This window comes from Cibotium barometz, chromosome 4 (assembly GCF_041138505.1).
Source record: "Cibotium barometz isolate CiBa-2024 chromosome 4, ASM4113850v1, whole genome shotgun sequence".
Lineage (NCBI taxonomy): Eukaryota > Viridiplantae > Streptophyta > Polypodiopsida > Cyatheales > Cibotiaceae > Cibotium > Cibotium barometz.
Window position 1 is genome coordinate 27,243,687 of NC_141049.1, and position 144,179 is coordinate 27,387,865.

General features: G+C 44.8%; 1 protein-coding gene across 6 annotated transcripts; it reads right to left on the bottom strand.

The window, feature by feature from the left end:
- Positions 1–16,649: 16,649 nt before the first annotated feature.
- Positions 16,650–112,415, bottom strand: LOC147639114 (putative LRR receptor-like serine/threonine-protein kinase At1g06840). 6 transcript variants are annotated; one of them, XM_086787543.1, is made up of 20 exons: positions 112,072–112,415; positions 111,091–111,226; positions 87,470–87,541; positions 87,145–87,216; positions 65,430–65,573; positions 65,222–65,293; positions 64,781–64,852; positions 64,566–64,637; positions 22,439–22,507; positions 22,238–22,306; positions 21,833–21,904; positions 21,661–21,750; positions 21,480–21,545; positions 20,869–21,389; positions 19,729–19,857; positions 18,664–18,956; positions 18,524–18,575; positions 17,824–18,074; positions 17,539–17,673; positions 16,650–17,389 (listed from the first exon to the last, which is right to left on the bottom strand). In XM_086787543.1, coding segments are annotated over exons 1-20 (2,724 nt in total). In that variant the 5' UTR covers positions 112,073–112,415; the 3' UTR covers positions 16,650–17,053. The 6 variants fall into 6 exon arrangements, with proteins under 6 accessions (XP_086643669.1, XP_086643685.1, XP_086643693.1 ...); XM_086787559.1 differs by having other exon boundaries at positions 65,441–65,573; positions 112,072–112,266; XM_086787567.1 differs by having other exon boundaries at positions 65,441–65,573; positions 111,133–111,226; positions 112,072–112,256.
- Positions 112,416–144,179: the final 31,764 nt, after the last annotated feature.

The following is a 144,179-nucleotide window of genomic DNA, read 5'->3' on the forward strand; positions in this document are numbered from 1 at the left end:
CTGGGCACTAATTACTAACCCAAACATGCTCTGATAAGAACCAAAATTTTCAAGCATGTGGGGGTGGGTCCCCCCCTTATGCTTGCAAAGTTTGGGTATGATGGTATGGGGAAGATCCGGATTTTCCATGGCCTCTTAAGCACCAAGAGACTTGTGAAATTTGCATTGATTGGGCACAGCCACAAGCTGCTCTGTTGTGGTGGAGCCTACAAGCGTTATGTACGCATTCGCCTGGTGAAACTCAAAGGTAGCACCATCTCAACAGTAGAGGCGATTTTCCATCTCTCTCCCCCTCTCTCGCTCTGGCGTGCATAGTAACCCGTGAGAAGAAGAAAATGGCACCATAGCTCGATGGGGTGGGAGGAGCTTGAAGGGAGGAGGCACATCCTCACACCAGTCGCACGCACATTTTCGCCATTGTCGTAGCAGCCATTGGGCCATTCGACATTGTGCCACCGTTGTGTGTGCTCCATCCTCGACATTGACAATAACGGTGCCTAGCATGCCTGTCATCCCTTCAAGTAGCCTTGCTGCAGTGCAGAGAAGATTGCTGCGATCAGCACACTGACACATCGAGATCAACGAGACCACATCTCCAGTGGCCAACACACTCTACGGGACTCAGGCACCTTTCTCTCGGATCGGAGCATCCCGGAGTAGCGATGCTTGTAGAGGCTTGCAGTGCAACACAAATCAGCAGTCGACGAGACAGTCGCAGAGGCGACCGTAAGGGGGGTGACTATTCTCTCTCCACTGCTCATTTTATTAGCGTTTTTGTAATTTTCGAGTTCTCGCAATTTTATTTGTGCAAGAATTAAAATATGTCTGCTAGGCGTTGTGTGTCCCCACCGCCTTCTACTTCTCTAGGGTTTTCAGGTCTCTTGTCCTCGATCGCGGGTTTCACCCCGATCGAATTGTCAGGCCGTATACGCCGGACCATCCGGTCCAGAGTGCGTTCGTCGATCACGCATGATCCGCCAGCGCCCTCCTTGTCTGTTGACCCCGCCTTAGGACCCAGCGAGCCTGCAGCAGCGGCCGCAGTAGCAGATGACCCCTTTCTTCTGGCCGATAAGGCCAGATGACATGAACACCAACGTCGCCGAGGGGACCGAGGAGAACCTCTTGGAATATGACGACGAGATGATTATGACCTATTGGACCCTGTCTCGACGTCCTGACAGAGACGGAGCTCTCTAGTGGACTTTTTAAATATCTTAATGCAAAACTGAACAATCTAAGTAAAGTCCAGGCTAACTTAGTCACGATGCTACAGCGCACACGGTTAGACGCACTGACAGCATTCGCCTCGGCTAGTACTCTGACTCCTCGTGATAGACAAGCTCCTGCGGCACGGGTGAGCATAGCCTCGCCAGTGGTTGTAGGAGTACAGGCCGATGCACCTGCGGGGCCGTCTGTAGAGACAGCTTCGTCGTTATTGAAAGACTTGAAGCCGCCTAGTTTTGGTGACGAGGAGAAGGAGAGAAACAAGGACTCCGTCAACATGTTTCTAGCGAGGTGGTCAGACTTGCATGTGCTGCGACAGCAGCCTAGCCGGGTGCAACCCGTAGAGGCTGGCCTCTCATTAATCGGCAAAGCGTACAAGTGGTGGATGGGTTTGACAACTCGTCCTTCAACTTGGACGGAGTTTGAAACGATGTTTCGAAAAGAGTTTTTGCCTTTAATGAGGCAGAGAGAAGTTGGGGGTTATGGGACAAGTGCTTGATGGAGAACAAATCCCTTTACTCAGTACATCTCAGACTATAGGGAGATAGTACTCAAGCTAAAGGGGATCGATGTATTCCAGACATTGCGAGGCTTTAAAAGAGGCCTCAAAGATGATTACCTTGAGTACGTAGAGTCCTTACAGCCTAAAGACTTAGCAGAGGCAATTCAGTATGCGCGATATTTGGTGACATCAAGCGCCGTAGTGTGCGTGGTGGTTTGAGCAGGGCCGAGGGTAGTGAGAAGAGGAGGTCAGGCCTTAAAAGAAAAGGGTTCCGCAGTGATAAGCAGGGGGATAGGATGGACCAGGGAAGACAGGGTGATCATTGGTCTAAAAAACCGCGACCATCCAGGAAGAAAAGAGACATCGAAGCCCAAAAGAAAGAGCAGTATATTAAAGCGCGAAAGGAAAATCGTTGCTTTAATTACAACGATGTAGGGCACACGAAGCTGAGTGTCCAAAGCTTAAAGCCAGCACGAGCGGCAACAAGCGCAAAAGAGATGGTAAATCCTCTAGGCAGTTGCATACAGTGCAGAGACTCCCTCTCAGTTGTGCAGAGTTCAGAGAGGTGACAGTGTGTCATTGTGATGAGCATCACGCTTGTTCGGTGACACCAGCGATGTGGCAGCCTACTGTAGGTCCGTATGACATGGTGCGCATGTATGGCACCATAGGTGGCCGTAGAGTCATAGTTTTTATCGATGATGGAGCTAGCCACAACTTCTTGCACTACTCGTTAGTCAAGAAGTTGGGGTTGACTGAGACCCAGAGCGATCATGAGTATACTGTTGGCCTAGCCAACGGGTATGACAAAACGGTATGGCATACCATAGTATTGGGGGTCCCATTATCTATGCAGGACTACGAGGCTCCGCTTGATTTTTAAGTCATGCACTTAGCCAGAGCAGACGTATATCTAGGCAGGGAGTGGCTATATGGCTTGGGCCCTAGTCTACTAGCTCGGAGTTACCTACATAATACGCTACGTTTTGAGCATGGAGGTAGAGTCATTACCCTGTAGGGTGACCGTACTATCCCTGCCACACCACTTATTTCCTCCATGGAGCTATGCACAGCGGTCCGCAGAGGCCAGATAGCAAAGGTATATGCTTGTTACCCTCTTTTAAATTCTGTTTCCGTAGATGAAACTGTAGATGATGTTTGCGTAGACAAACAAGGAAAACAAAATAGTCTTGGACGAGACCCACTGTTTGAAAACCCTGTTTGGCATGCAAGCGATTCAAACAAGAAAAAATCCAAGGCGAAAGAGACATTAAAGAAAAAGTACATACATACTTTAATGAATTTATTAGAGGAATTTCAGGATGTTTTTTTTTATGATTTGCCAGATGGCTTACCCCACCATTTAGAGAAGTAGACCATGGCATCGAAGTTATGCCAGGTTCAAAACCTATAAGCAAACCTGCTTATAGATTAAGCCACTCCGAGGCACAGGAGGTGGAAAAACAATTGACGGAATATTTGAACAAAGGCTTTATTCGGCCTAGTTCAAGTCCGTGGGCATCGCCTATTCTTCTGGTGAAGAAGCAAGACGGATCTATGCGGATGTGCATATACTATAGGGCTCTTAATCAGATAACAATTAAGAACAAGTATCCGATGCCACGCATGGATGAGTTGTTTGATCAACTCTATGGATCAAGATACTTTACAAAAGTAGACCTAAGATCAAGGTATCATCAGGTTACAACTAAAGCAGAAGATGTTGCGAGCGAAGATAGTATTTAGGACCCGTTTCGGGCATTTTGAGTTTTTGGTTATGCCATTTGGGCTAACCAATGCTCCAACGATATTTATGACGTTGATGGACGTCCATATCTAGGAAAATTCATAGTAGTTTTCCTAGATGATATTCTTGTGTACAGTAAGACACAGAAAGAACACATAGAGCATTTGTGTCTAGTGTTCGAGTTGTTGTTGCGAGAGCACAAACTATTTGCAAAGAAGAGCAAATGTGAATTTTTTGAAACAGAAATTCACTACCTTGGCCATATTATATCTACTCTGCCGATGGTACGTGGATGGAGCCAAAAAAAGTACAGGCTATTCTTAAATGGCCAGCGCTGAAGAATCTCGAGGAACTGTAGATTTTTCTTGGCATGTCGGGGTTCTACCGACAGTATGTGAAGGACTACGCGAAGATCAGAATCCCGTTGTCTGACCAGTTACGGTCAAAAACTAAAAACATTAGTTGGGGGGAAGCCCAACAGAAGAGCTTTGATAAGCTCAAGGTGGCCATAGCAGCTGCACCTGTTTTGACTATTGTCGATCTAAATGAGCCGTTTGTCTTGGAAACAGACGCTAGTGATGAGGCCATTGGGGCCGTATTTATGCAAAGGGGACACCCAATTGCATTTGAGAGTAAAAAGTTAGATCGTGCACAGCGTAACTACTCGGCTTACGAGCGAGAGTTACTAGCGATAGTTCATGCACTGAAAAAGTGGAGACAGTATTTATATGGTGCTCCTTTTGAGGTCCGGACGGACCATGAAAGTTTGAATTGGCTTTCAAGTCAAAGTGAACTGAAGGGTAGAAAAGCTCGGTGGTGGGTAGAGATTCTATAGGAGTTTGACCTTCAGATACGTTACCAGAAAGGCAAGTATAATGTGGTGGCAGATGCACTTAGTCGCATGCCACAGATTAATGAACTTAGTTTCACAGTCTTCAAGAATGATTTCTTGAAGTCACTACGTGGTTTATGTGAGCACGATCCATCTTTTACAGAGGTCTGGCGCACTGTATGCGTACGCACTTCTTCACAGACGCAACCACCTCCCTCGTTGGCACGGATTGCTAGTCCAGAGAGACTAGCCGAAGGTGCAATGGGAAGGAAAGCGAGAGTTAGTCCGGAGAGACTAGCCGTGTCTTCTGGGTATAGTTTGGAGCCTGAGAGCTCTGACGTAGGCCCTTCATCACCTTTGACTGCCATGGCTTCAAAGGGGAGTGATAAACTTCGTCGGGGGGAGAAATATGCTAATTACTCCATTGACGACGGGTACTTACTCTACAAGGGTAGAGTATGTGTACCAACTATTGGTGACTTTTGGGCCCAAATTCTTAAAGAAAGTCATGATAGTTCAAGTCCAGGTCATCCCGGGATTCAGAAGACCTATGCAATAGTAAAAAGACAGTTTTATTGGCCTAGTTTGTTTAAGGGTCTAAACTTATGTGCTGAAATGCAATAAGTGCCAGGTCAATAAACACGAATGTCTTAAGGTTAGAGGACTACTCCATCCGCTGGAAATTCCTCAGGGGAAATGGGAAAGCATTTCCATGGATTTCATTACCAGTTTACCCAAGACGAGTCGAGGGAATGACTCGGTGTGGGTGGTAGTGGATAGGTTAACTAAAATGGCAAAGTTTATCGCCACGAAGAAAACTGTTAAAACACCAGAGTTGGCAAAACTCTTTATTGAACATCTCTACAAGCTATATGGCCTGCCCGCAGATATAGTGTCGGATAGAGATAGAAAGTTCAACAGTCACTTTTGGAGGGAAGTCTTCAAAAAGTTGGATACTACTCTGAGTATGAGTACGGCAGATCATCTAGAGTCTGATGGTCAAACTAAAAGAGTTAACCAAATTCTAGAGAATATGTTGCGTTCTTATGTTAGTAAGAAGCAATGTAATTGGGAAGAGTACTTGCCCTTATTGGAGTTTGCCTATAATAGCTCCAAACACTCAGCAGCGGGGCGGCGAGACTGGATTTACACCATTCATGTTAATGTATGGATTCCAGCCGAGATCTCTGATGTGGCTGTAGGCCTAGAAAAGGAGAAGATTCAATCTGTCTCAAGGATTTTCTTGAAGATATGAATGATATGCTCAGAGCCGCACGTGAGATAGTGTAACCTCCTAATCAACACCGAGCAATATTGGGCATTCCAATAGCTTGGAATGGACGGATGAACGTAGCTTAGTCCGTCCCATTGTCTCCGAGCTTCAAGCCACCTGGGGCTCTGATACCATGTCAAAATGCACAACGAAAATGAAGACAACTGCTGTAGACTTTGTATTCCTCAAGGTTCCTGCGAGGTCAGAAACCATGAAAACGGGAAAGTGTGATAAACTTTCTCCGAGATATTGTGGTCCTTTTAAAATCCTTAAGAAGATTGGGGACGTAGCATATAAACTTGATTTACCGGAGAGTTCTCGAGTCCATCCTGTCTTCCATGTCAGTAAACTGAAGAAATCAGTTCACGGGTTAGAGAACGCAGTTTCTCCAGAGATTTTGGTGGACTTGATAGAGCCACCAAAGATACCACATGAACCTGAAAAGATTCTAGGGTATCATGATATAAAAACACCCGACGTAAAGTGTACCAGGAGAGGTACTTGTTAAATGGACAGACAGGGATGAGGAGGCTGCTACTTGGGAACGCCGTAGTGCAATTTCCAAGAGGTTTCCCCAGTTTGTTTTCGAGGATGAAAACTCTTCTTAAGGGGGTGGCATTTATGACCGACGGCGGCAACAGACCAGATGGCCGAGGACGTGGCCATCCGGGGTTCAGTGTGGGAGAGGACGCCCATGTGGAGTCATGGACGACCGGGCTAGTGTGGACGGCAGGCCACACACTATATAGCCTGGGGGATGAGGGGCAATCCCCATTCTTCCTCTGTGGGGCTGGGTGGTGAGCCAAAGGCCATCCCCTCCTGTGGTAGCACCGGTAGTGGCGCTACGGTGATCTAACAATACGAGTGAGAAAAGAAAAAGATATTGTTGTGTACATGATCACTTGGGCTTTGAGATACAAACATTACCTCTCCAATGGATGCATAGAAAACTCCAGTGAGGCTTTGGAGTGGTTGTTCCTCAACATAATTAGAGGGGAAAACATTTGCAGATAGAGACATAAGAAAATGGAGAATCATAAGAAAATTTGAAATAAAAAATCCAATATTAGCATGTTGTTAAAGCTGTGTTTATATTACACTCACAATTTGAAGGAAACCTTGGTCGTTGGGCCTTGAATGTACAGGTCTCCAAGGGTATACACATGTTGGACTATGGTAACCAGTCCTTCCTTCTTAGTATGCTTGAAGCCTTGTAGCTACCCCTTCCAAAACAATGATGTAGCATATTCCTCAATTGACGCACTCGATGTGGTCCCTTAGAGCTTGGCTGCATGTAGACCCAAGCCCCAACCCTGAATCTTGTTTTGGAGCCCAAACTCCATTCTCATCTCTTGTGTTATGCAGCACAAGCTCTTCCACCTTCTCCCTAAGTCTTCTCACATTACTGGAAGAGGCCATGGTGGTAAGAAAAGAGAAGAAGGGAAAAGAAAATCTTGTTTTACAACAGAGAGGAGTGGAGAGGAAAGAAAGTTGAGGGTTTTCAGTGCAGCAACAATGGAAAGCTTAAAAGAGGGTTAGAGTTTGAGAATAGGCTTCCTGAACCTAGAGTAGACTAAAGAGGGATAGAGTTTCTGCAGCAATGGAGAGGGAGGGAGCTTGAGAGAGAGAGAGAGAGAGAGAGAGAGAGAGAGAGAGAGAGAGAGAGAGAGAGATTGAGAGGGAGGGAGCTTGAGAATGAGGGAGAGCTTGAGAGGGATGGAGTTTCTGCGCAGCAATGGAGAGCTTAGAAAAGGAAGAAAGAGGGAGAGGGAGCTTGAGACTGAGGAAGCTTGAGAAGGAGGGAGAGCTTGAGAGGTATGGAGTTTCTGCAGCAACAATGGAGAGCTTAGAAAGAGGAAGAAAGAGGTTCAAAATGAGCTTTCCAAACCTAGAGTATGTTGGGGGGAAGTTTGAGAGGGAAAACACACTTTTGGAATAAAATTAAAATTTTTTAAATTTTTAGGGTTTTAATCTGCGCAATTCTAGGTGGCGGGACCTCTAAGTTTGGGCCCAAGAGGTAGGGGGACAAGAGTAGTAATTAGGCACCCCATTAGCAAATCAAAGCCTAGGCCCCCTAGAGTCAAAGAAGTCAAAAATGTGCACCCAACCCTCTTCCTATTGGTCCATTCCTAATCAAAAGTTAATCCAAGAGGCCCTCTTTGGGTCCAAAAAATTCCAAATGGTTTAAATGTGTAGATTCTTGTTAGCAATAACATGCTTAAGGTAGTTAGTCATAACCTGATGTCATATAAAACATGGGAAATCTTGAGCAAACGAGAGTTAATACAAACCAATGCAAATATCTGAAGTTTCCATGGTATCATATCTAAGGTTGAAGGATGTTTCAATGTGTAAATTCTTGTTAGCTGTTTCAATAACCCTATGGCCAAAAAGGTATATATGTCATGCCTACTATAGTAGATGTTATGGAAGAGCACGTATTACTGGGAAGACCATGGATTGATACGCTCGATTGTTCCATACAAAAGAAGCAATGGACCATCCAAGTGCAAACAAAAGAATGTCGAACAATGGCACCCTTGAAAACAGTTAACGTGAAAAACTAGGAGATACTCATCACAATTGTGAGTAACTTCAATTTTTCATGATAAAAAAAGTCCCTACATTAAGCAAGAAAGGCATACCCAACAAGTTAGCAGAATCCATAACATAGGAAATCACTTTAAAAGATGAAAACACCAAAGATTTTTTGACATGAAAGACCAAAAAAAAAGATTTTTTCACACCCAAAAAAGTTGGTTTAACGGCAACAACAACCATGCCAGATGTTTCAATGTGACATTGGAATTCATAAACCGAGCTCAGATTGATAGAAATTGAAAGAACTGTTGACGTAAAAAAAACAGTAGATGCTCATGTGACCATGAGTAACTTGAGTTTCTTACACCTAAAAAAGTGCATCAAAATGATGATCTAAGCTAAAAAGAGGATTCTAGAGGGTGTGGGGAAGCTCTACAGCATCTGGTCAAAAATAAAATAAAATAACAAATTTTTGCATGAATATCTCGCTTTTTCACAATCGTGAAAACCCTACAATCCTAAAAAAGCTGGTCATTTACAAATTGACACATGTCACCCACCCCTATTTATGAGTCAACCGTCCATACTTGTCACTCATTGCTTTTATTTAAACCTTCGTGTCCTCCTCTTTTAGCTATCTTTTTCATAACTTCTTTTTTGCTTCTTTCTCTCCAATGCTCCTCCATCGCTTAACACCTGCACACCAAAGCCGCATGTAGGGGTTTTTCTCCTTATCATGTATATTCTATTTACAATGGTTGCAATGTGTGTGCTATGTATTTAGTGTTCCCCACCTTCCATGCACACCGTGCTATTTAATCTCTCATTGCCATGCACCCTTACTTCTTGTTTTAACTGGGCCATGCTCCCTTGCTTCATGCTTAAACCTACCTAAAAAGCTTGGCCACTAAGAAAAGTCCTAATATAAGTCGTGCTAGTTGTGCCCTACAAAAAGCTCTATTTATCATCCTAACAGACAGGATGTCTACTTTGTACACCCCAAACAAACTAAAAACGTCTCTATATAAAGAACATCTTGGTCATGAAAAACTAGTCTGATCTTTAACGCCAAAACCACCATCCTAAGAAATAGGGCAAATGACCTAAATCAACCATTAGCACTCTCCAGAGCAAAAAGTTGATGTTACCGCTCAATTTTCGACATGAATATCTCTGATATTCATGTTCGTGAACAACTGTTAACTGGTTTTTCATGCCAATTGTCCCCAACCAAAAAAATAACAAAAAATTTATATGTCACCTCTAACTCTCTTTCTAACATCCTCCCTTAGTCATAAAAATTATACCTAAAATTCATGCATGAAAAACTAACCTCATTTTTCACGTCCCCAAAACTTTGCATTTGTTCTTAACTTCATCTTCCTAGAGTAAATAACCATTACAACTAGCATGCATTACTTCTATAAAAAATGAGCCACTTTTCCAGCATGAATATCTCCTAATATTCATGATCGTGAAAAACGAGGCAGGTTTTTCATGCCAAAAAATGTATGCTTAATTTACATGATTTCTACTAATTCCATGCTCTTAAAGCTAACTAATGTCCCATGGATATATAAGATGAGCCATCATTAGAACCCAGGCACCAAGGAGAAGAACATGTACCTTTCCCACCCCAAGAATCGTTTGTGGAAGCACATGCACCAGAGGAAGAGGCCAAGAAGACTGAGGATGAAGTACCATAAGAAGAAGAACCACATGCTGTAAAAGAGGCCATGCCCATGCCAAAGAAGGACAATTTCTCCACCCCAATAACATCAAATGAGGTTGGCCCTTCTAGAAAGAATGATGGAGTTGCAGATGAGGAAACAAGACCAAGCAAGGTGTAAAGGAGCTTCCAGTTGAAGGAACTCACCTTATAAATACATGTCCCAACAAAGAGCTTAAAAAGCATATAGATGTTATCTCCACGAAGAACCAAGCAAAGGTTAGAGAGAACATCAAGGATTTAGAGACTACAACAAGAGGTGATCAAGTTTGAAGAGTTTCAAAACAAACTATAATAACAAATACAAAAAGACTATGAGGCAAGCAAGAAGCTACCAAAAGAGAGAATTTTAGAATCATACAATGATGAGGAGGTAAAGAAACAAAGGATTGAGTATCTTGGGAAGTAGGAGGAGGAATTTAATAGGCAGCATGCACGAGTAATAACACATAATGCAAAGCTCAAAGAGTAGCTAGCTATGGCAATCGATAGAGCCACCAACAAGTGGTACCACACCTCACCACCTCTCTCCAAGAATTAAAGGAAAAAAGCAAAAGCAGCTAGTCGTGGGGCACCAATAAGTGATAACACACCTCACCACCTCTCTCCAAGAATCATAGGTAGATTTACAATCAAAGGGGGAGACAGTTACCAGACATGACTACAGTTGGAGGAATAGGTAAAAGCAGCTCAAGAGGCTTTTGCAGGCACGGGTCAAAAGAGAGGAAGCAATCACAATGCTCTTTAATAGAAAAAGATTGAAGTATAGCCCAATCACCTAGAGCAGTAGTTAAGCCAACAGCTTAAGTCACAGACAAAAGAGCCACGTGGAGCATGCCTGGCTACCGGTGGTTCCTTGGGCCCTCCTCAAACTTTCACGTTCTTCTTTTCTACACTAACACTCTCTTTCTTATAATATGATATTAGCATTAGTGAGAATCTAACTAGGGAACCTTGCCTTAATCCAACATAAAAATTTCGATAGGGGATACCTTGCCTTAGTCCAACATAATTCTAATAGGAGATACCTTGCCTTAGTCCAACATAATTCTGATAGGGATGCTGATCTTACTATAATAATGGTCATTTTTCATAATGATATATACTTTACTGTGACTATGCAGCCACGTATATGTATGCTATGTGCCTTATAGTTCTTAACTTCTAATCATTGTGTAGAGTGTTGATGAACTCTATAATTTTGGATGATAGGGAACCCACGATTATAAGATCTGCTGGAGATTTGCCTCATTACTTATATGCTTGCATACAGTTACTAAAGGTGGAAGAAGGAGAACTCAGTTGAAACAAGAGGTGGATACTCTAAAATTGACACAGATGAAGTTGAGCCAAGAATAGAAGATTTTGGGATCTCGTTGGAATGGTGGAAGGAATTCCTTACCATTCCTAAATATGGCAGCATCTACATGTGGTCAATATCAATCCAGCGGGCGGTGAAGCCCCTGTATATGCCAACCAAGAGGCAATTCACCCAACTACATTTATAGCATAGCAGATGAAGGACTCCCATGTCTGTTACAACTTCCCAATATTTGAGCCAGGTAATTTTGAAAACATAGATATCTAGAGGAAAGGGCTCCTATTATGGTGACTAAGGGCTAGTTGTATATAAGTAATTTTCTCGTAATGATGAAAAAACACAATCCCCCTTTATGCCAATTGAGTTGTGCTTGTCTACTTACTCTTATCTTTATTGAGAGAGAGAGAGAGAGAGAGAGAGAGTTGAGAGTAAGAGTTTATGAATCTGGGTACATGTCAGTCTCATTATGTAAGAGTGTGCACTTTATATTCTACATTATGTGGACATGACAACTTTCAAGCACCATTTATACAAGTTACAATCTCTTGGGGAGACAACATTAGGTAAGTCCTTGGCATGGAGGTAAAGTATCTTCTTGATGGTGACAAAACAAGAAGGAAAGCATAGGAGCTTGTAGCTAGCCAACCAGTGGTGGTGGTTGAATCTCGATCCCGAAGCAAGGTAAGTCCCCTTATTCCACATTTTCTAGAATGGTGGAGTTCTTGTCACACTGGGAATAAGCTATAACACGATTCACTTGTACTTCACTCATTCTCATCAATCTACTTTGAGTGTTGTGCTTCTTTCTATCTCTCCTTGCTTATTACTACATCTGTGTGTGCGTTACTACCTTCCTCTCCACTCCAGCATGTACATTGTGTGTGTGTGTGTGTGTACACATACATACATACATATCTATACACACAGACACACATACACATACATACATAATATATGAATGTATGTATATATGTATACATATATATACATACATACATGCATACATATATATGTATGTATATATACATATATACATACATACATACACGCACACACGTATGTATGTATGTATGTATGCATCATATATATGTTTGCATGTATGTATGTATGTATATATACATACATGTATACATACATACATCCATATATTATGTATGTATTTTATTGATGAGCGTATATTTTTGTTCATGCTAATTTCTCTCTTCCTCTAGTAACTAGATTCTCCCATGTGAGAGGTATCAAACTATAGGTCTAGTAAGGGGAGACTATGGGGAAATAGAGAGCTTCAATTAGTTTATCTTCTTACTTTAGTTTACGTCAAATATTTTGAGTATTGGGTTTAATTGATGTGCATGTATTTTTGTTTATGCTAATTTCTCTCTTCCTTTTCCCATAGGTCTAGGAAGGGGAGACTATGGGGCAATAGAGAGCTTCAATTAGTTTATCAAAGGTTTCACTTTAAAGGTTAGAGAGTTGGTCTTTTATCTATTGAATAAAGACCAATTAAATTGGATAATACCCAAATCCAAAAGTAAGTGGTTTTGGAGATATGGGAAACCATGTTGAAAAACACTCTTATAGAAACAGCACAAGCATTAATTGTTGAGAACAAGGTGGATAATCATTGAATAAAGAAGAACCCTCTCATAAAATCCTCGTACGTTGACATGTTAACAAACGCTAGTCATTGATGGAGTTTATCATTTTAACTACAAAAATGCTTCTTCTTTGCATGCATGGATGAGTGGAAAAATGAAAATGAAAGAGATCATACACAAGGTATGGTCGGGAGGTGACACAAGTCTCCCCTTAAAAGTATAATCATAGGGAGATGTTCCATTTTTCCATTTAAATAAACACTTTCATTTTGATGAAATTTGGGGATAGTAAATTGTTACACATGCATATAATATTTGTTGATGATGCACTAACATGATGATGTGAAGTCAATTTTAACTTTTTTCCATAGCTTTTTAAGTTATCATTTGGTAGTGATAATATTTAGAATCTATAATATATACAATGAAAACAAGAAATAGAAATTTCAACCTCCCAAGAGTTAAGGCTAACAACCCTCTCCTAATCGACAAGTCGACGTTGAGGCAAGCAACAACATGAAAGATTTAGGTATCTAAGTTTTGCAATCTTGAATGAGATGCAAAGTACTAGGATTATAGCACATATACCATCATTTTATGAGATGTCAAATGTATGTGAAGCTTGTATGATGGGCAAACAACATTGATATACATTTCCACAAGAAAGCAAAGATCATGCAATGGTTGTTGTATAGCTTATTTATGCAAATCTTTGTGGTAAAGTGCCAACCACTACATTGGATCGTTCTTTCTAATTTTTATTTACTGATTGATGACTTTAGTAGGAAGATATGGGTGTATTTGGGATAAGGCTAAAGCTTTTGAAAAAATTAAAATATGGCATACCTTGGTAGAGCATAAGATAGAAAAGAGACTGAGAAGAATCTTTGAATAAATCAGGGAGGAGAATTCACATTTAGTGAATTCAACACATCATCAAGTGAACTCAATGCCTATTGCAAGGATCATGGCATCAAGAGAGATTTGACAATTGCTCATACTCTGTAATAAAATGGTGTTGTAGAGCACAAGAATCATATAATTAAGGAGATGATGTGGAGTATGCTTAAAGGAAAAGGAATGCCGAATACCTTTTGGTCGAAGGCAGTTATAATGTATCCTTAGAAAGGGTTACACAAAGGCAGTGGTGGTGAAGGTAATGGCACCTCATGAAGCTTATTCCAGTAAGAAACCCTTAGTTTCCTATTTTAAAACATTTGGTTGTAATTATTTTTATGCATATTTTTCTAGACTCATCCGGAACTTGGTGGGATTCTAAGAGTAGGAAGTGTCTCTTCTTGGGATGCAATATGGAGTTGAAGGGGTATTGTAATTCCTTGATCTATAGAATAATGTGGTGCTTGGCCTCATATCACAATGCCTTGATGCTTGCTATTCCATTAGCTCCCCTCAGTATGACTTTAAACATCCTTACATAAGGAAAGGTGAATGATTCCTCTAGGTTTTTCCCTTCATATGCTCATAAGCAATAGCTTCCTAAGGCTCAACAAGATGACTCCGACTCCTCGACCATGAAGGTAACTTCTCTAGCCTTTTTTATGGCTACTACTCATCCCAAGTTTCTCGTTCTAAAATACAATTCGACCTTGTTTTTGAAAGTACAAGCTATCCACTTTCTAATGTTTGATTATGTTTTTGTTTAGACTAGTTCCATAAGCTCAGCCTAGCCCTGTCCAATCCCATGGTCTAGCCTTCTACCCTGACCACTTGACCTATGGTGCTAGTTTGAACTCAAACACCCATAATTAAAATTTCTTTTTTACTCACACATATTACTTAAACATAGTTCACACACTCACCCCTTTCAAAACAATCCTTTTATTAAAAAAATATGATACAAATCTGATTCTCTACATTTTTCATTTGATCTAGGTCATCATGTCTTGGAGTTTGCATGGCTTGAATTTTCCTTTAATCCAAGTGTTTGCATGCTTAGCCTTATCATCAACGGTACTCCATCATCCTTTCCACTTGATCCTAGGGATCATACAACGTTGGCTCAATTTACGTTTTGGCACTTTGGTCAATACCTTGTTGTGGATCAATTTTTGGCTTTTATATATAGCCTTTTGTATATGTTGATGGTGCACAACCGTCCTTCGATTTCAAGGATGAAATCATTGTAAGGAGGGACGGCTTGTAATGAAGTAATTTTAGGATGCACATGCACATGGGGCATTGGCCTAGGCACATGGAGGCTTAGGGTCATTTATACATGTGGGCATATGGACCTTGGAACTATAAAAGACACGCGTCTTGTGTATTTGGCACCTTGTTACTCTTGACATATTATACACTGTTACTTTTTTTGGAGCTTGTGGCCCAAGCTTTCATGGTTGATTCATGGCAAACTTTTCATGTTTAGGTGGTTATTGTACTCCATGTATATTGAGTGTAGTTTCCTTCTCTCTCACTAGATCCTTTTCTTGCACCTACACGATCTAATTATGGTCACTCCCTATATGCAAGCCTATATAGAGGCACGTACATCCACTTTTCCTCAATTCATCAATCATCACTATGAATTTACTCCCTTCCTTCTATAAGTATACATGCTTGGTCTCAATACTTCCAAATCTGATATTGAAAGTCTTCATTGTAACGCGTGTGAACTTTTCAATCTATTGTATCAAATCAGTAATACAATATTTTAATATATCTCTGTTATTGGGCAATTCAAAAGTTGTGCATTGAAACATCCTACTTCTTTTCAATGTTGCATGTACACACCATGTGTCCTACTTCTTTTCAATGTTGCATGTACACACCACATGTTGTATCCAAACTATGGCTCAAGATTGCCCACATTATGTCCTTTCATTGGATTCAACTTTTTTGGGCTAGAGGGGCCTCGAACATAATTGAGTCCATGGTCAAAGATTGATAGGACATGGTCTAATATATTACCTTGGCATAAGCACCATATTCTTCTTCAAACCAAACCATATAATGACTGTAACTAGACCTGATTGATTTTACCATCTTGATGGCAAGAAGACAAGTAGTCGTATATAACAAGAGGCATCGAAATGCAATTGATTTTCCATCCATCAATTGCATTGATATTACTATATATTGATCACAAGATTGATCATAACGTTTTAACACAAATGAGGATTGCCCAAATGAAGCTTTGGGCTCAATAGTGCCTTCTCAACCACGTTAGATAATAGACAATTTTAGATATATTTAACCCCCCCCCCCCCCCCCCCCCCCCCAAACCACCACCAACCCCCAAATTCCTCCTCCATCTCTTCTAACTTCTTGCCCCATCTCTTCCACACATCTCCAAATCAAGCTTCCACCCGCTTCTTCCTCTCTTTTGAATACAGGCAAGGCACCATAACTCAATACAAGGATCAATTTAGTGCTTTTTTTCAAGTGACGTGAAAACAATATTCATGATATTGTAAGAACGAAAAAAACAAGCTGATGATAAACTATGTCAAGCTCACGTAAGTACAATTTTCATGGTGAAAAAGCAAAGCAGCTAGACACGTAACCGCTTGCAGAAACAGCTTTTGAATGCCCTATATATCATTCACTGGCTTTTGATCGTTTTACCAAATTTGAGAAAACTTTGTCACTTTTGAGGAAGGATTTGGAGCTAGTTGTAATCTGTGACAAGTGATATCATCACAAGCTCTAGTGTGCTGGCATAGCAGTTTACGCGTCGGGCTCCTAAGAGATCCCCGGTTCGGTTCAAGTCCTATTTCCTGCACTTAGGTGCTGCCATATGTATCATATTTGGTCCACTCACTTGGTTATGACATTAAAAGACACGTTATCAAAGCACCAGATTCAAAAGCATGTTAGCTTTTGCAGGAAAAAGATGAAGAGCACAAATAAGGCCAACCTAGCTTTACACCAAAAAAATAATATGCATTGTTATTGCTCTGCAATCCTATACATGTATACCCTACCCACTGTTTTTGTTTATAAATATAATTCAGATTATCATCTATAAACAGTGCCACACTTTATCTCATTTGATTATTTTACCTTCTAGCTGTATATCCCTATAAGAACCAAATGCAAAGACTGATACCTAAGACAAATTGCACACAGTTCTTGACCTTGCTGCTGATAGCATGCAATTCACAAATTGATAGCACCTAACGGTATATCACCAGCTTCCTTGTCTCCACCATGGTACTTGTAATGTTTTTTTTCCCTTTGTAATCTTTGGTGATCATATGCCTTAGATTTATCTGATACCAAAAAGTCCTCAAAAACTGCTGTGCATATTGAAGCGTGGAGTGTGTCTACCGTGGTGCAACACTCGGGATCGTCACACTCAAGAGATCACTTCCATCAATATACACTGATCTGGATAAAGGCATTCTGAAGCTTCTCAAGTCATTCCCCTCCATGTCGCATTGATCTATGGACACTGAGCTCAAAGCTTCAGGCAAAGGTGTTGCATGCAGTATATCATCCAGACCTCTGACTACCTCCACCATCGAAGGCCGTGCATTTGTGTCATCCTTGCAGCAAGCGATGGCTAGCCGTACTAGAGGCTCAAGGCACTCAGATGGATATGATCCCATGCGAGAATCCACAAAGGTTAACATCATCCCAGCTTCATATGCCATATTAACCTACATACATTTCCATGTGTATTGTTAAGCTCTAATCCCAGTATCATATGATATAATGACTTGTATAACCATGTACACAGTGCACTTGTTTTAAGCTTCACAAGGAGAACATGCATGGTAGTACCATCTTATGACATCAAAAAGATCACCTCTCGGACAAGGTTCTTCCCATGGGAAATCGGATGCATGCCAGTGATGAGCTCCAACAGTACCACCCCAAAGCTGTAGACGTCACTTTTGTCAGTGAGCTTTTTGGTGAGAAAATACTCCGGATCAAGATAACCCTGTCATGTAAGAATATGCATCAGAGGGCTTCATATTGATCAACCAAAAGGTACACTACTTGATTATTGAAAGACAGGCCCAAACATAGATAATGCATGTAAAAATCAAAACTGAACACTTCACTCCAGAGCGAACAAGGCCATTCTCACCGGAGTCCCCTTCACAACTGTGGAGACATGGCCAGGAGCAACACCTTCCAGATCAGATATGGGAGCGAGTTTCGATAGCCCAAAATCTGCTACTTTGGTGTTGTTTTTCTCATCAAGTAATATATTGCTAGCCTTGATATCTCGATGGAAGATGGGCGGGTTAGCCTCAGTGTGAAGATAAAGGATGCCACGAGCAGACCCTAGAGCTATCTGAAGGCGTGTCCGAAAATCAAGAGGCCTTTTGGAACGTGCTGCAAAGAATAGAATGGTAATTCTTATCGGTTCTTTTTTTATGCATATCTCAAATGAGCTCAATCTTATGATGAAACTTCAACTTGCAAGGTTGCTTTTTGATGGGCATCATGCCCGTTTTTGGGCATTTTGGCTGTAAAACACAGCCACTTATTTTACAGCAAAAATAAGGTAAATTGTGAAAAACAGGCATTATTTCTACTAAACCCGTCATTTTGAAGGGTGACCCAGCCCGTCAAGAATCATCCTTGAAAAAGTATGAAAACGTCTTCCCAATGGGCATTTGTAAACGTTTAGTCAAGTTGACAAAGGTTTTTAAGCTGACGTGATTTAGGGAAACATGTTTTTATCAATCAATTGTCTTACAACTATGTCAATGAAAGGAGCTTTCAAAGGAATTAGAAGGGCACCAAAACTATGCAAATGTATGTGCAAATGGCTTACTTACTTGAGAGGTGGTCACGCAGTGTACCATTTTCCATAAATTCATAAACAAGCATCTGCAAGAGGTATTGAAGAGTCAAAACTGAGCATCAGCCAAGAAGAGCTAGAGCTTACAGGAGCTTACTAACAAGCGAAGACCCAAACCTGTTCCCCTTCATCATCACAATATCCCACCAGTGAGACTAAATTTCGATGGTGAACCCGAGAGAGCAATTCTATCTCTGTATAGAATTCATTCTCTCCCTGCAACGATCCTTCCTTTGCACGTTTTATGGCAACTACTCTTCCATCAGCCAAAATCCCCCTGTAGACCTTGCCATATCCTCCTTGCCCCACTTGCATAGAGTCGCTGAAATCCTTTGTGGCCAAAGCCATCTCTTCAAATGTGAAATCTTTCACCCCGACTATCTTGATGCGTTCTTGTCTGGCAGTTTTTCCTTCACAGCACAAACAAAACAAATTGCCCTCAGCATCACGCCCATAGTTGTCAACACATCCCACTGGAATGAAAATGCAATCCTGAAACGTTTTGAAAACAGACAACAATGAGAAACAAAAACAGATCCCAATACCACACATAGGGTTAGATGTGTTCCACAGACAGGCCCACACACTATACCAAAATCAAGTTCATGAATGCACAAGATTGCAGTATGAGGAAGAGTTTGTTGAAGGCACACCACAATGGCCATGGCACAGCTGCACTTTTGGCCACCCTTCTGATCATCTTTGACAACATTTTTTTTCCATGAGTAGATCCTTCTGAACTAACAACTTGGGTAACCCACCTGAAGGCGGCACGGGCTCCCAAGCCGTACAATTGTGGTCAAAATGCAGCCAGATGCCAATCGGAGGCTAGCAAGGATTTGAACCCAGGACCTCCCCTTCCGAATCACACACAACTCCCTAGACTACTCGCCCCTTGGCATCATCTTTGACAATGTTGTTGTCAATGGCCTTGAAAAGAGTTGGCTGGGATGCAAATGATGTAACAAAGCACTTGGGACTATGCCAAGTTTTGACGACTATGGAAAAAGTGCATTGTAAGAAGTTTTAAAACAAAAGTTTGCAGATTCTTTAGAAAAGACCGATTTTCGGCAACTCGTGTTCACCTCCTTTGTAAAAAGGTATGAATTAAGTTTTTGTTGGGAAAAAAAAAAAGAATGAGGTCATCTGAAATCAAAGCTACCTATTTTTTTGCAGCCCCACCTTTGTATCGTTTAAAAAGGATAAGCATAGCACCAGCCACTATTGCTGCAGTAAATAAAATACAGCCAATGACTATGCCAGCATATGCTCCTTTACTCAGGAGATGATCGCTACTTATTGTTACTGTCACTGGAAATCAAAGAGATTCAAGAAAACTTGTCAGTTTCCAATGCATTCATTAACCAAATATAATGGTACACTCCAAACACACGTTTATATATACAGTGGGGGAGAGAGAGAGAGAGAGAGAGAGAGCCAATTTATGGCTCTCTCTCTCTCTCTCTCTCTCTCTCTCTCTCTAAAAACACACACACACACACATGTAGAGAAATGAAATGTTATATTAACGTCTTCATCAAAAGGCCAAAATGACCTATGAGACCAAAGTTACAACCATGTGACATCTGATACACTGTCTGGAAAAGAAAAGAAAGAACCGAAGGTAAGTATCTAGCCCTACAATACATCAGTAGGGAGCATCCGGAAGCAGCATCTAGGGAGAGTGGGAAGCTAATGCTACTAGACAAAATGGGGTACATGAGTACATGGATACATGAATACATGAATATGGGGGAGTACAAAAGTGACAGTGAGTACAACAGTATATGGCTGGAGTGGTAATCATCCTAGGAGCTCTAGCATGGGTCTCTGCATAAAACAAATACACATATATATGTATGTATACATATATGTACATTATATACATAAACACACACATGTATGTACATATACACAATTGTACGTAAACATATACATACGTATTCTCACACCTGTGTACACGCACGCGCGCGCACACACATATATGCACATATACACATATGCACACATATATACATATACATACATGTGTGTGTGTGTGTGTGTGTGTGTGTGTGTGTTATCACACACACACACACGTATATGTCTGTATTACATACATATATATGTATGTATGTATTGCAAATATATATACATATGCGTGTGCGTGTGCACGAGCACACACACACGCACACACACATATACATATATGCATGTGTGTTTCTATTTGTATATATATGTATGTGTGTTATATATGCATGCACGCCCATTGTATGTATAGATATATGCGTGTGTATGTACACACACACACACAGAGCTCAATAAAAGAGTTAAAACACTTACAATTATAAGGATATGGAATGGAGAAGTACAAAAGCTCGGTGGGTCCAAATGTAGGACTATCAAGAAATGACCAATCACTCAAGGCACTGTAAAGGCGAAGCACCTCTGAATCGTTAAATCGATGTAATGGATAATTCGGGAGTAGTTTAATGTTCATCCTTAACCGAGGGCCTGGCTCGATGTTAAAGTCGGATAAGTTAACTTGATATGGAGACACCCTCAACCCATCCGAAATATACTTAATAAAAGCATTTTCAAAAGGCGGAAAGTATGTGAATTCAGGGCTTTTCAGCCGGTATCCAACAAGGAGTGGATAATCGCAAAGACACTCTCCATACTCCTTCAAAACACCGTATGCAAGCTCCTGATTTAGAGATGGGTCACATGTATCATCGCTACACCCGGGAGGTAATGGAATAGGTGGTGTGTCATCGCTGATGTCCTTTATGTCCAGATCTTGATTTGAAAGATTGCATGCTTTACTTGACTGTGTAGAGTTGCATGCTGTGTTCCCATTTAGCCTGATAAGATGCAATTAGTGAGAAAAGCTCCACACTTGGATGTTATAATCATGGGTTTATCTTTTCTAGAGAAGAGATGTAAATGCATACCATATTGTAACATATGAAGGATAATTTATGTAGTTGTCCTTTTGGAAATTGTTGTTCCTAAGATCTCTACAGAACCACGATGGGAGAGCAGATGAGGAGAAAACAAGCTGAGTACCATGGCAACAAAAGAAGATAATACTTTTTGGAAAAACTGATGGAAATATTCCACATTATTACTTACAGGATCAGTCTTGATAAATGTGAACTGTAGTTAACACCAGCACCAAGATTATAAGGAACTGTTCCTTGCAATCCATTATTTCGTAATGCTCTGCGCACAGGAAGAAGGCATTCTCAAACCTCAAACTATGAGATTATGAAGAGAATAAAGGTGACCTACTAGTAGAACTCACAAGTATTGGAGGTTTGATATCTCATTCAAGTTTTCCTTCAAAGTCCCATTCAGGTGATTGTATGATAGGATACTGAACATAAATCAATATGCACAAGAGACGAGGATATTAGTAATAAGCAAACTCTTAGCAGTGGGGGAAATAGCCCAGAGGTAGAGCTTTCGAGCTCCGATGCAAGTTCAAATCAACTCAAAACCAGCGCCAACCACGCCCCCCCTCCCCCCCCCCCAAAAAAAAAAAAAAACCCCAAACCCCAACAACAACACACACACTGTAAAGCGTGCAATTTACAAGGAACCTCTCACAAAACGAACCAAAAAGAATAATCTTAAACATGAATCAATAGCTTAATGAAACTCAAGTCTTCTGACACCAACCAAAGTTAATGGAGTTAACAATGCTTACAGTGCAGTGAGGTTATCCGGGAGGCTACCAGATGGAAGCTCACCATCAAGCTGGTTTTGGCTCAGATCTCTAGAACATTAATATTCAACATTAAATAACAGATTAGAAAGATAACCTATCCAAAATTACGAAACCAAAGTGTGTATATACATTGTAAAGCAACTACGCAAGATACCAAGCTCAGAAGACCATGTTACTCACAGATATTTTAAACTGGTAAGGCTGGTGAGGCTTTGTATGGTTCCACTCAGACTGCAATTCCTTAAGCTCCTGAAAAACAACAAGAAAATGTCACACAAGCATGACATCGACTTCAACAAAACATATATGTAACATCCTTGCAACTGCACAATCTCACTTCACATTTTCTCACACTGATTGATGACATAGTGACTGTTTTATCCAGCTCGTCTTATTTAACATTTTACTTTTGAAACTAAAAATGGAGGTTACCCTATTAATGTTTCGGCTAGTGTTCATACATGGCTGAATGCATGCATCACATCTCGAGAGTGTAATGAAAGCTTTATAAGACTTCTAACAAATCAAACTAACCACAAAGACCATGCTTTACATTATGCAACACAAAAAGCAGGTGTACCTTAAAAATGATTCCAAAAAACACCCCATTGATAATTCAAGAAGGCACCAATCTAATGATGTGAATAGTCGACTGCCCATGTGCGCATTTGAGAGAGAGAGAGAGAGAGAGAGAGAGAGAGAAAGAAAGATTTTATTAACGTCTTCCAAAAGACCGAACTCGGCCTATGAGACAAATCAGAGTACCTGTATGGGGTATCCTCTGTCATCCCAACAAAATGAAAAAGTACTGAACAAAAAAAAGGCTGAATCTGGGTGTGCAGGGGATGGAGCTCTACTACTAGGAGAATGCAAAGCTATATGCAGGGGATGGAGCTCTACTACTAGGAGAATGCAAAGCTATAGGCTGAATCTGGGTGTGCAGGGGATGGAGCTCTACTACTAGGGTTAGGTGGCAAAGGGCGCAAGTACGTTTCAAGAACTTCAAGGTTATCCCTAAACTATTCTTCATTCATCCATTTAGCATCAATGGCAAGATAATTCTTAAACTTCACAAGGAATCGTGTCTGTAGTCATCCACCTCAAGCTTCCTTTCCTTATAAAAACAATATGTTCCAGCTATAAAACTTCCTCAAGCTCAAGTGGATCTTCCATCACCGGGATCCACACACTCTTGGCTAATGTACCTCTTGAGTAAGCTTGCATGAAAAACATTATGAATTTTCTTCTGCTCTGGTAACTTCAGCCTATAAGCTACCTCATTAATGCTTAAGAGAAAGAAGAAAGAAAGTTCTATTAACATCTACAAAAGATCAAAGGGTCTATGAGACCAAAAGTGTTACAATGTGTCCATGAAGTGACAAAATCGTCAGAAAAAACATGATAAAATACAAAAGCCAACGAGAGCCAAGAGAAGAGACAACAGCCCTATAAGTGCCACTAGTACAATGCTACAATTATATAATGTGAGGGGATCCAAGTGGGTTCCCAACATCTATGCCTGAAGAGAGAAATGAAATGATATATTAACGTCCTCAAAAGGCCAAAATGACCTATGAGACCAAAAAGGTTACAACAATTGGTGGATCTGATACAATGTCTGTGTAAGAAAAGCTAAAACAATTAAACAACTAACTGAAACTGAAACAACAACTATAAGGAAAAGTAAGGTACTAGGAGCTCCTAATGGATAACATCTGGGAAGGAAAACTCCAGCAACAAAGGTAAGCATCATATACATCACTATCCAAAGATGTCTCTCATCGGTCGATGGCGGATATCCTCAATGTCCTCCATGGTGAGTACTCTGACTGGACGTCTCCCATGCCGTGCTAGTATGGTCCTGATCCTTTGTTGTAGTCTCCGTCGGTGTTGGGATTGGCCTCTCATCTTGGGGCGCCTGGACCGCCCCAGTTCTATAGCCCGATCAATCAGTGTACCTCTGGTGCGGCTATACTTTGGGGCTAGCTGCAATGCCTGCTGGCCTGACTGCTCAATCTCTGGTCGAAAGAAGTCTGTAATCTGCCTCTGTAGGTGTCTCTCCCTCTCTGATCCCCTCCCTCTCAAGAGACCCTCTCTATGTCTACGCAGCTCCAGCAAGTATAATCCGAGGCATCTCTGATCCTGGTATCTCATGACTCTAGAAAGTGGTCCAAAACCCTCTTTGAACAGGCAGTGAAAACGGCCTCGTATCTCATAATATACTGGACAGTGACATATGTAATGTAACTCTGTCTCTGGCTCCATCTGGCACAGCTGACAAATCCTGGCCTCAGCTGGTACTCCTCTGAATCTACCAGTCTCAATCTCTAGCTGGTGTGAGGATGTGCGCATCTGACCAATAGCACACCGTACCCCATGAGAAAGATGAGTATCCATGTAGCTGGGTCTAATCACAAACCCATCCTCCGTGAGCTGGAGAAGATGATCTCTATAGAAAGCCATCTTCGTACCAAGCTCGTGTGTCGGCTGTATCCATGTCCTCCTAGTGTCCAACTGAATCAAATCCTGCCTGATAAGTCTGGTAATCTCTGCCCGTGTGAGAGAGGGAGGGTGCATCCAGGGAGTACTGAAATGGAGGTAGCCTGTGTCACCAGGAGGTGAAACTTTTTGCAGTTGTTTTCTTTATTTACATTTCTTTATAAATATATATTTTTCTTTTCTTTCTCTTTGGTTGCTGTTGTTTTCCCCCGGGATCTCTTGGAAGGGCTTGGGCCATTGCAATGTCAGAATGGGTCAGCCAGTGGGACTTTGGACCAGTGGTTGGCTAAGCCTGAGAACTGCACTGAAAGATGAATGACAGTGTCCAGGACATGGCCACTGAATGAGGGTATAGGCCAGTTTACATTAGTAAGTGGCCACCACCGAAATGTGAATGTATCTTGAATTCTAAGCAAATTCTGAAGTGACCATAGTGGTCAAAGATGGTCAGGAGACCAGAAGGAATGCAGATGACATCATCCCTAAAATCTAGGGAACTGCTATTTTTGGCAGTGTCGGAATTGAAAAGTGTTCGCGTCAGTTTGTGTGGAATGTCAAGGGGACCAAAAGCTGACAAAGGACTGTTGTGAGAATGTGAACCAGTCAGGAGATTTTTAACCTGGAAGATTGCATGTGGAAAAGGCTTAAAAATGTGCCAAGTGTCGTTTTGTTGCAGGAAAACCAACATTTGTGGTGCACTCCCTTGCCCTACAACTCATGAATTGAGGGTTGAGCTTGCTCCCCACAGCCTCTCTCTCTCTTTCTCTCTCTTGCAGACTATGGAAATGCTCTCATCAGATAAAATCAGGTACAGTTGTGTGAATTTCATGCTTATATGCAAAGGTTAGTTGCCTCCTTGAACAGGAACAGGTGTAGTTGGTTCCTACACCAAAGCAGGGACGGAAGAGGGTGATAACCTCTTCAATACAATGCTGTTTCAGCACTGTTTAGGTGCTGTTTTTGGGCTGTTATGTTGCCCGGTTGATGCCAAAATGCAGTAGGACTTTGCTAAAGTCCTCCAGGACAGTACAAGGGTTATTTTGGGCTGAAAACAGGTCTGTGCAGAAAATTACAGCAAGCTGAATTGTGATGTTTTGGACTCCATTGGGTAGCCTGATGCCTATGGAAGTGAGCCTGTCAGTTGGGACTCATTTTGAGATGTTATGGAACAGTTTTAGTGCAGTTATGCTGGCAAATTTCTCCCAGAATTTGTAAAACTCAGCTGATGCAAGTAGAGTGCTTTGTTGCACTTGTGCTTTGTAATTTCCAACCTTTTAACAATAAAGAAATACCGCAAGGGGCGCCGGACTTCGGGGCCAATGTGTTGTTGAGCGAGGGAGCGAGGATTCTGTGATTGTGTGTCTGAGTAAGTCCAGGTTATTTGTGAATGAGTTACCGCTTTATGTGTCCATAGACCGGTTTCATGGTTCCATTGCCGGGATAGGGTCCTCTTTTCTGCAAGAGCCCGGACACGGATTGGATTGGGTGAACAGGAGACACACATAGTGAGGTACAACTGATTACAAGTGAGAAAGAGTACGGTCTCTTTCTTTGGATACAGGTTCCCTTAAACTTTCAGTTGACAGTATGACAGACAAAGGGAAAGGCAAGCTCCCTGCCGAAGAGAGTTCCTCTTCTACTCGCAGACAGCATATAGAGGTGACAGGTGCCCAGGTGTCAGCCTCTGCTCGGATGGAGCCAGTACTACAGCCAGCCTTGTTAGAGGAAGAACAGGAACAAGAGGATTTATTTCATGTGCAGCTCCTGAGCATGGTTGGTACCTTTGAACAGTTGGTGAAGAATCCCAGGATGAAGAGGTATTTGCAGTCAAGGACAGGGGATTCCCAGGCTGAATCATCTCAGCATGCAGTTGAGAGGGCACAGGAACAAATGCCAAGGATGCCACAGCATGTAGAGCAAACACCAGCAGTGGCAGCTGATCCAGTGCAGCATGTTACACAAGCACAAGTACATGCATTTAATGGCCAGGAAAGTAATGTGCAAAGGGTCATGCCGACCATTCCTCCATTCGTTGCTTTCCAGCCTGGCTATTTTGGTGGTGGGTCTGTTTTCCAGGCCATGGCTAGGCCGCCCACAGTTTTGCCAGGACTGATGTCAAGAGGGTCACCAGGAATGATGCCTATGGAAGCTGTGAACCCTCTTTATGCCAATATAGGTGTGCAGCCCGGATTTCAAACTTATTTTAGTCCAGCTTTGGGGCCCGCAGCACCTGTCAGTGTGGCTGAATTTCCTCAACCTAGTGGACAAAGAGCAGTAAGGACTGATGCAGAAAAGGTGCAAAAGGATTACAAAGAAGGAGGTCAAGCAGTAAAGTTTGACACTTTCAGTGGGATGCAGGACAAATTGAAAGCGCTGACTTTTATTCAACAGTTTGATGCAGCATACACTGGGGGTAACTTTACAGAGTCTTCTATGGTACGGAAGGCTGCTACTTTCTTGAAAGGTAATGCATTGCAGTGGTGGACCTCACTGTTGATGCAAGGACAGGCACCTGCTACATGGGTCCAATTCAAGCAGCAATTCTCTTTTGCATGGCAAACAAACACCTTCGAAGTGGATGTGATGACAGCATGGCACAAACTGGATGCAGCTAATTGTGCAAATCTGGAAGAGTACAATAAGAAGTTTTGGGATGCACTCTTGCCAGTAACTTCTTACAGGACAGTGCCATTGTCAAAGCAAATAGAGAAGTATTGCTGTGGTTTGCCCAAAGAAATCAGGGATTATTGCATTAAGACCAATGTTTCTAATATGACTCAGCTCATTGAGAATGCAAACATGGCTAATGCATTGCTACAGGGAGGTTCACGTGGCTTTAAGAGCACAGTGAAGAAGGAACCTCAAGACAAAGGACAGAAGAGGCCACTGTATTGCAAGTCATTTGAAGAGAGAAAGGCATTGATGCAAGCTGGGAAATGTTTCATCTGTGAACAGAAAGGGCATATGGCTGCAAAATGTCCACAACAGCCACCAAAAGATGCGGAGGATAAACAAGGGCCACCCAAGAAGAAGACAATGCCGAGTGCAGGATTGATACCTGACATGGTTGGTGACCAGCCATGTGATGATGCGACAGAATTGTGCAGAGCATGGGGTAAAATCAGAGATGCTACAGTGCTGATTTTCTTTGACCCTGGTGCTCGAGCCAACTTTATTTCACTAGCATTGGCAGCCAAGTTGGGAATTCGTGCTGAAGAGATGGGACCAGTTGGACAGGCTGATTTGGCATGCCCTGGGCATTCAGTTCCTGTCACTCCTATACTTGGCAAACTTCGCATGCATATACAGAGTTATGTCGACACAGAGGAGTTTCTTATCATGCCCTTGGAAGCATGTGATGTCCTATTGGGAATTCCATGGTGTCATAGGAAACATGCAGTGTTGGATGCTTTCAACAGGAAAATCACAATTGTACCTAGGGACAAGGCTCATGTTCTGGATGTGAAGCTAAAAGGAGAGTCTGTCCCAGTTATTTCTGCTTTTTGAACCTGAATTTTGAATGACCTGTACATTTGTATTATATGTTTGGCAATGTACACTTTTGACGTTTATTGTCAATGACTTAATCAATGAATGAACTTTCAGTGCTTTGAAGTTGTATCTGTTACGCTTCAAATGAATGATTTACATGTTGTGACACTAATAGTACAAGATATATGCTATCGCCCTGTGTTGCATCCGGAAACATGTATTTGAAAGGCTTGAACCTGCGATGGCACAAATGGTAGTGGGGAATCCCTATCATCGCCCCGTGTCATCCGTTGGCAGGAGATACATGCGATGACACTAATCACCTACGGAGTCTTGTGATCGTCCTGTGTCATCCGTTTGCATGTGGACTTGCAATCGAGGTCGCTTGCTTCTTTCAAGAGGGGGGTATGTCACCAGGAGGTGAAACTTTTTGCAGTTGTTTTCTTTATTTACATTTCTTTATAAATATATATTTTTCTTTTCTTTCTCTTTGGTTGCTGTTGTTTTCCCCCGGGATCTCTTGGAAGGGCTTGGGCCATTGCAATGTCAGAATGGGTCAGCCAATGGGACTTTGGACCAGTGGTTGGCTAAGCCTGAGAACTGCACTGAAAGATGAATGACAGTGTCCAGGACATGGCCACTGAATGAGGGTATAGGCCAGTTTACATTAGTAAGTGGCCGCCACCGAAATGTGAATGTATCTTGAATTCTAAGCAAATTCTGAAGTGACCATAGTGGTCAAAGATGGTCAGGAGACCAGAAGGAATGCAGATGACATCATCCCTAAAATCTAGGGAACTGCTATTTTTGGCAGTGTCGGAATTGAAAAGTGTTCGCGTCAGTTTGTGTGGAATGTCAAGGGGACCAAAAGCTGACAAAGGACTGTTGTGAGAATGTGAACCAGTCAGGAGATTTTTAACCTGGAAGATTGCATGTGGAAAAGGCTTAAAAATGTGCCAAGTGTCAAATTTTGGTGCATTTTCCTCATTGAGAAGAGGGAAGCGTGGGAATTTGGGAAGAGGAGGCTCATTTGCAGCCATCGTGTAGTTTTGTTGCAGGAAAACCAACATTTGTGGTGCACTCCCTTGCCCTACAACTCATGAATTGAGGGTTGAGCTTGCTCCCCACAGCCTCTCTCTCTCTTTCTCTCTCTTGCAGACTATGGAAATCCTCTCATCAGATAAAATCAGGTACAGTTGTGTGAATTTCACGCTTATATGCAAAGGTTAGTTGCCTCCTTGAACAGGAACAGGTGTAGTTGGTTCCTACACCAAAGCAGGGACGGAAGAGGGTGATAACCTCTTCAATACAATGCTGTTTCAGCACTATTTAGGTGCTGTTTTTGGGCTGTTATGTTGCCCGGTTGATGCCAAAATGCAGTAGGACTTTGCTAAAGTCCTCCAGGACAGTACAAGGGTTATTTTGGGCTGAAAACAGAGCTGAAAACAGGTCTGTGCAGAAAATTACAGCAAGCTGAATTGTGATGTTTTGGACTCCATTGGGTAGCCTGATGCCTATGGAAGTGAGCCTATCAGTTGGGACTCATTCTGAGATGTTATGGAACAGTTTTAGTGCAGTTATGCTGGCAAATTTCTCCCAGAATTTGTAAAACTCAGCTGATGCAAGTAGAGTGCTTTGTTGCACTTGTGCTTTGTAATTTCCAACCTTTTAACAATAAAGAAATACCGCAAGGGGCGCCGGACTTCGGGGCCAATGTGTTGTTGAGCGAGGGAGCGAGGATTCTGTGATTGTGTGTCTGAGTAAGTCCAGGTTATTTGTGAATGAATTACCGCTTTATGTGTCCATAGACCGGTTTCATGGTTCCATTGCCGGGATAGGGTCCTCTTTTCTGCAAGAGCCCGGACACGGATTGGATTGGGTGAACAGGAGACACACATAGTGAGGTACAACTGATTACAGGTGAGAAAGAGTACGGTCTCTTTCTTTGGATACAGGTTCCCTTAAACTTTCAGTTGACAGTATGACAGACAAAGGGAAAGGCAAGCTCCCTGCCGAAGAGAGTTCCTCTTCTACTCGCAGACAGCATATAGAGGTGACAGGTACCCAGGTGTCAGCCTCTGCTCGGATGGAGCCAGTACTACAGCCAGCCTTGTTAGAGGAAGAACAGGAACAAGAGGATTTATTTCATGTGCAGCTCCTGAGCATGGTTGGTACCTTTGAACAGTTGGTGAAGAATCCCACGATGAAGAGGTATTTGCAGTCAAGGACAGGGGATTCCCAGGCTGAATCATCTCAGCATGCAGTTGAGAGGGCACAGGAACAAATGCCAAGGATGCCACAGCATGTAGAGCAAACACCAGCAGTGGCAGCTGATCCAGTGCAGCATGTTACACAAGCACAGGTACATGCATTTAATGGCCAGGAAAGTAATGTGCAAAGGGTCATGCCGACCATTCCTCCATTCGTTGCTTTCCAGCCTGGCTATTTTGGTGGTGGGTTTGTTTTCCAGGCCATGGCTAGGCCGCCCACAGTTTTGCCAGGACTGATGTCAAGAGGGTCACCAGGAATGATGCCTATGGAAGCTGTGAACCCTCTTTATGCCAATATAGGTGTGCAACCCGGATTTCAAACTTATTTTAGTCCAGCTTTGGGGCCCGCAGCACCTGTCAGTGTGGCTGAATTTCCTCAACCTAGTGGACAAAGAGCAGTAAGGACTGATGCAGAAAAGGTGCAAAAGGATTACAAAGAAGGAGGTCAAGCAGTAAAGTTTGACACTTTCAGTGGGATGCAGGACAAATTGAAAGCGCTGACTTTTATTCAACAGTTTGATGCAGCATACACTGGGGGTAACTTTACAGAGTCTTCTATGGTGCGGAAGGCTGCTACTTTCTTGAAAGGTAATGCATTGCAGTGGTGGACCTCACTGTTGATGCAAGGACAGGCACCTGCTACATGGATCCAATTCAAGCAGCAATTCTCTTTTGCATGGCAAACAAACACCTTCGAAGTGGATGTGATGACAGCATGGCACAAACTGGATGCAGCTAATTGTGCAAATCTGGAAGAGTACAATAAGAAGTTTTGGGATGCACTCTTGCCAGTAACTTCTTACAGGACAGTGCCATTGTCAAAGCAAATAGAGAAGTATTGCTGTGGTTTGCCCAAAGAAATCAGGGATTATTGCATTAAGACCAATGTTTCTAATATGACTCAACTCATTGAGAATGCAAACATGGCTAATGCATTGCTACAGGGAGGTTCACGTGGCTTTAAGAGCACAGTGAAGAAGGAACCTCAAGACAAAGGACAGAAGAGGCCACTGTATGCAAGTCATTTGAAGAGAGAAAGGCATTGATGCAAGCTGGGAAATGTTTCATCTGTGAACAGAAAGGGCATATGGCTGCAAAATGTCCACAACAGCCACCAAAAGATGCAGAGGATAAACAAGGGCCACCCAAGAAGAAGACAATGCCGAGTGCAGGATTGATACCTGACATGGTTGGTGACCAGCCATGTGATGATGCGACAGAATTGTGCAGAGCATGGGGTAAAATCAGAGATGCTACAGTGCTGATTTTCTTTGACCCTGGTGCTCGAGCCAACTTTATTTCACCAGCATTGGCAGCCAAGTTGGGAATTCGTGCTGAAGAGATGGGACCAGTTGGACAGGCTGATTTGGCATGCCCTGGGCATTCAGTTCCTGTCACTCCTATACTTGGCAAACTTCGCATGCATATACAGAGTTATGTCGACACAGAGGAGTTTCTTATCATGCCCTTGGAAGCATGTGATGTCCTATTGGGAATTCCATGGTGTCATAGGAAACATGCAGTGTTGGATGCTTTCAACAGAAAAATCACAATTGTACATAGGGACAAGACTCATGTTCTGGATGTGAAGCTAAAAGAAGAGTCTGTCCCAGTTATTTCTGCTTTTTGAACCTGAATTTTGAATGACCTGTACATTCGTATTATATGTTTAGCAATGTACAGTTTTGACGTTTGTTGTCAATGACTCTATCAATGAATGAACTTTCAGTGCTTTGAAGTTGTATCTGTTACGCTTCAAATGAATGATTTACATGTTGTGACACTAATAGTACAAGATATACGCTATCGCCCTGTGTTGCATCCGGAAACATGTATTTGAAAGGCTTGAACGTGCGATGGCACAAATGGAAGTGGGGAATCCCTATCATCGCCCCGTGTCATCCGTTGGCAGGAGATACATGCGATGACACTAATCACCTGCGGAGTCTTGTGATCGTCCTGTGTCATCCGTTTGCATGTGGACTTGCAATCGAGGTCGCTTGCTTCTTTTAAGAGGGGGGTATGTCACCAGGAGGTGAAACTTTTTGCAGTTGTTTTCTTTATTTACATTTCTTTATAAATATATATTTTTCTTTTCTTTCTCTTTGGTTGTTGTTGGTTTCCCCCGGGATCTCTTGGAAGGGCTTGGGCCATTGCAATGTCAGAATGGGTGAGCCAATGGGACTTTGGACCAGTGGTTGGCTAAGCCTGAGAACTGCACTGAAAGATGAATGACAGTGTCCAGGACATGGCCACTGAATGAGGGTATAGGCCAGTTTACATTAGTAAGTGGCCGCCACCGAAATGTGAATGTATCTTGAATTCTAAGCAAATTCTGAAGTGACCATAGTGGTCAAAGATGGTCAGGAGACCAGAAGGAATGCAGATGACATCATCCCTAAAATCTAGGGAACTGCTATTTTTGGCAGTGTCGGAATTGAAAAGTGTTCGCGTCAGTTTGTGTGGAATGTCAAGGGGACCAAAAGCTCACAAAGGACTGTTGTGAGAATGTGAACCAGTCAGGAGATTTTTAACCTGGAAGATTGCATGTGGAAAAGGCTTAAAAATGTGCCAAGTGTCAAATTTTGGTGCATTTTCCTCATTGAGAAGAGGGAAGCGTGGGAATTTGGGAAGAGGAGGCTCATTTGCAGCCATCGTGTAGTTTTGTTGCAGGAAAACCAACATTTGTGGTGCACTCCCTTGCCCTACAACTCATGAATTGAGGGTTGAGCTTGCTCCCCACAGCCTCTCTCTCTCTTTCTCTCTCTTGCAGACTATGGAAATGCTCTCATCAGATAAAATCAGGTACAGTTGTGTGAATTTCATGCTTATATGCAAAGGTTAGTTGCCTCCTTGAACAGGAACAGGTGTAGTTGGTTCCTACACCAAAGCAGGGACGGAAGAGGGTGATAACCTCTTCAATACAATGCTGTTTCAGCACTGTTTAGGTGCTGTTTTTGGGCTGTTATGTTGCCCGGTTGATGCCAAAATGCAGTAGGACTTTGCTAAAGTCCTCCAGGACAGTACAAGGGTTATTTTGGGCTGAAAACAGAGCTGAAAACAGGTCTGTGCAGAAAATTACAGCAAGCTGAATTGTGATGTTTTGGACTCCATTGGGTAGCCTGATGCCTATGGAAGTGAGCCTGTCAGTTGGGACTCATTCTGAGATGTTATGGAACAGTTTTAGTGCAGTTATGCTGGCAAATTTCTCCCAGAATTTGTAAAACTCAGCTGATGCAAGTAGAGTGCTTTGTTGCACTTGTGCTTTGTAATTTCCAACCTTTTAACAATAAAGAAATACCGCAAGGGGCGCCGGACTTCGGGGCCAATGTGTTGTTGAGCGAGGGAGCGAGGATTCTGTGATTGTGTGTCTGAGTAAGTCCAGGTTATTTGTGAATGAATTACCGCTTTATGTGTCCATAGACCGGTTTCAGCCTGTCCATACTAAAGCCATGCAGTTGGAACCAAGCTGTCATCTGTGCATACCAACATGATCCGTCTCCGTGTGATGCCAACTGCCGTGAAGACTCCAAGGCTAAGCGAGCATATCTGTCTCTAGGGAGAGCCCAAGTGCTATGTATAAAGGAGACTGATCGAGTGAGTGCCTCTACTACCAATGGGGAGGCAGCCATCTCTGCACGGATAATATCATGTGGTACGGAGGCCTTGGCCCTAATCATCCGGGAAATCATAGAAACCAAGGGCCTCTCCATACATCTCCATCCATCAGTGCTACCAGCTCGGCTGTGGTGATCCACTGAGGGTCCCCATATCTCCACTCCATACAGCATGGCTGAAGTGACCAAAGTGTCAAAGAGCCAGAGCTTTGTTCGAGGTTCCTGAAACTTAACCTGCGAACACATCCTCTCTAGTCTCCCCAATGCTGCATAAGCTATGGTCAATCTGGTCTCCGCTGCTCTCCTCAAGGAAAATAGTGGGCCACTAAAAACCACACCAAGGTAAGTATATGCATCTGTATACTCCACTGTCTCCGGACCATATGTAAAGGTGGGTACTGACCTCCTAACCCACTGTGTTGTGGTGTTAAACACCATCACCTTGGTTTTATCAAGGTTAACAGACAATCCACTGTCCTGTGCAAACGTGTGCAATGCATCCAAATGACGCTGCATCCCCTCTGGAGAATCTGAGATCAACACAATATCATCAGCATACAATAACAGTGGAATCCATGTCCCTGCTAGCTGTGCTCCTCTGTCACCCTCCCGCTCTACATAGTCCGAAACCTCATCCACATACATCCCAAATAAGGTGGGAGAAAGGGGACAGCCCTGTTTCACCCCAATAGTGGAGTGAACCATATCAGATATACCCTGAGTTGTACGTACCTGCCCCACAACTGTCCTGTATAAAGCCATGATTCCCCAAATCAGCTCTGTGGGCACTCCCATCTCCTGTAGTCTGCGCATCAGTCTGGCTCTCGGTACTGTGTTAAAGCTTTGCGGAAATCCACAAAGCAACAATAAATCCTCCTGCCATATAATCTACCCTCCTCAATAATAGCTCTGAGTGTCAAGATATGGTCAAGAGTGGAGAAACCTCTCCTGAACCCTGCCTGCCCTGATCACGTATGCCCTCTCTCTCTGCCCATCTACTCAACTCCTGCTCAAGAATAGATGCATATAATCTAGCCAATGTGTGACCAATCATGATGGTACGATAATTCCCAGGAAGCATGGGATCCCCTGACTTGAAGATAGGCACAATCGTCGACATATTCCAAGTCTCAGGAAAACCCTCACACATGGCTCGGTTAAACATCATAGCAATAAGCTCTGTAAGCATATCTCTGGCATGAATAAAGTGCTCTGCTACCAAACCATCATGATCATATGCTCTCCCAGTCCTCATCCTGTCAATAGCTTTCCTTACCATCTCAGCAGTAAAGAAAGCACATGTCTTTGGGCATGGCTCCGATGGGTCTGGCAGGGGCGGCTGTCCTGGTGCTATGTACAGGGATGCTGCATACTCACCCCAAATCTCTGTGGAGGTAATGGCTGGTGATGGTGAATGCTCATGGAATAGTCTCCATGCCTCGCCTGAGTCCTAACTCATAAATAACTGATACAAATCCCTCTCTAACTGAGCAAGATAAGCCCTCTTCTTCCGTCGCACTAGGTGCCGGAAGGTAATCCATGACTGTCTGTGAGTGGTAACACCCATGAGCACCTCTCTCTGTAATCTGATTCTCATCTCTCTGCACTCCTCATCATACCAGCTATTCTGGAGCATGTTCCCAAATCGTCTCCGTGTAGGCTGACTATGGGGATATGCCTCTGATGCTGCAGCATGAAGCATCTCTATCAATATCTGAGTGAGCTCATCTAATGGCCGTCCCGGCTCCTCGGCACATAAGCGTCTGTATATCTCATCCGTGTACACGGTGTCAGTCTCCCTCGTAAAGGTATAACGAGTGTGTGTGAAGACCTGTCCCAATGGAGCGATGCTGAACTGAAATGTGAGAGTGAAAACAAGATAGCATGATCCACTGCTATTCCAACCAGCCTAGTGCCTACCATAAAATCCTGAAAAGAGGGAATGAGACTGGGCTGAGCCATAACATAGTCCACTGTACTAGCACCATGCCGATGTGGAAAGCTAGTGAAACTGCCCTCTGTCGGGAATCTCTTTAGGCCATTCAGGATGGCCAATCCATGTGCAGTCCCCATGTCTATCAAATACCGCCCATACACTGTATGTTCCTCATCCTATGAGAGTCTAGATAGGCCCATATCCCTAACATCAAGCTCCCTCAACATCTCCTCTCAGGTATCATAAAATACTGTCTGGTTATGGGCGGTCCTGGCATTGAAGTCCCCCAAGAGAATGATGTCACCATCCCTGGAGAACTCCCAAATGTCATCATCCAAAATAGAAAAGGGAGACTGCCCGCTAGGTGATGCATACACTGATGTACTAGGAGCAAAATAGCATATAGCAATGTAGAGATATCTACCCGTCTCTGCCCTCAGTCTAACCCACATGTACCTAGCAATGTAGAGATATCTGCCCGTCTCTGCCCTCAGTCTAACCCACATGTACCTAGCATGCTCATCTCTGCGGACTATGTATCAGTGGGGCTGTAGCTCCTCTCTAAACAATATTGTCACTCCTCCTGAGCCCCGTCCTCTATGCTCTGAACGAGTCTCCTGTCTACAAGCTGTCTCCCATCGGTATCCACTAACATGTGGCATGGACTGTCCACGAGCCTGATGCGTCTCACAGTAGAAGATGATGTCCCTCCCTGTGAAACTATTCTCAAAAGCCCCTACATCAAGGCGTAGAGATCCATTACAATTCCAAGTAGCAACTTTGAGTGTAGTCCCATAGGTCTCGCACCGTCATGAAGAGCGCCTCTCCATAATCACCAATCTACCATCTCTATAGAAGGCCACTTTCCCTTTCTCTCGGGCTGCCCTTATCTCGGGCATAACTTCTTTCATGTGGGCAAGTTGCGAGAGTGTGAGGTCATCTCCAAGAAATATTCCCGTCTTCTTGAGTGTAGGACGTCTCTTCAAGAAGTCCTTCGCTTCCATGGAGGGGAAACGAATGATAAGTGCTCTCTCCTTAGAAGATTCGCCACTACCTTCTCTCTTCTTTCCCACTCTCCATGCCTTTGTGTGCGTGGCTTCAATGCCCATCATAGAGAAGAGCTCCTTGGTTTCCCCTTCCGCATCTTCACGGTCTTTTAGACCGGACACTCGTACATGCAAGGCCCGGGTCTTCCTCCTTTGCTCCTCTTCAAGGGTCATGTGCCTTTCTTGGCGACCTCGATCCATTTCTCCGCCTCGTCCATCTTCTTTTGTGTTTTTGTGATCACCTCCACCCATGAAGATGTCTTCTCTTTATGTTGCTCCTCCTCCTCTCGAATGATCCTCATTTGTTCCTTGATGGTATTCACCTCTTCAATAAAGGAGGGCTTTTCCATCCTCAAGCTTGCCTTTTGAAGTGGCTTCCAACTCCTTTTTGAGGGCTGAGATTTCAACCGCTTGACTTTTAGCATGCAATTTGGCCTCCACTAGTTCCTCCTTTAAGGCTGAAATCTCAGCCTCTTGCTTGGATGTTCTCTCTTCAAGCTCTTGGATTTTGTCAAATCCCTTCTCGAGTTTGGAGAGGCGGTTTATGATTGCGGTAACGGAAGAGTCGACCATCTTCTTGTTTTCTTTGATAATTGTGCTGAGCTTGTCCTCCACCTTCACGAGCTCCTCTTTAATTCCGGTCTTGGCCATGACTTTTTGCAAAACTTCCCACAGCCAATGGACTGGAAATTAATCCATGACACCTGCGCGCAGCGCGAAACAGCAGCACAGCGGGGGCGGGGGGAGGGGGGGGGGTTCAAGCCATGTAGGGAAAAGAGAAAGAGAGAAGAGATTCAGCAGAGATAGTTATGTTGCTGCCTTGGGGGCCTGAGGAAGGGTGGGTGGGAATAGGGAGACAGAGGGACGGGCCAGCCCAAGCGGGACAGAGCCGGGCGAACAACGGAGAGAGAGACGAGGGGGGGGGGGGGGGGCGGAAAGCAGGGGCGAACAGTGAAGCGCAGAGAGAGAGAGAGAGATACAGGGGGGGGGGGCGCAGGGATGGAAGCAACGAAGAGAGAGAAAGATGCGGGGGGGGGGGGGGGGGGGGGGGGGGCGCAGAGATGGAAGCAGCGCACAGAGAGAGAGAGAGAGAGAGAGAGAGAGAGAGAGAGAGAGAGAGAGAGAGAGAGAGAAAGATTTTATTAACGTCTTCCAAATGACCGAACTCGGCCTATGAGACAAATCGGTGTACCTGTATGGGGTATCCTCTGTCATCCCAACAAAATGAAAAAGTACTGAACTAAAAAGCTAAATCTGGGTGTGCAATAAGTACAATGAGTGGGGGAGGAGATGGAGCTCTACTACTAGGAGAATGCAAAGCTATATGCATGGAGTATACAATCATGATATGCAACCTAGAGAGAGAGAGAGAGAGAGAGAGAGAGAGAGAGAGAGAGATTAACGTCTGCAAAAGGCCAAAATTGGCCTATGAGACAAACAAGTAGTACAATGATGTTCCTCCAGTCATCGAGAGGAAAATGTGGAGTGAGAATAAAATGTACAAGTATGACAACACGACCATAGGGGACTCAATGGTGGTGTACAAACGAGAGGGTGTGGATGGAGTACTAGGGCTACTAATGCATCTCTATATGCTGAAGGGGGTGAGAGAGAGAGAGAGAGAGAGAGAGAGAGAAATGAAATGAAATGAAATGTTATATTAACGTCTTCAAAAGGCCATAATGACCTATGAGACCAAAAGTTACATCATGGTGGATTTGATACAATGTCTGGATAAAAAAACCCAGAAAATGAAAAATGAAAAATAAAGATGATACTACTGACACCTAGAAAATGAAACTGGAACTAGAAGGTAAACAGAAACCCTTATAGGGTGTGAATATAGTGAGGGGGGGGTACGCTATGGAGGTGACTGGAATATAGTGAGGGGATACAATATCATGTGGGACAGAGGGGTACACTATGGAGGTGCCTCCATCTCATAATATGTGCCGCATCGGACGCTGGCAGATCTCCTCAATATCCTCTGTGGTCAGCACCCTGACTGGGTGTCCCGCATGCCTCGCAAGAATAATCCGAATCCGCCGCTGCAACCTCCGTCTATGCTGGGATGCCCTCCTCCGTAGTCGTGGGCGTCTGGACCACCCAAGCTCAATCGCACGATCAATCAGTGTACCTTTGGTGTGGGCGGTATCCATGTCCTGCTGCTGCTATGGTCCATCTGGCGCAGTGATGGCTGGACTAAAGAAGTCTGTAATGTGCCTCTGAGTCTGGCTCTCTGTGCGCCTAAGCAGGCTATCTCTATGTCTCCGCAGCTCAAAAAAGAACAATCCCAAACACCTCTGGTCCTGGTACTCCATGACTCTAGAAAGTGGTCCAAAACCCTCTCTGAATAAACAGAGGAAACGACCACGTATCTCATAGTATGCAGTACAATGGCATATATAATGCAGCTGTCTCTGGCTCCCCATGGCATACTCGGCATATCCTGGCCTCAGCTGGTATACCTCTATATCGGCCAATCTCAATCTCAAGCTGGTGTGAGGATGTGCGAATTTGACCAATAGCACATCGTACTACATGAGACAAGTGTACATCCATGTAACTGGGTCTGATCACAAAACCATCTGCTGTGAGCTGAAGAAAATGCTCTCTGTAGAAAGCCATCTTCGTGCCCAGCTCCTCAGTCGGCTGTATCCATGTCCTCCTAATGTCCAGCTGAACTAAATCCTGACGGATGAGTCTGGTAATCTCTGTCCGTGTGAGAGTGAGAGAGGGTGCCTCCAGAGAATACTGGAAGGGAGGCAATCTGTCCATGCTAAAACCATGTGCCTGGAACCAAGATGTCATCTGTCCATACCAACAAGCCGTGTCTCCCTGTAAAGCTAACTGTCGGGAGGACTCCAGGGCGAGGTGTGCATATCTGTCTCGGGGGAGATCCCACAAGCCATGTATGTAGGAGACTGATCTCGTAAGAGCCTCAATCACCAGAGGGGCAGCCGCCAGCTCTACTCGAATAATCTCATGAGGTACCATGGCCTTGGCTCTAATAATCCTAGCAATCATAGATACCAAAGGCCTCTCCATACCTCTCCACCCGCCTGCGCTGTGATGGCCCACTGAAGGTCCCCATATCTGCACTCCATAAAGCATAGCTGATGTCAGTAGAGTGTCAAAAAGCCAAAGTTTCGTTCGAGGTTCCTGAAACTGAACCTGCGAACACATCCTCTCCAAACCACCCAGGGCTGCATGTGCTCTAGTCAATCTAGTCTCTGCTGCTCTCCTCATTGAAAACACTGGCCCACTGAATACTACCCCAAGATATGTATATGCATCTGTATACTCCACAATCTCCTGCCCATATGTAAATGTGGAAGCTGATCGCCTAACCCACTGTGGCGTGGTGTTAAACACCATAACCTTGGTTTTGCCAAGGTTGACAGACAATCCACTATCATGTGCAAACTCATGTAAAGCATCCAGATGACGCTACATACCCTCAAGGGAGTCAGAGATCAACACAATATCATCAGCATATAACAATAGTGGGATCCATGTACCTGCTAGCTGGGCTCCTCTGTCCCCCAATCTCTCAATGTAGTCAGAAGCCTCATCCACATACATACCAAACAATGAAGGAGATAACGGGCAACCTTGCTTCACTCCTATAGTGGAGTGAACCAAAGTAGAGACCCCCTCTGGGGTGCGTACCTGTCCTGCTAATCTATATAAAGCCATAATCCCCCATATGAGCTCTGTGGGTACCCCCATCTCCTGTAATCGCCTCATCAATCTGGCTCTGGGCACTGTATCAAATGCTTTGCGGAAGTCCACAAAGCTACAATAAATCCGTCGCCCATGCGACCTGCCCTCCTCAATAATGGCCCGCAGAGTCAAGATGTGGTCAAGAGTAGAGAAACCTCTCCTGAACCCTGCCTGTCCCTCTGCTCGAATGCCCTCTCTCTCTGCCCATCTACTCAACTGCTGCTCAAGAATGGATGCATACAATCGTGCTAGTGTGTGACCAATCATAATAGTGCGATAATTCCCTGGCTCCATAGGGTCCCCTGACTTGAAGATAGGCACGATGGTGGACCTACTCCAAGTCTCGGGTAAGCCTTCGCACATAGCACGATTGAACATCACTGCTAGAAGCTCTGCCAGCATGTCTCTCGCATGAATAAAGTGCTCAGCGACCAATCCATCATGATCATATGCTCTCCCAGTCTTCATCCTATCAATGGCCTTCCTTACCATCTCTGCGGTAAAGAAAGTACATGTCTGTGGGCATGGTGTTGGCGGGTCAGGAAAAGGTGTCTGTCCAGGAACTGTATATAGAGATGCTGCATAACTACCCCAGACCTCTGTAGAAGTGATGGCCAAAGCAGGGGAGGACTCATGAAACAGACGCCAAACCTCCCTCGAATCCTGGCTCAAGGACAGCTGGTATAATTCCTGCTCTAGCTGAGCAAGGAAGGCCCGCTTCTTCCTTCACACAAGGCGTCGGAAGGCAATACGTGACTGTCGGTGAGTAGTGACTCCCAAAGCAACCTCCCGCTGCAGTCGGGCTCTGGTCTCTATGCACTCCTCATCATACCAGCTGTTCTGGGGCATACATCCAGAACGCTGTCTCTGTCCAGGCTGAGTATGTGGATATGCCTCTCTCGCTGCATCCTGTAAAGTCTCTGTTAGTATATGGGTCAACTCCTCCAAAGGTCTCCCTGGCTCCTCTGTGTACAGACGTCTATAAATCCCATCTGTGTAGACAGCATCAGTCTCTGAAGTAAAAGTATATCGAGAGAGAGAGAGAGAGAGAGAGAGAGAGAGAGAGAGAGAGAGAGAGAGAGAGAGAAATGAAATGATATATTAACGTCTCTAAGAGGCCATAATGGCCTATGAGACCAAAACTGAGAGTACATCTGAAGTTGGTGTCTCATCAAAGAGAACAAGACTAAAAAGTACAATAAACTGATTGTCCTACAGTTATAAGAACAGAACTGCAAGACTCCGAGATGATACTAAGTAGAAAATACTGGAAAATACTGGAAAATGTATATCAGGTAGATCCATGTATGCTGATCAGTTGAAGTGTTGCCCTCTCCTTAGATCAAGTATCTCCGCCATGGGGCTGTCTAGAATGGAGAGGTCGTAGAAGCGAGGTAGGCGCCTCTGATGCCAAGCAATAATGGCTCTGATCTGGCGATGGTGAGGATGCCGTGGTCGGGATCCTGGTGGGCGTGGCCGACGAGCACGACATAAGATGACTGCTCTATCAGTGGTGACATCTGATATGAGAAAGAGAGAGAAATGAAATGATATATTAACGTCTCTAAGAGGCCATAGTGGCCTATGAGACCAAAATTGAGAGTACATCTGAAGTTGGTGTCTCATCAAAGAGAACAACTAAATGAGACTAAAAAGTACAATAAACTGATTGTCCTACAGTTATAAGAACAAAACTGTAAGACTCCGAGATGATACTGAGTAGAAAATACTGGAAAATACTGAAAAATGTATATCAGGTAGATCCATGTATGCTGATCAGTTGAAGTGTTGCCCTCTCCTTAGATCAAGTATCTCCCCCATGGGACTGTCTAGAATGGAGAGGTCGCAGAAGCGAGGTAGGCGCCTCCGATGCCGAGCAGTAATGGCTTTGATCTGGCAATGGTGAGGATGCCGTGGTCGGGATCCTGGTGGGCGTGGCCGACGAGCACGACATAAGATAACTGCTCTATCAGTAGTGACTCCCTGGGAGCGTGGTCGGCGCCCTGATGGCCCAATGGAGGAGGTATCAGGAGGTGTGTGGGCTGGGTTGCTGGTGCTGGTGCCAAAGAAATCTGTCAGGGTCCTCTGTCTAGGTATATCATGGCTCGGCCTCCTGTCTGCCAAGAGGGTCTCTCTGTGTCTCCTGAGCTCAAGTAGAAACAATCCCAGGCATCTCTGATCCTCAAACTCCATGACCCTGCGTAACGGCCCAAAACCCTCTCGGAAGAGGCAGTGATATCTCCCTCGGATCTCATAATAGACTATACATCAGCAAATGTAGTTTCCTCTGTCTCTACCTCCTGGTAGCATAGCTGACAAATGCGGTCATCCACGATCTGATGCACATATCGCCATGTCTCAATCCGCAGCTGGTGTGATGAGGTCCGGATCTGTCCAATGTCACAATGTATCCCATGTGATAGGTGTACATCCATGTACGCCAGGCGGGTGATAAAATCATCCGGTGAGAGGTGTAGAAAAATGGCTCTTGTAATGAGTCATTTTCGTGCCCAAGGGCTCAAGGGGGCTAGTCCATGTCCTCTCTGTGTCCACTCTGATGATATCCATCCTGATCACGCGGTTTTGCTCTGAGCGGGCGAGATCCAAAAATGGACAATCCACACTGTACTGAAAGGGAGGTAGTGCCTCTATCCGCAAACCATGTAGGTCAAACCATGATCTCATATGAGCGTACCAACAATGAGTATCTCCATCCTCTGCCAACTGTATGGATGAGGTCAATGCCAATCGAGAGTACCTCTGCTCCTGAGGGAGCTCCCATAGCCGCTGTAAAAAGGTAACTGCCTGGAATAGGGCCTCGGTTACTGGGCACCTAGCTCGGCCCGAACAATCTCATGTGGTACTGATGATTTGCTCCGAATCATGCGAGCAATCATCATAATCAGTGGTCTCTCCATTTGCCTCCATCCCTCATCTGTCCTTCTCTGAGATCTGTGATGTATACTAGGTCCCCAAATTCCATACAGGAGGGTCGGTGTGACAAGCATATCAAATAGCCACAATTTGGTGCGTGGCTCTTGAAACTGTATGTGTGCACACTGCCTCTCAAGTGCCCCCAAGGCTGCATGCCCTCGAGCTAATCTAGCTGCTGCTGCCTCCTTCAAGGAGAAATGTGGTCCTGTGAAAGTAACTCCCAAATAGACATATGACCTGACGTACTCGACCGGCTCCCCTCGGAAAGTGAACTGAGGCTCTGATCTCGTCACCCATGCCGGGGTGGTGTTAAACACCATAACCTTGGTTTTCCCAAGGTTCACTGTCAGATCTCTATCCGCACAGAAAGCCTGTAATGCATCCAGGTGTCTCTGTAATCCCTCCGGAGAGTCTGAGATTAGAACAATATCATCAGCACATATAACAAGATGGCTATCAACACCCCTGCCAAGCATGCCCCTGGGCCTCCCAATCTGTCTACATAATCAGAGACCACATCAATGTACAATCCAAAGAGGGTGGGCGATAGCGGGCATCCCTGCTTCACCCCTATCGTGCTGGTCACCCTATCAGAAGATAGTCCGCCTGGAGCTCGGACTCTGCCTGTCACAGACTCATACAAAGCATATATCCCCCACTGCATATCCTCGGGTACCTCAATGTCATGCAATCTGTGCATAAGCCTGGCACGTGGTACGGTATCGAAGGCTTTGCGGAAGTCCACAAAGCAGCAGTATATCCTTCTCTTCTGTGCCCTGCCCTTTTCAATAAGTGCCCGAAGTGTCAGTATGTGATCCAAGGTAGTAAATCCTCTCCTGAAGCCAACCTGTCCATGTGCTCGATGACCATGCCTCTTTGCCCATCGGCTCAGCTCCGACTCCAATATAGAGCCATATAATTTGGCCAAGTAATGACCAATCATGATCGTCTTGTAGTTGCCTGATACCATGGGGTCCCCACTCTTAAAGAGTGGTACAATGATATGCTCTGTCCAGCTTGTCAGGAAACCCTCACAAATGGCACGATTAAACGCATGTACGATGAGCGGAGCCAAAGTGTCTCGTGAGTATGAGAAGTGCTCTCCAACTAGCCCATCATGATCCTGTGCCTTTCCATTCTGTAACCTATCTATCGCATCTAGCACCATCCGCATAGTAAAAAAGGTGCTGCTAGCCGGTCTAGCTCCCAGTGCAGGGGGGGGGGTGGGGGGCTATCTTGGTGCATCATATAGCTCTCTAGCATAAGCATGCCATGCCTCAGGTGCAGTAATCGGAGTACCATGTTGTCTCTCCTGAAACATCTTCCATGCCCTCTTGCTGTCCTTCCCCAGGAAGAGTTGGTAGATCTCCTCCTCTAGCTTAGCCAGATAGGCTCGTTTCTTCCTCCGCACAAGGCGCCGAAAGATCATCCTAGCCTGTCTATGCATGTGAGACCCAATGGCAATCTCACGCTGTAGCTGTGCTCGTGTCTCACGACACTCATCATCATACCAACTGTTCTGTGGGGCAGTGCTGCGGGGGTGGGTGGAAGGGATAATAGTGCAGGGAAACGCATATGAGGCCGATGCATGTAGTACACCTGCCAATCCTCTCGTGATCTTGTCCAGAGGGCTATGCGGGTCTAAAGCGAACAAGCCATCAGATACTGCATCTCGATCAACCCCAACTGTCTCACATGTAAACTGATATCTCGGGTACCTAGGTAGATGAGTGGCTGACCCATCTCTCGGGGATCTACCTACTAGTGTGAAACTCGGGTATGCATGATCGGCTGCTATGCCAATGGGCCTCCTGGAAATCGTGAAACCCCGCACATCAGGTATCAATGAAGGAGATCCCATCAAGTAGTCCACTGTGCTCGCTCCCCCTTTAGAGTTCCAGTGTGTGAGAGCATCTGATCCTTGCCATCTCAATAAGCCATTGTATATGACCAACCCATGTGCACTCCCGAGTGTGAGAAAATGCCTGCCATAATCTGTAATCTCCCCCTCATCCTGTGCTGATCTCTGCAACCCTACATCCCCTGCCGTGATCTCTCGGTACATAGCCTCTTGAGTATCATGCAACTCTATCTGCTCTATGCCTGTACGTGCATTAAAGTCTCGCAATAGTAATATGTCTCCCATGCTGGCAAACCTCATGATATCATCATATAGTGGTATATAGGGCGACTCTCCTGATGGTGCAAACCTGGAGTGGGCTGGGGGAAAGTAGCATACCGCCACATATAGCTCGCAGAGCCCCTCTCTGCATATTCGGACCCACATGTACCTCGCATCTGCATTTCTATGTACCACATGTATTTTGTCACAAAGCTCCTCCCTGTAAAGTATTGCCACTCCTCCAGATCCTCTGGTACCTCCCACTGTGCGTGGCTGAGGGCGGAAAACTGATTCCCATCTATAAACCCGGACGTCAAGAAGCCTCTTGTTTGTGCACTAATGGGTCTCCGTATACATAGCAATATCACTGTGTCTGAAAGTATCCTCAAAGTATCCTGCATCTGTTCTAAGGGCTCCGTTGCAATTCCACACCGTGAATCGCAAGGTCTCATAGCCCGCGCACCGTCAAGCGGGCCTCCTCTCCGTAATGATGACTCAGCCATCTCTGTATACCACCCATTTCCCCTCTTTCCTTGCCTCAAGCACACGTGGCATGTGTTCCTTCCGGTGTGCTATCTGTGCCGGTGTAAGGTTGTCATGTGCACAGTGTGTATCTACCGTGTGCTGTTTCGAGGCTTGGGGAAGCTTGGAACTAGGCAAGCTGATTGACGAGCTGAGTTAGGGATAAACTAACAGGCGGGCACCCAAGTATGGACGGGCGAGCGGCCAAGTGTGGACGCCCGATGACGGGCCAAGAGCCTATAAAAGGGTGGCCAAGGTTAGTTATTGGGATATAGAGAGTCTCGCGAGTTTGTGAGAGCTCTATGATCTTGGAGCCTGGATCTAGTGCAGACATGCACCTGCTTTATGCAGCCGAGGCCGGCAGCAGTCTCGAGGCCCGCGTGGGCAGCTTCCCGGCGGTATGGGACGTCGCGAGGAGGAGATCGGTCGGTACGTCAACCTAGTTAGCTCAGCTCGTAGCTCGGTGGGGACAGCCAAGATTGTGGGCTTGCCCACGGCTGTCAAGGTTGGGAGGTGAGTCAGGCCTGCACCCCCTTGTTGTTTGTTTGTTCGTTTGTTTGCAGGTTTCGAGTCCGAACCAAGATCGATCACGAGGGGATCCGTGGGGATTTGACAGTGGTATCCGTGAACGAGCAAGTCGGTAGGTAGAGAAGAAGAGGTCGAAGAAAGGTATGTGTTAAAAAGCTTGATGTTTTTTCTGTGCATATTGTTGTTTTCAGAAATAGTATGTGTTTTTCTTCATCAAAGAAACCCATGTTGATGGGGATGGTAGATGGTGATGGAAGGATCGCTTGCTTTGGCAAAGAAGAGGAGAGTCGTTCGTGCAGTCATATGCATGAGCAAGTCGGGTGAGAAGCAGAAGACAGGAAAGCACGATGCTTTTTCGTTGCTTTTTGGCGCAAGAGAGAGAGAGCGAGAGAACTGATGGATTGGCGTGTTGCTGGCGGGTGTGCATGCTGGTCGAAAGAGGCCCTGCTGGCGGGCGCCCAGGCAACTACGTAGCCAGGCGGCCTAAGGCCTGCATGACTAGGCGGCCAGGCTGCGTAGCCAGGCGGGCAGGCGCCCAGGCCAGCCCACGCCTACGCAGGCACTTCAGCCAGACAGGCGGCCGGCTCTATGTTGGCAGGCGGACCCAGCGCAGGTAACGGTTGGCGCACTCAACCGTGGCCTCCATCTTTAGGCGACGCCGGCAAGACAACTGACGACGGCAAAGGTGACGACAGCCAGCACACCGACGGGCTAATCCAGGAGGAGGAAAAAAAAAAACAAGGAAAGCTTACGTTTTTTTTTTTAAGGTTAATTTTTTTTTTAAAAAAAAGTTTAAAAGTCACTCCTCCAAGATTTCAAAGGTGTTTTATTTTTTTTAAGAAAATAGAATATATATATCCATATATATATATATACATATATATACATATATTCAAGAAAAAAAAACACACAAAAGCAAAGCAAAAGCTAAGCCTAGCTTTTGGAGATTTTTAGCTTTTGGGAAACCTTTATAAACCCCCTTAAGTGGGCTTCTTGCCACACATCTCTCAAGTTTTCAAGCTCTCAAGCTCTCAAGTTCCCGTGCACTTTCTTTGTGCAAAGATCGAATTTTCTCTCCACGTACCCTCACGATGTCGACCCAAGAATCGGAGTTGGAGCCCCTTGTGGAACGCGAAGGCTTGCCAGCTACGGAAGGTACCGATGCCGATCTTTTTGACGATTTTGTGTCAAAATCAGATTTTCAAGAGTTCAAAGTAGCTCTCGAAGCTTCTTCGTCGGAACGTCAGGCACAAATCGCAGCCCAGATGCAAGCTTTGCAGAACTCCATCGCTGTCTTGACCACTACCCTCTCTACTTTCTCGGGTATGGATACCTTGGCTTCAGCTTTAGGCCCCAACATTACTCCGGAACCGTTCAGGGGCGAGCAAAAGCAGCGCACCAAGGAGATCGTGGACACGTGGCTACATAAGTGGCAAGTTCACTTTCAGTTTCATCCATATGATGATGGAAAGAAGATCCAGTTAGCAGCAGGTTTCCTGTCGTCCGGCAAAGCTTTGCTTTGGTGGAAGGAACTCAACCCTAAGCCAACGACTTGGGCACAATTCGAAGACGTTTTCAAGCAAGAATTTCTCAAGAAAGAGGATGATTACGATGTTGTTGCCGGTTTTCAGCTTTGACCATGACCTCGCAGCACCTCACTTATGAGGTCTACCTCCAGAAGTTTCGTGACTTGCAGATGAAAGCTACAAAGATGGATCCCACTACTCTTTTGGGGTTTTCCGTAGCTGGTTTACCAGACTCGTACCGATTACAGGTTAAAAATAACAAATGTAAAACTTTGGACGAGGCCATTCATTCAGCTCGTATCTATGATGATACGATGGTCTCTTCCAAGTCGAAACCCGTTACCGAGCAGGGGAACAAGCATAAAAGAAAGTTCTCCGCACCTATGGCTAATACGACAGAAGGAAAGTCTTCGGACCAACCTTCGAAGAATTCAAGTTCGACACCAGCGAAGAAGAAACGACTCATTAGGGCTTTGAAGCTCAAGAAGTAAGGACGTTGTTTTATCTTCGAAGAAAAAGGACACATGTGTAACGAGTGCCCAAAGCAAAAGGGTACCAAGACAAACGCAGGACCCAAGCCAAAGGCAGCTAACCAGTTGTCTTTGACAGATACGTCAATTATTGTACTTTCTCGCCCTAGTACTTGTTCTGATTGTCTGTTCAATTCTAAAGTATTTGGCTTGCATGATCTTCTCCGAGTTTATGGAGAAGTGAATGGCCATAAGATTCACATTCTTTTAGACCCTCGCAGTTCGCATAACTTTGTTAACTACAAACTTGTGCAGAAATTGAGTCTTGATACGACACTCAGCAACCATACCTATGAGGTACGCCTACCTGCGGGAAGGCAAGTTTGGGATCGCAAGGTGGAGATGCTTGCAATCCAGATTCAGGACTACAAAGATACTCTAGAATGCTATGTCATGCATCTGGAAAATGTAGACTTGTTATTGGGGATTGAGTGGTTTAAGACTCTTGAAGTCCAGATAGATTGGTCTAGTCATATTTTTTTCTTTTCAGCATAGGGACACCAAGTATAGTATTTTAGGTGATTGTATTCATCTCTCTCAGGGACCTCTTGTAAATACAATTGATTTTGGAAATATAATGAATTCTTCTTTGTATACCGCTTTCCATTGTGAATTGATTCCACTTTCTTCTTTTCTCATCCCTTCCATGGATGTAAATGAATTGAGTGTGTTTGAAAGCAAAGAATTACAGAAGATACTTGATTCGTTTCAAGATGTATTTCCTAAGGAACTGCCATCGGGTTTATCACCTGAACGGGCAGTAGATCATCTGAGCCAAGCTGAGGAAGATGAGTTGGCTAAACAACTCGAAGATTATTTGAGGATGGGCCAGATCCGTCCAAGTAAATCACCTTGGGGTGCACCTGTGTTGCTTAGGAGAAAGAAGGACAATACCTGGAGAATGTGTATAGATTACAAGAGATTGAACAAGCTGATCATTAAGAACCGTTTACCTCTCCCTAGATCAGATGACCTGATTGACCGGTTAGCAGGAGCGAAATATTTCACGAAGATAGATTTACGTACTGGCTATCACCAGATACGTATTCATGAAAGGCATGTCGAAAGAACCGTTGGCCATTACGAGTTTCTCGTATTACCTTTTGGGTTAACCAATGCTCCAGCCACTTTCCAGCAAATGATGAACGATCTTTTTCGTGAACATTTGGGGAAATTTGTGGTGGCGTTCCTGGATGATATTTTGATTTATAGTCGTACTCTTGAGGATCATGTCAGACACCTCACGATTGTCTTATCTATTTTAAGACAGAATCGACTATATGCTAAGTTAAGTAAATGTGAGTTCTTTATGACCGACATCATTTACTTGGGACACAAGATCACTAGAGATGGATCGAGCATTGACTATGACCGAGTTCAGAAGGTTTTGGACTGGCCTATACCGCAAACAGTGAAACAACTTCGTTCTTTTCTCGGTTTTGTAGTTTTTCTTCGGAAATCTGTGCGGGAGTACTCTCAGCTCACACTACCGATGACCGGCTTATTGAAAGGTCGTGGACGTAAGTCAAATCAGCCTATCACTTGGAATAACGATTTGGATATGGCCTTCAGACTTTTGAAAGATAAAGTCAAGGAAGCCCTATCTTAGCATTACCTGATCCTAGTCGGCCTTATGTTCTTGAAACTGATGCCAGTGACTATGCTATCAGGGCTGCTTTATTTCAAGATGGTAGACCGGTTGCTTTTGAAAGTAAAAAGCTAGACGACACTCAATCTCGTTGGCCAACCCTTGAGAAGGAGCTTTATGCTGTGATTCATGCTCTCAAGGTTTGGAGACATTATTTATATGGCTCCAAGTTTGTGGTATTGACTGATCATCAGTCAATCAAGTATGTGTGTGATGCGGATGATTTGAGAGGAAGGAAAGCGCGTTGGGCGGAGTTAATGCAAGATTTTGATTTTGAGATCCATTATCGGAAAGGGCCCATGAATAGTATTGCAGATGCGCTTAGTCGAATTAGAGAGGTGAATTCTTTGTCGTTCACCGAGATTTCTACTGACTTATTTCAGTCATTGAGAGCGCTTTGCAGGACTGATAGTTATTTTGGTCCATTTTGGCAGAAGATCCAGGACTGGAGCTCATTGATTGACTAAGACTCGATGACTGAGCAGTCTATCATTCAGGCTGCAGGAGGCCAGTGGATGATTCGGAATGGTTTACTATTCCGTAATGACAAAATTTATGTACCACAGATCCCGGACATTAGGTCCAAGATTCTGCGGGAGTGTCACGACGCCCTTCTGCTGGACACCCTGGGGTACACAGGACACTATCATTAGTGAAACACACTTTTTATTGGCCAAAGATGAAAGGGTATGTAGAAGATTATGTTCTCAAGTGTCAAATTTGTCAGGCAAATAAAGCTGAACGCTTTAGACAGGCTGGGTTGTTGCATCCTTTGCAAATCCCAGGTAATAAATGGGAAAGTATTTCCATGGATTTTATTACCGGATTGCCAAGAACAGATCAAGGCCACGATTCTATTTGGGTTGTGGTAGATCGCTTGACAAAAATGGCTAGATTTTTACCGACCCGGAAGACTATTACAGCTACGCAATTAGCACGGCAGTTTATCGAGCAATTGTTTAGACTGTACGGGTTACCGCAGGACATAGTCAGTGATAGGGACTCTAAGTTTACGAGTGATTTCTGGAAACTTGTTTTTCAGAAGTTAGAAACAACTTTGAATTTGAGTTCCTCTAATCATCCTCAATCTAATGGCCAGACTGAAAGAGTGAATCAGATTTTGGAGGATATGCTTCGAGCATATGTATCCAAAAGACAGAGTTCATGGGAGGATTATCTTCCTATGTTAGAATTTGCATATAACAGTACTAAGCATACGAGTACAGGGTTTAGTCCTTTCATGCTTATGTATGGTTTTCAACCTAGATCACCTGTTACAGTAGGATTCTCAGGACTTCAGCATGATGCAGCACGTAATTTTTTGCAAGATATGCAGGAAATGTTACAAGTTACAAAGGAATCTATTAGAAGTGCTCAAGACCGAGACAGGTTTTATTCTAATAGACATCGTTCACCGAGAGAGTTCTCTGAAGGAACGATGGTGTATTTGCGAGTTCCGAAAGATTACGAGACTTTACAGACAGGTAGATCTCCGAAATTATCCCCTAGATACTGTGGACCATTTTGTGTTACACAATAGATTGGTTCAGTTGCATATGAATTGGATTTGCCTTCTCATGTGCAAGTTCATCCTGTATTTCATGTCAGTAGACTTAAGGAAGTAATGGGTGGAGCAGATCAGTTAGTTACTCCTCAAGAAATTATAGATGTCGAGGACATGACATTTGTTCCGCACGAACCTGAAAAGATTCTTGGATTTCGTGAACGAAGATCGCGTAATACGCTTATCACGGAATACAAGATCAAGTGGAAGGATCGTGTTGAGGAGGACGCTACATGGGAGACATTGACTACTCTTCAGAGAGATTACCTTGGCTTTTTAGTGAGCTCAGGAGTGAGCTCACTAAAAAAGGGAGTCTGTCATGTGCACTCGCCTTCCTCTAAGAGCTCAAGAGTGAGCTCTTAGAGGAAGGGGAGTATGTCATGTGCACAGTGTGTATCTACCGTGTGCTATACGCATGCAAGACTAGTTTCGAGGCTTGGGGAAGCTTGGAACTAGGCAGGCTGATTGACGAGCTGAGTTAGGGATAAACTAATGGGCGGGCACCCAAGTATGGACGGGCGGGCACCCAAGTGTGGACGCCCGATGACCGGCCAAGAGCCTATAAAAGGGTGGCCAAGGTTAATTATTGGGATATAGAGAGTCTCGCGAGTTTGTGAGAGCTCTATGGTCTTGGAGCCTGGATCTAGTGCAGACGTGCACCTGCTTTATGCAGCCGAGGCCGGCAGCAGTCTCGAGGCCCGCGTGGGCAGCTTCGCGGCGGTATGGGACGTCGCGAGGAGGAGATTGGCCGGTACATCAACCTAGTTAGCTCAGCTCGTGGCTCGGTGGGGATAGCCAAGATTGTGGGCTTGCCCACGACTGTCAAGGTTGGGAGGTGAGTCAGGCCTGCACCCCATTGTTGTTTGTTTGTTCGTTTGTTTGCAGGTTTCGAGTCCGAACCAAGATCGATCACGAGGGGATTCGTGGGGATTTGACAAAGGTCCTCATCCAAATAAATCTTTTCCCCCTTAAGGGCCATCCTTTTGGAGAGAAAGGCCTTCTTCTTCTCCAAGTCACCAAACCTGATGATCAATATCTTCGCCCTGGTTTCATCTCTTCCTACTCGCCATGCTCCGGTAATGGGTACATCAGTGGCTCCAATTTTTGTTGCAAGAGCTTTTGCATCCTCTTGGGGATTTCCCTTATCTTCCCACCCAACTACACGTACATGTAAGGCACATGCCCGTCTCTTGGCTTCCTCTTCCAATGTAGCATTCATCACCTCTACTTTATTGACTGGGGTATCCTTCTGTTTTTTTACTACTTCAATCCATGGGTTGACTTCCTCAATTTGTTTCTTTGTGGCACTGGCAATTTCAGCCCATGAATGCATTTCCTTCTCACCTGCAGCCACTTTTGCCTTACATGATTCCAAAGTGTTTTGCATTTCTGTGATGTCTTTTTCGCGGTCAGCCATACATGTCTTCAAAGTGCCTTCGTACGATGCAACTGTTGTGCCAATCTCTCGGAGCATGTCATCCTTCCATTTCTGCATCTCTTTTTTCATTTCCGTGTGCATCAAGGCTTGGGCTAATTCCATCTCAACCCGTACTTGGGCTTGCATTTCTCCCTTCAATTGGACATATATCTCTTCCTTCAGCGTTTCGTATATCACTTTCCTTTGGGCATGCATCTGCTCGGTCCATTCCTTTTCAAGCTCCTGTCGCATGGTGTTCATCTCTGTCCTTATGTGAAGCTGTAGCTCCTCGGCCTCATCTCGTCAGGCCATCTTCGTAATCCTTCGTGAGCCAGGGGACATGATTCCTTCCCTCAATAGGCATTTGCTGCCTTCGTGGGGGTGTGAAAGGTTGTCTCACCATCTTGTTCCCCCTCTAGGGGTTGAGACATGTTTTCCCCTACTAGTCGCTGCCTTGGGGGCCTGAGCAAGGGTGGGTGGGAAAAGGGGGCAAAACTGAGAACTGGGAATGCACCTTACTGTTTGTGCCTGTGCAGCCTGCCAGTAGTCCTCCAGCCGTCTGCAGTTCTACCCGACAGTATGCAAAAGAGAGAGAAAGGGAAGTACAGTCCCTTCTGCGCTTTCTGCAACTACCTGCAAACCCAGGCGCCTCCTCACAAACACGTGTGAAATCCCTGTTCAGTCCTGTGGCAGTTCTGCACCACCTGAAGCCGCCTGCAGCCCTGCACCTCCTCACAAGAGAGAGAGAAAGAAATAGTGCGAGAGGAAAACCTGCCTGGCTGTCAACTTTCATACACTTCCTGCAGCCCAGCCCACGTGTGCGCTTTTGCCCTGCCAGTCCGCCTCCTGCAAACCAGCCGGTCTCCTGCAGCCGTAACTGCTTACAGATGCTGCAACCCGACTGTGTGCCCAAGGAGATAACTAATAGTCGCCTGTGTGCCTGTCTCCTGCCCCGCCCTTCACAAGAGCGTGAGAGAGAGATTTCAGCATGCAGTCCTGTGCGCCCAGTCGAGCAGCCCTCCTGTGCCCGCCTTCAAGAAAGAGAGAGAGAGAGCGCAAGACACAAAATGTGTGGTGATCATAAATGCAAGTCAATCTTGCTTATCGGGGTGGGATTCGGGACGGTCTAGAGTGCCCAAAAGAGGAGCCCCAAGGTTCAACGCAGGTCAGCCCCTGAGGGTGCATCCCTCATGGGGCTTGTCCACGCAAAAGCATTTTCTGAATTTGTCAATTGCGTTATGGTTGGAGTCTCACCCATCACAATTTAGTAGAAAAGTTGTATTAACGTCTACAAAACGCCAAAATGACCTATGCTCCCTATGTCTGAGAAGCTCCGGGAGGAAAAGTCCCAAGCATCTCTGGTTTGGGAAATCCATGATCCTGGAAAGTGGTCCAAATCCATCTCGGAAGAGGCAATGAAACCTCTCCCTAATCTCATAGTATACTGGGCATCTACATACATAGTGGGCCTCTATCTCAGCCTCTGTGTGACAAAGCTGACATATCCTGTCCTCTGGTGCAGCCCTTGGCCCATATTTGGCTATCTCCACTCTCAACGGATGGGATGAGGTGCGGATCTGTCCAATCGCACATCGCACCCAAATGATAGATGTGTGTCCATGTAGTGCACGCGTGTGATGAAGTCATCCTCTATCAGGCAAAGAAAATCGTCCCTGTAAAAGGCCATCTTCATCCCAAGGGGCTGGATGGGTGGGTGCCAAGTCCTCTGGGTATCCAGTCTCACGATGTCCTTCCTAAAACGACCCTGCTCAGCTCTGTGCGGCTGAGAGCAAAGGAGGCGCCTCTATGCTATATTGGAACGGAGAGAGTGCCTCCATTTGCATGCCATACATACCAAACCAAGTGCTAGGCATACCAACAATGTCTTCGTCTAGTGCCAGCTATCTCGAGGACTCTAGGGTGAGCCTAGGGTATCTGTCTGGTGGGAGCTCCCATAATCTGTGCCAGTATGTCACTGTCTAGAAAATAGCCTCTATCACAATCGGTGCAGCCCCTATCTCCGCCCGCCCAATCTCGTGTGGAACTGATGGCTTACTTTTAATCATGCGTGAGATGATTGTCACTAGTGGCCTCTCCATCAGCTTCCACACATCATATACATCCTCTGTGTTTGTCTCAACTGGCTCCTCCCTCCGTCTCCTCCTATGGTATAAACTAGGACCCCAGATGGGATCTCCATATAGTAGTGCAGGTGTGACTAGTGTGTCACGTCCTCGGCTCCCGAAATTGTATCTCTAAGCATTGCCTCTCAAGTGAGCCCAAGTCTGCATAGCCGTCAGGAGGATGGGGGCCGAGTTTTGAGTTGACCAGATCAGTCCGTCAGGGATGCCCTCTCGCCCCGTTCCTTTCTCTTCTTTGCAGAGGCTATGAGCATGTCTCTGACAGCAGAGGAGGTTGGTTTGAGAGGACTTCGGCTTCCAGTCCAGGGGGGAGGACCTGCTCGATTCTGAGTTTGCTAATGACACAGGATTGTTTCTACATGGCCAGGAGGCCAATCTGCAGAGGGCAAAGCAGTTGCTACAGGTTTTTGGTGTGGCTTTGGGAGCATTGATCAATTGGCGCAAGACAGTGGCTTTTTGGATCAGTAGCGCTCCCGCTCCGTCATGGAGCCCAAACCCGGGTTTTAGATGGATTCCTCCTGGCAGAGCAGTGCGGTATCTGGGATGCCAGATTGGACTTGATTTGTCACCTGAGCAGCAGATCGCCTCGCTTCTTCTGAGCATTCGGAAGAAGCTTTTATATTGGAGTACAGCTCGGCTATCCTTGGCTGGGAGGGTGGTGGTGACAAATCAGGTGCTTTTAGCGACTATGTGGTACATCACGTCTTGCTGGATCTTCTTGAGCTCTTGCATCAGCCAAGTACAGAGGCTGATCGGGAACTTTCTTTGGTCTGGGCGAGATGGTCAGCCGGCCCGAGCTAAGCTTGCTTGGGCAGTTATCACTCTTCCGCTGGCCCAGGGGGGCTTGGGCATTATAGATCCAGCTGATCAGAGTAGAGCCTTGTTGGGGAAGCTTATTGTTCAGGGGCTGCTTCCAGGCGCTGAGCCTTGGAAGGACCTTCTTTTTCAGCGGCGGCTGCAGGCTAGAGCTCCCCCAACAGGGGGCACTTGGGCACCAGAGATACGGTGGATCTTCATAGAGATGAGGAGGACAGGCCTCAGTAGAGGATGGGAGGACAGATTTGCCTTGAGTATCCTGCGAGCTTGGGAGCTGCTGAGACCGGGGCTTTCTCAGAGACCTCCCACTTGTGATGAGGAGCGGGCCAGACAGCCGCTCATCTGGAGCCCCGCGATACGCACAGAGCATGGTCATATGCTGGGTTCTCGGCCTCGTCTAGCCTGGGGACCATTGGCGGCAGGCCCAACACGCAGTTTTGGAGATTGGCAGGCCTTTTGTAGCCTCCCGGAGGAGATCCAGGCGGAGAGGCTGAGTCACTTCAGGGGGGGGGCTGATTATGAGGGATGACATTCAGGAGGCACTCACTGAGAAGTGGTTCACGCCTTTCGAGCCAATGGCCCCACGGTGGATGGCAGGATGAGGGCAGACTTCAGAGAGTGGAGGCGGAGTCGCCTTTGGTTGCAGAGTGCATCTTTCAGAGGATACGGGTAGTGGTCGCCGCTTCTCGGAAGTGGCATATTGATCCAGACCCTGCAGATGTGGACTCTGATTGGCACATATGGGCATATGCTGCGCGCCCCTTGGCCCGTGGGACCCTGGCGAGTACGAGTGGCATGATCCTTATGCATCCCCGGAGGCCACAGAGATCACCTTTTTCCAGTACACTGTTCGGTTGGGGAGGCATATTTTGACGGGAGGAGGATGGTCTCTCCAGCTGCATCGGAGCATTGGAGGCTACAAGGACTCTCTCAGGAGTTCCTGGAGGATTTTTGGACCAGGCTCTGGGCTAGCCGACAGGCACGCAGGATCTCGATTTTCCAGTGGCTGGTTGCCCACAGGGGCTCTGCAGTTGGCACCTGGCTTGTCTACAATGGCCTTTCGTCGGCCTGCGTCAGATGCGGCCACCCATTGGAGACACATCGACATTGCCTATGGGACTGTCCCCAGGCGCAGCAGATTTGGCTGAGGATTCTGCGCATTTTGGCCCCCTCTCTCTAGAGGGCATGTATACGTGGGGAGCCGCTGCTTGGTCGACTTCGTCAGGGCCTGCTCTGGGATACGAGTCGGAGCAGGATAGCCAAGCCATCAGATTCATTCGAGGCCAGCCTCGCCTTTTTCCTTCACCGGATTTCTCATTCGCTGGCTGGACACAGGAGAGGGATCTACGATGGGAGCTTCTCAGTAGCCTCACCATATGGTTCACCTGGAGAGCCCGTTGTTTCAAGGCCTTTGAGGGGAGTCTGAAGCCACCAGCAGAGAGTGTTCACAGTATCTGGCAGGAGTTGATTCACACCCTGCGAGGACAGTATGACCGCATTCGGGGCGACTCGGATCGAGCGATCTTGCGACGCCAGGCCTTTCACACCACTTGGCGCAGCGGCCCCTTCTATACTCTACACGCGGGTACCCCCGATGGCACTACAGGCCACCTGTTTGGATTTCCCCCCCTCCTATTGTATGATATAGCCTCTCAGTTATTTGTACTTGTATTTGCACTTTTTTGCACCTAGGGAGAGTCTCCCTAGCTGCCTTGATTGCATCTTTGCTCTGCCTTCTTATGAGCAAGGGAGGGGTTTTGTAGCCCAGTGGGCGTTTTTTTATAACTAATGAAAGGATCTTTTCTCGGAAAAAAAAAAAAGTCTGCATAGCCGTGCATCCATCTGGTTTCGGCTTTCATCCACATAGAAAAACACAGCCCGGTAAAAGTGATCCCAAGGTATACATAAGAGGTCACATGCTCCACTGGCTCCCCACTACATGTAAACTATTGTGCAGATCTACGTATCCATTGCGAGGAGGTGTTAAAGATCATAACCTTGGTCTTCCCGAGGTTTATGGTGAGGTCCCAATCCTCACAAAAGGCCTATAATGCATCCAAGTGTCTCTACAGCTCCTCTAGTGAGTCTGAAATGAGGACAATGTCATCTGCATACAATAGAATGGGTATCAAAACTCTTGCCAAAAGTGCTCCTCGACCTCCGTGTCTGTTTATGTAATCAAACACCTCATCAATGTAGAGCCCAAATAGAGTGAGAGATAAGGGATAGCCTTATTTCACCCTGATAGTGCTATGTATGTCCTCTGATTCCCCCCTCAGGCCCGCACTCTGCCAATGACAGACTCATAAGAGTGAGGATCCCCCAAAGCATCTCTGTCAGTACTCCCATGTCCTGCAGTCTCCTCATCAATCTGGCTCATGGGACTATGTCAAAAGCCTTGCGGAAATCCACAAAGCAGCAGTATATCCGATGCCCATGTGCTCTCCCCTCCTCAATGCTACCCCATAATGTGAAGATAAGGTCCAGTGTGAAGAGAGAGAGAGAGAGAGAGAGAGAGAGAGAGAGAGAAAGAAAGTTATATTAACGTCTACCGAAGACCCCAAGGGCCTATGAGACCAAAAGTAATACAATGGTACCATGGATATACTCAGCCATGGAAAACTGAAAGAAAAAGTAAAATGAAAACATCTGACAGTACATGTGATCAACAAATGATCCTGTGTAGAGTGAGATATGTTGTGATCAACTAATGTCGATACCCACCTCGGCCAGAACCGATCTGATGGTGGAGTGAATGTCAGACCTTTGTAATGGGAGCGTGACATTCGGCGGAGAACCTCACGAATCCGTCTCTTTGTGGTAGAGGCTCTGGGTCGAGGACGTCTGGCTCGTAGAATGGATCGAGAGCTTTCACTAAGAACTCCTCTGGGGCGTGGAGTTGGAGCGTGGGTATGGGTGGTGAGCTTTGATTCGTAGTAGAGGAACTGTTGTGGACAGTTGACTCCGATGTGGATGTATGTACCACAAAGAAATCTGTGATGGCTCTCTGTGAGGTGTCCTGTCGAAGCCGGGGCTGTCTCTCAACATGCTACCTCAACACTACATCCCTATGTCGTCTGAGCTCCATCAAGTACATGCCCAAGCACCTCTGATCCTCAAACTGTATCACCCGTGTGAGTGGTCTGAATCCCTCTCGGAAGAGGAAATGGAATATCCCCCGTATCTCATAGTAAGCCGGGTAACTGAGCATATAATGGGCCTCACCCTCTACTGCTCCTATGATGCATACTGTGCATGTCCTCTCCTCATGTGGGATATCCTCAGCCCTGCTAGTCTCTACTCTGAGGCGATGGGAGGATACCCTGAGCTGGCCGATCGTGATACGCATGGCATGTGACATGTGTATCTGTATGTATCCCGAGATCTCAAAGAATCCATCCTCGGAGAGTCTCAAGAAGTGATCTCTATAAAACTCACACTTCTTACCAATCTCTGACGGAGACACCCATGTCTGGTGTCTGTGTAGCCTGAGTAGATCTAACCGGATGATCCGGTTGATCTCCTGACGTGAGAGATCAAAGTATGGGGAATCCAAGCTATACTGAAACGGGGGGGAGACGGTCCATCTGTATGCCATGTGCATGAAACCACTCGACTACCTCAAAGTAGCATGCATGTGTCGGTAATGGTGGTGGCCGTGTCGCTGAGAGGAGGAGGGCAGTCCAGCTCGTCTCAATCGCTCCCTCTCCTTCACGCCGTATAATTGCATAGAGGACTCTAGTGCTAGTCGTGGGAGGCGATCTCTGTCAAGCGTAGATACATGCTGAATATAGGTGACAGACTGAAAAAGGGCATCTGTAACCAGTGGGGCCACCCCAAACTCTGCATGTAGAGAGAAAGAAAGAAAGAAAGACTTTATTAACGTCTTCCAAAAGACCGAACTCGGCCTATGAGACAAATCGGTGTACTTGTATGGGGTATCCTCTGTCATCCCAACAAAATGAAAAAGTACTGAACTAAAAAAGCTGAATCTGGGGGTTGCTTCCAGGCGGTGAGCCTTGGAAAGAGCTCCTCTTGCAGCGGCTGCAGGCTCGGGCGCCCCCAGCAGGGGGCACTTGGGCACCAGAGATTCGCTGGATCTTCATAGAGATGAGGAGTACAGTCCTCAGTAGAGGATGGGAGGACAGATTTGCTTTGAGTATCCTGAGAGCTTGGGAGCTGCTGAGACCGGGGCTCTCTCAGCGACCTCCTTCATGTGTTGAGGAGCGGGCCAGACAGCCGCTCATCTGGAGCCCAGCGGTTCGCACAGAGCAGGGTCATATGCTGGGTTCTCGGCCTCGTTTAGCCTGGGGGCCTTTAGCGGCAGGCCCAGCTCGTAGTTTTGGAGACTGGCAGGCCTTCTGCAGTCTCCCAGAGGAGATCCAAGTGGAGAGGCTGAGTCACTTCAGAGGGGGGTTGATTATGAGAGATGATATTCAGGAGGCACTCACAGAGGAGTGGTTCACGCCTCTCGAGCCAGTGACCCCACGGTGGATGGGAGCCTTTACACAGTTGGAGATCCTGATTGCTGTCAGAGCTTGCACTGAGGATGGCAGTTGCCTCTACTTTGAGATTCAGGATGAGGGCAGACTCCAGCGAGTGGAGGAGGAGTCGCCTTTGGTTGCAGAGTGCACCTTTCAGAGGATTCGGGTGGTGGCCGCCGCTTCTCGGAAGTGGCATATAGACCCCGATCCTGCTGATGTGCTCCCGGATTGGCGCATATGGGCATATGCAGCGCGCCCCTTGGCCCGGCTACAGTGGGACCCCGGGGAGTATGAGTGGCACGATCCTTATGCATCCCTTGAGGCCACAGAGATTACCTTTTTCCAGTATACTGTTCGGCTGGGGCGGCATATTTTGACGGCGAGGAGGACGGTCTCTCCCGCGGCAGCGGGGCATTGGCGGCTACAGGGACTCTCACAGGAGTTCCTGGAGGATTTTTGGGCTCGGCTCTGGGCTAGTCGACAGGCCCGCAGGATCTCGACTTTTCAGTGGCTGGTCGCCCACAGGGGCTCAGCAGTTGGCACTTGGCTTGTTTACAGCGGTCTTCCGGCGGCCTGCGTCCGATGCGGCCACCCTATGGAGACACAGAGACACTGCCTTTGGGATTGCCCTCAGGCGCAGCAGATTTGGCTGCGGATGCTGCGTATTCTGGCTCCCCTCTCTCCAGAGGGTATGTTTACGTGGGGTGCCGCTGCTTGGTCGACTTCGTCAGGGCCTACTACGGGCTATGAGATGGAGCAGGGCAGTCAGGCCATCAGATTTATTAGGGGCCAGCCTCGCCTGGTTCCGGCACCGGATTTCTCGTCCGCCAGCTGGACTCAGGAGCGGGATTTACGATGGGAGCTTCTCAGCAGCCTCACCATCTGGTTCACCTGGAGGCAGAGTCACACGGGGACGCGGGGACGGCACTTAGGGACGCGGGACACGGGACGCGGGGACGAGGACGGCCGGGGACGGGGGGGGGACGCGCAGGGGACGCCGTGCAGAATGGGGACGCATACAGTCGTCCCGGGGACGCGTTCCCGAAACGCGGGACGGGCAGGGGACGCAGACAGGGGTCATAAACGGCCAGAAACGGCTAGAAACGGGCAAATTTCCAGCTATAAAAGAAGGCACACTTTAGGACTTTTCTCCACACTCAAGTTTGAAGCTTCAAGCCTCATTGCTCAAGCCTCAAGCTTCCAAAGTTCCAAGTTCCATTGTCCAAGCCTCAAGGCCCAAGTGGCAAGTTAGCCCTCTCTCTCTCTCTATACTATCTACATTGTGCCAACTTCCAAGCCATCTCTCTCTCTCTCTCTCTCTCTCTCTCTCTCTCTCTCTCTCCAAGTTCCATGATCCATCCCTCTTGAGACTTGCAAGCCTCAAGAGTCAAGCGGCAACTTGCAACTCTCTATTGCACCCTTCTTCCCTCTCTCTCACACTATCATCATTCATGGCATCTCAAGGTGAAGGCGCCGCCGCCACATCTTCCGTTGCGGGCTCTTCACGAAGGAGGCCGGCGGTGCACACATGGTCATGGTGGGATGAGGTCCACTACACTAGTCGTGGAGTGGGCGGCGGTTCAAGGGCATGGAATTGCATGATCTATTGTGATCTATCATCTATGATCTATCTAGTATCTCTATTTTGTACCCACTCTTTTTTGTAACCCTCACTGCCCATGAGGCATGTACTTATCTCTTTGTATCTATCAGACTATCAATCACATAATCAGTGTGCCATCGATGTTTTATTAGCGCATTTTGCTCAAAATGACTCTTGTTTTTTTGTCTATTCGGTGTAAAATTTTGTTCAAAGTGTGTCTCTATATGTATGTCATGCATACAACTCCTAAATTGCTTTTAAAAAAGAGGTTTTTTTTTTTCCGTTCCTGACCCCGTCCCCGGGACGGCACTTCCCCGTCCCCATCCCCGTCCCCATGTGACTCTGCCTGGAGGGCCCGGTGCTTTACGGCCTTTGAGGGGAGATTGGAGCCACCAGCAGAGACTGTACGTGGGATTTGGCAAGAGTTGATCCACACCCTGCGAGGACAGTACGACCGCATCCGGGGAGACTCGGATGAGGCGATCTTGCGGCGCCAGGCCTTTCACACCACTTGGCGTTGTGGCCCCTTCTACACCTTACACACGGGATCCCCCTGTTGGCACTACAGGCCACCTGTTTGGCTCTTCCCCCCCCCTATTGTATGATTTAGCCTCTCAGTCCTTTATACTGATGCTTGTATTTTGCAGCACCTAGGGAGAGTCTCCCGGGCTGCCATGCTGTATTCACTGCTCTGTTTCTCTTATGAGCAGGAGAGATCTTTTGTAGCCCTACGGGCGTTTTTTCTATAACTAATGAAAGGATCTTTTCTCGGGAAAAAAAAAAAAGCTGAATCTGGGTGTGCAATAAGTACAATGAGTGGTGGAGGGGATGGAGCTCTACTACTAGGAGAATGCAAAGCTATATGCATGGAGTATACAATCATGATATGCAACCTAGCTAGCTCTATCCTGTACCATACTGGGGGTATAAAATGGTATACATCAATGAAGGGGGTGTCCACAGCTCCCTGAAGAACATGCCTGGGTGTGCTCTAAAGCGAGCCAGTCGCTCCGCACCCTCTCTGTGAAACTGAGCTCTGATCTCTGTCATCTCTCTCTGGTATAGGCATGGTGTCCGAAAGCCAGGTGTCCTCTGTCTCCTGCGGGCTCTAAGTGAGAGAGAGAGAGAGAGAGAGAGAGAGAAATGAAATGAAATGTTATATTTACGTCTTCAAAAGGCCAAAGTGACCTATGAGACCAAAGTTACAACCATGTGACATCTGATACACTCTCTGGAAAAGAAAAGAAAGAACTGAAGGTAAGTATCTAGCCCTAGAGAGAGAGAGAAAGAAAGAAAGAAAGAAAGTTGTATTAACGTCTTCAAAAGGCCAAAACGACCTATGAGACCAAAAGGTTACACCATATCCATGAGGTACATAATCCTGGGTACAAAATAGTAATAAAGAAAGATAACAAAATCTAGAACTTTAAATCTGATCTAGGTACATGAGCAAAGAGCTCTCATATCACCCTAATACATCCCTTATGGGCCGCTGTGACATGGTGCTCAAGGCTAGGTAAATGTAGATATGTATGGATCGTTATCGTCATCCTCATCATCACGTGGTCCTGATCACATGGATAAAAAGTGGGTGTAGAGGATACGGGGGTGTGAGTGGGGAGAGGGAGTCGATGTGTGGTAGGGGTCCATAAAGGATGTCCAGCATTGGGGGGAGAGAGAGAGAGAGAGAGAGAGAGAGAGAGAGAGACTTTAAATCATCCAGTTCTTGGCTTTAACATATGCAGATTAAAGCAATGTGTAGTTTTGTCAACAGTTTCTTGCTGCAGCTTATGGAAAGAAAACAACACTCATTCTTTCACTAAAAAATCAGATGAAAAACATCTCATAAACTATTAACAGCTTAAAAAGAACTGGATTGACCTTACAATTTCATGAGTTTAGGCATATCATAATAGCTCTGAGGTATTGATGCAGTGAACTGATTATTATCGAGCTGTCTGCAATGCCACAAAAGAGGAATTTAAATTTGAAAAGAAATCCTCTCTGCACTCACAAAATCAACTAACTTAATTCTTTTTAGAATGCACAAAAAGAAAAGTGTATGCAGTGTGATTCAACTTCAAAGAGTTCCATATATTACAAGATCAGCAAGGTAGATATATTTGATAGCTCCCATGGTAGCTGCCCACTCAGCTTGTTGTTATCCAGCAATCTGCAAAAAGTATATCATTGCAAAATCTACTTCATACGATCTCTTTACCTTGTGGGAAAAGATGCAATGCTCTAACCCCTCATTCAAGTTGTCACCACAAGACACCTGCATTCTCAGGGCAAAGGTGGGGGAGTTGGGGAAGCAGAATGAGGATATACATTCTTTATACACACAGTAGGGCCTTATTTGTTCCTAAAATGTGTATACAAGGGTATGCCCCCTTTCTCTTGTGTTGTATACACAAGGGCTATATTGTATATAGGGGGTCTAATGAATGTGGTTGAACAAAGGTGATGGAGGAGCTTTTGAAGAGTGGGCGCTCCCAGATGCGGTGCTTAAAGAAAATTCAAGCAAAAAAAGGGAGCATACAGGTGTAGCAAGCTCTGTAGCCGACCCAGCTCAGAAGGGATACTCCCAGATATAGAGTTGTTGTTCATGTGACTGCATAAGACAAAATGGTAAGCTTTTTTTTTAAAAAAATTAGAAGTATTAGTACTTGTGTTAAAAAATATTTCCAGAAAACACTTTATTCTTGCTCGATAAACTGTTTAATAATGCAGGGAGGGAGTGCACTTACAAATGACTTGCCTTGTTCAGATATTGAAAGCTCTGGGGAATACTTCCGGAAATGTGATTCTCATCTATCTGTAACCGTATAAGATTTGGAAGATAGCCGAGGGAATCCGGCAAAGGTCCAGAGAGTTGATTACCATTCAGTAATCTGCAGATTAACATATGTATGTAAGTCGTATAGAGTATGAAAGCCTCGGACATGGTGCAGCACTGCAGAAAATATGAAAAGTTTTTTCTGCACCAAAAAACCTCGCACACTGAGCTTTGTGCAAGCAATTTTTTTTGCAATCAATGTGCAACTCTGGTTGTCACACTAAAGGGTGGTTGGTTGCTCCTTCACTGCTCCCATGTCCACCTCAACTTGAAGCCTTGCAGGATGTATAATCCACCAGCTTGAACACAGGTTTTACCAGCAAAAGCGCCACTCTAGGGTGCTTCTTGACAATCATGGCACAACAAATGAACCCATGGAAAAGCAATACCTTGTGAATGCTTGGAGTCCAAAGTTCCTGCCCAATAAATCACAATACCCAGTCAACATGTTGGCCACAGATCTTGAATGCCTTTCCAAATGGTTTTCCCAAGGCTTGTCAAAGACCCCATTGAGGAAAACAAGTCATAACCTAATGCCCATTGTCCAACATCGTGTTTAAAAGATAGATGAGACTCCCCACAGCCTCGCTGTGTAGAAGTGTCTCTAACGGGTAAATTCAAATTAGCCTTCACTGAAAAAAGGTTGTCTTCATGGAGGAAGGTTTTGGCCTCTTCAATGCGAGCTTTGAGAGCTGCCACATCCTTTGGAGATGGGGGCTTCTCGTTGTACTGGATGGATCGGTGTATGTCATAAAAGGTCGCACTAAGAGGCTGAAGGTCTCCAGCTCCCACACCTGTGCATTGCCTGCCATTCTCTAGTTGCCATTCATCTCGCTCCCCTCCTCCCTACGCTCTTCTCCTCCTGCCCGCCTCCCCTTCTTTGTTGCGCACACCTCCTGCCCACCATCCCCTTCTTTGCTGCACACCCCTCCTTCTACCTGCCCTTCACCATCATCTTGCCCCCCATCCAGCCTTTCCTTCACCTCCTTGCTCCTGCCCTACTGCCCGCCATTGCTCCTGCCCGCCTCTCTACTGCCCACCATGGCTACTGTCACTGCCATCTACTGCCCTTCTTGCCCTCCCCTCCTCCCCCCTTCTCTTTGCTTCCCTTCCTCTGCTGCCCTCAAGTATGATTATTCTTTAATAGGTTTCAAGTCGGCGTTTCATTCTGATTAGCATCATGGCTAATAAATCTCCTCTGGCCGGGCGAAGCATCCATTTTTCACAAGACGAGCTTGAGTTCCTCTTCACCAAAATTGAGAAAGGCTCCAAGATGACACTCATTGGAAAATCTTTGGCTCTCACCCCTCCCGTATCCAGGCCCGCAAATGGGTACTAGCAGCGTTGCCTTCTGACACCACACTCCACTTTAAAGATGTGAGGCTACTTGCATTCTTCCAAGTAGACTTTGATAGCCTCAGAAGTGCTCAAGGGCAGCCCCTTCCCTTTGGGCCGAAGGAAGATTTTCTTCCTACTGTACACTAGTTACTTCGACCCTGTCTCAAAAAAGACCGGAACCGCTACCCTATCACACTCAGATTCCCAGGTCTTCCTCATGCATATTGGCCATTGTTGGAGGCCACTCGGACAGCCTTTGGGCTGGTCCTCCAGGTGCCCACCATCCCAGGTTTTCCCACTTCCGCTACCTCGGCTGATGTTGTTCCTAGGGTTATGGTGTTGGCTCGTGACAGTGAGCCCTTTGAGGATTTTGTGCTGCTTCCGGGACCTAATGGTCCCTTGAAGCAATGTATGGAGATGTCCGACAAACATGACCCGTACTGGGTCTATCACCAGGTGGGCCACTTTGTGCGGGATTGCCCTAGGGCCAGGGGTCATAGGAGGCGGCACAAACGCGCTCCCCAAGCGACACAGCCTATTGCTCCACCTCGGCCAGCCTTTCGCCAAGAGTGGTGGGTCGTCTCTCACGGCTTCCCTTCAGGTGGGAACGTTGGGGCACAAGATGAGGCCCTTCCCAAACACAATGTACACAATGATGATGTATTGGGTCACAGCGATGAGTTTGCAGAATCATCCTCGCAGAAGGATTGCATCAAGGCAAAATGACTATGTTGAGTCCTCCTTGCTTGGGATGGACAATATGCAGGATGCACTTGGTATGGATACACAGGACGTGTTGCCATCTTATGAGGCCTTGCACGATGTGCAGCAAGATTTAGGTCATGGTGTCCCGCGGGCCGCAGGGCATCCAAGCATTGCGCACATATGCAGAATCTGTGCAAACTCCAAGATAGAGTGAACATGCTGACACTGGACTTTGCTCCAAGGATTATCCCCTTCTATAGCATTACGAGAGGCGGGTCCAAACTCCAACCAAGCGTTTGCTTAGGTCCGGATCCAAAACCCTCTCTTTACCATGAGGATTATCTCATGGAATGTGCACAGTCTAGAGAGGCTTCCCCCGCACAATAGAAAACGCTTGTTAAGGATCAGCTCCACCGTACCATTATAGGTGGACCTATGGATGTGTTGCTTCTGCAGGAGCACAGTCTAGAGAGGCTTCCCACGCACAATAGAAAACGCTTGTTAAGGATCAGCTCCACCCTACCATTATAGGTGGACCTATGGATGTGTTGCTTCTGCAGGAGCACAAATTGGATATGTTTCAATGTGGTAAAACTTGTAAGATCCTCTCTGGACACACTTTTTGGTCCGGTGCACAAGGGACCAAAGGTGGGGTATGCAGCTCAGTGTCAGCATCACTTTTGCCTCATGTTATTGGCCATGGTGTTATCATACGTTATTGGCCATGGTGTTATCATACTCGCTAGGGTACAGAGAATTATGGTTATGCAGGAGGGACTGAAGTTGGGTATCTTGAATATCTATGCGCCTTATGTACGGGGAGAGAGGATGGCCCTCGGGGGCACCATCACAATCTTCTACCTTTGGCTGATCATTGGATTGTTTGAGGAGACTTCAATATGGTTGAGCAGCCATTGGACAAAAAGGGTGGTCGTGAGGGTAGAACACACCCCTTGGAGAGAGCCTCCTAGGAGAGATTTCTATGGCAGGGATTGATGGACAGAGGATGATTTCCAGAGGAGGCCTAATTCCTCATCTTACTCATGGCATAACTGTAGAAGCGGAGATGGATACATCTTTGCATGGTTGGACAAATTTTATGTGGATGATTGGGGCCTGGATAGAGGAGGCTCTATTGCTATCTTGCCAGGTACTACCAAATCCGATCATTGCCCGGTTGTCTTGTGCATCAAGGAACTTGGGAGCCACAAGGGTGTATCGCGTGCCTGCATCCCAAACTCTCTCTATCACAATGAAGAGACCTCCCTGGAGGTTAGAGAGATTTGGAGGCTTTGTGATCATCCTGACCCATGGGAGAGGCTTGTTTTGGCCCTAGAGAGGACTAGCCAGCAATATCATTCTGTTGCTTTGGTCAAGAAAGAAGAGGCTCTAGACAAGTAGCAAACTATTAGATGCAGGTGGTTGCGCTTCAGAGGGCACACGAGAAGCATCATGCGTCCTCTTGGATCCCAAACCTTTTGTCCACTGTTAGAGTTGAGTTACAGGTGGTCATGGATAGGTGGGCTGAGTTTGCATTTCATGCTAATCAAGCATTTTGGTCACACATGGATGGCAGACCCAACAAACCATTTTCTCAACACATGGACCTGTGCACAATAGGGGCAGTTTGTGATGCTTTCACGATTCTCAGGGAGAATTTCATACTGATCCAAATAAGGTGAGGAGTATTGCCTCAGATTTTTATCAGACCTTGCTCTCTGCAGAGGCCCACTCTTTGGACAAAGATGCTACACAACAAATAGTTTGAGAGGGCATGCCCAAGCTTATTACAAACGATATGTGTGCCTCTTTGGATGCCCCCTTTTCGAAGGATGAGCTGAGACATGCTTTGCACGCCCTCTCTCGAAAGCAAATGCCCAAGGGATGCCGGCCTCTCTCCTTCCTTCTTTTTCCAGTTTTGGGATTACATTGGTGATGATGTTACTTCTGCTCTACAGGACATGTGGTGTTCTCGTATGATGCCCCCTTTTATCACGGCCAAAATGTCCTGGAAGATGGTGATAAGACCAATAGCCCATTCCTTTGCTCGTTTCTGCTTATAAAATCTTAGCGAAGGCAGTTAGCATGAGGCTTCGGCCTGTTCTTCACCGAGTTATTCTTGAGACACAGAATGGTTTCATGGTTTCCTCCAAGGAAGGAGTGTTTTTGATAACATTTTCATTCTGGGAAGCTGTGGAGTGGGCTAAAACTAGCCAACAACCCCTTGCCATTCTTTTGCTAGACTTTGAAAAAGCTTGACAGCGTGGATTGGGACTTCTTGGAAGGCACAATGGCACGGATGGGTTTCTCCCAGGAGTGGATCAGAGGGGTCTCATGTATGTATAGGTAGACTCACAGCACAGTTATAGCATGCCCTGGGGGGGGGGGGGGGGGGGGGGGGGGGGGCACGATGAGCACTTTTAGATCTCCCGCACTGAGGCAGGGATGCCCCTTAGCTCCACTACTCTACCTTTTAGTAGCCGAGGATATGAGAGCAGGTTTCTCAGAGTTACCCCAAGGGTCTTGGGCCTCACGCTACCTCTTCACACAGAGGAGTTACTGGACTTTGAGTTAGCAGATGATACTTCTATATTTTTGGAGGCCTCAAAGGCTTGCCTTTGTGCTTCCTGCACTGCTTTGGAGATTTTTTGTTTGGCAACAAACACCTCCATTAATTGGCACAAATCAGCAGGATTTTGGAATCGCAGGCAAATTGGGGTTCCGATGTGGGGTTTACGTGGATTGAGAGAGGATGCAGTACCAAATATCTTGGCTATCAGGTTGGCATTGACATCTCGCCTCGACACAACAGTTCGCTCCTGTGCTCATGAGCATTAAAAGAAAACTTCAGCATTGGAGTAGTAGTAAGCTTGATTTGGCCTCTAGAGCCTTGGTAGCTAACCAAGTGCTACTGGCGATTGCTTGGTTTGTAACGTTTTGCTAGGTGTTTCATAAGGGATGCATTGGTCAGCTTCATCGGTTTATTCAGAACTTCCTTTGGTCAGGATTAGATGGCACTATACACACCAGGGCGGGAGTGACTTGGGATACCATTATTATGCCTAAGCAAGAGGGAGGATTGAACATCATTGACCCGGAGGCGCAGTGTAAGGCTTTACTTTGTAAGCTGGTAATCAGAGGATTTCTTCACGGCACTAAGCCTTGGAAGGACTTTCTTATGCATTCTTGTGCAAGAACAGGATTATCGGTCGTGCGCTCTCTGACCTCCCCCCCGTTCAGGCTGCATTCTACACCCCCTCCCCTTCGCGCTGTTCTGTGCCCCCCCTTGCCATCTTTTCTGCCCCCCTTCACCCGCCCAACTCTACCAGCTTCCCCCCTCTCCCCCTTCGTTGGTCTGTGCGCGACCCCACCCCCCACCCCTCTTTTCCCCCGCCATCTTCTCCGCCCCCCCTCGCCCACTCAACCCGCTTCCCCTCCTCCCCTTCGCTTCTACGCCGCCCAACCCCCCTTCGCTTTTGCCGCCCCGCCCCGCCCCGCCTCTCTCTCTCTCTCTCTCTCTCTCTCTCTCTCTCTCCTTCCTTCCCCTGTCTGCTTGCTGTCCCCCGTTTCCCTTTTCTCTGCGCCACCCCCCTTCTTTTCCGCCCCTCTTCGCTCTCCTCCCCCCCCCCCCCCCCCCCTCTTCTTCCCGGTTCCCCACCTTCCTTGCTCCGATATTTCTCCCCGTTTCTCCTTCCTCTCCCTCTTCCCGCAGGTAGATTTTCAAGTTCTTCGGGGTGTTTTCCATCTCGGCAAGTCTCAGCACTTTCTGGTCTTCACCCTCAAGAGGACTCCATGGCAGCAACTCCGTCGACCCCGACCAAGACCACCGTTGCTTGCTTATCTTTTTCCGAAGCTGACCTTCAGATCCTTGCCAAACAACTATTGCAGAATTAGAGGCCTCCACCCTGGTTTGCAAAATTGTTGGTAGCTGCCCTGCAGCGCGGACAATTCAAATATCTTTTACAGGTGAGCCTCATTGGTGAGCTTGCAAAGATCACAAACATTCACCCTTTGGGGCATGGCTACTACCACGTGGAGTTCGACTCACCAACGGCGTCAGATCGAGTCATGCAGCTGAGCCCCCTTGCATTGAGTACGACGGAAGCCTTCTTTTCGCGGTGGCAGCATGGCTTCAACAGCGTGTCAGGCTTCCCAGTGACAGTTTGCTTCCCAAGCCTTAGGAAGGAATACCTTTCTCTTCTCCTAGTGATTGGTGGTGCCATCGAGAGACTGATGGAGCACCCCCCCACTGCTGCCTCGGCCCTTGCACAGGCAGTCAGGATTCCATCCCTCTGCATCTGTGTTGCCTCCCCGGATTCAATGCCTCATGTTATATCTATTCCTTGCCTCCGGGGCGACCCCATCATGCAGTGCATGGAGTATTCATGCCTTTCAGGTCAATGCTACATTTGCAGGCAGATGGGACATCTAGCCAAAGCTTGCCCTCGACGTCAGTCCAAGAGACCACCTCCGATGTCCACTTTCTTTCATGTCCAATTTGTAGAATAGCATTAACATATTTATCTTTGAATTTTTAGCTTGTGTGCCAAATAATTTATTGAGTTCATCCCATGCATCTTTTGCCCATTGTATCCCTGTGATGTGATGAATGATTTCATCATTTAAACTGAGTGCAATAAGTCCCAATGCTTTTTCATTCCTGCTCTTCCACTCATTTTTCCCTCTCGTCTCTGGGCATTCATCTCTTCCCTCAACTAGCCCCCACAAATTTTTCCTCATGAGCAAATACATGGTTTTTGTCTGCCATGTGTAAAACTGCTCCCCATTAAATTTGGCTATTTCTTGTGCTGTACTCATGGTGATGTGAAGGGGGTCTTACCTCTTGATCCAATTTCAAGATTCAAGGGCAGTGTCTACCCTTTTACAACTCAATCTGGTGTTTAAGAGATGATTATAACAAATTTATCAGCATAAAATCACCAGAAATTACATTAAATCAAGGGTAACCAATTTGTACGGAATTTTATGTTCATGCATACTTCTTTCGCCGGACCTCTTCCCCCTTCTTACAAGTACCTCCATTGTGATCGATGGAGTCTGGAGTATGCATACTCTCACGCTCAGACAAATGGACGACAGGATCCATGCCTACCTGGCGCACCTTCGTCCCAGGACGGATTGTGATTATTCCCCGTCTAAACCCTCGCCCAGGACTCTCCGAGTGGAGGGCAGTTCCGCTAGTTCCGCCTCACACAGAGATTGATATGTGGATAGTCTCATGGAACATACAGGGTTTAGGGGGGCCTCAGTGCTTTCAGAGACGAGGCGTCCTCAGAGGAGACCTTCAGAGAGCCACAGTTGGGGGACCTATCGACGTTCTTTTCCTCCAAGAGCATCACCTTTCTGAGGGCGCACCCGGCGATGCAGGAAGATTTTACTAGGCAAGAGTCACACTTTCTGGTCACCATCCTTGGGCCCTTCAGGGATGCAAGGAGGAGTTTGTATTTCTGTCAATGAGCAGCTTTTGCCAACAATGACAAGCTCAGGAGTCATAGTTCCTGGGCGAGCACAGTGGGTTACCATTTTGATTGGAGAGGATAGCATTGGCTTCCTCAATGTTTGTCCCAAACGCTCTTGCGGATAGAGCCCTCTTTTGGAGCACAATCCGGCAGGCCCTTCCCCAGGCTGACTTTTGGTGCATGGGTGGTGACTTCAACATGATAGAGGAAACAGAGGACAGACTTGGAGGCACGGCCACAGTCTTAGGAGCAGAGTACTCTGCATGGGAGGAGATGATACTGGTAGTTAGGGGACACGACCCTTGGCATCTTCCAGAGTTTGGGCACAACCCTAGGAGCCTTAGCTTCTCGCGATCGGATAGGAGGAGCACCGGCCCCAACCTCTATAGACTTGATAGGTTTTATGTTGATGAGTGGGCTTGAAGCCATGGGGGGCATGATCGGTATCTTGGCAGGCACTACTTTTTCAGATCACGCCCCGGTTATTATGTCCCTAGAGGACCCCTAGAGGCATGACAGGCATACGAGCTCTAGGATTCCGAACAACCTTATTCAAGATCCCGAGATCTACAAGAGGATAGAGAAAATATGGGCGGGGCTGGACTTTATCTCAGGCTCTACTGCATGCACATTGGATGTGGGGGAGATCAACGGTTTCTTGCAGGAGGCAACCCAGAGGAGATTGGAGGGATTTCAGGAGAAGGAGAGGAGTCTGAGGAGGGGTCTGGCCTCTTTACAGCGGCTTCAGGAGAGTTCCCCATATAGCCCGTGGATTGAGAGTCAGCTTGCTGCCGCCCGCATGGAGATTAGATCCATTGAGGAGAAGAGGGTGGAGTACGGGTACCGTGCCAGAGCTTCATTCTGGACTCAGGTAGGGGACAAAGTCACAAGGGATTTCTTTGAGATAGCCGGCCCCCACAGGAGGAGAGATGGTATTCACAAGTTGCGTGGCCAGGGTGGAGCTATTGTTTCTGATCCCCCCCATGTGAGAGCCATCGCCACTAATTTCTTCCGAACTCCTCACTGGTGCCCCATTATCCCCACTGGCGATGGACATGCGCGAGGGGGTCTAGCAGCACACAAGAGAGGTGGTTTCCCCCTCTCTTCGGTACTTCTTATTGACTGCATTCACGGCAGAGGAGTTGGCAAAGGCATTGACGGCACTACACCCAGGGGCAAATGCCCAGGGGATGACAGGCTTCCAGTTTCTTTCTTTCTTCGTCACTGGGACCTCATGGAAGGCGGCCTTTGAGCTACCTTCAATGAGATTATGCTCACAAGTGCCATGCCAAAGAGGCTCTCAAAGGGTTTGATACATTTGATTACTAAGGAGGGTGGTGACAGATTGGAGATCCGACAGTGGAGACCCATCACTCTTTTAGGGACCGCCTATAAGATCTTGGCCAAGGCCTTGGCCAGGATGCGGTAGCAGGACCTCATAGTGCTACTACTAGATTCTGAGAAAGCTTATGATAGGGTGGATTGGAGCTTTCTCGAGGGCATGATGAGCTGGATGGGATTCCCCGTGCAGTGCATTCATAGGATTTCAGAACTCTACTCGGCCTTGCATAGCCAGTTCTCATTCAATGAGCCCGTGGCGACAGATTTTCCATTTCCGACTCAGTACGACAGGGCTGTCCTCTGGCACCTTACCTCTTCCTATTCATTGCCGAGGCCATGAGTAGTTTTTTCTCAGCCCAGGAGACTGGGCTTCTGTTAGAATTGTGCATCTCAGTGTTCTGGGGCTTTACCATTTATCTCTAGTATTTTATTGTATTTCTCCTATTTATTTGTCTTGTGAGCACTCGGCCAGCTCACTCATGCACTATATAAAGAGTTCCCCATTATTCACTCCTTCATCCATTTCCCTTGCACATAGTTCAACACTCAGTTGTTGGCCATTGCCATTGTAAAGCTTTACTGCTGTTATAAAAGGTGATCTTGTCCAACTCTCTCTATCTCCTTTGCACTCTCTCATATGATTATTGTATGCTTCCACCTGTGCTATCTCCTTCATGGTATCATACACTTAGGTCTAGGCTGCTCCAAACTCTGCAAATCTGCCCACCTTTCCCTCTTTTTGCTGTGCGTTTTTCTCCACATCTCTCCCGGCTGCAGATCTGTGACAACAAGTGGCTGTGTTTCCCAACAGTGCTGCGTTTTCAGGTCCAGCCAGCCGGTTGTTTGCTGCCGGCCAGTTTTCGTGGCTGCGTTTTCTCCTACAGAGGCAATCTGGCCAGTTCACTTGGCTGCGTTTTCTTCTACAGAAGCAATCTGGCCAGTTCACTTGGCTGCCTTTTCTTCTACAGAAGCAAAAGGTGGAGTTGTGGCTGTGTTTTCTGCACCGGCATCTCGTTTTCGGTGAGTTCTTTGCATTTGGTGCTGCCAAACAAGTGGCCCTACATGGTCTTCTTCCTCCACGAGTCCTTGCCCTTCCAGTAGGAGGTTCCTGGTGGATCTTGGACTGTTTTGCTGCTGTCCTGCCTCCTCTCTAAAGTTTGAGAGGGGGTTGATTGTTCCTGGTGCCTCGCTTCGTTGGAAGGCACTTGAGAGAAGTGTTTGAGAGCTGAGATTTGTTCTTTGCTGCTGTGGATATGGCTCCCCCCTGTATGAACAAAGCTGACAAGTTGTAAGGACCCAACTACGCTCATTGGAAGCTTCAGATGCGGGTCTGGTTCATCCACAAGGGATTGTGGGACATTGTTCAGGGCACTGAAAGGAAGCCCGAGCATCCTCAAAACTCTAGGCGGTGGACTCACGATCAAGAAGATGAATTTGCAATGGAATTACAAGACTGGGAGAATCGGGACTCGAAGGCGCATTCTGTGCTTGTGCGGACCGTCACTAATGAGGTCTCACTGGCAGTGCAAACCCTCACCAGTGCTCATCAGGTATGGTCAAAATTGGAGGATCTCTTTGCACGAGATTTATCGATGAGGGCAGTTACCTTGCAGGGGCACCTCTACGGCTTGTTATTTCTTGAAAACAATTCCATGCAGTCTTTTCTCATGAAGGCCGAGGTTATCCATGACCAGTTATTACTAGCTATGGGTGCTGCTTTGTCCTCTTCTCAGCTGGCTGCTCTTATCCTCACCAAGCTTCCTCCCGACTATGATGTGATTTCTCGATCTTTGCGGTGCCACGTCACATCCACTCAATTGGATTTTGATGATCTTAGCTCCCTACTTTTGGAGGAGTCGTCCGTTCTCATCTCACAGGGTAAGTTGAAGGTGTCAGTCAACAGTTCTGACTAGGCACTTTCCTTAGTTCAAGAGAAAGGTCAGAGTCACTGCTTCTCTTGCGGGAAAAGTGGACATCTGTCCAAGGATTGTTTGTCCAAGAAGAAGGACAAGACGAAGGGCAAGGCTTCATCTCAGAGAAAAGGCAAAGACACGACACAAGATAGTGATATAGAATCTAGTACCACTTCTAGGGCTCCCAAGGCGCTTTCGGCTCAGGAGAACCCAGATGGTGTACTTTTCTAGTACACATGCAGTTCTCCCCATGTGCTTCCAACCAGAAGATGCTTGTGGGCGGAAGAGGGGACTAATTACAACTCCACCTACTGGTGCATGGGGACCGTGATTCGGAGTTCCAAGCATTAGACATCTGGTAGGACATGGTTATCTTTGGTACAGCAGAGATTATGAACTGGATCTGTTCCAAGTTCATTGTTCAAGGCTTTTGGGACGTGATGTGGTCCGTCCACTGTTGGGGATTATGGGCGCGATGTGTCCAACAGCTCATCATCTCTTCTTGGAGTTCACTACACACTTGTGTAGGAATTCGTGACCAAGCAAAGTTCCTTGCTGTTCGTGGTGGCATCTTGTTTCAAGGAAACAGGTTGGTGGATGCTCTCTCCGAGGTGATTCCAATATTCGCGGTGATGGAGGGTCCATGGTTGCATCTTCATCGACTTATCTTCTTCCGACTCTTGCACGCTATGAGCTGCAAAGGGGGTGTTAGAATTGTGTATCTCAATGTTTTGGGGCTTTACCATTTATCTCTGGTATTTTGTTGTATTTCTCCTATTTATTTGTCTTGTGAGCAGTCGGCCAGCTCACTCATGCACTATATAAAGAGTTCCCCATTATTCACTCCATCCATTTCCCTTGCACATAGTTCAACACTCAGTTGCTGGCCATTGCCATTGTAAAGCTTTACTTCTGTTATAAAAGGTGATCTTGTCCAACTCTCTCTATGTCCTTTGCACTCTCTCATATGTTTACTGTTTATGCTTCCACCTGTGCTATCTCCTTCAGCTTCAGGGGTTGCGTCTCCCCCTCTGCCTTCATGAGGAGCTTCTTGACTCAGTTTGCAGATGACATAGCAGCTTACCTTTCAGGAGAGGTGGGGAATCTCCAGAGATTCGTGGATGCAATCAAGATCTTTTGTCGCACATCAAGAGCACTGATCAACTGGCACAAGTCGTGTGGTTTTTAGGTAGGCTCTGCACCCGCCCCGACTTGGAGCCTAGTTGAGGCTTTCCCGTGGATCCTGAGGGGCACTCGAATTCGCTATCTTGGATGCCAAGTGGACATTGATATTTCTCCTAAGCAACAGCTCGCCCCTCTTCTTCTAAGTATTCGAAAGAAGCTTCTATACTGGAGTTCTGTGACACTATCCCATGCAGGTAGAGTGGTGGTGGCAAACCAGGTTCTTCTTGCCACTATGTGGTACATCACTTCGTGCTGGGCCTTCTCTCAAGCTTGTATTGGCCAGGTACAACAGTTGATCCGGAACTTCTTATCCATCACTGCCTGCTAGGGCCAAGGTGGCATGGAGAGTGATCATTCAGCCGCGACATAGAGGGGGGTTAGGCCTCATCAACTGTTACATGCACTGAGCTTGATCGTGATAACGCACAACAGAGCCTTCTTTATACCTTTATGTGGTGAGAATCCTTAGCATCAACTTTAGAGAGTAGAGAGAGAGAAGAGAATGAGAATGTAGAAGACGACACAGTATTGGGTCCCACTCAAGCCCCCCCCCCCTCTGCAAGCAAGAGTATTTGCTTATATTATTCTTTGGATAAATGTTGTGCAATGCTGAGTACAAGTGATATGAATGCCCAACGCAAGGACAAGGAAGACCGTACGTCGGCTGAGTATCCACCTAGTTCGAGGCTCTACTGAAGACGCTTCCCACCACTGACGCAAGTCTAAATAGTTGTAGGACTGCACATATGTGTAGGAGAAATGGGGGAGAGACAAAGCTGAAACTGAAACTGAAATGAGAGCAAGACTAGGAGGAGACACAAAGCATAGAGATACCTTGAGATGAGTGTAGACAAGACACAAGATTGATTCTTTCATTGATGTGACACCCACAATATATAGGTGAGAAGTACAAGATAGAGTAGACTCACTGACTTATGGGACAATTATAGAGGTGCCACATGGCACTAGACTAGACTAGACTAGGAGAAGTACACCTAGTGTGCACTTATCTCCAACACCCTCCTTAAGTGGACACTAGAAGGAAGACAGAAAGACAAGACTATGACATGACAAAAGATAGGACCAATACAGATAGACTAGACAAGGACTGAGAGACAAGCCAGAAGATAAGATAGACAAGATCCTGAGACACCCCTCCTCAAGTGATATCCTCATATGGGTCCACAAGGGTAGGGACAAGAGTGGATCATAGACAGACAGAGAGAGAGGCAATCAGCCAGTAGAGTGGTCCCACGGAGAGAGAGACTGTCAGATAGACATGAGAGAGTCTGACAGATAGAAGATAAATGGGGACATAGACAAAAAATGCCAAGAGAATGTGGGTAGCTAATCCACAAAAGAGAGGCATATAGACTGATAGACAGAGTGTCAGAGACATGTGACTGTAAGATCACACAAGATAGACACATAGACAGAGAGACTGACTGATTGTAGATAGACAGAGAGATGGACCTTGATAGATAATCCCTCCTCAAGGGCAATCCTCCATGATCTACATGTAGACAAATAGACATGACATTACCTCCATGATCTACATGCAGGGGTGCCTCTTGGATAGGGACAAAGATAAGTCCATGTAGACAAATAGACATGACATTACCCCATGATCTACATCATTGGTGATCAATGGTGGTAGATAGCATGAAAGCATAGACAAATATGAGAGGGATGGGAAGGTCTTACCATATTTGGCAGTGTCTAATCCCGTACATGAGAGACAGATAGATGAAGGGAAGGTCTTACCACTTGCTGAAATGCAAGGGCAGTGTCTAATCCCATGAAAACTGAAAATTAAATTTTTATATTTTGAGTTTTTTTCGAAAGTAGAAGACTGAAAATTTCATCTAGATATCCTGATTTGATTACTCCAGCTTGAGCAGGTCTTCCCTCTTTCAAAACCATTAGGGCCAGGCTGAGGATTGTTAAACGAAGAGCATCCATACCTCGAAATTTGCAGAACCAGGAGCAGCCTGATAAACTAAAGATGAAGGGGCTGTCCCATGTGAGAAAACAACAGCATAACATGATCCAATGAGGATTCAGAACCGTAGCAAAGTGTCGAGCTGATTCTGACCATAGGTGAGGTATATCCATGGAGTTGTGCAGCCATGAAGTGAGTGGACAAGTTGCTGGAATTGAGGCAACAAAAATCTGAATGTATGCGGGCTGCTTCATGAAGAAAGGGAGCAGCAAATGAAGGCGATGACAGGCTGACTGAAATCGCCCTGAGGATGCCATGAGATGAGGCCCAAAACTGACGGCAAGCTGATGTAGAATGACGCGGAGCTGAAGCTTGAAAGCCACGAGCTAAAGATGAGCTGTCATGAGGAATTGCGCCACACTTTGAAGCTGAATATGAGCTGCCATGAACTGAAGATAGTTGCCGGGGTGAAGTAGAGTAACCACGAGCTAAGAAACGTTGAGGATGAGGTGAAGAGAGCTCAAGTAGAAGCAGAGAGCTGAGGCGAGTTGAAGCGGGTTGAAGTGAACTGAAGCTTGAGGCAAGGATGAGGGGAGCCAGGATAAACCTGCTCTGATACCATGTAGGAGAAATGGGGGAGAGACAAAGCTGAAACTGAAACTGAAATGAGAGCAAGACTAGAAGGAGACACAAAGCATAGAGATACCTTGAGATGAGTGTAGACAAGACACAAGATTGATTCTTTCATTGATGTGACACCCACAATATATAGGTGAGAAGTACAAGATAGAGTAGACTCACTGACTTATGGGACAATTATAGAGGTGCCACATGGCACTAGACTAGACTAGACTAGGAGAAGTACACCTAGTGTGCACTTATCTCCAACAATATGCTGGCTGAATGTGAAGAGGAGCTTCCTTATTGCCTGGAGTTGATAGGATGCTGAACTGCTTTGCTGAATTCTGCTGAATACCTGAATGACTGAAGTGGGACAGAGGCCCACGTTTTAATATGATCTACCACTGCTGGTCAGCTGCTGCAAATGATCAGTCCGCCTGCAGAATATCTCCACGACTGCATTAATGAGCAGTCGGCTGCTGAAAATCCGTGTTGGCTGGTTGTAAAAGCCCACGATTGATTTAAATGTTCAGTCGACCTGCTGAAACACAGTCGGCTGCTGCTACTCACAGTCAGCTACATAACAAAGCTCACGATTGGCACATAGCCCAATCGGTTGCCATGTAGGACTGGTCGGGTACTGGCCGACTGGCCCCCTAAGCCACATGGTCTCGCCGACTACATGGCAAAGGCATAGATGGCCTTTGCAAGGCTAGCCCAAATGGGCATAACTTTGTTGAACGTCGCTGGTGCATCGGTGAGACCAAAGGGCATCACCACAAATTCGTAGTGGCCACGCTCGGTCCTAAAGGCCACTTTTGGAATGTCGGCCTCAAAGATCCGGACCTGATGATAGCCACTCTTTAGATCAATCTTAGAGAAAATATTTGCACCGTTGAGTCGTTCAAGGATGTACTCAATTATGGGCATGGGGAATCTATTCTTCACTGTTAGCTTATTGAGCGCCCTATAATCCACACATAAGCATGCGGACTTATCCTTCTTCTGGACAAACAAAATGGGAGTGGCAAAAGGTGAGAAAGATGGCCGGATAAATCTGGATCGGAGTAGTTGGGCTAACTACTGCTCCAGCTCACTCTCCAATGCCTTAGAAAGGCGGTAGGGGAACTTACTTGGAGGTTTTGATCTAGGAACCAACTCTATGCAATGGTCCTCAGGTCTACTGGGTGGAAGAGTGGGTGGGAGGTCGTCTCACAACATGATGTTGCTGTATTGAGACAAAAGACCCACCATCCCTACAGGTGCTACTTTAACTGCATTAGACTAAGAGCGGACATATAGCAACGCACACTTTGCTCCTTTTCTGATGGCTCTTTGGGCCTGAATGTGGGAAATTAGTGGAATGCTAGAAATGCTCCATTCCCCGTGAATCATGAGAGGCTCAGGAAAGCCTTCGACGATGGTGAAAGTGTCCTGCATCCAATCAGGAATGGGTGCATACTGTCGACACCACTCGATCTCAAGTATCATGTCACGCCGCATGATATTCTTGTGGCAATCCATGGAGCGGAGGAGGGTAGTAGTCTGCTCACCTTTTCTATTGGATTCCATGGCACATTAGAGAGATCCGAGCTCCCCTTAGAGGATTTCAATGGGGCTGAACCTTACAGAGGGTGAGGGTGACTGAATTTCAGGCTCGGGAGTGGCACATAGACCAACCACCTGCCAAGGTGGCCAGGGAGACGTTCTATGGATATGGGAGTGCCGACCTCTCAAGCGCCTTCAGTGGGACCCGGACAAGTGGACTTGGCATGACTCCGTTGATCGGGAGGAGACTATGGATGGCCCCTTCTTTGCATATACAGCGCGGCTAGGCCACGGGATCTAGATGCCAGAGATTGACAGCACCCTGACAACAGCAACACACTGGCAGTCACATGGCCTCTCATAGCGTTTCCTCTCAGATTTTTAGAAGAGGCTTTGGGACAGTTTCCTCTTTCTTTGGCAGATGGCGCACGGGAGCTTGGCGGTCAACACTTGGTTGGCAGTTGGAGGCAGGACAACAACTTGCCCGAGGTGCGGCCACCCCCAGGAGTCTCAGCGACATTGTCTTTGGGATTGCCCGAAGGCTCAGCAAGTTTGGCGGCGAATTCTTTGCATCTTCACTATGGACAAGGCATCAACCCGGATCATTACATGGGGCACTGTCGCTTGGGCCACAGAGGCTGAGGTGGTCAGGGCTTACAAGGAGGATGGGGGAGAGCTAGCCCTTCAGGTCTCTCACCACCACATTTTCGGTAGTACCAGTCACAGCCCCAAATACAGAGCACGGGCAACCAGGCTCATGCGAGAGATGGGAGATTTGCAGTAGCATTGCAACCTGGCACATAATGGCGAGCTAGATGCAACGAAGCCATTGAGGGTACCCACACTCCGCCAGCTGAGTCTATCAGGGGCATTTGGCTCGATATCATACATACCCTCCATGGCCAGTGGGGGAAGTTGCAGGGTGGATCTGACCGCATGCGGAAGCTGCGGAAAGCTTTCTTGAGGCTCTGGTGGCTTGGCCCTTTTCTCACTGATAGAGGTGGTGACCCGACCCCACTTGGCATTACAGACCACCTGTGTGGTTGTCCCCCCGAGGTAGGCAGGGCACTCACCCCCCCCCGCCCCCCCCTTTTATGAGATAGCCTTCTCCTCAAAGAGCGGCCAGCCAAGGGATAAGCATCTCTTTCCCCTCCTTTGATTACTTGATTCCCACCCTGTACATGAGGCGAATTTGTATCTAGCCCTTCATGGCTGTTTTTAGCCCTTCGTGGTTGTTCTTTCAGTAACTAATAGAAGGATCTTTTTCCCGAACAAAAAAAAAAGGACTTTCTTATGCAGCAGATTACAAGGTGCATTCTAATTAGGGGAGGGTGATTGGATTTACAGCCCACGTTTTATCTTCTAGGATGCAGAGCACCGACCACCTTCTGTGCCCTTGGTGAGATCTCTTCTACGAGCCTAGGATTGCATGAGGAGCTTCTTGGTTCATATTCCTCCACAGTCAGTTGAGGAGGCTAAAAGGCAGCCCATTGTGTGGAATGACTTGATCTTGGATGAATTTGGTAGACCTCTGGGAGCAACCACGCATATCCAATGAGCTCGACTCCTCTCCCCTTAGTGTTGGATTAGAAAAGGCTCATGTGTCGCACCCAGCACTTGAGAGGCACTGGTCAGACGATTATGCAAGTGAATGCAGCCATACCTAACCACTCGATCACAGGGAACTTCGTGGAAGGGCCTCATCACTTATGGTTTGGGGTATTCTCAAGAACAGGGGTTCTATTTAGGTCATGTGCCTCCCCACTTTGGGTGAGGATGATGTACCAATCTTCTACTCCATTCACGTTAGATGGCTCTTGAAGAGAACTCTTGAGCACGATATCATTGAGGGTCTGGTGGTCCAGCCGGTGAGAGTGTGGGCAGGGCAAGAAAGCTTGATCCATCTCAAGGGATGATTACGAACTCTCGGAGCCTCTGGTTGTATAGGGGAGGGATGCTTTTAACCCCATGAAAAGCATGCCCTTCTTGAATTACACCGTGCGGAACGCCAGACAGTTGGTTTTGGGACAAATCCAAAGAGTCCCTACTTCTAGACCGCACTAGGAGGCTTATGGGATCACCCTTGACATTAAGGTAGCTTTTTGGCGGAGATTGTGGCACTCGTACAGGGAAACAAAGATTTCCTCTTTTATTTGGCTCTCTACATGGTGGACTTGCCAGCAACCAGTGGAGATCGGTCATTTAGCGCCGAGCCTGTCCCAGTTGTGTAGGAGCTTCAGAGACAATTTACCATTGCTTATGGAAGTGCAGGGAGGCACAGAGGATCTGGACTGCAATAGCACACCTTTTTGGAAGGATGAGGAGAGATGCCTACATTTGTTTTGGTGCTATTGTTTGGTTGACAAAGTCGGACCCGCAAATCAAGCTTGAAAGGAACGACTGAGATATGATCATGCGCGTCACCCAGAGAGTGGGTCGGCAGTGTCTTCCTCAAGACATGCCAGAGTCAAGCTACATACCTCCAACACAGAGGTTGGAAACTACATGGGAGATTATTGCCAGCATCACGCACAATGTGGCACATCTGGAAGGCTAGATGCATTGAGGCCATGGAGGGCACTTTGGTTTATGATACCCAATGCATTTGCAGGATCTATTGTGATATTATCCACGCGCTCATGGCCACTTGGGCCAGGATTCAAGGATCTTCAAGGGCCATAGAGAGAAAACGTGGCCAATTTATGAGAGAATGGGATCATGGCATTTTTTTCACTCGATCTCATATGGGGCTTTGCTGGCAGCACAAGGCACCCGATTGGTTGAGATTTCCCCTTTGCTTGGCCTGAAATCTCCCTTTTTGCAAAAAATTTCATACTTAATATAAGTCTCTTTTCCGGAAAAAAAAAATAGCCTTCACTGGTGTACCAACTGGCTTGCACTCAGCCATTGCCAAATGCCATATGTATCTCCCTTGCATATCTCTCCTAAAAGATGAAGATGTTTTTTAAGTTTCGCCAAACTTGATTCTCAAGCCTATGAGATCACCTCCACTTGATCACCCACCTATAAATATGAGGTTACCCACAAACAAGACAATAACCCATAAACCTACCCCCTCACTATAGACTAACAAATTAGAATGAAACACAACATGTCAATAGAGTGATTGTCAATACATCAATACCATAATTGAGGGGGTGCCTTCTAAAGTCTACCTACACATGTCACACCGTGCCTTCTAAATGGGATACAACCCCTCCATTCAGAGCCGTGCCCAATTGAGCAAGTTGATTGTTCGTGGTCTTCCGACAAGCGGTGAGCCTTGGAAGGACTCCCTCCTCGCTAGGATCTCCGCCCGCACTCCGACCTTGGGAGGCCCTTGGCCTCAAAGCACGACATGGATCTTCACACAGATGTGGGCACATGGCTTTAGCCCAACATTTGAGCACAGATTTGCAGCCAATCTCTTGTGTGCTTGGGATCATCTCAAGCTGGCCCTGCAACAATCAACTCTAGTAGCCTCCAAGGAGCAGCTCCGACAGCCTCTGATCTCAAATCCTTTTGTCCATCTGCCTTGGGGTCACATGCTCAGGACTCGCCCACACGTATCTTGGGGAGCCTTGAGCACAGGTCCTGCTAGGTCACTTAGAGATTGGCTTGCATTCAGACGGTTACCCCCAACGGCTCAGGAGAGAGGCCTTCTTGGGATAAGGGGCATAGACCGACTTAGCCTCGACATCGACTCTTGGGATAAGGGGCACAGACCGACTTAGCCTCGACATCGACTCTTCCATCCCTCCGGAGTGGCTGGCCCCAATACTGGATCCTTCTCCTCCACAGTGGCTAGGAGTGTTCAGCAGGCTTGGCATACCCCTAGTAGTTCATGGTGCGGACGAGTACTCCGCTCGACTCACCTTCTCTATTGGGCTTCATGGCAGACTGGAGACAGCAAAGACCCGCCTAGAGGACCTCAGGGGATGCAACTTGCAAAGAGTGCAGGTGATTGGCTTTCACACACACGAGTGGCACATTGACCCTCCACCAGCCAACGTGGCCAGAGAGAGACTATGGCGGCTATGGATGTGGGAGGGCTGGCCTATTACGACTCTTCAGTGGGACCCGGGAGAGTGGACATGGCAAGATCCCAAGGACAAAGAAGAGTCGCCTGATACCCCCTTGTCAAATGTGGAGGGCATTCTAGTAGCAGTAGCACATTGGCAGTCCCATGGCCTTCTGCCGCATTTTCTCGCAACTTTCTGGAAGCCGCTGTGGGACAGCTTTCAGCGGCGGAAGATCACTCTTTTCATGTGGCAGCTGTTGGCACATAGGAGCTTAGCAGTGGGCACTTAGTGTCACTATCTCTGAGATTGCCCAAAGGCCCAACAAGTCTGGCAGAGGATCCTGTGCATTTTCACTATTGATCGGGCTCCCGCATGTATTGTCACATGGGGCATTGTTACATTGAGGCCACAATCATCATGCCGTGCGAGGGAGAAGGTGGGCTAGCCCTTTAAGTCTCTCACCTTCATATTTCCTCTGTGCCAGTTCCAACTCTGCCTACTAGTCGTTGGATCCCAAGTTCTTGACAAACATGGGAGATTTGCAGTAATATAGCCGTGTGGCATATATGAAGAGCTCGATGCAGCGAAGCCATAGAAGGCACCCTCACCCCGCCAGTGGAGTCTATCCGGAGCATCTGGCTTGATATCATTCATACTGTCCATGGTCACTAGGGGAAGCTTCAGGATGGCTTAGACTGCATGAGGAAGCGTCGGGAGGCCTTCCTCACGATCTAGCGTCACGGTCCCTTTCTTACGGATAGAGGTGGCGAGCCCACTTGACATTACAGACCACCTATGTGGTTATGCCCCCCCACCCCAGTGCACCCACTTTTGGTAACTAATAGAAGGATCTTTTTCCCAGAAAACAAAAAAATAGAATTACAAAAAGAGGAAAGAAGCAAAGAAAGGAGGAAGAGGAAGAAGAGGAGGAAGAAAGGGAGGATTTCAAAAAGTTTCTAGCTAGAAACATTTCAACCCTCAAAACATGTTTTTTTGGAACCATGTTTTGACTAAGACATTACTAAGAGCCATGTACACCTGACTAACAAACTGGCTCCTCATAACTCTCGCAACAACAATGGTGTATTTTGATAATTTCTTGATAATTTTTTGGTGCTCCATCACCTTCTAAGGTGTAATGGCAACTTCATAGCTTGCAAGCATAGGCTATCAGCAATCAAAATTAATAAGGGTTTAAAAATAGGTAACACCAAAAACTTTCAGAAATTGTGTGGGTCAGGTGTATGCACACGATCCTGTATTACATAGAAAATTCCTACTTTCAGGCAACCTTCTTGTCTATCAAAGACCCAGTTCGACAACATGAACAAGTTGCCACAAATCATGGTATCTCTCGCAATCCTGAACTCTGATCATTTGACGCTAAGGCATAGATACAGCCAAAAAGGACAGAGAGATTCACAAAAAAATTCACATGCTCTGAAACAAGTTTAACTGAAGATAGGTGTAGCCTCTAATACATAAAGATTAAATCAACACTAAAGATAACTAGAAAAGTACAAAGCCTTACAAAAGAGAGAGATTTTTTAGCTTTCCAATCGCTTCTGGAATGTTCCCCGAAATATTGTTCCACATCACATCCCTGAACCAAAATGTGCAAGAGAACTAAATTGGTGTAATAATTTTCATTTCAATGAAAAAATATTAACTCACAAAGCAAGGCATTGAAGAAATGGCTTTAAAAAAAAGCAAGGGTTTGAACACATCAATGTAGTTAGAAGCCACTCTGTAGTGCAGTGTCTAATATTTGAAAGCTAAACAAAAGCACAGATTCAAATGTGAGTTAGTTTGTGGTCTACAAGATTTCCAATTGAAAAAACAAACACAATGCTTACAATATACGAAGCGATGTAAGATTCCCAAGCTCTGGTGCCAGTGGTCCTGTCAAGTTCATATTCATAAGGCGCCTGCAATTAACAAGAAAAGAATGAGAAGCCTGCACCTTTCCTTCAACCAGAAAATTTTCCTTTGTAAACTAACATAACCACAGAGTCGTCGTTGGAAAATCAGACGGCGTCCACCCCCACATGTGAACGGGCACTGGGCGTATGCAATTGGCTCCCATCTCCAATTGCTGCTCCCCTTAAAAAAACCAGTGAGATGTTTGAGATCTAGCACAATCCCAACCTTCATAGGGTGCCACACCCACTTACATCCCCCATGTGGGATAATTCAAGCACCCATCACTGACACGCAACCCTTAACGTGCAAGGATGGAATGCCCACTCGCACGCACACACAAGGTTTGAAATTCAGGGTGTGTAAGACTTGTGGCCACCATCAAGTTCTCATAGAATCACAATTTAGAACCTGTTGGTAGAAACTCGAATGGAAACATCTTCTTATGTACCGAAATTACAATTACAACATATCAAAACCTTGATTGGCTATAAGCCATGCTTAGTAGATAGTGAAAACATCTTCTTATGTAGCAAAATTACAATTACAAATGGCCACAAACCATGCTTAGAAGATAGTGGATATGGCTTCGCCTTCTTGAAAGATGGAAAATGCATAACAAATCCATGTATTAATTCTTCAACACGATATCCCATCCTACACAAGGTATAATTTAAGATGCACACTAGCCAAACTTGGTGAAAGTTGTGCAAAGATTTAAGCATAAATCTGCAAAGAAATCTTGCCCATGTTTGATGGGTTCTCAAATTGCGGCATAAATAAAGTCATGATTTGGATAAATAATCTTTTCTCTAAGAGTATTGGGACTTGCAATTTACCTTGAACAATTCAGCTACCCGCACTCCACATTGCCAAGAGATTCTTCTCCGGCAATCAAGAGTCAATGTATGGAGCAATACTACCCAAGCTGAAGTGACATTGTTGAGCTGCAACCTTAGTCACAAGAAACATTTCAAGGGTTTTTGTGTTCCATTTCATCACATATTAAACATCAATAGGCTTCTGGTGCTCATGAGTCATGCCATCCGACCCCTAGAACCTGGACACAATCAAGACAACATTTTAATGTCATCCTTTGGACATCTGACAACCTTAGTTAGGGGTAACCTCAGACACAATTGCCTTTTATACTGGCTGTTATATCCCAAGGCTAATCAAGGTTAAGACCTTCAATTTAGGTTAACCAGCTTTCTTGAATAACAATCCTTCTCAACATGATTGTTTCTACCACAAAGGGAACATTTTATACCTTTGAAGCTCTTCTTTGGGAAGAAGGAGCTGTCCCCCTGCATTTTCTAGCTTCTTTCTTCTTCCTTAAAGAAGGCTATGACCCCTTCCACGGTGAGATTGGGCAGGTTCTTTAGTGTAGTGATGAGATTTCCGTATTGCTCTTCAAGCATTGGCTTTATCAATATTGATAGGGCCACATCTGTCAGAATACGCAGCGGAGATGATGACCAGATCTGGGAACACAAGAGCAAAACGCATGCAGAAAAAATACAGCACAAGAGAGAGAGAGATGTAGGCGTGTAACTCTGCTCTGATATACACAAGAAGATCCCGATATGATACACAACTGGCAAGGGGGCTGGGGGCCTATATATATGCCCCCACATCAACAGTCGGCCTGCTATAGGGCAGCCGACTGGACACAGAACCCTCCACGACTGGAAATCACAGTCGGCCAGCAGCAAATGAGGCCCACGACTGCATACATCCAGTCGGCCGGCATACAAGAGTCCACGACTGATGTCTAGGCAGTCGGCCAGTCACCTGTCTCTTGATGGGTCAGTCGGCCAGCCACTCAGTGCTCCTGCCAACTCAGAACTGCCTCCCAAGCCACAGAAAAAATGGGAAAAATAGGGGAAAAATGCGGGGAGTGAGGAAAAATGATAAAACACCTCATAAGGGCGGGCACACCCACAACAAAGGCCCTGGTGTATAAAACTGGACAGGAGATGACTTCTAACACCCCCTCTCAGCTCCTGGCTGTGAAACCAACCACAGGGAGCTGGGATGCCGCCTGAGCAAATCCTGAGATAGCGACTTCGTGAAGACTGTCCTCCGTCGAACAGAACTCTAGCAAGATGTCATCAGCAACGATCTGTTCACGAACAAAGTGCCTCTGGATGACCATGGGTTCCTCCGGTGGAAGCCCAAACCTACAATGCAACCTCTGCATCCTCACCACCTCACAAGCAGCATCACAAGCAGCCCGGTACTCTGCCTCTGTCCGCAACAAGGCAAAAGATGATTGTCTCTTACTGCTCCAAAAACCTGCTCCTGGCCTAAAGTAGATCTCCTCGTGTCCGGATATCCTCCCCAAACCGAGTCACTCCAACCGTGGAGTCGGACTCCATCCAACAATCCCCCTCCTGTGTACAAGAGTCTATGATCCTTCGCATGCCACAGAAACCACAGGAAACGCAATCCTGCCTCCCAAAGAGTCATCCGCAACCATGAGCTTAACTGCCTCATCAGGAGGCTCCCGTCCAATCTGGTGTCCATCAACCAGATCAATGAACCATTCTGCTCCTGAGTCAAAAAGGCATCACACTGCTCACAAGGATCAACACCTGTTACGGTGCACAAACAAGTCCTGGAAACCTGATGAAGACCACGCAAGGCCTTCTGAAACCTGTCAAACACCCCCTCTGAATCCGGAACCACAAAGCCTGGAGAAACCACCTCCTTCTGCAAGTAATCGACTGCCACCTGCCTGGCTTTCCGAAAGGTCCCCGTGGAAAGAACATCCTCATCTACTGGAGGTTCTTTGTCCCGAATACTACGAGACATCAGAGCATAAGTGACCTGTTCAGCTTCCTCTGACTAACGAACACAAGAACTACCAACATCAGTACTGGAAAGTTCCTGCCAACTGCTGCCATCTACTAGCAAGCTATCCACCATCTGGTCCCGGAAAGCCTGCACCTACAGCGTATCCACACTTAAGTGGCCATTACCAGACTGCCACTCATCACAAACCTAAGGACCTGGGAGAGAGAGTGCTGAAAGCTTGTAAACTCCATTCTCCACTCTGCCTTCCCAAACCACTTGGCCTATTGCTTTATCCCGGAGAGCAACAAAATGCTCATCAAACTCCACCCGTACGCCAGTCTTGCAAACCTGATGCACTGACAACAGATGAAAACCAAGTGCCGGAACATACAACACCTGGGAGGAATGCTTCCCCCCTCTACCATCGGGAACTATCTCCATCCTGCCCTCACTGTGAACTGGGATAGTGGATGTATCCCCAGTAAGAATGTGACCAGAAAGCCTGCAGAGATCTTGTAAACCGGAACGGGAAGGAGTCATGTGCCTGGAAGCACCACTATCGAGAATCCACTCCCGTATCCGTTGCGGAGAGTCCTCCAATCTCCTCCCTGCCTGAAGAAAATGAAGCATCGGTGTCCATCACCTCCAGGTGCACAAAAGCCGGAGTCTTCATGATTGCTGCTGAGGAATCTTCACCCTTCTCGGTCTTCCGCTTGGGACACTGCCTCCAGTAGTGGCCTTTCTCGCCACAATCATTACAGGTCCTCTCTGCCTTTAGTTTCTCGCGGTCAGTAAAACGGACTTCTTCTCAGAAGACTTCTCCGACGAAGCCTTCCCTTTGCCCGTGTTACGGCCTTTCGACCGTTGGCCAGTTAAGGCCTCCGAACCTCCACCCTGAGGAGGGTTTGTGAATCGTTCCTCCTGGTGGGCACAAGCTCCTCCCACGTGATGGTGCTGAGCCTGCCACTAGTAATCAAAGACGAGTAAAATGCTGAGTACGAAGAGGGCAAGTGCGACAGCAACGTTATGGCCATGTCCTCTGACGATATCTCCTTCCCAGCCTGCAGAACTTCCTGTTGAAGAGCCTGCAGCTTGTTAATATGCTCCCGCATCGTCGCCGACTTTGCAGGGCTCATAACCCGCATCTGTACTTCCAAGGAAATCCTGTTCATGGGCGATACCCTGTTGTAAAGAGAAGCCAAATGCTGCCATATACCTCTGGCCAGCGTCATATGCTTTACATGATTGATTACCTGTGGTGTGCAGTTGAGAAAGACAAACGAACGGACCCTGGCGATGACACGATCCCACATGTGTGTCTGAGCCTCCCGCTCCTTTCGGATCGACGGTAACTCCCCTTCCTCAACTTCCGGCCGTGGAACCCCAAAAACGACGAAATCAGCGAGGTCGTAAGACTCCAGAACAGATTCCATCATAACCTTCCATATGCCGTAGTTGCTCCCGTCCATTGTTCTCTCTCTTCTCTCACTATCCTTTTGCACACACACACTCCTATGACATAAAGATCTTTCAACCTCCATAGTTGAGCACTGTACGTGCAAAACCTAACCTAGGCCCTATACCTTCAATTGGTATCAAGAGTCAGTCAGGCTATTGTTCGCTACTGGCACATCAATGCTTTGAGCTGCCGACTCCTTGTTGCTATGCGTCGTCCCCTAGAGGTGCTGCCTGTTTGCTGTTGTTGTACGCTGCCCAAAACCAGTTCGGCGCTGCCACCATAAGAGCTCCGACTGCTATGCACACAACACCGCTTCAGCTGCCCACCATCTCGCGGCTCACCTATTCTTGCTGCCCTCCTTTGGCTGCCATCTTTGCCACGCAGGTTGCCTCTTTAAGGCCGCATCTTTGTGCTCTCTGTGCCAAGCCTGTGCCTCCCACCTCTTGATGCTGACTATGCCAAGCCCGCTCCCCCTTCGCCTCGCAACTCTTCCATGGCTTTTGAGCACCGCCTTGGCCTTTTGCAGCAACAACTTCTTTTCACCATGAGCAGCTTTGTTCTCCATGCCTAGTTCTTAGCCACAAAATCAACAGCAACAAGTCAAAAGGATGCATACATTAAAAATAAAATTGGGGCGAAGGTTAAATTCATGTTGCTATAGTCATAATTTTTGAGGATTTTCCTTTATTTTTGCTAATCTTGCTTAGGGCATTAATCTTAAATCCCCCATTGTTTTTCAAAATTGAGGACATATCAAGCATTCAAGTGCATCATTTTCAAAAAGCCCTAATTTTTGGAAAACCCTAATTTCAAAAATGTTAATTTTTGGGGCATTAGCTGTACAGGATTAGACACTGACATTCGATACATTCCTCTGTTAAGGCCTTTCCAATTTCAAATCATAAAATGGCTTCTCACATGTTTATTGAAAAATTCAATGGGGAGGGTTTCCACACCTTGCAGACTATGTTGAAGTTTAGTTTGATGAGAGAAGGTCTCTGGCCTTTCATTGAAGGAGATGAGAAGGTGCCAAAAGCTGAAGATGCAACACAGAAGGCTTGGAAGCTTAGAGATAAAAAAGCCTTTGGCCTCTCTGATAACTTTATACATCATGTTGGAGATCTCTCTACCTCCAAAGAGGCTTACGAAAAGCTGGACAAGGTCTTCGGAGCTCAGGCGAGAAACTCCAAGGTTTCTCTTTAGATAGAGTTCTATAGACTTGCAATGCAACCCCATGAGAGCTTTGATGCTTATGTGAACAAAATGAAGTCTCTAATGAACCAACTTGTAGGACTTAAAGCAAATGTGGAAGAAGATGTTGTTAGAAGTCATCTCCTGTCCAGTTTTATACACCAGGGCCTTTGTTGTGGGTGTGCCCGCCCTTATGAGGTGTTTTATCATTTTTCCTCACTCCCCGCATTTTCCCCCTATTTTTCCCATTTTTTCTGTGGCTTGGGAGGAGGCAGTTCTGAGTTGGCAGGAGCACTGAGTGGCTGGCCGACTGACCCATCAGCAGACAGGTGACTGGCCGACTGCCCAGACATCAGTCGTGGACTCCTGTATGCTGGCCGACTGGATGTATGTAGTCGTGGGCCTCATTTGCTGCTGGCCGACTGTGATTTCCAGTCGTGGAGGGTTTTGTGTCCAGTCGGCTGCCCTATAGCAGGCCGACTGTTGATGTGGGGGCATATATATAGGCCCCCAGCCCCCTTGCCAGTTGTGTATCATATCGGGATCTTCTTGTGTATATCAGAGCAGAGTTACATGCCTACATCTCTCTCTCTCTTGTGCTGTATTTTTTCTGCATGCGTTTTGCTCGTGTTCCCAGATCTGGTCATCATCTCAGCTGCGTATTCTGACATGGTATCAGAGCCCTAGGCTCTAGATAGTTCTTGGGATTTGTGTGAGCAAGAGGGGGACTGTTGTGGCGCTGATTGGTGGACTGTTCGCTCGGGACTGTTCGGGAGGAAGAGGAGAAGCAAGAGGAAGGCGGGCTGATTTGCTGGACAGCCACTTGCAGGTTTTAGTTCTTCTTTGTTCCCAGCCACCCACCCTTTTCAGAGGACATCCCCGCAATGGCAGATCTGTTTGAGATGGCCGAGAGGCATGTGAAGATCCCGACACTCCCCACGTTCCCGGTGGACCGTCTTAGAAAGAAAGAAAGTTATATTAACGTCTTCAAAAGACCCAAAGGCTCTATGAGACCAAAATGATATGTACAGAGTGTCCATGAAATCTCGTCATGGATGAAATAAGAAAAAGCAACAGTAAACTAAAACTGAAAACTGAAAACTAAGATCTCAAACTCTGAGATTATACGAGATGAAAAAATGAGTGAACTGGCCACAACCCATAAATGAAGGAGAAAATACATAAAATGCCCAATAAATAGTACAACCCAAATACACTAAGATGCATGAATTCTAACACCCTCTCTGCAGCTCAGTGTGTGCAAGAGTCTGAAGAAGATAAGCTAATGAAGATGCACCCATGGACCCTCCAGCACCGCGAATACTGGAATCACCTCAGAGAGAGCATCCACCACAACTTGTTTCCTTGAAACAAAATGCCACCACAAACAACAAGGAACTTTGCTTGGCTACGAATTTCCACACAAATATACAGTGAACTCCAAGAATAGATGATGAGCTACTGGACACACCGCGCCCATAATCCCCAACAGTGGACGGAACACATCGCATCCCAAAAGCCTCGAACAATGAACTCGGAACATATCTAGTTCATAATCTCTGCTACACAAAAGATAGCCATGTCCTGCCAGATGTCTAATGCTTGGAACTCTGAATCACAGTCCCCATGCACCAGTAAGTGGAGCTGTAATGAGCCCCCTCTCCCGCCCACAAGCCTTCTCTAGCTGGAAGCACATGGGGGGGACTGCATGTATACTAGAGAAGTACACCATCGGGGTGTCCTCCTGAGCCAGAAGTGCCCTGGGAGCCCTAGAAGTGGTACCGTCTTTGAAAACTTGGTCCTAGCCTGGGCTATATCTTTGGGCTTGCAATCCTTGGCCAAATGAACCTATTTTCCAGAAGAGGAGTAGTGAGACTGCTGTTACACTGTAACAAGTGCCTAATCCTATCCACTGGGAGGGAACCTTACCTACTCTTGAGAAACAAGGATAGATGCATCCTCCAAGAGGGAATCCATATCCACAACAACAAAGAACACAAATCTTAGCTCTCCAAGACTCCTCTCAAGTGCTTTCCAACGAAACAAGGCTCCAAAACCCATCAGCCCCCTCTCAAACCTGAGAGAGAAGGAGGCTAGACAGTAGCGAAACAGTCCAAGAAACCACCGGGAACCTCCTACCGAAAGGGCAGGGACTCATGGAGGAAGAAGGAGATGTAGTCCCACTTGTCTGGCAACACCACATGCAAAAGAACTCACCAGCAACAACTGATGCCGGAGCAGAAAACACAGCCAAAACTCCAACGCTTGCCTCTGTAGAAGAAAACGCAGCCAAGAAACTTCACAGCTTGCCACTGTAGAAGAAAATGCAGCCAAGAAGACTGGCCGACAGCAAGAAGAGGGCTGGCTGGACCAGAAAACGCAGCAAGGCAAGAAAACTCAGCCACTGAATGGGACTGATCTGCAGCCAGGAGGAGCTATGGCAGAAAACGGATCACCCGGTTCCTATCCTCATGTGTAAGTCTAATGTATGAATGATGTGATAGATGCTTGATTAATTCAATGAAGTACAGGTATATTTATAGGTTACAAAGGTTGCCCCAATCATCAATGACATCATTGCTTATGTCAAAGTACACACAAATATCTAGATATTATTGAAACCCCTCTACGAGGTGGTTCACACATAAACATTACCACACTCATAAGAGTGGGTTCACACATAGGTAAGACCTTGATTCCCAACGAATAGCAGGCCTAAACTTGTGTAAAGGGTGGGCAGTAACACGTGGCTGGAAACACGGGCTCAATACTTCATATCCTCAGCCACATCAACAATATATGGGCTATGTGCAACCTCCGTGCACACACATGCATCAAAGTCTCGTGACTTCAAAGCCGGAGACAAATCTGTGAAGTTCGACACATATCATGGGGAATATGATGCATCAAAGGCACTTGCTTTTATTTCCCAGTTTGATATTGCTTTCAGTGATGAGGATTTCACTCAGAAATCCATGATCCAGCATATAAGCATGTTCATGAAAGGCACTGCTGCCCATTGGTGGCTCACGGAGAAGCTCTCACCGAATCCTGTTAGATCATGGGAAGAGTTCAAGGAGAGGTTCTATGCTCAATTCTTGCCTCCCAATGCATTGAATGAGATAACAATGAAGTGGGATTGGGTAAAGCAAAATGAGGGAGACTCGGTAAATGCATATGTACAAAAGTTTTGGAAAGTGCTTTTGGAGGTATCTCCGTTTATGCATGTCACCGAGCCGGAAAGGAAGAGAAGGTTTCAATCGGGATTGCAATCCGTGTACAAAGCGGGATTACAAATGTATCTTGGTCATACCTTACACTAATTAATCGCAGCCGCCACCGCCACCGAGCAATTGGAACTCAAATTGAGTCGATCCAATAAGGCTAAACCCTCATTTCAAGGCAAAGAGAGGGCTGTCCAAAAGCTGAAATTAAGTTTGCTAAAAAGTGCCCTTATAAGCCGGCAAACTTTGGTCTTAGTGCTGACAAGAAGGAGCAATATATGCGTGAAGGCAAATGCTTTACTTGTGGCAGCACTGAGCACATGGCAAGAGCATGCCCAAATAAGAAGAACAAAGCTGAAAATGCTAATGTACCGAAACCTAATGTGCATATAGTTCCGGATGTGCAGGGCAACACTTCACATGATAGCAAAGATAGGATTGTATGTAAAGCTTGGGGACAGCTCAAAGATCAGCCCGCTTTGTTTATGTTTGATGATTGTGCAACGGAGAATTTCATATCCACTCAGATGGCAACTGCTTTGGGTATTGAAGTGGAGGACATGGGTCCTCAAATTGAAGCAGGGGCTGACTTTGTTGGTAGAGAAGTGCAGGTCCTGCCTATTTTTGGCAAGTTGCGCATTCACATTCAAGGCTATGTGGATCATGAGGATTTTCTTGTCGCGCCTTTGAATGGCTGTGATGTATTGCTTGGAAAGCCTTGGCATACACGTATTGATCCGTGCAAGGCTTACAAGACTAACAGGATCACCTTCATGCATAAAGGCCAAGAACATGTAATTGATGCTCGTGAAGAGGGTGATACCATTCCCCTTGTATCTCATGTACAAATTAAGAAAGTAATGAAAAAGAGTGTTCTTGCGTACTTGATTTTTGTACGAGATCATGATGAGGAAAATAATGTACATGTAAACACTCTTAGTAATGATAGACAGCACAATGATTGTTTTGCTGATGAGTTACCACCTGTACGACCGGAAGATCATCGCATTGATCTTGTGCCGGGTAGCTCACCACCTAATAGGCCAGCCTAACGTGTAAGTGCATCCCAAAAAGAGGAGATCATGAAGCAAGTAAATGAGCTTCTTGAGAAGAGTTTGGTTCAGCCAAGCTCTTCCCCATATTGTTCACCCGTCCTCTTAGTTCAAAAGAAGGATGGATCCTTTCGTATGTGTGTGGATTATAGAGCTTTGAATAAGCTTACCATCAAGAATCGGTTTCCAATTCCACGCATAGACGACATCCTTGACAAGTTGGATGGATCGGCATGCTTTAGCCAAATTGATCTCAAGAGTGGATATCATAAAGTGCGTGTAGTGCCTGAGGATGTACACAAAACTGCTTTCAGGACAACATTTGGGCTTTATGAGTATCTTGTTATGCCTTTTGGTCTTACAAATGCCCCGGCTACATTCAATAGAATGATGGATCGCATATTCCGTAGGTACACGAAATTTACAGGTGTCTTCTTTGATGACATCCTAGTCTTCTCGAAGACCGAAGAAGAGCATAAAGCTCATTTGGCTATTGTTTTTGAAGAGCTCCATAAGCATAAACTCTTCATAAATGCAAAGAAGAGTGAGTTATTGTGTCCAAAGATGAAGTGCGGATGGATCCTGCAAAGATTGATGCAATTCGGAATTGGCCCGAATTGAGTTCAGTGCATGAGATCCGTAGTTTTCTTGGATTATGCTCTTACTACCGCAGGTTCATTCGGCACTTTGCATGGATTGCTTCTCCTTTGCATGATTTAACAAAGAAGAAGGCCGTGTTCAAATGGACTAATGTAGAGAGTGATGCATTCCTCAAATTGAAAGATGCAACTACTCAGGGTCCAGTGTTGATCGTTCCGGATTTGCAAAAGCCTTTTTGTGTGGAATGTGATGCATCTGGAAATTGCATAAGAGCTATCCTTAATCAAGAGGGACATGCCGTGGCTTATGAGAGTCGTAGATTGCTTGATGCAGAGCTATCTCTTGGCATTTATAAGAAAAAGCTCTTGGCTGTAATTCAAGCACTTACTATATGGAAACATTACCTTCTTGGGACTGATTTCACTGTGAAGACAGATCACCAGAGTTTGAGGTATTTTCTTACTCAAACTAAGTTGTCACAGAAGCATATGAGGATGGCCAATTTCCTGTCTATGTTTCATTTTCAGATCTTGCACACCCCGGGAAAGAAGAATGTAGTGACCGATGCATTGTCACGAAAGCCGTATGTAGCAGCTATCTCAGTTGCCTCTCATGGGGACTTGTCTACCATGCATGATTTGTATCATACGGATGCTGATTTTGCCACTATTTGGGCCGATTTAATGGCTGGTCATGCACATGCCTCATATGTAATCAAAGAGGGTTATCTCATGAAAGATAATTGCCTATGTGTGGTGTCTGACATGAGGCAAAAAATTTTGGATGAGTACCACGCTCCTCCATATGCTGGTCATAGAGGCATAATGCCTACTACCCACATGATTGAGCGGTATTTCTTTTGGCCAGGTATGCGGAAGGACATAGAGGCACATGTACGTGCATGTATCACCTGTCAAAAGGTCAAATTTGATAGGCAAAAGACACCAAGTTTGCTTCAACCATTGCCTATTCCCACGCAGCCATGGGAAAGTATTACAATGGATTTCATTATGGACTTGCCACGTACCCAACAGGGTAATGATGCAATTTGGACAATTGTGGACAGGTTTAGCAAGCAAGCTCATTTCTTGCCGGTCAAAAAGACCATCAAAGCTGAGCATATGGTTAAAATATATCTTGCACAAGTGTTCAAACATCATGGAATGCCGAAGTCCATTGTGGGGATAGAGATCCCAGGACTACAAGTTTCTTTTGGCGGGCCTTATTTGATAATATGGGCACCAAATTGGACTTCTCATCAGCTTATCACCCTCAAACGGATGGGCAAAGTGAGGCTGCAAATTCAGCAGTGTTGGATCTCTTGAAATGTTATGTGGCGGATCAAAAGTCTTCCTGGGAGAAGTACTTACCGCTTGTGGAATTTGCTTACATGCATCTACAGGAAAGGCCCCGTTTGAGATTGTTTATGGTAAGGTGGTTTTGCCACCCATCCTTCGCACAAAGGATGAGATATTTGGAGGCTGATGAGTATGTAAGAGACTTGGATATTGCTTTTGCTCAGGTGCGGACAGCCATTGCAAGGTCACAAGACAAGCATAAAAAGGCTGCCGACAAGCATAGAAGCAAATTGCATGTTAAAGAGAATGATTCGGTATTGCTGAAATTTGAGAAAGCAAGACTTGCAAAGAGGCCTAGCAAAGAGGGTGCATATCCTAAGCTTGCAACCAGGTACTATGGGCCTTTTCGAGTGATCGAGAAGATCAATGAAGTAGCTTTCAGATTAGCATTACCTAGTCATTGACACGTACACAATGCTTTTCATGTGAGTCTCCTTCGCAAGTATGTAGGACCCGAGCCCAGTGAAATGGTCATTGAGGATCCACCACAAGTGGATGAGCTTGAGGAGATCTTGCAGCCAGAGCAGATTGTGTATCCCAAGGAACGCAAGCTTGCTGCAGGTAAAGTTGTGAGGCGTTACCTTGTGAAGTTTAAGAACTATCTTCCCATTGATGCTAAATGGGTAGATGAAGAGTTCTTTGGAGATTGCCCGCAATTACTACAGGCATATTTCATTGCGGACAACTGTTTAGAAGCGGGGGGGGATGTCACCATTTGGCCACCCGAATGGTTCACTCTTGCTTTCACACTATGTACATATTGGATTGGTGTCCATGGCTTATGGAATGTGCCTATGCATGTGATTGACACGTGTCATGCTCTATAGTTGGATATGATATTCCGCTGGGACTTGATGTTATCATGCCCGGAATATCTAAAGGACTTGGCTTTCCGCTCGGACTTGTGCCTTTGTGTACATGCCCGGTAACGCCTGGAGGATTGGCTTTCCACTGGGTCCGGTATCGCATATACTTGCCTGGAAATGCCTGGTCTTATATGGTTTCATGAACGGAAATTGCTCATGCCAATGCTGCATTGCATAGCATCTTTATGTGCTTACCTGCAAATGAAATTGCATGCTATTTTCATGCCTGCATGACCTATGTGTAGTTCTGGCCTAGGGGACGCCCGCCCGTGAACCGTGCGTGTGAAACTGTCTGCTGACATGGTTGTGTGGCATGTGAACAGGCGGTAAGTATTACCCAATCTAGGCTCAAATAGCCCTTAGGACTTAGCCAATATTTATAAGTGAGTGCGTTCCCACTTCATTAAAGTTTGGGCGCCCAAAAGTCACTTATAAATTATGACCGCTTCCAAGTTCACACTCACTGAAGTCCCGAGGCAGACAAGACTCAATGTCCAGGACTTGATCCTCCCTTTTTACTCATAAATGGGCATCTCACCATGTCCCTTCACCTGATTGGACCCCAATTCACTTACTTATTAAGAGCAAATTCATGTTTTCTCTTCATGAGGATTTTTGGAGGCTGAAAACTCTGTTTTTCCACCATTTCTCTCCATTTCCAAGCTCACCATAGCCATACCCAACTTGCTACCGGTGTTTTCCAAGCTTCCAAGAATATTTCCAAGTGCTAATCACTCTCCTACTCACTCCCAATGACTGAAATTCAGCAAAACAACTCTCATTTTTGCTGTAATTTCTAGTCTTTTTGCTGAAAACCCTAATTTCAGCCTTCCTTTCTCAAGTTGAACCATAGGGGAAGCTTTCCCAGGGTTCCCCTCATCCTCTTGAAGACTTTTGTCGCGAAGGATTGCGGCAAATCGAAGATATCAACACTCCTAAAGCTTCCAACGCGAAGGCTTCCTCTTGCAACAACTTCTATGAAGACTGGTAAGCTAATTGGACAATGTGCTGTCATTACTTATTCAATAGAAGGGTAGGACTCCTTGTTTAGCCGCCCTGTGTAGTATTTCTCTTGTCCTATGTGCTCTTGAAGATGTTGCTACCTTGCTTGGTAGAACATAATGTGTGTGCACATGACATCCCCCTCTGCTAAACTTGATGACGGGATTCCAACTGCTTCTTGGATGACTGTCATCATCCCATTCCATTCCCGAAGTCCTCTATCATCCTTCCTACTCTGGCAACCTTTTTACTGAATCTCGGACCTGGTCTCCAAATCCACTCTAACTCTGAAGAAGATCTATGCATCCGTTCCATCCAATCCCCAATCCGTTCCTACCCTGTCTCTGAACACCGTCTTGGTCTTCATTCCGGAGAAATGAGTCTGGCACTCTCACTCCACCCCTTGCAGGATCATCCTCCCTTGGAACCGTTGCCCGAAAGCCTTTCTTGGCTCACAGGACTGCCATCCCCTTTGGGCTTTGTGGAACACCACCAACCAACCTCCTGGGAGTTCTTCCCGGTCTTGTGTTCCTTGCCTTGGGCCTCTTACTTGTGCACTTTCCTGTACCTTGGACCTGTACACCTTCATATGGAACTAAATCAGGGTTTAGCCTTGCTGAGCCTAATGCTCTGATACCAATGTTACATGTGGAAGCTCTAAGATGCTTCTTTCAGCCCTAAACACCATCTAGAACATGCTGATGCAAAAACGTAGACAGAAGGGAGAGTAGAGAGAGAGAGAGAGAGAGCTGGAAATTCAGTATTTCATATGGTACAAAAAGGTACATCCATCTTGCAGCCATAGGCTGCCTTCTATGGAAAGGTAGATCACCCAAACAAAGCCCTAATTCTATGACCCAACGCAAAAGGAGTTGAATGAATGAAACGTTGAGCAACTATGCCAACAAAGCCCTAATTCTATGACCCAACTCAAAAGGAGTTGAATGAATGAAACGTTAAGCAACTATGCCTATTTATAGGCCTTGAAGTGACCATGTGAACTGGCCGACCAGCAGTCGGCCAGCTCCTGGACATAAATAAAACATATGCTGCAGCCGATTGGTCCCTCCTCTTCTATGTACTGGCCGACAGCACCCATGTCCTCCACTGGTCAACTCTCCTTGCCAAAACAGCAAACAATGCTCCAAATCTGTGTTTTCTAGTGAGTCTTTATCATGTTGCCTCCAGGATTAGCCCTGAGATTAGCATGTACATGTGTGTGCACATGCCAGTTTACCTTAGGTCAGCAAGGCTAACGTGATTTATTTGTCCATTGGAGCTGGCCGACAGTAGAAATCGGCCAGTTGGCCTGGCTACCAAGAGCCTTTCACACCATTTATCATTGTTAGACATCTCTCTCCCATGTGGAGATTGGTCAATACATAGGAGTTTTTGGGGTTGCTAAAGGCAACCAAACTATTGTTGCTTTTTGTATAATATGACTATACTAAATAGTAAATACACACTCATCTCTCTCTCTCTCTCTCTCTCTCTCTCTCTCTCTCTCTCTCTCTCTATGTTGATTGTTCTTGCATCAAGAGTTCCTATGCAGTGCTTAGGGCTGAAAGAAGACTACTAGAGCTTCCGCATGTTACAATGGTATCTGAGAATCGAGCCCAGCTATGCAGCATGCTAAGTGTTGGTGGTGTCCCAAAAGAAGTGCAAAGGTCCAAGGAGAGAAATTCAGCATGTGTTTTTTTCCGGAGCGCAATCTGACCATCCACTATGTGTGTAGGCTTCCGGAGGCTGAAAACCAACCGTCCTTCGAGGGACAGGAGTCACTCCGAAAGGAGTAGTCCATCGGTGTCTGAAAACAAGCCACACGAGCGAGAAAAAATTATGGTTTCTTTGCCGAATCTTTGCACTTGAAGTAGGCCTGATACCACTGTAACATGCGGAAGCTTCGGGGGAGATCGGTAACTTCAATGCTCAAAAATCAGCACACTTTTCGCGACGGAATTAACGCACAAAACTGAATGAAGATGCGCAGAAAATAGAGAGAGAGGGGGAGAGGGAGAGAGGAGAGGACACAGTATTGGGTCCCGAATACCCTCTGTAGGGCCCCCACCACGAATGGTGTATTTGCTTTATTAGAATGATGCAAATCTGAAAAGAAAATACAGGAAACTTGACCTTTCTTGGCTGAGATAACTCTGCCCTTGACCTGCAGTCCTTCACCCCTTTGCATTAGCAACTCCTTGCTGTCCTAGCCCTTGATTGCCTTAGCTCTTGGTGAATTATGAGATAACACAAATGAATTGTGGCTCTCCTATTTATACTACTCCCCAACAGCAATCGGCCAGCATCATATCCAGGCGGCCAGCACTGATTTCTGTCCATGACTGAAAATCAGTATTATAGAAAATGTTGCGCATCACTTCATGGCAGGCTAGGCATCATGCGCCTGAATCTCTAGGGCTAGGCACTGATTTTACAAGCACATTGCCCTACAGCCATATAAATGTTTCATGTACTGTCGGCTGCCCTTGGCATGCCCATGGGGCTGTCCTACAACCTCTCCATGGCTGGTGGGTTCACAGCCAGGGCCTTCCTGGCCCTCATGGGGGTGGTTTCACACCATCCCCATGCCCACACTAAGACTTGGGGTAGCCCTATGGGCTGGCCCCTTGTTCTAAAAGCAAACCCTAACTAACTACACAGTGATCTGGCATCCGGTACCATACCAGATACACAGAATCACTTACATCATTCCCTCCAGAGGGAGACTCACAGCGCGGACTAGCACTATTTCATGTGCAGGACAATGCACACCTGACCTTGGACTCCTGTGCAGGACAATGCACACCTGACCTCGGACGACTGAGATGGATCCTTGGCTGACTCGTCCCGGACTGGGCTCACATGGGACCAGTTTACCATCCCAGGTCTTGCACCTTCTGTACGGATATGTCTACGTGGCATCCAAGTGCGGGATGCACGTGACACCCACTTGGTCAAAGAACCTATGACCAATTTGGACACTAATCTCCAAGATCCCGACTTGATGAGAATTTTTGAGCAACTTATCTAAGAAGATCAAGCAAATGAATAAAGGGGATGAGCAACCAACAAAGGAGGATGCAGCTGAAAACCAAAAGTCTTCATCAAAGAGATCTCCCTCAAAGAGATCACCCAGTCCTCCAACTTCTCGTGGAAGGAAGAGGAGCCATTACAAATCAGCCCACTCTCATCGTGGGAAAAGTCGACATAGTCGGAAAAGTTCCAAGAGCCCATCTTCATCAAGCCTTTCATCTTCCTCATCATCATCTTCTTCTTCTTCCCCTTCTAGGTCACCCTCTCAATGGCATGGATTTCAAAGAAGGAAGGACGGTGCGGTTTACACCATATGATGGAACTTATGGTTACACATACAATTTGATATTGCTTTTGGTTCCGAAAACTATTCAGAGTCATCCAAGATTTGCATGGCTAGTTTACATCTTACGGAGACAGCCAACGCATAGTGGGATGCATTCATGGTTGAGAGAACATCTCCCAAGAAATGGAAAGATTTATCAGTTTTACCTAAGAAGTTTGAAGATTATGTGCACCTTGCACAGGAAAGATTGCGGATGAAAACACGTGAGACAGTTGATCACTACAAGAATAAATTTTGGGACGATGTATATCTCAAGATTACTCCTTTTAAAGAGATTTCTGAGAAGCCTAAGTTAAGAAAGTATCGGGCCAGTTTGCATGACAACATTCAAGATTTTGTGAATGTATGCCCAAATGATACCATCCAAGATTTGATGCATTTAGCTTATTGCTGCATGCGCGGAAACCTTGTTGTACTGATCCACAGCCCTAAGCCTCATTAAGAACAAGATGCTGAATATACATGATTAAGATAGAGGAGAGAGAAGAAGAGAGAGATAGCTGGTGTCAGGTTTTCTTGTATTTATATGGTACAAAAAGGTGGCATGAAAGTCTGTACATAATCTAGGCCCTTGGTCAACCCCTTAGGGGTGACCTCGGGGCCCTTCTACATGCTTCTACTAAATGCTAACTTCTTCAAAGGTGAATGACGAATGAATGATGCAAAATGAATGTCTTATTCTTATGTATGCTCAAGAAGGTACTGGTCGGCCTACTGCTGTCAGCCTGTTTGCTGGACAAAGTACTAATAAAATACTCCCTTAAATTCTGTGCTCCTTCCAATGTTGTCCAAACCTGCTGCCTTGCTCACTATCACCTCACCGCCTGCCTACCTGAGTGCCCTATTGTTGCATGCGCAGAAGCCTTGCTATATTGATCCACATCCCTAAGCCTAATTAAGAACAAGATGTTGAATATACATGATTAAGACAGAGGAGAGAGAAGAAGAAAGAGATAGTTGGTGTCAGGTTTTCTTGTATTTATATGGTACAAAAAGGTGACATGAAAGACTGTACATAATCTAGGCCCTTGGTCAACCCCTTAGGGGTGACCTCGGGACCCTTCTAGATGCTTCTACTAAATGCTAACTTCTTCAAAGGTGAATGATGAATGAATGATGCAAAATGAATGCCTTATGCTTATATATGCTCAAGAAGGTACTGGTCAGCCTGCTCCTACTGTCGGCCTGTTTGCTGGACAAAGTACTGATAAAATACTCCCTTAAATTCTGTGCTCCTTCCAATGTTGTCCAAACTTGTTGCCTTGCTCACTATCGCCTTGCCGCTGGCCTACCTAAGTGCCCTGCTGTTGCATTCGCTGTTACATGCGGAAGCTCTAGGAGTCATCTTTCAACCCTAAACACCATCTTGGAACATGCTAAACACCATCTTTCAACCCTAAACACCATCTTGGAACATGCTGATGCAAAACGCATACAGAGGATAGAGAAGAGAGAGAGAGAGAGAGAGAGATAGCTGAGTATTCAATATATTCTAATGTACAAAAAGGCAGTACAAATCTGGCAACCCTTGGCTGCCTTCTTGAAAAGGTGTAAAACCTAATCTACTCGTAAATCTAGGACTCAATCCTAGCTGGACTGAATGCCATCATTGAACTATGCGCCTGCTATGTATATGCCCTTGAAGACCTAGTGGACTGGCCAACCTGCTGTCGGCCAGGTCCTTGGACAAGGAAAATCCAACTTGCAGCCGACATCATGAAAAGCCTCTAATTCTGCTAGCCGACAAGACCCTGGTCCCTTCCACTATCTTCCCTACAATATAAGCTGGAGTAGCTCCAAAATCTGGTTCTAAATCTGATCTTTATGTTGTTGCCCTTCAAGGTTACGCCTGGGATCAGCTTTGCACATGTCTTGTACATGACATTCACGGAAGCCTTGCTATATTGACCCATAGCCCTAAGCCTGATTAAGAACAAGATGTTGAATACACATGATTAAGACAAAGGAGAGAGAATAAGAGAGCGATAGTTGGTGTCAAGTTTTCTTGTATTTATATGGTACAAAAAGGTGACATGAAAGTCTGTACATAATCTAGGCCCTTGGTCAACCCCTTAGGGGTGACCTCTGGCCCCTTCTACATGCTTCTACTGAATGCTAACTTCTTCAAAGGTTAATGATGAATGAATGATGCAAAATGAATGTCTTATGCCTATATATGCTCAAGAAAATGAATGTCTTATGCTTATATATGCTCAAGAAGGTACTAGTCACAACCTGTTGCTGCTGTCGGCCTATTTGCTCAACAAAGTATTGATAAAATACTCCCTTAAATTTTGTGCTTCTTCCAATGCTATCCAAACATGCTGCCTTGCTCATTGTCACCTCGCCGCCTGCCTATCTGATTGCCCTGTTGTTGCATGCACGGAAGCCTTGCTATTCTGATCCACAACCCTAAGCCTAATTAAGAACAAGATCTTGAATGTAGATGATTGAGACACAGGAGAGAGAACAAGAGAGAGAGAGTGGTGTCAGGTTTTCTTGTATTTATATGGTACAAAAAAGGTGACATGAAAGTCTATACATAATCTAGGCCCTTGGTCAACCCCTTAGGGGTGACCTCTGGTACCTTCTACATGCTCCTACTGAATGCTAACTGCTTCAAAGGTGAATGACAAAATGAATGATGCAAAATGAATGCCTTATGCTTATATATGCTCAAGAAAATGAATGTCTTATGCTTATATATGCTCAAGAAGGTACTGGTTGTGACATGCTCATGCTGTCGGCCTATTTGCTGGACAAAGTATTGATAAAATACTCCCTTAAATTCTGCGCTTCTTCCAATGCTGTCCAAACCTGCTGCCTTGCTCACTGTCGCTTCGCCGCTTGCCTACCTGAGTGCCCTGCTGGCTGCCGACTCGGTACTCAAGCTCTCCATGGAGCTGATGATGATGATGATGATGATGATGATGATGATGATGATAATGCTGCTGATGATGATGAGGATGATTCTGATGATGATGTCCTAAGTGCTGTCCTAATCAGGGATTATGATGTTCATGCTGAGGATTATGCCATGGCACGGGCGTCGGGCATGCACATGACACACTTGATGTTAGGGTCTACATGGTAGACAAACAAAAGAAAAAGACAAGTATTAGAGATCAAAAGTCTTCGGTACTTGAGAAGCATGAGAACTCCAAGAATAGGTTTCAGCTTATGAAGCCGAGGGGTATTCCAAGCTCCTACGAAGGAAAGCACAACTTGACCAATATGCAAATAGAGGTCTACCGCTAGGAAGGGAAATGCTTTACATGCGGCAAAGAGGGGCACATGTCGGCCCAATGTCCGGATCGTCCTAAAGAGACCTAGAGAGCAAGAGAAGTCCAAGGAAAAGTCTAAGCCAATGGTTGGTGGAATTCCTAATGTATTGGGAAACACTTTGGAGCCCGAGGCTAGAGTGCTGGACAAGAATGCTCTAGTGTTGTTTGGCATGGGAGCCACAGATAACTTCATTTCCACAGAGCTTGCGGAACAATTGGGTATCAAGCCCGAGGAGATGGAGCTAGCCTTGCATGTGGAGCTAGTATTTCATGGTGATGCAATGGCAATAATGCCTATCATGTACAACAATAAGAGATTATGACACAAGTACAGGACTTGCTATCAAAGGGGTTGATACGACCTAGTTCTTCACCCTTTTGTTCTCCAATGCTTGTAGTACAGTAGGGATGGCTCATTCCGCATGTTCGTGGATTACACAGCCTTGAACAAGAGTACAACCAAGAATCAGTTTCCTATACCCATGGTTGTCACGGTACGAAAATACGATACCGTACGGGAATTTTTGGTACGATATGAAATTTTCGGATACCGTACGATAAAATACGGTTTTTATTTTTTACACTTACAAGCTATGGAGCTTCAAGCTTGAATGTGAGGGAAGGTTGGGAGGGGAGGAGTCTACAGTGCTTGAGAAACCATACATGGATATGTGTCTCTCCCGGTTGGATCTCCCGATTGTCTCCAAAAAAGAACCTGGATGGGTAATGCAATACCAAAGGTCTCCCAGTGTAGCGTTTATGACTAAGGGACCGTCCTTGCACAAATACGAGGAGTGCATCTAGGGTGATAAGTTTAGGGACTCCTCTCTAGATCAAAATGGCCATGTCCAAATGTTCTCCCTCGTGCATAACTTGAGAATCTAATTGTCTAGCCTACCTATACCAGGGATCCCCAAGTGGTGTAGCAAGATTCTCTCATCCTACCAATCAAGTGTACACTACCAGTCTACCTCGCCAGATTTTTTAGGTCTCTCCACAACCCCATATGGAATACTGAGTGGACACGAAAGTTGCGAAGTATTGCGAGCATTTGGGATCTTCGTAAAGCAGGGTTTCTTTTTTTTTTTAGCATTTGGAAATTTTTTTTCAAGGAAAAAAAATTGGGAGGGGAGGGGGGACCAACTCGTACCGTACGATATCGTACGAATTCGTACGGTATCGTACCGTACGACTCGTACGTACGAACAGGTTCGTACGCGTACGAGAAACAACTATGCCTATACCAAGGGTTGATGGTATATTAGATCGGTTGGAAGACACGGCATGTGATAGTCATCCAAGGTCAGAAGTTGGAATCCCATCATCAAGTTTAGCAAAGGGGGATGTCATGTGCAAGACATGTGCATGCTCATTCCCAAGGCTAATCCTTGAACAGCATCAGATAAAGAACATATTTAGGACCAAAGTTTGGAGCTAAGCAGCTAGGCATGGGCAGGGAAGACACTCGAAAAGCCCAAGAGGCTGTCAGCCAGCATTTAAGGAGGCTTTACTGCGTTGGTTGCAACAAATGGGGCTTTTTGACTAGGGACCTAGCCGACAGCAAGTCAGCCAGTCCACTTGTGTTTTCCAAGGCCTATAAAAGGCAATTGCTTGGCTCTTTGTTGATCATCCCCTCCTTTAGGGAGTAGGATCGGTACAATAGGACTTTTTGAGTCAAGAACACCCTTTCAAGGCAGCCTATGGCTTGCCAAGATGTACATCCTTTTTGTACTATATGAATATTCTGAAACTCAGCTCTCTCTCTCTCTCTCTCTCTTCTCTCCATCTCTTACTTGCGTTTTGCATCAAGTTGTTCTAGGATGGTGTTTAGGGCTGAAAGAGCTTCCACATGTGACAGTATATTCCTATGAAACCCGAGCAACGTACTAGACGGTCTCACCATACCATCTATTATGAGTACTTGATCAAATGGAAGGGACAATCTGAGGTCGAGGCTACATGGTAGTCAGTGTGTAATCGAAAGAGTCGCCTCCCCAAATTCGTTGCTGAGAACATCAATGATTCTTAAGGGGGCAAGTATGTTACGTCCCCAGGCTAATGTTAAGACCTTCAAGTTAAGTTAACCATAGCATGGGGTTAGGCATCTTAAGTGGGGGTTAGTAGCTTTTATGAGACGTGCTATATTTGGCTCATGGTTTATAGGAGACCTATATAAAGTGACTTTATGAGTCGGTTTGAGGGGGAGCTCCTCAAATCTGGACTCAAGGCCTTGAGACTACTCCGTGCTTACATCTAATGGGTGTGTACTGGTGGTATGGGACGCCAAGGATTTTGCACTTAAGAGACATGTCTCGGCCTGTGCTTAGGGGTGAGCTTGAACAGCTCTATGGTTGGGCGGTGAGCTAGATGCTCGTGTCTATGCATTTCAAATGTTTTGCTTAATCGCAAGGTTTATTAGCCGTGGGGACTTTACACTGGCCGCTTACAAGTGATGACCTATGAAGCTATGCAATATCTGACTCCTTGGACACCTTATTGAAGCAATTATTACTTGCCTTGCTCTTTCAATCTTTCATCTCATCCTAGAACCATGAACCTTGTTTATTCAATTCATTAACTAGTCTTGATTCCATAATTATTACTTGCCTTGCTCTTTCAATCTTTCATCTCATCCTAGAACCATGAACCTTGTTTATTCAATTCATTAACGAGTCTTTATTCCATAATAATCCTTGCAATCGTGTAGCAAAGTGCCATGTTGTGTATGTTATTTTCTCTTTGAAGCAGTGTTGTCTTATGTAGTGTCCCCACAATTCAATAACTCTTTTTACTGTGTATTGTAATGCTATACTTTGTTGGCAGAAACCTCCATCATCGTTTGTTTCTCAAGCCTAACAAGAAAACCCTTTCTAAATCATGTTCATAAATACACTCCCGACAAAACTTGCCATATTTACTGCCCATTAGTTTTACTATCCATAACTTAAACTTTATATCTATGTATTCAAACTTCAAAGTAGCAAAAAATCTACCGTTGTTAGAAAATGCATATACCATGTGAAAAATGTGTGATTCTGATAGGTAATTTCTTTTATTAACAACACATATTGAAAAAAAAAACCATATAATCTGGCCCTTGAGCATGCAGGAGCTTTTTTTTTTTTGCAAAAAGGAGACTTCTATTAAGTGTGAATAAACATCATGCATGCAGAAGCTATGCTCACAAGAATCACCAAGAAACTAAAAATGAAACATTTTTCCATTTTGCATTATCATTAGAAATATCAATAGAGTCTCACAAACTTGGTTTGTCACCTTCCCAATATCTAATGTAGACTGGCATTGCTTATGAAAAATATCAAAAAAGATTTTTAAGACATACAATTCTTGCACTTGTGTTGTTCCATTGCAATGGACTCCATACCACGAGCTCCCACACGGATCGTTTCCGGTCCAATTGTTGATGAGGTACTTCCTCGGATCTCCTATTTGCTTGAGAAAAGCTTTCAAAGCATCCACTGCAATCCAAATATATATATATACCATGTGTCATGTCCCCTTTTTTTTTTTTTGGCAAACAGCTGGCAACGTAACTTCATAGTGACCATGCTCATCAGACCCTTGAAATGGATTTTTCAAGATCTCATTAATGTCACATCAGAATCATAATTGCCCACTACAGAAATGATCAGTTAAGCTTACCATCATTTGGATCAGTTATGGCCCCTACTGCATAAAGAGCGGTATTAAAAAGACACCAAAGTGAGAGTGCACTCAGGAAGTTAAGTCTTGACGTGTGCCTCATGATTCCCTGGCTTAATGTGATCAATGTATTGATTCTTGCTAGATAACCCGTGACTTTCTAGCTCAATATGGTCCAAATTATGACACAAGATCTGAGGGTTGTGCTGGAGTTTACTCTTTTTCCAGAATTCAGTGAAGGATTTAAGTCTAGAATGCTGTGGATTATTTTTGCGGCTGCTAATCTAGAAGACAACCTAAATTGGATAGTTCTAATTCCTAATGTGTTGGGATTATGGTTTTAGCCTGCAAAGCAAAAGGCAATGATGCATGAATGCTAGAACCCAGGTAAGGAATAATGTTTGTTCGATTTTGGGTGGTTGGCTGTGCTTCATAAATCAACAAATGGCTAAGTGGGCGGTATTTGGTTTTCCATGAAACTGGAGGTTTTTTTACAGTTTTTTAAGGGGCGGAAAAAGAGAAAAAAACTGCTGGGCTGAAGAGGACTTATGTGATGTTGCGGAGCAATCGTAGATTGATATGTTTGAAGAAAAAACAAGAAAAAAAGCCTTTAAAAAAACAAGTCTAAACCATGAAAATTGGGGTAAGAGGGGGCATTTACTGAAGAGAATTCTGCGAAGCTGCGGAGGCGGAGTTTGGGAAGCCGGCCGGCAAAGCGATGGACGCCTGGGGCCATCAAGAGCCCACAATTCCACAAGCGTCCACGAGCAAGACGACGATCAAAATCTCCATCCAAATCCCTCAAGACAATGTCTGAGTGACAATCGGCACCTCCGAGCCCAAGTCTCTTTGCCACATGATGTATATTTATTTTATAAACAATAACTAACTTAACAATAAATCTAATCAAAACACATCTTCACCAAATCCAATTCACTTGCAAAAAAAAAATGCAGGAGGTTTTGGATCATTAGGATGATTGACTCAATAACTACATTTATACCAATAATAAATGCTCGTTCAAACATATCTACATATCTGTATTAAATTCAAACTTTTTAAAAACCAAAAATACTAAATAAACCTCCATCCTTGAATCACTTGATGCTTCACCCCAATATGGGCGCCCAATTTTGTGCACTAATTAATTACTTGAAGAGAGGTAACCTTAGATATGGGAGTAGAAGGCTTAGAAGTTTGAGCAAGTGTTTTAAAAAAATAAAAAATTGGAGTATCGCGATTGTTTGGAGCACTGACTTTCTGGAGTGTTCACTGAAGGGTTTAAAAGAGAGGTGTGCCTCGTATTCAAGTTGGGGCAAAGCCCCCGCACGAGAGAGAGAGAGAGAGAGAGAGAGAGAGATGTATAAGATGCATAACGAGAGAGAGGAAGAGGGATCCCTTAACGCTTGCGAGAGACAGAGAGGGAGAGAGACGAATCTTGTAACGCCCTGTGACAGAGATGAACGAAAAAAATAAAAAAATAATTGTTAAAATAATCGCTTAGCCCGTAAGTGTTAAACCTTAGCCTATTTCATTAATTGGTGTTTGCTCACATCACTAATTAATGAAACACGCAATGGCCCGAATATGGGATAAGCTCACCAAACAAATTTTCCCCATTCCTCACAATGTCTTACAATAGGGGGCAACAATGAGAAAAAAAAGGCAAGACAGATAAAAGATTTAAAATTAGACTTAATGTGTGTGCGTGTTTTATGTAAGTATTTATTATGTGGATCATACATGCAAACACGTGTGCGCGCGTATGCGTGCACACACACAATACATAATATAACAATGTCATTCTTCTCGATAACGCTATGCTAGTCAAAATGCCTTCTCTGTGTTCTTCTTGGCCCTTGGGTAAAGCTCCGAGTTCTCACCTCCGTGAGTTTCTATCTTTCCAATTATCAACGATGTGATGGCACTGCTCAGTTTTATCAAGATGGAGCATCTTTCTATCAAAGTCGGCCCATCCTTTAAGGATATTTACACACTTAATTGATGGCGAGGGTGAAAATGAGATAGGTAAGTTTGCTCAAAAATGCACATTTGGCAGTGGAGATCCATTATGTGCCTAATGGGATAAAGTGCAAGGAATCTGTTTTGGGCACCATAGCACTACTGACATCTATTTTCCTAATGAGGGTCACAAAGTATCTAGAGTTTGACTTGGAATGATACTAGGCCCTCTTTGGGAAAGGGCATCAACACACTTAGTGTGGTGGCATTTACACAGTTTGTGGAATGGGTTATGTGAATAGAAAATTGAGAGATGAGATTGCTAGAAAGTGCACCACAAGAAGAAAGTCCATACACATTGTAACTTTTGTGTAACTAAAGTCTTTTGTATGTGAAATATGCATCACAATGCTGATTTTTGATGGATAAAGGTGAAGTTTTCTAACTATTGTGTAACTTAAGGTGATATTTTTTAGAAATGGGAGTTCCATGGTTAAGATGCACACACTTTCTACATCTTACATGCATTTCTACGCATACATGTGAAGATGGCTTGCACTCCCAAGGGCAATGCCCTATGTTGATATATTTATTATGTTTTTTAAAGGAGGAAAAGTGATGATGTGTCATGATCTACTTTTTACATTCCAAATCAAAATATAAGCATTGCAACATTGGCTTTAAATGATTTGAGTGTTTTATAAAGGATTTCCTCTAGCATAGCTAGTTTAATTATAGAATTTCTCGTATCTTACTTGTTTTTCTGAAGACCCATAACCTCAATGCAAAGAAGCGTAATGAATCTTGTAAGGTTGGTATAACCTTTATTCAAAAATCCTTTTGAGGCTCAATAAGTAGTTGTTGTTGGTTTTACTAAGCAAGACTACAAATTTGTGAAGAAGATCTATGTAACAAAGTGAAAGAGTCTCATGTCTATTTGGTCCCAAGGCAGAAAATAAAGTATATGTAAAAGGGGTCAAGGGCTAGGGGATAGGGTGGCCATGGCCATGGACACTTTAAGTATGGTGTGAAAGGACGGTCATGTATGTAAATGAAAAAAGGGAATAATGATGTAACTAATTAATATGCTAATCATAATTACATTTTTCTTCCTAATATTGGCTATGGTGGCTTCTCCCACTTGAGTACAATCGTGTATATCTGGTTAATGAGTGTTCTCATTTCTTTTAGTGGTATCAAAGCTATGCTTTAATCGTTTCCTTGCTACATTTAGTGTAGGGAAACCCTGATTTCTCTCTCAAAACTTGTAAACCCTAATTTCGTACATCTTCTTGTCGAGTTTCTTCAAGAACCATACTTTAGCTATGTTTGGGAGTCTTCTTTAGCAAAATGCCCTTGATTTGAGCTTGATTTTGTTAATTTTCTTAAACTCTTTAGGGTTTTGTTGATCTTGATTAACAGTTTCTTGGGGTTATTTTGGTGATTTCTTGGTAAAATATTTGCAAGAACTTGTTGGAAACCATCAATCTCACCTTCTTATAGCAGAATCTCATTGATTTTGCACGATTTGTGCTTGATTTTCATTAATCTTATTGTAAACTTGTTAATCTAGCCCTATTCTCATTAATGCAAGCTATAAATCATCTGTATCTTGTTGGAATTAGGGTTGCAGGAATGCACACACAACTTCAAGAAGATGAGGAAGCTTGAGCACAACACAGTAGTGTATTATGAGTGCCAAAAATGAAAGATAACCAGCCCTAGAAGATAATGGGCGTATATACAATGCACGGGGGAAAAAACCTCCTAGTGAGGGAAAAAGTGCCCCGGCGGTCCTAAGTGTGTTCACACACATCACTACTATAATATGGTAACAAATCCCCCCTGGAGTGATGCGGTGAACAAGAGCTAGCACTCATGTATAGGGAAGTGTCTAGCTATGTGGACGAATCCACAAAAGGGAGTAAGCCCAAAGCTTTGCGAAAAGCTTCGAACTTCTCACGAGGCAGAGCCTTTGTGAAAAGGTCTGCAAGGTTATCCTGTGTTGGCACATAAGCCAAACTGATCTCTCCTGCAGAGAGTCTCTCCCTGACATAATGGTAGTGCACCTCAATGTGCTTCGTACGAGCATGGAACACTGGGTTCCGCGCAACTGCCAATGCGCTCTGACTGTCAGTGAAGATGGTGGTGGCAGATGGCTGCCCAACACCCAAATCAGCCATAAGGCGTCTAAGCCACACACACTCAACCGTAGCTGTGAAAGCTGCCCTGTACTCAGCTTCACAACTAGAAGTGGCCACAGTAGGCTGCTTCTTGCTCAACCATGATATGCATGAGCTTCCAAGCATGAAGCAAAAACCACTCGTGGACACGCGTGTGTCATAACAACCAGCCCAGTCAGAATCTGAAAAAGCATGTAAATCTGGCGGCAATGATCCCCCCTTGGGATAAAACAACCCAAGATGCCGAGTACCACTCAAATAGCGAAAGATACGCTTCACTGCTTGCCAATGCTTAATGCCTGGGCTATGCATAAATCTGCTCACCTGTGAGACTGCAAACTGAATGTCTGGCCTCGTAATGCATACATAAATGAGGCAACCAACAGCTGTCTGATAGAGTGTGACATCAAAGTGATCTCCAGCATCATGAAGACTCAACTTCAAACCTGTCTCCATTGGAGTAGCAATAGGCTTGCAGTCTTCAAGGCCAAATCTCCGCAACAATGTTTCAATATACTTTGTCTGACACAAAGCAATACCTCCATCACACTGCTTAAATTGTATCCCCAAATAATGATGCAAATGCCCCAAATCTGACATCTCAAAAGAGGCATTCAAATCAGCCTTAAAATCAGCAATATGACTCTCATTTGGTCCTGTGAGCAGCATGTCATCGACATAGAGAGCAATGATTAGATGTACACCATCCACACGTTTAACATACAAAGTGCTTTCTGTTGGACTATTCTGAAACCCATGTGCAGTCAAATATGCATGTATTTTTTCATACCAAGCTCGTGGAGCTTGCTTTAAACCATATAAAGCCTTTTTTAACCTGCACACTTTGTTTTCCTGCCCTCTTTGAATAAAACCACGAGGCTGCGATACATACACCTCCTCATGCAAATCTCCATTTAAGAACGCAGTCTTTATGTCCAGCTGATGTACATTCCAACCATTATGAGCTGCTAATGCACAGATGCTACGAACAGTGGTCATACGACATGTGGGAGCAAAAGTCTCATCAAAATCAATGCCCTTCTCTTGAGCATAACCTTTTGCAACAAGCCTAGCCTTATGGCGATCCACTGTGCCATCAGGCTTACGCTTCAATTTGTATACCCACTTAGTGCCAATGGCCTTCTTGCCAGGGGGCAAGTCACATAAAGACCATGTACCATTCTTCATAATAGCATCGTATTCTGCTTGCATAGCAGCCATCCAATTTTCTGAACTTTGTGCCTCATCAAATGAAACAGGCTCACTTTCATCGCACATACTAGAAACAGCCAATGCATAACAATCTGACGCATAAGAGGCACCATGAGAGCCAGAACGAGTGCGACTAGACAAAGGGGCATCCAACTTGCTGTCACGCAAAGTCTGCACCAGCCATCTAGGCATATTCCTAGAGCCCTCAATCTCTTGTCTCTCATCCTCAAGTGCATCATGCACATCTGCATCAGATATAGGCTGATCTGTGCCATCATTTAAAACCTGCATAGGCTGAAAAACTGCCTCATGAGGTATTGCACTTGACTGTGCACCACTGAAAAGAGGCAACAATGTATCATAGACATCACGTGAGCTGATATCTGTCTCCTTAGTACATGAAACCAAGGGCTGAACTGCATCTTCCACAAATACAACATCACGGCTAACCAAAATGCGCTTTGTCTGTGGATGATACAAACGATAGCCTTTGCTCTCAGCACTATATCCAACAAAAATACATTTGACAGCTTTGTCATCCAATTTTCTGCGATGTTGCACAGGCACTAATGCATATGCCAGGCAACCAAAAACACGTAAATGGCCAACAGACGGCTTGCGGCTATGCCAAGCCTCATATGGAGTGACAACCTGTAATGCTTTGGTGGGACACCTGTTTAGTACATAAGTGGCACACATGACAGCCTCAAGCCAAAAACCATGTGGTAGACTTTGACTCTTAACCATACATCTTGCCATTTCCATGAGAGACCTGTTTTTTCTCTCAGCCACACCATTTTGCTGTGGTGTATACGGCACTGTACATTGGTGTTTTATCCCACGCTCAGCCAGAAATGCATTAAATTCTGAAGACATATACTCCCCCCCTCGATCTGAACGGAGGGTGCCCATCTTACTTTCTGACACATTTTCAGCCATAACCAAAAACTGTTTGAAGCACAAAAACACTTCGGACTTTGCCTTCAAAGGATATACCCATGCATGCCTGGTAAAATCATCAATGAAAGTCACGAAGTAAAGGTAGTTTCCAAATGATGGAGTTTGCATGGGACCACAAACATCACTGTGAACAAGCTGCAATCTGCGTTCAGCTCTCACTGATCCATCTTTGGGAAAGGAAGCACGCTGCATTTTACCCAATATGCAGCCCTCACAAACATGCTTGACAGGTGCCTGAAGCTTAGGCAAAGAAGACACCATTTCAGATTTCTGCAGGCGCAGCAAACTTGCAAAATTCAGATGACCAAAACGTGCATGCCACAGTTTTGCATCTGAAATAGCCTGCGTATCCATAATAGCACATGCTGAATCCTCTACACATTTGCCATCCATATTGAGCTTATACAGCCCTCGACATAGTGAACCAGATGCTACAATGATGTCACCACAAGAGAGATCATGAACAGTACATCTGTCATCCACAAATTTTACAACCAAACCTGTTTTGGCAAATGCGAAGACTGACAGCAGATTCTTTTTGATCCCTAGCACATACAATGCATCAAAAAGTGTAAAGGTGTTGCCATTTGCAACATTCAGCACAATCTATCCAACTCCTTCAACGGGATAAGAGGAGTTATTGGCACAAGTGACAGTATTCCCTGTGGGAGCAGACTCAAGGAAAGTGAATAAACTGCGCTACGAGGTGATATGCTTAGTGGCACCACTGTCAAAGTACCATACATCTGAATCTACTGCAGACATACATGTGTCATGCAAAGATGGGTCATAACTGCACTGCGCATTGAATGCCCATTCTGTATCTAGCACAACATTAGCAGATTCATTGTTAGAAGGAGAGGCATCTGCAACAGCCATACCAGCCTCTTTCTTCTTAGCCTCTTTCGCAGCCAGCTTAGGACACGCTTTGATGACATGATCATTTCCCTTACAGTACTTGCAAAATGTCTTCTGTTTGTCACCCTTCTTCTCATCTTTGTCTTCCTTCTTTGGTTGCGCAGCATTTGCAGATTTCTGCTTACTAGAAGAAAAGCCAGCTTTACCTTTCCCGCTTCTCTGACTAGCAACGAAAGCTTGATCTGCGACACGCATAATATTCCTGTTTTGCCTTGACTGGTCTTCTTGCAGCAAAACAGAAACTAACTCCTCAAATGATAAGGCATTGGGATTGCCTTTCATCATCAAGCGAAGAGTGGAAGCAAAACCCTGATAAGAATCTGGTAGACCATTCAAAACAGTCTGCACAAGTGAACTGTCTGACAGGATTTCATCTGCAGAAATGAGCTGCTCTTTGAAATCCTTGATCTTTGTCAAAAAGCTATCCATAGAATCACCTTCGTTCATATGCTCACTCTCCAACTGTTTTCGGAGATAAGCAACACGAGCCTCATTTCTTGCCTGATACAATGTGGCAAGTACATCCCAAGCATCCTTAGAAGTCCTGCAGGAGCGAATATGTGGGATAATGGTACGTTTGACAGACAGCGCAATCAAGGCATGAGCCTGCGCATCTCTACCATCCCAACGAATCTGCTCTGCTGAAAGTGGTGGTTCTCGAACAGCTGCTACGGCACTTGTGCCTGCACCATCATCAACAGTACCTGTTTCTGATGTGTTTGCAGCATTCCCAGCCACAATAGGACGTGCATCAATACCCTGCACAATGTTCCATAACCCCTTTGCTACCAATACATGTCGCATCATATATGCCCACAATGGATAGTTGGTGCCATCCAACTTATCCTCAGCAGCCAACATGCGGAATACATCATTGTTGTCAGCCATGGCCAATGACTGTACTACTAGATGTAAATGCTGTCTGTAAGAGGTAAACCTGTATAAAATCGACCTGTGCTATGTAGCACAGCCCAAAACAGACAAATGGGCACCTGTCCTGCAGATTTTAAGCTTGACAGAAAATCTGCACAGTAGGACGATTTTGCCTGCGCAGTACTTGGAATGCAAAAACGGAGGGCGAAATGACTTCAGATCAAAATTCTGAATCGAACAAGCCCTACGGGCTTTCCCACGGGATATACTAACCTGCAGACGCTCGTGAAACCTCGTTGCAATCGGAGGAGATGAAGCGGCAGGTGCCGGTGATGCTGCCCGGGAGGAGGAAGCCTGCTCTGATACCAATTGTTGGAATTAGGGTTGCAGGAATGCACACACAACTTCAAGAAGATGAGGAAGCTTGAGCACAACACAGTAGTGTATTATGAGTGCCAAAAATGAAAGATAACCAGCCCTAGAAGATAATGGGCGTATATACAATGCACGGGGGAAAAAACCTCCTAGTGAGGGAAAAAGTGCCCCGGCGGTCCTAAGTGTGTTCACACACATCACTACTATAATATGGTAACATATCTTGTTTGATTGATGCTTATCCTAGCCTAATCCATTAGCTTTTCCATTACATTGACTCGATTTATATTGATGGATCGCTCTAGTGACAACATTAACAGAGGCAACATCACTACTATTCTTGATTTGGTTTAGTGTTCTTTTGATCTTTATTGATTTTTAGAGCGATGATGTTACATGGCAATGGTTGTTCATTATTTGATTATTGAATTAATGGGTAGTCAAGGGAGAGTCGTACTTCATTCTTATATTTGATATGTGCTTCTTCTCATCATCTTTTAAAAAATATATATATATGGTTAGTATGTGTATAGTTGCTATTTTGTTGTACACTGTTGGTTCACGCTAGATTGTCATGGGTTAGTTTTTTCCAACAGGCTCCCTCTTGATATGGACATAAACTTTGTTGAGGAGAAAAACATGGAGGGCAAAAGTAATGATATTAGCATAAGTCTCCCCTTCTTACGTTTTATCATACCTTGACCTCTTGAAAGGTATTGCTAACTTTGCTCCATCAATGTTTGTTAGGAAAACTCTTTCTTCCTTTTTGTGGTGGTAGGTCAACTTCCAGCTTTAATGGTGGTAAAGTGCTCTCATAAGACCGGATGGAGCTTATGGTTTCACCAGTATTAACGAGCAATGGAGTTGACACTTACATAGTGGGCTGCTCATTTAGGGAGACCAATGGGGATGGGGCTTGGATAGCCATCAATGGTTTTGTAACCTTTAGCAATGTAGAGGCTTCACCATCAATCACCATGTCTTGTGTGATAGGGTTTCTCCTTGGGATCTAGACTTTTTTGGGTGTTGGTGGTTTTTACAATAGCTTTTCCTTTGTTGGCATTTGAGCTATTGAAGCCTTCATCCATCATTGATGAGGAGGTTTAGGAATTGGTAACTAGGGGTATACTTTTATGTTTTGCTATCCAAATACAATGGTTACCCTCGTAGTAGCCTTGAGCTTTTAATAAGTGTTTGGGGATCCATTTTGGGGTAACTTGTAATTTGGACTTCTTGTGCTGATTCTTGTGTGTTGAGGTCCTTCTTTCTTGGTCGGTTTAGGCATGGATTGAGAAACCTTGGGAACCCATTTCCAGGTAGATTTGGGTTGCCACTTTGTAGCTTGTCGAATCTGTTCGTTCTGTGTGGAGGTAGAAGGATCAAGAGCTTTTTGAATATTGGAATGCTGAAGTGGAGGGGGTTGAAGCTTCCATAGATTTTGTGGATGTTGAAGCTTCCTCCTCTTTGTGACCCTCGATAATAGTGAGAGGTGAGGGGTTTATGAGTAGATTGTTCAGTTGTGGTTTCACCCACAGCAGGGACACACCCTATTGACCAGTTAATCATACACCTTGTAGCCTTCATCCATGTATGACCATGTATTATTAGTTCAAGTAATGTTCTGGCAAGCATAACCAAGAAGTCTTCCCCACTAGTTGCTTGTTGCCACCATCACAGTATATCTTTGTTTGTAATAGCCCAAGAACCTTGGTATTTCTAACATGGATACCTTTCACCTTTAAGGAGGTATCTACGCATTGGGGTTTTCCCAACTGGTTCCACGCATTGAAGGAAATAAGATTGTGAAAAGTAATGCATTATAAATCACTTTACCAAAAGGGCTAGGCAATTGAATGGATGTTCATAGAGGCTCTATGTGCTCCTCTCTATCCCCTTCAACTTCTCCCACAAAGGCTTGTGTAGCAGGTCTAAGGTTTCCTTCTCGTCGTTGTTGCAGTTTGGCTCATCTTTCCCTTGCCTCCTCTTGGGCTTGGGTCTTCTTTAGAGCAGCCCTTTCCTTGGTGACTTTCTTGTCATGTGAAGCATGTAAGGATTCTTTGGTAAGAGATCCATAGTATTTTTTAAGCTTACTTCCATTAAGGAAACCAACAGTTTCAACTCCGTCGTGAAGATTCTCAACACGTATAGTACCTTGTGAAGTAACTTCACAAACCCTAAGTGGTCCCTTTCTGGTATATTTAAGCTTTTTCTTTTCACTACGGACCCCATACATAAGTACAAGATCGCCTACATCGATCTCCTCGTCCTTGAGATTTCTGTCAAACTACTTCTTTCTTCGGTCCTTTTCTATCAACATGTTTTATACTGCAATCTGTCCTCAGTGAGTTGCTCTAAAACAAATAACCAGTGAGCCAATGCATTACCTTCAAATTTTTCACTTATGGCTATCCTTAGGCTAGGGATAATGAACTCCCGACATTACTACCTTAAGTCCATACACCATCTTAAAAGGCGTGCAACCAATTGCAACTTTGTATAATGTTTGGTAAGCTTATAAAGTTGCTCTAAGCGTAGACTCTTAGTCAGTCCGTCAAGATTTAACAGTCTTTATCATTATTAAAATAAGAACCTTGGTGATACTCTTTTCTTGGCCATTTGCCTATGGGTAATATGGCGTTGACTTACGGAGTGAGCGATCATGAATGTGTTAAAAAGATTTTTTATCACATCATTGATAAAATGCTTACCTTGATCACTCACTAGCTCAAATGGACATCCAAAGCATGTAATGATGTTCTCATAGAGAAACTTAGTAGTCTCCATGGCATCTGCTTTTCATGAAGCCCTTGCTTCAGCCCATTTGGTTACATAATCTGTGGCAACAAATGCTGAAGCGTGCTTGTGTGCCACGTGCAGCGGGACCAATAGGACCAATGCTTGTGTGCCCCATTTTTCGAAAGGTTGGTTGACTCTAACAGGATGCAATGGCATCATGTCCTTCTTCTGTGGCTTTGTACATCATTGGCACTCGTCACATCTCTTGAGAAATAGTACGAAGAGCGTGGGCGACCAATACCCGGATTGGAGTATTTTTCTTGTTGTACATCTCCTGCGAAGTGTCCACCGCCTACCCCTTGGTGTGCTTGTTCGATGATGTATAAGTATTCATCCTCCCTAGGGAAGCATCTTAGTATGTCATCTTTACCTTGTTTATAAAGAGTTTAGGGAATAAGTTGGTAAGGTGCACTCTCTTTTAGCAACAACTTTCTTGCTAAATCTTTCCTTAGTTCCTTTCCTTTTGGAAAACCATTAGCTAAAAAGTTAACGATTTTCTCACTCCATTCTGGAATAGCCTCAACCTTGAATAGCGTAGCATCCAGTAACTTGTCATCAACCTCGATTGGTGCTTTGCCACCATTAGGTATGCAAGATAAATGATCTGCCATGACATGTTTCTTGCTGGGCCTCACAACTACTGTGAAATCAAACTCGAGAAGAATCGACAACCACCTTGTGATCCTTCCTATGGAGCATGGTTTGTTTACTAGATACAACAAGGCTTGATGGCCAACATAGAAAACAAATTTTTTAGCAAGAAGGTAATGCCAAAATTTCTTTACAGCATAAACCATTGCTAACCCTTCATGCTCAATGGTGGTGTAGTTGATTTCAACCTCATCTAGTGCAAAACTAATAGGATAGTCCAATTTGTGTTTCCCTCGATGTGCTAGGACACATCCAATTGCAAAGTTAGAAGCATCAATGTGCACATGAAAGATGAGATCCCGATTAGGTGTTCGCAATATTGGAGCACTAGCCAAGGCTTGCTTTAGTGCATCGTAAGCTTGTTGACATTCCTCGATCCATATAAATACAATCAATAACTTGTACAAAGAACGAGCTATTTTTGCATAGAAAAGAATAAACCGACGGTAGTATAGCCGACATGGCCCATGAATCTGTGGACTCCCTTATAGTTTATTGGAGGGGGTAATTCCAAGATGGCCTTGATTTTGTTCTCATCAGTGGAAATCCCATTTTTATACACTATATGCCCAAGAATAACTTCGTGTTTCACTCAAAACTGGCAGATATGCGATAAAATCGACACCTTTCACACACCTTTTTTAGGCATGCTAGGTGCTCTTTCCAAGACGAATGAATGTACAAATCATCCAAGAAAGCTTCGAGAAACTTTCTTAAAAAGGGTTTGCAAGAGTTTAAGGATATGCAATAAAATCGACACCTTTCAAAACAACTTTTTTAGGTACGCTAGGTGCTCTTTCCAAGATGAATAAATGCACAAATCATCCAAGAAAGCTTCGAGAAACTTTCTTAAGAAGTCCTTAAAAGCAGTATTCATAAGTCTTTGGAACGTGGCTAGTGCATCAGTTAGAGAAAATGGCATAACTCTGTAAGCATATACACCATGCTCAGTGACAAAGGTTGTTTTGGCTTGGTCCTCATGCGCGATTGAAATTTGATTATAGCCTCAATATCCATCCAAAAAGCTATAAGCCTCCTTACTTGCAACTTGTTCAAGAACATGTTCTGAATATGGCAAAGGGTAGTGATCCCTGCGCGCATGTGGCAACATTCACTTTCTTGAGATCAACACACACTGTAAGTTCTCCATTCTTCTTGAGCACAACCACAATGGGTGTGAGACCCATTCTAAGTGTTTAATCTCATAGATGAATCCACACTCAATTAGTTTATCAATCTCTTCCTTGACAATGCTTGCATATTTGGGATTCATTAGATAGGGTTGTTGTTGGACTGGTTTAACTTCGAGTACCATGGGGATGGTGTGTTGAACCACTTCAGCACGAATTCCCTCTATATCATGGTATGTCCACGCAAAGCAATCCCTATACTCCTTGAGGAGAGCTATAAGTTCAGCCTCCCTCGGCCTTATTTAAGTCCTTGGCTATGTAGGCAGGCTTAGGATCTTCCCTTGGTTCAGCCAAGTTTACTTCCTTGACCTCTACAGGCCAGTCATAGACTCCTCCACTTTCACTTGTGGGGTTACGTTTGGCATTATCAAACACTAACTTACGTTACCCTATGGTGTATGACTTGTAATGCTCAGGTGCTGGGCATAAATCAGGCTCATTTTCCTTTCCTTCATCATCTGCTTTAGTTGCAACTTTAGCCTCTCGTTCCTTCTCTTTGCAAGTTTACGATTTTGTTTCCTTCTAGTGGAGCAGCTTACTTTTAGTTCATCAGAGACTTCCACCTTAGTTATATCAATTGGGGGTGGTCTATAATACTAGACCTTTTGTAACTCTTCTCCCCAAACGTCTATAAACTTTCGATGTAAGTCACAACTGCATCCATGTACTAGAGCCATATGGCGGTTGTGGTTCTTTCTTGTAGCCTTTTATGATGATTCACTACATAGTGTTTACATCTCTGCCATCTTTGGAGATTCTCCTTCGCGTCTTGAAAAAATTCATCCCTTTCCTCGTATTGGGAATTTGTATCAGATTCGAAGCTACTCCTTGAAGTTTCTTTGAATGTTGTGAGCTCTATTTTTCTTGTGGTGTGACTGAGGAGTTGGTGTTGCTTTCAGTTCTGTTTCAGACCCCTTATCACTATTTGTGCTTGAGCTTGAGCTATCCCACCTGGACTCAAGTTCACTATAACCTATTCCCTTGGTATCGGAAGGTAACACACAAATCATTCATAGGGGCACGACCTTAGAGAGCTCCTCACCATCAAGTGTAACCCATGTAGATCCTCTAGCTTCCCAGATATTGATTGTAGCCATCATATGTATCCAATTTAGATCATCTTCAAGCTCAATAGCTTGTTTTTTAGCATCCTTGTGGGCTGGATCCTTTTTTGCTTAGTCTCTTCTCTACAAGGAGTCTACAAGTATAGCAATATTGCAATGGGCTTGAATGAGTGGTGGTGGTGTCTAGATGGTTTTCAAAAAGTCCTCCACTACCCATAGGATGTACACGGCCAGTCATAAGATTAACTGTGAGGATGGAATCATCAAATTAGAGGTAGACATGGTTCTTAGACCAGTCATATACCATCTTTGCTTCTCTCATGAATGGGCATCCTAAGATCATTTCACATGATTCTTGTTGTTTGAAAAAGTCCATAATAATGAAGGTGTGTTTAACCTGATGTTTAAGAACCTTGATCTTTAAATCTCGTAGCATCCCAATAGGTTTGCAGTCCCGTCAGCCATCTTGACAATAATGTCTCAGACTTCTAGACGTGGTTTAGCCATCTTCTCCGAGCATTTCTTGGTGATTATGCTCACTCTCGTGCCACCATCTAGGACTCCCATTATTGTGATGCCCTTGGTCATAATTGGTAGTAGTGCGTTAGACTCATCACCTTCAAAATATTATCTCAGTTTGTTGAGTGGAATTTTAACCATAGATTGGTATTTTCTTCTTCCACTAGGACTATTGATTCGGGTACAACTTGAGGTGTCTCCATTATATATCGGGGACGTGCCTTATGCATATCAAAAAATGGTGGTAATCCGACATTGAGTTCTCCATTAAGGAGAGCTCTCATTGCTTCAAACAATTCCGGATCACCACTCAATCGGGCTGTTATAGTTGTACTGGTTTGTGAGGCCATAAAGTCTGACAATTTGGGAATATTTAGAGGTGCATTCATGACCTCCTTTTCGAAAGTAGGTGCCGGTGAGATTGGGAAATCCATTTTCAAGATGGGCTTAGGGTATCCCTATGGTAGTTGTCATCAGGGGTCAAACTATGAGAGGTGGAGGCCTTAGTCTTTTCCATGATGACACTCAACACATCTAGAGGTTTGCAAATTTCTGTATAGGCATTAAGATACTAGGGTGTATAGTATTTGAGACTCTCACTTGCTTGGGTTTTGGTTCAAGCTCCTCTTGGGTTTTCATAACTAAATCACCAAATTCCTTGAGTTGCTCAATTTCCCTCTGAGGGTCAGGATAAGAGCCAAGTATTGTCATGTGTGATCTAGTTTCAAGAATCGCATGTTCCTGTGGGGTGTCAATTTTCCTCTGAGGGTCAGGATAAGAGCCAAGTTTTGTCATATGTGATCTAGTTTCAAGAATTGCATGTTCTCATGGGGTCTCCTTTCCCCCGCGCTCTTAGTTTTGGAGGACATTTCCCTACCCTATTCAGAATCATCCCTTATGTCCAAGGAGTCTGAGTCCTCATCTAGGTCCCTAATGAAGATTGGATCTTGAGGCCTCCCAAGATTTATCTTTTTGGTTTCCTTTAATTTCCCATTCTTAACAGACTGGATGGGGACCTTGACAGTTGTAGCATAAAGAGGCATTCTTCTAGCTATGGCATTAATGTCCCAGCCCCCCCTGCCCAATTTTCTTGGTAATCAATAGGCTCCTCAAAGCTTACTCAATTAAGAGGTGTGATCCTCGAGGGTGGAGGTTGAGGTCCCAATATTGGTGGAGGTAACGACACATTTTATGCATTGTAAATCCCCCTTGCAATGGGTGGTTGTGTCATTTGATCCGCAGTGGGTTGAGATGTTGCAAGCATTATGGCTGGTGGAGTCGATAAAGCCAACTATTAAGGCCTGTTTGCAAATGCATGTGGCACTATGAAGCCTCATGACCATAATGTCCACAAAAAGTACAATCACCATTATAGCGTGCCCTTAGGACTAGACACTCACTGGTCGACTGTCCTTGTCACAGCAAATTGAGAACCATTGAAGCTCTCTCCTTGGGTACATATGTACATTTTCAGGGGGCCTACTGGCCTTCATTCCCTATTGGAGTGCTTTTATGAAATCTGTGAAATTCATCTCCGCTAAAGTGTGGACTTTAACAAGGGGTTTACTTGTAGAAGTGTTCTGTCGTCCTGTGACTCTGGAGGTAATAGATTTAGAATTTGATGCTTTAACTTCTTTGACCATGAGATTATCCTCTAGTTCGATGGAATTTGTTGTGAGTTCATCCCATGTAGTGATCCCTCTAATCATTAAGCCATTAGAGATCACTTCATGGTTAAGCTCGTGGTGGATAAATCTATCCAACAATTGATTATTCAAATAATGTTCATGCAGAAGGCAATGAGAGTTCAAGTGCTTGAGAGACGGCTCATAAAATCTATAACCGACTCCTCTTCCTCTCTCTCAACTTTGTGTAGCTGGGAAGCTACACCCCATAAGACTCCTTCAAGCGTTCCTTGACCCTGAGAGTTCTTTACCAGTCCCCTGCCTTACCATCTAATGTTAGACTAAAGACATTGGTCTTGGAAACCTCATTTCTTTCTCCTAGGGCCTCACACACTTGATCAAATACTTCCAAGTGTCTCCTAAGATCACCATCGCCAAAAATGAATTTGTGGGTTATCTTGGCTATCTAGGCAGCCTTCCCTTGGCTCTTCTGTCCACCATCTCTCCCAACAAGTGCTATGCTTTTTGCTATCTCTCTTCCAAGGGCTTGTGCAAAAGCAACTGAGTCTGTGGGTAGAGGTGGTGCTGGCATAATTGGAGTAATGATAGGAGCAGGTGTGGAGGTGCAACACATGGCACTGCATGAGGATGCACCATCTCTCACAACAGGTGATATGTTTCCACTACTACTCTTCCAAGGGCTTGTGCAAATGCAACAGGGTCTATGGGTAGAGCTGGTGTGCTGGGATAACTAGAGCAATGATAGGAGCAGGTGGAGGTGCAACACGTGGCACTACGTGAGGATGTATTGGTCTAAACCCTAGTGGGGGTAGATGTGCGACATAAGGCATGTGCCCTATTGGCACCCCAATATGTGCTCTAGTCATGTGGGCATTAGGTGGCAACCGATTTCGCAAAACAGCAGTTGGTAGCACTCTCACTCTTGGGAGGGGATGTTTCATGGTGCACTAGAATAAGATGTGACCTCTCTAGGAATGGTAATACTACATATGCCAGGCACATGGGGCTCCATGTGTGAAGTGGTGTTGGCTACTATGGTAACCGTTGGCATGTGGCTCAATGGCAATTCTACATCAGTCATCATAGGTGCCATAGTTGATGTGATGCCATCCACTGGAGGAGGCAGTGTACTAGTATTGTCTTGGGCGGGAGCAGATCTAGGAACTAAGAAGGTAAAGCTCATGCTAGTCTTCCCTTGAGTCCCTATAGCATGGCCTTCTGGGTTAGAAGATGTGGTTTGGTCATGACATAGCTGGGTACAAAAGTAGGATCCACTAGGCTCACAGGAGGTGTTACCATTTCGCTCATTGTGGGCATTGTTGCTTTTGACGTCCCAACTTGCGCCATGGGTCTTTGGATCCTTTCATGTTCAATTACCCTATATACACAATCGCAAATACCCTACAATCTTTCCTCCTTTGTTATGGCCCCAGATATGGATTGGACAATCCCTTCCTAACTCACACCATACACTTGGTCTGTTTTGACAAAATCCACAAGAGTCTCTCTAGATGTGTCATACTCCCAATCATTTGTGAGAAGACATTGATCCATGATTTGAAAGCCTAGATCTTTTCCAGAGGTAGATGCAATGTTATTGCTTGTAACGAGACTATCGAGCACTACTTGTGTAGTCTTGGCATGGGACTCATTTTGGGTGTATTGGGCTGTTGATCGTTCTTGTGCCAATTGCAAGGTCTCTTCTTCCTTTGCTCTAGCAGCTTGGATCAATGCCTCTACCACCTACACTTCTTCTAATGTCCTCCCATCGGGCATAAGCACTTTTGTAGGGGGTGGTTTGATGGTCATAGCAATTGCAGCCAGGTGCAACAGGAGCTGTATAGACAAGGCTATCAACACGAATGCTCCTTGCTTGCACCGATGAGAGTACACTAGTTGTCTCTCTAGAGTTAACCTCAACTCCATGATATGGTTTATAGATCGTAAGGTTTGGCTCAGAGGTAGCAATTGAGGCGCCAGACCTCTGAGGTAGCTAGCTACGTGGCCTAAAAATTGGTAGTAACTAGCTTGGCTAGTGAGACCTAGTTAGGGTTCTCACTTCTTGGGGTTGGGGATCCTTCCATTGAGTCAAAATCTAACGATGTATCACTGGTCCCTAGTACAAGTCCTTGTACAATACTAAACTAGGTTTCGGCGGCCAAAGGTCCTCAACCTAGTGAAAGCTAGTACGTACCTAGTTTGATAAATGCACAATCATCTATATTGGCCTCTAATGCACGCCCTTCATAGGTGCATGTGATTATAGGGTGCAGGAAGGTCCTATAGATGCCCCAGACAAGTTGGAATTTTTTGGAAATTCTTTTTTAAAATAAATTTTTTTGTAAAATTTTTTTAGATTGGCCAAAGTTTTTTCGAAACATATCTTTTGTGTTTCTTAACCTATATGGCACTAGAAATAGTGTATTTTTTTCGAGGCGCTAGCTCCCATAGTTAAGCTCCTTAACTATGTAAAATTATAATTTTTTCGAGTGTGAGACAAGTTGCATCAATGTGATCGCAATAGCCTCAAACATATATTAGGCAAGTTTATGCGAGCACTTTCTGGAAAATTTCTATATTATTTTTCCCCCTCACCTACCTTTTCTCTTTTTTATTTTTTTTATTTTTGCTTTTGACGTTTCACTTTTTCTATTTACAGTTTCACTTTTCGGTTTCACCGATTCATCAAAAAGGGGTTTTCCTAGAATCTTTGACTTGGGGCCTACACACACTAAATGCGTCCAGCTACACAAAACAGACTTTTGGAAATTTATGGCTAGTGGCCTAAAATCTTGCACACATTAAATGTGGCCAATTAATCAAAATGCACTAATTGTAGCACTCACGGGAAATGAAAAATAAGTAGAAATTGAACAATATGTAGGAATTTGAACAATACGCAAAAATTGTAGAAATCAACAAGAACGCAAACAATGCCACAAAATGGACACATTTTCATCTGTTTATTTCTACCCTTCTTGCAAAAATAGGAAACTGAATTAAAACAAAATTCTTTCATACACACATGCGCGCATTCAAAATGCATTGTGGCTATGCGGTAGGGCTAATCCCTAGCACTAGCGACACTGTTTATGGGAATCCCTTGCACCATAGAAAGAGTGCATGAACTAGCCAATGTCGTGGGGCTTTAGCTCACTACACTCAAGAGCATAAAACATCTTAAACCAAGAGGTTAATCTACCATAATCTAGCCCACAATTGCATAAACAAGATGTGTCACTCACCTCGTTGATTTCTTGTGCTCGGATTCTCATAGGAGACGATATTGCCACACAATCACACTTCAAGCTCCACTCCAACACCGCTGCCACACTCCAATGGAAGCTCGACCCTCCTCTCTCACTCAATCACACATACTGACTCTCTCACATGAAAAGATGCAGGGGGGAAGAGAGCTTGAGCTCTTGCAAGCACACACACACACTCACAAAACCCTAATAGAGAACACACACAAGGTGAGAGGCTGAAAGTCTTCTTCTTCTTCACTCAACACTCAACACACCATATACAAGATAAGAGTACACATAATATGAAAGGTACTCAACCAATACATACACGGGTTCTCTACAGTATGAACCCAACTAAATGAGCTGGCGCTATAACTATGCCAGTCTCTAGAATGGCTGTCACACAGCCTGTCATCCCACTGGCCGCATATCACCCATGATCTCACCAACCATGCCAGTGGTGTAAGTGTGGGGCCTATCCCCTAGGCGGGTCATCAGTGTCCACTGCCTCACTAGATGAGCTTGATATCTCAACACTCCCCCTCGAGCTCAACTCCATCTCATGTACACCAAGCGAAGCCCTGAATCTGCGGAGCTTCTCTGTACCCAATGCTTTGGTGAAGATGTCAGCTACCTAATCCTCTGTGCTGACATAAACAAGGTCAAGGTCTCCTGCCAAGATTTTCTCTCTGACGAAGTGGTAGTGGACTTCTGTATGCTTTGTACGAGCATGAAAAACTGGGTTCCTGGCCAACTGTATACTGCTAATGTTGTCACAAAAAATGACAACTTGTCTATCCATTGATAGACCCAAATCTTCAAGTAGCTTTCTCAACCAAGCTACCTCACATGCTGCCATAGCAGCTCCTCTGTACTCGGCCTCTGTACTGGATAGGGCAACCGTAGGCTGCTTCTTGCTGCTCCAAGTCACAGCAGCACTCCTCCCCAAAGAAAACATGAATCCACTTGTAGATCTTCTATCTGAGATACTACCAGCCCAATCAGCATCTATGTACCCATGTACACATATCTCTGTCCCAGTCTCATAGAATAGTCCACAATGCAAAGTAGACCTTATGATGGCTAACGAGGCTCAGCATCTACAGTTCGATATGAACCAAGGGCCAACAAATAGAGGTATCTGGGTTGAAAGTTTCCTCATAATCAATGCCATATGTCTACGCATATCCTTTGGCTACCAATCTAGCCTTGTACCTGTTTATGCTTCAATCACTATTATGTTTTACTTTGTACACCCACTTGCATCCAATGGCTTTCTTGCCTTCAGGCAATTGCACTAAGTCCCAAGTTTCATTTCCATATAGTGCATTCATCTCCTCATCCATAGCTTTCTCCCAACACACATTTCCAACAGCCTCATCAATGCATGTGGGCTCAACAACCTGCACAACCTTTGCCATATATGCATGGTGATGTGCCACATAACCATCATAGGTAAATCTCTGCACAGGATTTTTCACTCTCCCAGATCTTCGCAGCTTTTCATTCATGGCTTCCATAGCCTTCTTTACACCAGGTGTTCTCATAGCTGGGATCCCAAGCTCCTCATCAAGGCTCATATCTGAGCCACTAGACTCTCCATCAACATGAGAATGCCCTGCAGAAATGTCAGGCATACCAAGGGGCTCAACCACTTTCTCTTTTCCTTCACGTGATGTACTAATCACATTTGCAGGACTGGTATTATGATGCAGCCTGCCACTCCATGGTCTATCAACAGACCCACTAGATGAGGACTCTCCTGGTCCACTCAAAGACTGTGATTGCTGACCTGCATTCTGTGCAACCATACTTCCACTCACATTAGCCCCAACAGCTTCTTTTTCAGTAGCATACCAGCTACTCATCTCATCAAAGACAACATCCCTGCTTACCCTCAAATCACGTGTAGCAGGGTTATCACACCTGTATCCCTTTTGCTCAAGGGAATATCCAATAAACACACATTTTTCAGCTTTCGGATCCAGCTTAGTTCTCAGCTCATCTGGCACATGCACATATGCAATGCATCCAAAAACTTTTAGATGAGACAAATCAGGTTTTCTGCCAGTAAACCTCTCCTCTGGAGTTACATCATGTATGGCTGCAATTGGAGTCCTGTTCATGATGTATACTGCTGTAGAAACAGCCTCAGCCCAATAGCTATGCGGAATATTTTTCTCTTCCATCAATGCTCGCGCAATCTCAGCAATGTGCCTGTTTTTCCGCTCAGCAACTCCATTTTGCTGCGGAGTGTATCTGCATGTAAACTGTCTCTGAATACCATTCTTCTTCAAAAATTCAGAGAACTCATTGGAGAAGTACTCTCCCTCTCCATCTGACCTTAGGCACTTTACATATTTCCCTGTTTGCTTTTCAACCAAAAACCTGAAATTCTGAAAGTGAGTGAACACCTCACTCTTCTCCTTCATGAAATATACCCACACTTTCCTTGTGTGGTCATCAATGAAAGTCACATAATACCTGCAGCCTCCCATAGACATGGTCTTCGTAGGACCCCATACATCTGAATGCACAACATCTAGTGCATTTCTACTCACATATCTGTTGCGTGGAAATTACATGCTTTGTTTGCTTTCCAAATTGGCATGCTTCACATATTCTCTGCATACCTTCCACTTTAAACTTTGGCAGCCCTGTCACAATTCCTTTAGTCTGCATAGACTTCATTCGCTGCACATTCACATATCCAATTCTTTTATGCCAAATGTCTGTGTCTGCAACAATCCCTGAACCATTTGCAAACATCGCAGCACTCATTTCAGGCATGTCTACATTCAATGTAAACATTCTGCCCACTCTGTTGCCTTTTGCAACCAACCTGCACTTGTCTTTAAAGTCTTCAACATAACAACCATCAAGGTTAAACCGAACCTGCAAACCCTGCTCAATCATCTGGCCAATTGAAACCAGATTCTTTGTTATGTTCGGAACGTGACGTACATCTGCAAGATACTTCACTTTGCTATCCTGCATAGACAATGGCACATCTCCAACATGGGCAATTGGATGAGCAGTGTCATCCCCTGATTCCACAAAACCTGGTCTTTCAAGGTTTTTCATCTCCTTGAACCACTCCCCATGACTTGTCATGTGGTTCGAAGCACATGAATCCACATACCATACATCATCTTTTTGTGCTGCTTCAACATTTTCAGACATGGCATTCACGACATGCTGCATAACAAACAACCTTTCATTATCCTCATTGTTTCTGCTTGTTGAGGATGCATAGTTGTTCTGCTGCACTTTCCCATTTTGCATGTCAGCCTGCTTCTTATAACATTCTGCCTGCACATGTCCAAGCTTACCACAATAATAGCATTCACGTGCATCATTATACTGCCTTTGCCAATTTCCACGGCCTCTTTGACTCCCCCTGCCTCTGAATTTTCCTCTTCCACATGTGTGTTGTTGATGTTGTTGTTGTGTATTCTGGGACTGTTGTTGTTGCTACTGCTGGCCATAATTCTGAGTACCTGTTCGGCCACCTCCTTGACCACGTCCATGGCCTCCTCTACCTCGTCCTCTTCCTGAACTTGTGTAGAAGGCCTGTTGCTCTGAACTGTTTTTATTTTGTGAAGACTGTTTGTCTTCACCCAAGCTCTTCTCTTCTATAATCAGCATAGACACCAAATGTGTAAAGTTGGGAATGTTTTCCCGAGTCTGAATAGACGTCTTGAACGCCTTGTATTGTGGCCCGAGACCACGTAGACAGACTTCCACCTTATCATCATCATCTACTGACACACCAATAGATGCAAGGGATTCCAAAATACCCTTTATCTTCAACGCATAGTCATTCACAGACATGCTCTTTTTCTCCACAGTATGAAGTTCATTCTTCAACTGTATCTTACGTGCCTTGGTATTTGTTTCATAGAGCTTTACCAAGGTGTCCCACGCCTCCTTGGGGGACTTGGCATCCTGAATATGCCCAATCATGGTGTCTTGGAGAGCCAATACATAACTTTCCTGGCTCCTTGGTTCCAGTCTTTAAACTCTTTCACATCTGCAGCAGTCGGATTTATGTCCGGTATCTCTGGTGCCTCTTCATGTTCACCTTCTATGTAATCCCAATAGCCCTTTCCCATCAGGAAATTCGTCAACCTGAACCTCCAAGCATGGAAGTTTTATCAAGCTTCTCAGCCACAATCTGGGTTATCCCATCATTTGACATCTTGCCAAACACACAATTTTACCAGAAACAGCACTCTGGTTTTTCTGCACAAACTACTGTATTTTTTGCAGCGGTACTGTAGTACTCTCAAATGTCACAACCAGTGACTTTAATGTGCATACATACACCCAATGGCAACTGTTTACCTCTTTGCAGCACCCACAGTGTCTGCACAGTCAAGTTGCCTTCCTACAGTTCTTAAAACAGAGTTCTGCAGAGAATCGATGACTTACCCGCAGTGCTCGAAATCACCTGTTTTCTGAAAAACGGAGGTCCAACGTGCCCGAAACACGTTTTTGGCCCAGAAAATTACGTCCGATAGGACAATATAGTTGCCCTATAGCTTTACTCCCGCGAAGAAAGCTCCTCAATCAGAGATCGTTTGCCGGTGCCTCCCGTAGAGCTCTCCGACAAGGGTGTAGTCACCAACACAAATAGGGAAGAGTAGTTGAAGCTCTTACCCTCGTACCGCTTCCTGTGGTTCTCTTGCTTGCAGCTCAGCCCTTAGCATGAACCAGGCTCTGATACCATGAAAAGATGCGGGGGGGAAGAGAGCTTGAGCTCTTGCAAGCACACACACACTCACAAAACCCTAATAGAGAACACACACAAGGTGAGAGGCTGAAAGTCTTCTTCTTCTTCTTCACTCAACACTCAACACACCATATACAAGATAAGAGTACACATAATATGAAAGGTACTCAACCAATACATACACGGGTTCTCTATAGTGTGAACCCAACTAAATGAGCTGGCGCTATAACTATGCCAATCTCTAGAATGGCTGTCACACAGCCTGTCATCCCACTGGCCGCATATCACCCATGATCTCACCAACCATGCCAGTGGTGTAAGTGTGGGGCCTATCCCCCAGGCGGGTCATCAGTGTCCACGGTCTCACTAGATGAGCTCGATATCTCAACATCACACACATGAAAGCAAGCACACAAGAGCTCAAACAAGCAAGAGGCAAGCACGAAAGCAATAGCATAGGAGAGCAGAGAAGAAGAGCACTCTATTGAATTAGCATAAAAGAATGAATGGTGAGTATACACAATGACCCTTATCTTGGTCCATAGACTTCACACCTTGGGCGGCCATACTTAAAAAATATGTCCATGGCTATCCATGATTGCCTAGGCTTATGCAAACACTTAATCTAAGAATACAATCTCCATTATTAATCCCGTGGCATGCCTTTCTTAAACAAGTGATGATTGTACACGTAAAATATACAATGACGCTGGAGATGTATCAATTGAGGGTTAACAGGGAGCTGTAAATATGTTTGAAGACAAATTTAGACACGTGCGTGATGATGAGATAGAAGAGGAGTAACTACATGGTTCTTTTGTTGAAGGATGACATTGATAGTGATGTATATGAAGAGTATTATCTCAATGAGAAGGGCAGCCATGAAGATCTTGGTAGTGATGAAAATCAAGAGGCAATTGAGGATAGTGAACATGAAGATACAAGTGTTGAAGACTATTAAGATCAAGATGTGGATGATATTGAGGATGCATATGCTTATGATTCATTTGATCGTATATACATTGATAATGCGAATGGGTATGACCTGTAAGTTGGTACCTACAGGCATGATGTATATGCTTGGGCGGATGACACATTAGATGACCATAATTGTTTGTTATTGGATGGTTGTGATACATTGCCTTTTGACCCTGGTGGCACATATGAGAAGAGTGAGACCTATATATGTGGGAGGAGGCATTACTTGTGGAGTTTCATTTTATTAGCCTGTCACATGATTGCAATTGGCATGATTTCATTGGGGTTATCTTTTCCTTAGGACCTAGGAGGATACCTTGCCAATGGTGGGTTCAGATGGTTTCAAGGATGACCACAATAAAGTGTATGTAAAAGGGGTCAATGGCTAGGGGATAGGGTGGCCTTGCCCATGGACACTTTTAAGTGTGGTGTGAAAGGGTGGTCATGTATATAAGTGAAAAAGGGGAATAATGATGTAATTAATAAATATGCTAATCCCAATTATAGTTTTCTTCCTAATCTTGGCTATGGTGGCTTCTCCGACTTAAGTGCAACCGTGTAACTTTGGTTAATGAATGTGCCCACCTCTATTGAGTGCCACCGTGCAACTTAGATTAATAACTGTTCCCCTTTCTTTCAATCTAGTGGCCATACACATATAAATCAGAGTTCTAATGTTTTTTTAAAATCAATTTTCAAATTCCCTTCTTGGAGTCTATAAAATATTACTATTTAAAGTACGAACAACCTTTGGTGTAAAGAAATGAAGATATGCTCATATACCTTTTATAAGTCAAAGTGTCAGTCATCTTAAAAAATATTCCTCATTTCTATTCAATGTGTTCTCACTATACTAAATGTAAGTAAGTGAATATTGTTCTCAAAGTCTGATTACCTTTACTGTTTAGACTAAAAACAATTTTGATGCTTCCATGGTTGATGTACCATATAAGTCCCCATATAATTTCCCCTCACAAAAATATACTTTGATTCAATTAATATACTTTAAATTAAGGTGTGAAATTGAAAACTTAAATTCCTTTGTAATGAAGGATAACATTGAACTTGACTCTCTCTCTCTCTCTCTCTCTCTCTCTCTCTCTCTCTCTCTCTCTATATATATATATATATATATATATATATATATATATATATATATATATATATATATATATATATATATATATATATGTATATATATGTATATGTATATGTATACGTATATGTATGTATGTATGTATGTATGTATGTACATACATATAGGTGTCAAGCGATGGAGGAGAAGTTGGAGAGCAGGAAGCAAAAAAAAAGTTTTGAAAAAGATAGCTAAAAGAGGAGGACAAGCAGGTTCAAATAAAAGCAATGAGTGACAAGGATGGGCGATTGACTCATAAATAGGAGTGGGTGATGTGTGTCAATTTGTAAGTGGCTAGTTTTTTCATGACCGTTTCACAATCGTGAAAAAGTGAGATTTTCATGCCAAATTTTCTGATCATGGTCATGTGATGTTTGATCATGGTCATGTGATGTTTGATGAATTGTTGAATTTAAATCAAATTCTTGCAATTTTATTTGATCTCTATCTCCCTAGAAATTTAGATCCGGTGACAGTGGTATCAAAGCTAGACCTAGGGAGAAGGGGATAAAATTGAGTGGTAAAAAGCTAAGTTCAACGGTTTTTGAAGGATTACCTCTATTAACCAAAGATTAAGAGGAGGGTGATAAACCACTTTCAAAAAACCATGAAACCACTCTAAAATTGAAAAGCAGTTTTGCTGGATCCTTAACCTCTTTCTGATCCGTCTCTGTATGGATGAAATCTGAAGTTGAGCAAATCCGGCTTAGCTTTTAGATTGATAAACCACTCCTAGAGGAAGAAACCTATAATGGACGGTGTGTGAATCTCCATGAGTCGATTTATGAGAATATAGTCACTCTCGAAAAATTTCAGAAATTAGAATTTAGATAATTAGAAATGTTTCTTTCCTTCCTTCCCTTTTCTACCCACGACGACCGGTTATCAAATTCAAGGGGAAAATTTTCTCTCTCTCTCTCTCTCTCTCCAAGACCACCCACCACAACCGGTGCTGTGCATTTCAGGGAGGAAGCAGGCTGTATTAACGCTGATTACTCAAATAAAAGCTTTGTTAAGCTTTTAGTAATAAAGCTACGCTGGTTATTTTGACAAAAAACTTTGTTAAGCTTTAATACTAAAGCTTTGATAAGCTTTATATATATATATGTATGTATGTATGTATATGTATATATATGTGTATGTATATATATATATATATGTGTGTATATATATGTGTATGTATATATATATATATATATATGTATATATGTATATGTAGATATATATATATATGTATATGTATATGTATGTATATGTATATATATGTATATGTATATATGTATATGTATATGTATGTATATGTATGTATATGTATATATATGTATATGTATGTATATGTATATATATGTATATATATATATATATATACATATACATATATATATATATATGTATATACATATATATGTATATATGTATACGTATATATATATATATATACATATACATATATATGTATATATATATACATATATATACATACATATATATATATATATATATATATATATATATATATATATATATACCTTATCCCATGTACCTCTCTCTCTTTTTAGTGCATTCTTGTGACCAAAAATTCAAAAAGAGAAAACTTCATTATTTCTCTTAGAGAAGAGAGAAACCCCATAGCTTCTTTTAAACCAAATTTTTGCTAAAAGACTTTAAAATTTTTATAAGGCCTATCCTCATCACTTCAAAAGAAAACTTTTTGAGAGAACTCATCACTCCCCACACAAAAGGTAACAATTCAGAAAGAAATTCAGAAATCTCAAATTTACCCATTCCGTCCACGATTCAAGAACAAATCTTAGCGCTTCAAGAACAAATTGCTTATGAACAAGAACTCCGACGCAAATTAGAGCATCAAGTCAAGCGTACCAAATGCAAACGCGATGTTTCTGATTCTTTCGACTCAGATGAGGAGAAAAGTGATCAAGTTAGACGCATTGTTAAAGCTACATTGCATGCTCAAAATTCTAAGAAAGACTCAGGAATCAGTCGAAAGGCATTCACTTTCCAAAATTATGATAGCAAGAAGGATGCACGAATTCTCATTGCTTGGATTAGCCAACTAGATGACTATTTCTTTAGCGACGAGAAGTTCTCCGAAAAAGATAAAATTAAATGTGCTTGTAATCATTTAATTGAAAGTGCAGCTTTATGGAACATGATTAAGCAAGGTAAACATCGACCTTCAACATGGAAAGAGTTTCAAAAACTCTTAAAAATACATTTTCTACCATCGTAGTACAAAGCTAAAGCACGTCAATGATAGGACACTCTACGCCAAATTGATAAAGAGAATGTCCAAGCTTATATCAACACGTTTTGGGATATTCTTTAACAGGTTCAAGTGATTGAAAAAGTCAAGGAAAAAGAACAACGTAGAATATTCATTGCAGGACTTAAGTCTACCATTAGGGCTGATGTTAACATGTTTCATCCACATGACCTTAGCTGCTATGGACCTTGCCCTAAATCCAAAATGTAAAACAGCTATATCTAGAGATTTCAAGACTCAAGATAAATCTTTTACAAAATCTACTAAATCTTATTTCCCTCCTAGTACTTTTGATAAATCCAGGATGCACAATGGTAAAGATATGGCTAAAGGAGATATTCGAAAGGACAACAACAACAAACCTTCAAATGGACAACTAAAGAATTGTTGGAATTAGGGTTGCAGGAAAGCACACAAAGCTTGGAGAAGAAGAAGCAAGAATGCACACAACACAAAGTCGTAGATTGTGTCAATGTACAAAAGATAAGTTAGCCCTAGAAGGATGGGCGTATATACAAGCCGGGGGAAAAAACCTCCTAAAGAGGGAAAAAGTGCCCCGACGGTCCTAAGTGTGTTCACACACATCACTGCCTATATATATATGGCAACAAATCCCCCCTGGGAGTGATGGTATGAACGAGAGCTGGCACTCATGTATAGGGGAGTGCCATGCCCGAAGTAGATCAGTCCACAAAGGGGATCAAGCCCAAAGCTTTGCCGAAAGCTTCGAACTTCTCACGAGGAAGCGCCTTTGTGAAAAGATCGGCGAGGTTGTCCTGTGTTGGCACATAGGCCAAGGTGATCTCTCCTGCTGAGAGTCTCTCCCTGACATAGTGATAATGCACCTCAATGTGCTTTGTGCGAGCATGAAAAACTAGGTTTCGCAACTGCCAATGCGCTCTGACTGTCAGCGAAGATAGAGGTGGCAGACTCCTGTCTAACACCCAAGTCAGCCATAAGCCGTCTAAGCCACACACACTCTACCGTAGCTGTGAAAGCTGCCCTGTACTCAGCTTCACAACTAGAAGTGGCCACAGTAGGTTGCTTCTTGCTCAACCAAGATATGCATGAGCTACCGAGCATGAAACAAAAACCACTTGTGGACACTCTTGTGTCATAGCAACCAGCCCAATCTGAGTCCGAAAAAGCATGTAAATCTGGCGGCAACGATCCCCCCTTGGGATAAAACAACCCAAGATGTATGGTGCCACTCAAGTAGCGAAAGATGCATTTAACTGCCTTCCAATGCTGAGACCCTGGGCTATGCATAAACCTGCTCACCTGTGAGACTGCAAACTGAATGTCCGGCCTCGTAATGCATACATAAATGAGGCAACCAACAGCTGTCTGATAGAGTGTGACATCAAAGTGATCTCCAGCATCATGAAGACTCAACTTCAAACCTGTCTCCATTGGAGTAGCAATAGGCTTGCAGTCTTCAAGGCCAAATCTCCGCAACAATGTCTCAATATACTTTGTCTGACACAAAGCAATACCTCCATCACACTGCTTAAATTGTATCCCCAAATAATGATGCAAATGCCCCAAATCTGACATTTCAAAAGAGGCATTCAAATCAGCCTTAAAATCAGCAATATGACTCTCATTTGGTCCTGTGACCAGCATGTCATCGACATAGAGAGCAATGATTAGATGTACATCATCCACAGGTTTAACATACAAAGTGCTTTCTGTTGGACTATTCTGAAAACCATGTGCACTCAAATATGCATGTATCTTTTCATACCAAGCTCGTGGAGCTTGCTTTAAACCATATAAAGCCTTTTTCAACCTGCACACTTTGTTTTCGTACCCTCTTTGAACAAAACCACGAGGCTGCGATACATACACCTCATGCAAATCTCCATTCAAGAACGCAGTCTTTATGTCCAGCTGATGTACATTCCAACCATTATGAGCTGCCAATGCACAAATGCTACGAATGGTAGTCATACGACAAGTGGGAGCAAAGGTCTCATAAATCAATGCCCTTTTCTTGAGCATAACCCTTTGCAACAAGTCTAGCTTTATAGCGATCAACACTGCCATCTGGCTTTCGTTTCAACTTAAAAACCCACTTACATCCAATGGCCTTTTTACCAATAGGCAAATCACACAAAGACCATGTACCATTCTTCATTATAGCATCATATTCACTTTGCATTGCAGCCAACCAATTCTCTGAATTTTGTGCCTCATCAAATGAAAGAGGTTCTTCCTCTTCACACATATTAGACACAGCCAAAGCATAACAAAGCATAACAATCTGATGTATAAGAGGCATGCTGAAAACCTGAACGAGTACGACTAGTCATAGGTGCATCAATCTTACTACCACGCAAGGTTTGCACCAGCCATTTAGGCATACCTCTAGCCTGCTCATTTTCAGCCCTATCCTCATGAATTACATGTTGGAAATAAGTGCACACTAGGTGTACTATTTCTCTAGTCTAGTTTCAGTTGAGTCTTTGTGTCTTGAGTCTAGTGCCATGTGGCACCTCTATAATTGTCCCATAAGTCAATCTACTCTATCTTGTACTTCTCACCTATATATTGTGGGTGTCACATCAATGAAAGTATCAATCTTGTGTCTTGTCTACACTCATCTCAAGGTAACTCTTTGTCTTTCATTTGTGTTCTTGTTTCATTTCTAGTTTGCTCTTGCTTTCATATTTCCTTCATGGTATCAGAGCAGGTTTATCTTGGCTCCCCTCATCTTTGCCCTTGTTTCCTATGAGCGACTGCCCCTCTTCTTGTTGGCCGCCGCCTTTGCTGTTGGCCGCCGCTTAGCTGGGAGCTGCCTCACGTTTTTTTCTGTATTTTACTGTTTCTATATGTTCGCTTCTGTCCTCTAGTATTGCACATGTAGCTCGTCATATCAGTAATCAACCCGTCGGCCTGAATTTTCTGTCCGCCCACTTTCTTGCTATCCACCCTGTTCAGACTCATACAGCCCGCTGTACTGTTCTCCTTTGGCTTCCTTCTTCATCGACTCAAGGGTGCGCATCATCTAGAAGAAGCTGCAGATCGACTTTCCTCCTAACGAGCTATTTGCTGCATTCAGTTCTGCCATCGCTTCCTCTTGAAGAGTCTACAAGGTACTGTGCATTGTCTCCTTCAGTTTGCTGGTCAGTTCTTTTCTTATCCTCATATCTGCAAACTGCTAGTTCCTCATGCTTCGATGGGCTGTCACATGCTATGGCCTTGACAAGTGGTGAGAGAGCCGGCTTCTAAAAACAGCTTGGATCTCTTCTCTCATTTATTTCTGCAATCTTGTAAGGGAATAGACACTGCCCTTGCATTTTAGCAAGAGGTAAGACCGTCCCACATGGCCTCTTCTACTCATTCTCTCATGTCTATCGACAAATTCAATGGGTCCAACTTTCATACTTGGCAAATCAAAATCAAGTGCCATCTTATGAAAGAAAGTCTTTGGGACATTGTTCACCATGCTGCTCCCGAAGATTCCGACATTGAGCAAGTTATCACTTATGCTCCCACTGCCAAGAATGACAAAGCCTATGCTATCATCTTGCTCGGTCTTGGAGATGATTACATTCATCACATCTCCAACATACAGTCTGCTTCTCGAGCATGGATCACTTTGGATACCCTTTTTGGACCCCGCTCTAAAAACTCTAAGATTGCACTTATGATCTCATTCTTTGATCTATATATGCAGGAGGGAGCTACTATAGCCTCTCATGTCAATTATTTTCGCAGTCTTATGGTTCAGCTTGCATCAGTGAAGTCCCCCATCTCCGAAGATATTGCTATTGCTGTGCTTCTCAAAAGCTTACCTGACACCTATGCTACTCTTGTCACTACCTTCAAGTATCACAATAATCCTACTCTTGAAGGTATCATCAATGCTCTCCAAGAAGAGGAAAGAACAAAACAACAAAAGGTAACTGACACTGCATTTTTAGCAAAGAAAGGAGGTTCTAAGGTAAGAAAGCCTTGCACCCATTGTGGAAAAACTAATCATATGGGGAAGGACTGCTTCAAGGCTCATCCATGCACCATTTGTGGCCGTGATA

Excerpts from the sequence above, each read along its gene's own strand:
- LOC147639114 (XM_086787524.1), bottom strand. The coding sequence starts at position 111,513 with ATGAGGCACACGTCAAGACTTAACTTCCTGAGTGCACTCTCACTTTGG. Across the intron at positions 87,542-111,090 it reads ACAACACAAGTGCAAGAATT|GCGCCTTATGAATATGAACT; the intron begins GTATGTCTTAAA and ends TGTTAATTGCAG. Across the intron at positions 18,957-19,728 it reads CCTTTTTAAACGATACAAAG|GAAAAACTGCCAGACAAGAA; the intron begins GTGGGGCTGCAA and ends TGTGCTGTGAAG.